General features: G+C 45.7%; 1 protein-coding gene across 1 annotated transcript; it reads left to right on the top strand.

The window, feature by feature from the left end:
- Positions 1-50,682: 50,682 nt before the first annotated feature.
- COL6A3 (collagen type VI alpha 3 chain) lies at positions 50,683-142,037 on the top strand. The gene is made up of 44 exons (XM_003813107.6): positions 50,683-52,196; positions 69,257-69,377; positions 70,900-71,517; positions 77,882-78,484; positions 84,578-85,162; positions 86,846-87,445; positions 88,738-89,310; positions 91,080-91,688; positions 93,755-94,360; positions 96,914-97,528; positions 98,802-99,401; positions 100,053-100,390; positions 101,672-101,750; positions 102,701-102,846; positions 104,271-104,363; positions 104,929-104,982; positions 105,943-106,014; positions 106,715-106,741; positions 106,853-106,897; positions 107,015-107,068; positions 107,520-107,582; positions 108,224-108,289; positions 108,713-108,766; positions 111,183-111,218; positions 112,704-112,766; positions 113,523-113,585; positions 114,913-114,975; positions 115,917-115,979; positions 117,464-117,514; positions 117,743-117,778; positions 118,258-118,320; positions 119,566-119,628; positions 120,922-120,954; positions 121,041-121,077; positions 121,183-121,194; positions 121,292-121,785; positions 123,923-124,019; positions 124,922-125,620; positions 126,954-127,056; positions 129,541-129,938; positions 131,185-131,448; positions 132,531-132,629; positions 140,337-140,501; positions 141,247-142,037. The coding sequence occupies exons 2-44, from the start codon at positions 69,287-69,289 to the stop codon at positions 141,285-141,287; spliced, it is 9,534 nt and encodes a 3,177-aa protein (XP_003813155.3). The 5' UTR covers positions 50,683-52,196; positions 69,257-69,286; the 3' UTR covers positions 141,288-142,037.
- Positions 142,038-143,801: the final 1,764 nt, after the last annotated feature.

Here is a 143,801-nt window from a genome sequence, read left to right as displayed (position 1 = left end):
TAAGGGTGTTCAAAGGCAGTTTGGGGGAAGGGGGTGGGGGCGGCCAGGGTTGCTGCTGATCGGTTGGGGTGGCAATGAAATCAGAGGGGTTGAAGCTGCCCTCCTGTGTGCTGCATTGCTTCGGGGTGGGGCCACGGGAGTGGGGTTTGGGGGTCCAGGTGGAGCCAGGGGTATCAGACATGAAAAAAAAACAAACAAACCCTGAAAAGGTATCTCCAAAGGCCAATCTACAATACAATCTGCAGGAGTAATTGCGGAAGTTGCATATCCTATAACCTCCTGAATAATTGCTCTCCATTCTGAGTAACATGATGAAATCTTGTGCCATCCAGCTCCACCCCACTGTGGATGTGAATCATCTCCTTGTCCAGCACATCCAGCCTGTGTGTGCTACCCCCGACCCGTGACTCAGTTGGTAGCCATCTACGTTATCAGATCGACTATTGCTGTGTCGCAGTGCTTGTAAACCCCATTTTACTTAATAATGGCCCCAAAGCAAGAGTAGTGATGGCGGCCTGTTTTTATAATTGTTCTATTTTATTATTAGTTATTGCTGTTAATCTCATATTGTTCCTAATTTATAAATTAAACTTTATCATAGGTATGTATATATAGGAAAAAAACATAGTATGTATAAGGTTTGGTACTATCTGCGATTTCAGACATCCACTGGGGTCTTGGAATGTACCCCCCTTGGATAAAGAGGTCTACTCTATTTCAAATAGAGGACGCGATACAGAGAAGCATTTCCACAGGTGGTGGAAAGAGATGAGAAGCTAAATGCAGACAGAACAGGCAATGAAGACAATAGCAAGAACAGGAAGTTCCTTGCTTCTCAGGCCTGGAGGGATAAAGCAGGAGAAGATGCAGTAGAATCCAGGACCTGGGGCTGCCTGGAGGAAGTTGGAGTCATTGCAGGCATGTCTGGGGGCAGCTAGAACTCCAGAGGGGTGCATCAGGGGAGCTGGAGCTATGGGGGAGATGCAGCCACTGCCTCAAGTGCTACCTAAGCAGAGAGGCACACACACACACGCACACACACACACCACACACACATACCACACACACACCTCACACCCCCCCACACCCCCCCACACACCACACACACCACACACACCTCACACACCCCCCACACACCCCCCACTCACACACCACACACACCACACACACCCCACACACACCACACACACCACACACACACCACACACACACACCACACACACACACCACACACACACACCACACACACACCACACACACCACACACACACCACACACACACCACACACACCACACACACCACACACACATCACACACACCACACACACACCCCACACACACACACCCCACACACACACACCCCACACACACACCACACACACACCACACACACACACACACCACACACACACACAGAGACAGAGAGAGAAACACCCCGACCTTCTCCCTGCCTGTCCCCCTCCAGTCTTCCACCAGTGCCTGCCCTGTCTAAACTTACCAAGAAGCTAGGAGACAGTGGGGCCTGGGAACCGTATTTTCCTTCAGTGCAGAGCAGAAGAAGGAAAGGTCAGGATATGAATCTGAAAGAAAACGGAAACGACACAGGTGCTTTTTCCAAAACTTCATTTCTGTGAATTCACTAAAAATATCATTAGGATTCCAGCCAGGTGGCTGGATGGATAGGTGGAGAGATGGATTGAAACGTGATAAAGGAAATGTGCAGTGAAATATTAATGGCAGAATCCTGATGATGAGATTCTTGCAATTTTGCTGTATGGTTGGGCATTTTCATAATAAAATATTGTTTAAAATAAATGTATTTAAGTAGAATTTTTATCTTTCAATGGAAAGAGGCAGGCAAGCCTCTGGCATAGCCACTTCTCAAGGGAGCACAGTTGTACAGCCTTTTCTTCCTCTCTCTCTCTCTCTATATATGTATATGTAATACTTTAAGTTTTAGGGTACATGCGCACAATGCACAATGTGCAGGTTTTTTACATATGTATACATGTGCCATGTTGGTGTGCTGCACCCATTAACTCGTCATTTACATTAGGTATATCTTTTAATGCTACCCCTCCCCCCTCCCCCCACCCTACAACAGGCCCCAGTGTGTGATGTTCCCCTTCCTGTGTCCAAGTGTTCTCATTGTTCAATTCCCACCTATGAGTGAGAACATGCGGTGTTTGGTTTTTTGTCCTTGTGATAGTTTGCTGAGAATGATGGTTTCCAGCTTCATCCACGTCCCCACAAAGACATGAACTCATCATTTTTTATGGCTGCATAGTATTCCATGGTGTATATGTGCCACATTTTCTTAATCCAGTCTATCGTTGGACATTTGGGTTGGTTCCAAGTCTTTGCTATTGTGAGTAGTGCCACAATATACATATGTGTGCATGTGTCTTTATAGCAGCATGATTTATATTCCTTTGGGTATATACCCAGTAATGGGATGGCTGGGTCAAATGGTATTTCTAGTTCTAGCTCCCTGAGGAATCACCACACTGTCTTCCACAATGGTTGAACTAGTTTACAGTCCCACCAACAGTGTAAAAGTGTTCCTATTTCTCCACATCCTCTCCAGCACCTGTTGTTTCCTGACTTTTTAATGATCACCATTCTAACTGGTGTGAGATGAAATCTCATTGTGGTTTTGATTTGCATTTCTCTGACGGCCAGTGATGATGAGCATTTTTTCATGTGTCTGTTGGATGCATAAATGTCTTCTTTTGAGAAGTGTCTGTTCATATCCTTGTTTTTTTCTTGTAAATTTCTTTCAGTTCTTTGTAGATTCTGGATATTAGCTCTTTGTCAGATGAGTAGTTGCAAAATTTTTCTCCCATTCTGTAGGTTGCCTGTTCACTCTGATGGTAGTTTCTTTTGCTGTACAGAAGCTCTTTAGTTTAATTAGATCCCATTTGTCAATTTTGTCTTTTGTTGCCATTGCTTTTGGTGTTTTAGACATGAAGTCCTTGCCCATGCCTATGTCCTGAATGGTAATGCCTAGGTTTTCTTCTAGGGTTTTTATGGTTTTAGGTCTAACATTTAAGTCTTTAATCCATCTTGAATTAATTTTTGTATGAGGTGTAAGGAAGGGATCCAGTTTCAGCTTTCTACATATGGCTAGCCAGTTTTCCCAGCACCATTTGTTAAATAGGGAATCCTTTCCACATTTCTTGTTTTTGTCAGGTTTGTCAAAGATCAGATGGTTGTAGATGTGTGGTATTATTTCTGAGGGCTCTATTCTGTTCCATTGGTCTATATCTCTGTTTTGGTACCAGTACCATGCTGTTTTGGTTACTGTAGCCTTGTAGTACAGTTTGAAGTCAGGTAGCGTGATGCCTCCAGCTTTGTTCTTTTGGCTTAGGACTGACTTGGCAATGTGGGCTCTTTTTTGGTTCCATATGAACTTTAAAGTAGTTTTTTCCAATTCTGTGAAGAAAGTCATTGGTAGCTTGATGGGGATGGCATTGAATCTATAAATTACCTTGGGCAGTATGGCCATTTTCATGATATTGATTCTTCCTATCCATGAGCATGGAATGTTCTTCCATTTGTTTGTATCCTCTTTTATTTCATTAAGCAGTGGTTTGTAGTTCTCTTGAAGAGGTCCTTCACATCCCTTGTAAGTTGAATTCCTAGGTATTTTATTCTCTTTGAAGCAATTTTGAATGGGAGCTCAGTCATGATTTGGCTCTCTGTCTGTTATTGGTGTATAAGAATGCTTGTGATTTTTGCACATTGATTTTGTATCCTGAGACTGCTGAAGTTGCTTATCAGCTTAAGGAGATTTTGGGCTGAGACGATGGGGTTTTCTAGATATACAATCATGTCATCTGCAAACAGGGACAATTTGATTTCCTCTTTTCCTAACTGAATACCCTTTATTTCTTTCTCCTGCCTGATTGCCCTGGCCAGAACTTCCAACACTATGTTGAATAGGAGTGGTGAGAGAGGGCATCCCTGTCTTGTGCCAGTTTTCAAAGGGAAGGCTTCCAGTTTTTGCCCATTCGGTATGATATTGGCTGTGGGTTTGTCATAAATAGCTCTTATTATTTTGAGATACATCCTATCAATACCTAATTTATTAAGAGTTTTTAGCATGAAGGGCTGCTGAATTTTGTTGAAGGCCTTTTCTGCATCTATTGAGATAATCATGTGGTTTTTGTCTTTGGTTCTATTTATATGCTGGATTATGTTTATTGATTTGCGTATGTGGAACCAGCATTGCATCCCAGGGATGAAGCCCACTTGATCATGGTGGATAAGCTTTTTGATGTGCTGCTGGATTCAGTTTGCCAGTATTTTATTGAGGATTTTTGCATCAATGTTCATCAGGGATATTGGTCTAAAATTCTCTTTTTTTGTTGTGTCTCTGCCAGGCTTTGGTATCAGGATGATGCTCGCCTCATAAAATGAGTTATCTTTCTCCTTGCCAAGAAAACAGGGGTAGTGGAACTCCCAGCGTCTGCAGTATTGGTGGTCTGCCTTCCATCTTGGTGGGAACATAGGTTGCGTGCCCATGGGCAGGCTTCAGTCCAGGACGCGCTATGTGTGGCTCACCTATTGTTTTACAACTTTTGAGTTAGATACTCGCATGTCAAAATCTGAAAAATTCTCATAAGAAGACAGATATCCAGCTTTTCTTTGAAAACAAAAGATTGGACAACATCAGGCCTGCATGTCTTCGTTGTGACAGCTGCGTGCAGCTGAGCGAGTTGAGCACACCCTTTCTAGTTCACCACCGCCTCCACCGCTCCCTATTGTATCACACCCGGCCCACATTCTTCATTTAGATTTCCTGTGTGGTCCCTGAAAACATTTGAATTTAGAACCCTAGATCCATGAGACCACTTCCATTTATAATGAGCACACAACTATCCCTTCAAGTCGATGCTTCCTAAGTATGCTAGCATTCCTAACTATCCCTTCAAGGCGATGCTTCATGAGTTCATCCATGAACTCTCTTTTGGGACTTGCCATATCCATGTGCCAACTCTACTTAGTTAAAACTTTAAAAACGGATTCTCTTAGAGTCAAGGCCTATTTTTCCTGTTTCCTAAGTAGTAATTCCCATAAGACCAAGAGTTTGGTGTGCTTAATAGGTTTTTTTCCCTAACACAAAACAAAACCTGCTTGCAGCTAAACCCTCAGAGATCATCTCTTGCACTCTGGTGACACATGCACCTCCTCCCAGGCAACACGATTTGTGTGCCCAGGAAGACTGACCCTGTCTTATTAGTGTGGCCATCCCTCTCCCCAGATGGCCTTGCCTGAGTTACACTTTAGTGATCCTAGGCCATCTATGCTTCTGCTGTGCTAGGCTGCCTTTCTTGTGAATCTCTGAGCCTCAGAGCATGTAGAGTGGCCTCTGAAGTCCCCACAACTCCAAGAGCTGCCTGGTTCTTGCCCTTCCTGAGTCCTGGTTCTTCCACACCTCCTTGGATTCAGGACATCCTCAGTTTGCTTAAGTTTGCTCAAGTTCATTTCTGTTATTTGTACAGAAGCCTTTAACAAGTTCAAGGTATAAGTCGTTCATCATGGATGGGGTGTGTGGTGGGAGGTAGGAACACGGCTGGAGGGGTAGACAGAGGCTAGGGATGAGAGGGTCTTCTGTGTCACACTTAAGGATTTGATGGTCAGTGTCATTGACAGAGTATTAATAATTCCCTCTCTCAAGAAACCAATAACTTGTAGGAATCATCGTGTTATGCCAACAATGGAAATAGGAATAAGAACAACAGCAGCAACAATAACAACACCCACATTTAGCAAGCATGTACCATGAGTCTGGCACACACATCATCTCATTTAATGGTCATAAGAACACCTTGAGGAAGCTACACTGACTCTGGCTGTTTCATGGGTGAGAAAAATGATATTCAGAGAAGTTAAGCTACACGAGTAATGCCCCACAGCTATAAGTGATGGAGTCAGTGCCCAGCCCCAGGTCCATTTGACACCGATGTCCACACTCTTCATGACTTGCTGTTTGCAGGCATTTGATGCTGAGTCATTTCCTGTCTTTTGGTGAGTGAATCCCAGTCCCTTCCACCTTCACTTATAGGTCAAGTGGCTTTGTTATTCTTGGATTTCCCTCTGGGTTCTCCACCTTTGCTCTAATATAGCATCCTGAATTAGGCACAGTGTTGTGAAAAGGGCATACAAACTGACTTGACCTATGTGGCCAATTTTGGCTCCCACAAAGATGCTGTGTGTTCTCCTTCTTCACTAGGTGGGAACCAGCAGTTACTCAAGCAGCCTCCACCCTTCAGAGGAATGAATTCCTCTCCATTCCGGCCAACACCACAGAATACTCTGGAAACAAGATGAGAGGCTGGTGTTCTGATGTTACTAAGCCCTCGTTTTCTGGCTCAGTAATGCCCACTGACTTTTAGAGCTGGAAGGGCCCTGTACATGATGTATTCTCCAAACTCATCCTAGAGCAAGCAAGAAGGTGGGTTGGTCCTGCTGTCCTCCACGGGAGGCTGTCCCAGTTTACACTCCCACCAACAGAGTATGGGAATCTCTGCATATGCTGCGTTTGTCCCACAGAGGAAATAGATGAGGGAGCAGAGACACTTAAGGCCAACCAAATAGTCATCCACTCCTCTAACTTCCAAGCCTTCCTTGTCGTCAAGTGGGGATCACATGGTCATTCTGGTCAATGGAATGTGAGTGGAAGTGATATGTCACTTCTGGACAGAGGCATTTGAAAGTCATTGTACTTCCTCCAGCTCTCTCTCTTTGCCTCTGCTATGATGCCTTTGGAGACCACAGGATCCAAATGATGCTAGCTGTAAGATGAAGGAGGCCACTGGCCTGCCCAGGACTAACTTGAATGAGTATGGTAGCTGGTCTTCAAAGAGTGCCTCAATGAACCACATCTCTTGATATTCACAGCCTTGTATCATGCCCTCCTGTGTTGAATCTGAGCTGGTCCTCTGACTCCCTTGAAGCAATGGAATATGGCAAAAGGGGTGCTGTGCCAGTTATGGATCCAAGATGGATCCAAGCCCTAAGAAGACCTGGTAACTTTCACTTTTGGGAGCCTTAATCTGCCTTGTATGAAGTGTGGCTGAACTTACCAACTTGGAAGGGAGAAGCCCTGAGAGTACATGGAGAGAGAAGATGCTCAGCTATCTTAGTGTTCTTGCCATCCCTGTCAAGGTACCAAGTGTGTGAGTGAACCATCTTGGATTTTCCAGCCCAGCTGAGGTCTTAGGGGACTGCCTTACCAGCCAACATCCTGTGGAGCAGAAGAACCACAGAGCAGAACTTGCCTAACCCACAGAATCATGAGACATAATAGAATGGTGGTTGTTTTGTCCCAGTAAATCTTAGAATGTTTTGCTTATAGCAATAGACAACCAATGCAGTGAGAGAGTAGCTGGTGAAATCTTGGCTACTATGACTTGGCGGTTTGTTGGGACTGTTAGTGTCTATTTCCTTGAGGTAGCAGGTGACTAGTGCATTATATCGATCAAGAGATAGCCTTGAGCTCAGGCAAAGGTATAAAGACTGGGAGAATGTGCAGACACAACAGTTGCTCTCCTCATTTCCTGATTGAGTAGAAAAGGAGACTGAGAGCAGAGAAGTGACAGTGACTTTGAGAGTCCCAGCCTGTGACCATGAGAGGATTTATGGTTTTTAATGAGGGCTGGGGACCCAGGAACAGGAGTAGGTCTGCTTGAGGTAAGAAACAAGAAAAAGAGGGCATTCGAGTTTTGGATTTAAGGTGCTGATGGGCTCTCAATAGGAAAGTAACCATCAGGTAGAGGGAATTTAACTTTGCTGCTCAGACAAGAGGCCAAGGCTGGATATAAGAGGGAAAGTGAGAGCTGACTCCATGAGAGAATGACACCCATGGAGAGGGTGGAGGGAAAGGGAGAAGACAGAGGGATAGTCATGGAGAATGCTTCCATGGAACTGGCACCTGGGGAGCTAGCAATCAGGGAGGGAGACCAAAGAAGAGCTGAGACAAAGAGATGATTCCTCAGAGCCTGGGGTCAGAATTTTACTTAGTGAGAGGGAGTCAGTGGTATCAAAGCCTGTGGTAGTGCTAAGAGGGGCACTGACAGCAGAACCCCAGACTCAAGCCAGAGGCGATGGTGAGCAAAAAGTATTAGATCTTCATCTGTCCATCTGTCTATCCCTTCATTTGTCCATTCATTCACCCATTCACCCATTTACCCATTCACCCATCCACCCATCCATCCACCCATTCACCCACCCACTCATTCACCCATTCACTCATCCACCCATCCAACCACCCAGCCACCCATCCACCTATTCACCCACCCACTCATTCACCCATTCACTCATCCACCCATCCAACCACCCAGCCACCCATCCACCCACTCACCCACTCATTCACCCATTCACTCATCCACCCATCCATCCACCCATCCAACCCATCAACCCATTCACCCACTCATCCGTCCATCTATCCATCCATCCATTCATATATCCATCCATCCATCCATCCATCCATCCATCCATATATCCATCCATCCATCCATCCATCCATCCATCCACCCACCCATCCACCCACCCATCCACCCACCCATCAATCCATCCATCCACCCACCCATCAATCCATCTATCCATCCATCCATCCATCCATCCATCCATCCATCCATCCATCCATCCATCCATCCAATAAATCCTTGTCAGAGCCTGCCATGGGCCAGGAATGGGAATCGTATTAGGGTTCAAAGTAGATGTGGTTCTGTCCTTTGTTGAGAACATTTAATGGTTCCCCTCAAACCCTAAGATGCTCAGATTTCATGATAAGTTCCCTCCTGCATATGAAAGGCAACAGTAAAGATAATAACCACCATTTGTAGAGCACTTGTTTGGGACCAACTACCATTCCTTGTGTGTTATATACATTGTACAACTTTATCCCCCCCCACAACAGCAACGTAAGGCGGAGACTATTTGGAGATGAGGTGACAGAGTTGAGAGGTGACTGAGGCCAAGACAGGGTGAGCATCTGATCAGAGCATGAGGTGGCCTTGGGAGTCACACTCATATTGTGGGTCTCCAAAGCTGATGGCCACTGCCTCATGTTCCTGTGAGTGCCTTACACCATCACCAGGCCCTCCTCACTGCCATTCACTGACAGGAGAAAGGGGCTCCCTTGTCCTGATCTGGACATCAGAATTTAACTTCTTAGGGAAGCAAAGCTATAGATGATGTTGAGGGGAACTGGAAAGGTGAAAATGGTAGTACATTTCAGATACTTTATTGAAGAAAGAGACATCTATGGGTTAACTTTATGACCAATGCACATAGTTTCTATGGGGAAATGAGTTTCAAACTCCAAACGACTGACTTGGAAACACAGTCCTGGAACTCAGCCTGCATATAAATCAGGGTCTGTCTGTAACTGTAAAAATTGTTTATTTTGAAAGTGGACCTAACTGGGCTTTCCTTTCCTCACTCTTGTTCTTTCTCTTACGTTTTTTCTTTTCGTTATGCTATGCAAAGATCCCCAGACTTCCTCTTCTAGCTAACTGGCAAAAACCACATTGTCCCCTAGCTGAGTATACATTTTTGTAAATACCCCCTAGAGGTTCATTTCATTGTGATGGAAAATGTAGTTCTGTTTTCCTAAGTGACGGGATGTGTTTATCCAGGGACTCCAAGTGGGCTCGGGTGCTGGGGCCAGATGGCTCCAGATGTCCTCAGTGTAACCCGAGGAGCTGAGCCCGAAGGACCTCCCTGAGCCATGTGATGTGCAGTGAGGGCCAGTGTAGACGGAGCTGTCCACATGGTCCACATGGTTCTGCTCCATGGAGGCCTGAGATGGTGTTGCAGGCGGGGGAGGGCTTGCTCCCGCTGGAGCGGTGGTGGGGCCCTCCCAGCCAGATGTGAGTCATGCCTATTTTTAGCATTCCACTCACCCAGGTGGGCCCGGTGCCACCCAACTGCTCTCCAGATTCTGTGTCTCTATTTCCAGTGTCGGAGGGCTAGACCAGTCAGGGATTTGGTGGCATTTTCCGGCCAATCCTTCTGTACGTGTGACTCTTAGCAGGGTTGGCAATGGAAAGAAGGAAAATTAGCCATTTTGGGAACTGGTGACATTATGAGAGTGACATTTGTTTTATGGCTCTCAGGGCTCAGTAAGCCAGGGGCTGGAGTAGGGATGAGAAGTAGCTGTGCACTTGCCACCACCCCAACTCTTCTACAGGGACAGAGGTGACTGACTGGTCACGATGCTCTTTCTTCCCTGTGTGTGAACACAGCTTCAGAAAGCACCATGGTCAATTAGACACGTCTGTCTCTGAGGGGTGGTGAGGAAATCCCCATGGCCACGCACTGCTAATGTGCCATCCTGGGTTGATGGGCGTTGAGACATGATTTACTTATTGTACAGAATTTATTTATCTCTGCCTTCTTGGCAGCAGTTTGTTAGTATGGACAGAATATCTTAATTTGGGGCTTCTCAGAAGCAGACTGAGACAAGAATTTGAGTTTAAGTTTATTTGGGAGGTGATCCCAGGAGGACCTGAAAGTGGTCCAGTGAGACAGGGTGTGCAAACAGGCAGGTGGCCACTGTGGCCTGCTAGGGCTCAGTCTCATTGTGGAACTCATGGGGACTGGGTAGAGCATGGCCCAGAGTTGTCCCTCCCTAGGGCTGAGGAAGTGGGAGTCCCCATCTCCAGTCTGTCACTGAGTGGGGCTCCTGTGGCTGAGTAGCACCCTGGTGCTTTTGTCCTGTCTGCCTGGGGGCCATGCATGCTTCTGTGTCAAGAGAGAGCTCTCAGACTGAGCTGCAGGGGAGCCGGTGGGAAGCTAGGGAGAGGAGTTCCGGGTTCTGGGTGGGACACAAGAGTGTCTGCTATGGAAGGCCATTCATGACAGTGTCATGAAGCGGAGAGAGCACCCACTCTGGACTGCAAGAACTGGTTCATACCCCTGCCTCACTGTGCCACAGTGGACAAGCCACTCAACCTCTCTGGCAGCTGTAATCCCTGCCCTGTTACCTCAAGGGGCTGCTGTGAAAATGTTACCAAACCAAACTTGAGATCTGCTCGCCCAGGGCAGTAAGGCCAGATGTCCACACTGAGGTTTTGCAGTGGGAGAACAGAGGGCATTTATTTGCAGGACACCAAGCAAGGAGAATCAGACAGCTCACACTTAAGACCCTATGTCCTCAATGGCTTACAAGCAAGGGCTTTTAAAGGCGGGGGTAAATTTCAGGAAAGCAGAAATTACAGGCAAAATTGTAAATCAGTACGTGGAGGTTGATATGGTTTGGCTGTGTCCCCACCCAAATCTCATCTTGAATTCTAGATCCCACAATTCCCACATGCTGTGGGAGGGACCTGGTGGGAGGTAATTGAATCATGGGGGTGGGTCTTTCCTGTGCTGTTCTCATGATAGTGAATAAGTCTCACGAGATCTGATGGTTTTATAAAGGGGAGTTTCCCTGCACAAGTTCTCTCTCTTTACCTGCCACCACCCATGTAAGACATGGCTTTGCTCCTCCTTGCCTTCCACCATGATTGTGCGGCCTCCCAGCCATGTGGAACTGTGAGTCCATTAAACCTCTCTCCTTTATAAATTACTTGGTCTCAGGTATGTGTTTATTAGTAGTGTGAGAATGGACTAATACAGAGGTTACACATTGGTTCGCTCTAAAAAGACGAATATCTTGAAACCTGGGGGCTTACAGTTCCTATAGGTGCATTCAAAAACTCTCTTATTTGCAACTGGTTAAGGAAGTGAAGCTTTGCCTAAAACCTTGGGGTCAGCAGAAAGGAACGTTATGATCTGGCCCATGGTCATGACTTTCTCCAGGTCTCTGTGGACAGAGTTCAGTCCTCACCTCCCCCCTTATCTGAGACTGCATGCCAGCAGATCGATTTTGTGGGGATTTGGGCTTCTGAAAAAATAACTCAGAGACCTATGTTAAGATGGTGTCTTGATAGGAATCACACACCTTGTGGCTCTAAGTTTCTTGGTTATTGTTTTAAGTTGTTGTTACCTTCTTGATCATCAGGTTGCTTATTTACTTCTGAGGGCCAGCTAGGTGCCTGCAAATTCCCTTGAAGGAACTCAAGATTTTCTTTTATTTCCATGCTTGGAGACACCTGGCAGACCCCTAAGAGGTGTCCCTGCTCTGTCTCAAGAATGAAATGAAGTAATGTCTATGAAAATGCTTTGTTAATTTTAGAGATCTCTGTAAACGTCTGTGTGAAGATAAATTTTGGCTGCCTGTTTAACTCCAGGGAAATGCTAATTATGATCTCTCACTTCCCACCTGCCACACAGGTGGCACATGGCCCAGCCTGGCCCAGTGGAGTGTTCCCTCCTCCCGACTGCAGTGGTCAGCTCAAGAGGAGCACATGACCCATGCAGGGCCAACCAGGCTCTCCCTTGAGATTGATATGTGGGTCCTGGGAGACAGAAGACCTCTGTCCTTGCCATAGGAGGCTGTAAGTATGGGGTTGCTGGTGGTCACTGTGTCACACTAGGGAGGCCTCCCTGGAGAATAAGTCAAGGAGAGCCATGCAGGGCTGACTGGCAGAGAGAAAGACAGAGAGAGACAGAGAGAGAGAGAAAGACAGAAAGAGTGAGAAAGAGAAAGAGAGAAAGAGAGAGAACCCTAGCACAACCTTCACTGGGTCCCTGGATCCAGCTGTCACCAAATTTGGCACCATTCTCGAACTGTCCTGCTGGGTGAGTCTTTTTGCTTTCATCCATTGGAGCTGGGGTTTCTGTGATTCATGGCGGGAACCCTGTTAACTGAGGATAGAGACATTTGGAAGTGATGGGGAGCCTGCGGCACAGGTGCTGGGTTATATTTGCTGCTATTGAGGGATCTTAAGGCAGCTACTGCCTGGCCTGCATCAGGTGTGGAATGGCCAGGGGTCCCACATTGACCAAATTTGCTCCAGGCACAGTGGGGATGCCCTTTCAACTTGTTGGCCAGGATTCTCCCCTCCCACCCCATCCCTGAGGGGCCATATCTACTTGGCCCCTGACCTACCCTTGGGCAGGTTCCTCAAGGCCCTTCCACTTTCCCTGCAGGGCCTCAAGGTTACTCAGGCTTGCTGGTGTCTGTGATTCACTGCCAGTTCTGGGGAAGAACTAGTGCCTGCTGTTGACTTAACAGGCAGCCTCTCTCTGGGGATGCATTCACAGCTTTGTCGTAGAATCTGGTATTCTTAGATTTTCCTCCCCAAGTATCTCCAGTTGGGGAGGACAGTGAATGAGCAGCCCAGACACCAGGGGTTGGGCTCGGTGGGCTGGGTGAAATCTCTCCACTGTCTTGACATTCATCCATAACAAGCAAGTGAAATTTGCTTTCTATGACATAATCTATCACCATTTTACTTACCATCAAATAATGTTTTCAATGACTTTAGTCTGCCACCCTCAGCTTGGAGTTTAGCAACATTCCAGAGCGACGGGCGAGGTTTAGCCTGTGACCTCTCACCCTTCCTAGTTATGCTGGGGTACAAGGACCCTAGTGCCACACGCAGGGCCCATGTGAAAGGGCTAAACTGGGGTGGGGTCCCCGTGCCCTGGACGGTGTGTCCTGCCTCTCACTCCCTGCTCGTGCCTTTCCTTTCTCTTCTCCTGCTGCCATCTGATGTGCCTTCCTTCCGTCTCCTCTCAGAGGACACACTCCCCTTGGGGCCGTCTCAGGCACCAGCATCTCCCTCAGAATGTCCTAGTTTTCCTAAGGAGCCCTTACCCACATTCCCTCCGCCGCTGTCACGGGCATTGAGCTGTGGCCTGGCCATCTTTGGGGCCCAAGTTCCCGGGGAAAGGAAGGATGCAAGGTGTTGAATGCACCTCTGTCCCTGCAGCACAGAGCAGCCTGCTTGGCACATACATAGTAGGTGCTCACTAAGTGAGGCTGAGCGCCCACTCCCTACGGGCCACCTCCCTCTCTCCTTTCTCTGCGTGGGACTGGTTTTCCTTTGTGATCCGAGAGGAAGCAGTTTGAAAAGGCCTTAGGGGAGAGAACCTCCCCGAGCATGGCCAGCAGGAACTGGGATGCTCAGGGGGGGATGGAACCAGCCATGTGAACTTGCCATTAACTCGGGGGAAGAGGTGGGGGTGGTGCAGTCCAAGAGCCTTGAGTGCTCTGTGTTTGGAGTGATGGTTCCCAGCTGTTTTTCATTTTCGCAGGGGACTGAAGAGGAAATGGGTCTCAGCTGCAGCAGGAAGGGTCTTGCATTTCAAAAGTAAGGGAGACGCTGTCATTCCAGAGACAGGTTCTGGATGGGGCCCAAAATGCAGAGATGCATCTTTAGGGCCATATGATGTGGCTCTGGAGAGAGGGGTCAGGAGTCCCAGGGGTGCCGGAAGGAGCATGGTGCCTTATCCTCCGGCGGGAGTGAAGGAAAGTCAGCTCCGTCTTTCTCCCCACATGCCTCCCCGACTGGACCAGCAGAGGGGGCCTGCGTGGTGAGAGGGTGGTGATAGCAGGACATGCTAGTTTGGGCAGAGGTTTGGCCGGTTCCTTTTTTTGTTATGGAGGGCTTGTGTGTGCCTCCAAGGAGCTGCAGCGGCCACAGCGGGACTGGATGATGCCAGAAGAAACAGCCGTGGACTTGCTAAGGGTTCATCCGGGGCCCAGGGGAGCTCAGATTTTCTTTTGCGATGTGTGCTGTAGGGCTGCGTGCATCCCCGCATAGCAGGGTGAGCTAAGCACTCCACAGGTTCCTCGTGTCATTTGCCACAGCTCTGTGCGCTGTGCACGAACTTTGACGCAAATTTGCCCAACTGATTTTTGACAAAGGTGCAAAAGTCATCTTGTCAACAAATGGCGACGGAGCTCATGGCCATCTGCTGGCAAAAGAATAAACAGGCAATCTTATACAACATTAACTCAACAGGGATCATGAACTCGAATGCCAGGCATAAAGCTGTGAAGTGCTTAGGAAAAGCACAGGAGAGAATCTTTGGGAACCAGGAGGAGGTGAAGAGTTCTTGGACTTGGAATCAAAAGCACAACCCATAAAGTGAAAAAGTGATAAAGTGGGCTTCATCAAAATTAACAGCTTTTGCTCTGGAAAGACGTTGTTTTAAAAAAATAAGAACAGCTTCAGAGAAGGAGAAAACATTTGCAGATGGAAGATCCGACAAAGGACTAGTAACCAGAACATGGAAAGAACTCTCCATGCAGAATGTTGGTGGAGTGACCTCCCTAGAGGGCTGCGATGCCAGGCACTGCCCCTTCCTCTAGAACTTTCTGCAGTGAAGGAAACATTTGCCGGCCCTGTTCACGGTGGTGGCCACCAGCCACACGTGCCTCTCCTCCCTGGTCACTGGGATTCGTCGAAGGTGGGCATGCAGCGCAGGCTGGCCCCTTACAGCACCTCCTTTTGCTGCCCTGTGGCCTTGGCCTGAGACCCAGGGTGGGGAGGTCCGTGCCCATCTGGCTGGGCATCACCACCTCGCATGCAGCTTGTGTGCCAGGCCGGGCAGCCCAGCGCCTTGCACCATTGGCCTTACTGCTGTGCTGCTGTTGTGCGTAGTTGGGGTGGACGAGCTGAACTGAGGAAAGGGTGAGGAGTGTGTGGGTGTTGAAAAGGTACTCGGCTCCTCGTCTCTCAGATGTGGGCTTTATCACTCCCTCTGCAGGATGCGGAACGGGCTTGCTGGCCAGTCAGTCAGCCCCTGACCCGTGATTACAGCCAGACACCCCCTAGGGCCTGTTCAATGGTCGTTTATGCTTTTTCCCAACACCATGATGCCTGCTTTAAGAAAATGTTTTTAGCAAAAATGTGTTGAGGAAATAGGCAGTAAGAAAACTGCCTGAATTTGTTGGGACTTGGGGATATAGAAAGATACCACGTTATCCGCTGGAGGTCAGAACTCAGATGGCCACCACCACATCACATTGTCACGTGGTACACAGTCATCACGCACCGTAGGCCTGGCTGGGGAGCTCCTGCCTCCCTGGGCCTGCCTTTCCCTTGCTGGTGCCTCAACACGGGAATTGGAGCTGTCCCCCTGGACCAGGGTTGAACCTTGTCCTTACTGCCCATGAGCCCTGAGGCCTCTTCTCACACTCAGAGTGATGGCTGCAAGCTGGTTCCACTTTCCCACCTCACCTTCTAGAACTTTCTGTGTCATTTCTCTAGTCAGCCCTCCCTGGCCTCAGCCTCTCCCTCTAAAATCCCAGCCCTCCCCTCACACTTCCTCTGCCCCTCCTACTTGATTTTGTCCTAGCTCTTCTCACTTTAACACAACAGGGTCTCCCTTATGTATCTGGATCCCTCTCTAGAGTGGAACCTCCCTGAGGGCAGGAGCCTTAGCCTGTCTCCTGTCTCCCAGGGCATCAGAGAGCAGCATCCAACACAGGGAAGCTTCTCAACACAGGCTTGGTGAATAAACGATCAAATGGAGTGCCGTGCACATGACACCATGCAGTCATTTTTGGCACAAGAAGAACCAGTTGGATCCATAGCAGAAAGCAGGCAGGACGGTGTGTTCCCTTGGCTGGAAAGCTACAGAGCAGCCAGTGCTCTAGTGAGTGACACACCAGACTGGCAGGGTTTGCAGGATCTGGTGTCATTTATGCAAACAGCATCAACAGCAGCAGCAGAGATGGACAAAAACCGTTAATGGCCTTTTCAATAAACGAACAAGAAGACCCTTGGACCGCACTTCCTTCTGAGCTGACTTCTGTAAACACATGCAGGTCAAGCCCGATTCCCTGCTCCCAGTTGGGGCGTTTCAGCCTGGCTTCTGCCAAACAGGAAACATTTGGGCTTCCTGAAAATACTTTTCTTATCTTTGACAAAAGTGCTAACTTAGAGGAGGTTGATGTGGACATTGGGCAGTTGGGGGAGCTGTCAAGGATTCCACGGAGGCCCCTGGCACACAGGGCCTCTCTCCAGGCTCAGGTGCTGGAGAAAGGAGAGGGCACAGCATGCTTCCTGGCTGGGTCTGAGGGAGGATGGAACCAACGTGGTCCTCCCGGGAGTGGGGAGGGGAAGGGAGCGCGGTTGGGGGAGGCACTTGGAGAGGGTGAGGCCGCAGATCAGACTTGCCCTCACCCTGCTGTGGTGGGCAGAGAAATAACAATAAACAGTTGAATAAATAAAACTTTCCACTCAAAATGGGCCACAGACATATGTTTTTCCACTTTTTTTTTTTTTTAGAATGAAGATAAATCTCTCCATCTTGGCATTCTGAAGGGGAATTTTATTTTCCTTCTTTTCTAAGTGGTCTCTTCCAGCTTGGTTAAAAACCTGCTCAGATCAGGAAATATTAAGGACCGTGGGTTTGCTTGTGCTCAGAACCTTCCAGATGTGAGGGAGGGGCTGCCTGGGCCTGGGCCTTTGTAGAGAGATGGGTTGGAGTCACTGTGGCCCGGCTGCTGGGCTTCTGCCCTTCCTCTTCACCTGAATTCTAACGCGTCGGAGAGTTGGGGGTTGTTGGTGATGGACGAAGCTGTGATGGGGGCCCTGAGCACCTGGACTCAGCTCCCCTTCTCATTTTCTCAAGCCCTTTCCTGGGTAGGCCTGGAAATACTTTACTAAAATGGCCCCTCTGCCAGCCCCGAGAGATCCATGTTTGCACCCTGTCTTCGAAATACTTTCTGGATTAGATGTGGGTCTTAAGCCCCTTGTCTCAGCACCCTCCTTGAGGAAGGACACCTGAAGGTCACAGCCTTAGGTCTCCGGCCCTCTGAGGAACTGGGACATGGCCTGGCAAGGAGCAGCTTGGGGCGCTCCCGCCTTTGGTGATGTCGCTCCATGAGCCCAGCGTGCTGTCCTCTGGGTCCTGCCCAGTCTTGAACCCCTCACTCAGCTTCAATCCCTGCCCAGGCAAATGGCACTGGGGACAGCGACTCAGAAGTTTCAGGTAACAGGACAACTGGCTGTCCTCAGGGGAGGGGTGGGCCCCTGGAGGGCAGGGAGAGTGAACGTCTTCTGGAGCTGGGGTGCGGGGGAGGACTGAGGCGTCCACCTCTGCCATGCCTGTGAGAGTGCAGGAGAGGTCGAGGGCTTGGGGTCTGATTCTTGTCACTTTCGAAGGGCAAGGATCTTGACCTATTTTGTCTCAGGCTGCGTCCTCAGGGCTGAGAACAGCTCAGGACTCATGGAATGAATGGGCAAACAATGAAAGTCCCAGCACCTCTAGTTCCAAAGTCTGGACTAAAAGAAAGCTGTGTGGATTAAAGAAAAACCTTTGGAATCTCCAGATGTGGCTCGGATTTGGGCATTACTTCCTAGTGAGTTGTTGGATTCCAGGCCAATATCTTGACTTTTCCAGCCTCAACTGCTTTATTGGAAAACGTGGGGACAGGCGGTGGAGCAAATGCTGTGGAAGGAGTGGCTGCCGGAGAGCATGGAAAACAGCCTGATGGGTTGGATGGGTTGCTTTTCACTGGGGAAGCCCTAGCTGGGGTATTTATTACCAGAGCAGGTTCCTTGCACATCATCCTCGAATTACCCAGGCCTCTGCTCTTTCTCCCTCTTTAAAAAACACTTGTTTCTTGGTGAGAAAGATGGTGTACACATGCCGCTGCTAGCAGAGCCTGGGAAGCAGCGTTCCTGGGAAAAATCTGAGAGGTCCGCAAAACCCACCTGAGGCAAGAGAGGCAAGAGCAGTGAAGGACCAGAGAGGCCTCGGAGCATCGCAGACAAGGTCTAGGGGAACCCTGGCCCCTACCAAATGCTGAAAATTAAACCAGCCACACGAGCACGTCAGTGGCCCCCAGCATGGGAGCATCTTCTTGTTCTCATTGATTGGTAACCTGGTTCCTTCATTTTCATTTCAAAGGCTATTTTCATTTCCAGAAATGGGCTGTCTCCCCTCTGGAATAATGAATACACTGAAGTGTTAGGAAAAGGTCTTTGAATTTTGTTATAGTTACTAGCACTTGTATTTGAATTTTTTTGTTACTTGTTCATCAACTGAAATTAACTGTTCATCAAAACCGTAATGTAATGCTGTCTTCATAGTAAGCCTTCTCAGGGGCTGTTTCTGATGACAACGGTTTTGGTTTTTCCTAATTAATCTGTTCCAAATATTTGTCTTTATATTTTGCTCTAGAGCGAAGAGGGCTGCTATGGTCAGAATGTTTGTGTTCCCCCAAATTCTTGTGTTGAAATTCTAACTCCCAAGGCGATGGTATAGGAGGTGGGGTCTTTGGGAAGGGGATTAGGTCATGAGGGCAGAACCCTCATGAATGGGATGAGTGTCCTTATGAAATGGGAGCTTGTTCATCCCTTCCACCACGTGAGGACACAGCGAGGAGGCACCATCTATAAACCAGAGCGTGGGCCCTCACCACACCCCAGGTGCTGGTGCCTTGATCTTGGATTTCCAGCCCGAAGAACTGGGATGCACGGATGTCTGTTGTTTATGGGGCACCCAATTTATGGCATTTTGTTAGAACAGCCTGAAATAAGGGCTCTGTTTGTACAACACTATAAAGTGAAAGCAACTTGATAGCTGGGTTGAATACTCCTTGGTGTCTTTGGCAATTAATGTGCATTGATGTTAAACTTTCATCTACAAAAGTTGAATTCTACATTGTTAGCAAAAAAGGATGGTTGCTTGACTCCATATTAAATCTCTTTGTCCCGCCTCTCTGATTAGGAAATGTTTTTATTTAGAAAGCCTAACACAGGCATAAAAATCACACCAGGACCGTTCCTCCTCCAACAGCAGACTCTGGCTGGGGGACTTCCCTTCTTGGAACTGCGCTGGAATCTGAGGCTCCTCCAACCAGGTCCTCAGGACTGGGAGTTGCTCAATATGTGGAAAAAATGCAGTTTTCTTCTCAAAAAACGTGATCCACATGGCGGTCACCTGTCAGCATTCATTGAAGCCATGGGGAGGGCAGGACTGGAGTCAGCACTGGGGCCGACCAGGCTCTCTCTGTCCTGCTCTGTCACTCTCCCTGTGCTAGTTTATCCCGCGAAGACGCCATGCTCCCTGGCTTTCAAGCCTTTGCTGTGTGAGGCCCTCCCATGAACCCTACTGGGGCAGGGATGGCGATGCCCCAGGCCATGCGGGAGGGGTCAGGCAAGGCCACATTCCACAGGAAGCCTGGTGCCCAGAGAGCTGCCCGGCAAGGTGGGGCTAGCGGGAGCTGCCGCAGCTGGTAGGAACCCGGAAACCAGGTCCAAGGAGAGTGCCAGCCAATTCTCACGCAGCCATACCTGCCTGCCATGGGGCCATTGGGCCTACCCAGGTCGAGAGGCTTTTGTAAGCCCACCTACCCCTCAGGAGCTCTTTTCTTCATCGGGCACCTGAGTCAAGCCTGGCGGGGAGGGCCCAGATGCAGCATCGCATTTATTGTTGGTGAGTGACCCTGGGGCTCTGTTCTTTGTGGCCACTTGCGCTTATGCCAGTGTCCCCGCCCTGGGGCTCCTGCACCTGAGCATGGCGCCAGGCTAGCCAGGGACTGTGCCTGAGCCTGTGCCTCCCTGGGCTGAGAGGTCCTCCCCACCCAGACTCCTGGGGGGGTACATAGCTACTCCCACACAATAGCATAGATTTTGTTTCTCTGCAAAAAAGGAAAACCCCAATTGCTGGTGCTGGTGTGTGGAAACAGATGAAAGTAAGGAGGGTTTAAAAAAAAGGCTAGTTCTTTGAGAGAAAATTGCTTTGTGAATCACTTTAATCTTGCATGCATTGATTATCATCTGAAGGCGCCGCTCAAATGTTCACTGAAGTTGTGTTTCATGTGATACAATGAATTATATGCTATATAATTACATGCACATTTTTGGGATTCGAGAAAAGTATCAGATGCAACACTTTAAATCTCCAGGGTGGAAAGCATCTAACTTTTTATGTGTGTGAGTCTTCCTTTTCCCCAAGGGGCCAAGGGTCCCTTGAGGGGAGGAATTATTATTATTATTATTATTTTTTGAGACGAAGTCTTGCTCTGTCGCCCAGGCTGGAGTGCAATGGCGCAATCTCAGCTCACTGCAAACTCTGCGAGGGGAGGAATTATTTTCTATGTCTTTGTGTCTTCACACCGTGCCTGACCCAGTGCTGAATATTTAGAGGTGCTTAATAAATGCTTATTAAGTGATTAATTCAGAAGCTACATGAGCCTTGGTTTTTGCTCTGCCTTCAGCATTCTGGGGGAGTGTTGGGACAGAAAAAATGTACCCCCAGAAAACAAGATAAGAACATCTGGTACACAGCCACGTTAATAGTTGTAAAATATACCTGTGTTTCCTTATGCTATGGCATGTCCCAGCCACAATGATTTTCTTCCCACTCCACCAGCTCTGCTTCCTCCCAACCCTTCTCTCCCAGGTGCCCCAGATTCCCCAAGGCTGCTGCTGTCTGTATACATTGGGATGTGTGGGCTGGAGACTGAGCAAAGGGTCCAGGTGTCCTCTGGTTCCTTTGGTCTGTTCTCCAGGTGGGCATTGAGGCCTCCACTGGACACTGTCCCCTTCTTCACCAGCGTAGCCCTCTCCCGTGGACACTGTCGTCACTGTTGACCACACTGGCTGCCTCTGGCTGGAGACCCAGAATAGCGCTGCCATCTCTGGAGTCCCCAGGTGCCCCAGCCAAGCAGCCTTTCTAAGAGAAAAGGGATGGCGCCTCCTTTTTGGCTTTGGTATCTGTGCTTTGTCAATGAATGGCTGATTGTTCCTGTGGGGTGTGATGACCCAGCCTGAGGAGGTAGCCCCCAGATGGTGAGGGGCGGTGCAGAGGAAGGAGGAAGTGATGGGCGCAGGAGCCCCGAGGGGCCTGTGGAAGGGGTGGAGCAGGAGAGCTGCTGGGAGGGAGGCAGGCTGGGCAGCAGGCTCAAGAAGGCCTGAGAGTTAAGAGTATTCTTCCCTGGGCAGTTCTGAGAGACAGAGGCGTGGACATTCCTGCTGCTTCCAACCATGTTTAGGCAGCTGGACTGTTTCTTTGGATGGGACTGTGTGTGGTATGGGGTGCAAGAGGAGGCTTCCAATCCTCTTTCAGAGGCAGGAGGACAACTGACTTTGAGGATAGCCATGCCCCAGGGGCTGGATCTCTGGAGGGAGCCAAGGGCAGGGTCAAGAGGAAAGAGGTAGGAAGCAATGAGAAAAGATAACAATTTGTAAACTTCACTATTGCAGTTTTAGAAATATAAACAATTTGGCTTGATTTCCAAAACACAATCTGAGAGGACTTAAGATAGCCATGCTCAAGCTTTAAGGCACAATGGTAAAGACTTCACATCAAGATGACAGATGGCTCAGTAGCTGTATCTAGTGTGTCTGCAGCTCCATTAAATGCAGTCAAGAAGTTTTTAAGTTATAAACCCACAAAAAATGAAGAGATGGGAGAGGATCCTTCAAACAGTGAGTGGCCCAGGTGTGGGGGCTCACGCCTGTAAGTCCAGCACTTTGGGAGGCTGAGGTGGGAGGATCGCTTGAACCTAGGAGTTCGAGACCAGCGTAAGCAACATGGTGAGACCCCGTATCAACAAAAAATACAAAAATTAGCCGGGTGTGGTGGTGTGTGCCTGTGGTCCCAGCTACTCAGGAGGCTGAGACAGAAGGATTGCCTGAGCCCAGTAGTTTGAAGCTGCAGTGAGCTATGATAATGCCTCTGTACTCAGCCTGGATGACAGAGCAAGGTCCTGTCTCAAAACAAAAACAAAATAAAAACAAACAAAAAAACCCAACTCCCAACTCCCCATCTCCCCCCCCCCAAAAAAAAACCAAAAAAAAACACGACAAGCAATTTCAACAAATGTTGGGAAAGTGGAGAGCAGAAGAGGGCGTTTGGTGGAGGTGTCTCATATGAACACTTGCAGGGGGCAGAGCCCTGCAGAGCCCAGAGACGCCCAGAATTCTGAGCGCCAGGTGTGGAGAAAGCTGTGGGCCTGAAACAGGGGCACCACCCCATTCTCCTCTCCCTGGGGTACCTGGCATTTACCTATTCCTTCTCCCCAACCCCTGACTATCCCACCTTCCCCTGCAAATTCAACCAACCAACCAATCAACCAATTAACCAACAACCAGTTCAACCAACCAGTCCAACCAACCAACTAACTAAGCATTCTGCTCTAAGGAAATTTAATGGGTTATTTTGGGAGGTCTAGAAGTTATTTTGGAAGGCGCCGGTATTCCGGAGCCAAGCCCTGTGCAGTTTGACATTTACCGACCCCTCCCCTGGACCCTGGTCCTGGGATCCTGAGCTGTTGTTTGCACCAGTGCCATCACCTGAAGTGAGATCTACCAGCTATTGGCCCCTCTGCCAGGCAGCTTCTATTACCTGCTCAAATAAATGAGCAGACAGCCAGGGACTGCCAGACACTTAAACTGGCAATGTGGAGGAGAACAGAGGAAAACACTCAGAAAGAAATGCAGAGGAAATGAGCATAAAGGCTGATGTGCCAGCCATGGAGGTGGGCCACTCCGATCTCCTTCCAAGGGAGCCTGCAGCTCACAGGCAGCTCTGACAGGGTGCCTTCAGTTTCCGCCCTGCTTCTGAGCCAAGACCACATGCTCTGCCAGCAGCCCCCAGCCAAAGATGGAGAACAGTGGTGGTACAAGGGCCACCCATCCCCAGCTCTGTGTTGTTTCTCTGAGGATATCATTGCACCAGAGCTCCCTGATGGGCTGGCGGAGGCTCTTCCCACCATCACAGTCCTTCCTCCCTCTCCCTACATAGGTGTTACACCTACATCAATATCTAAAGTTGTTGTTTTTGCTTTTGTTTGCAGAGGACCTAAGAATTGGGTTTAGGAGCTGGATTTCCCACTGCCTGGTTGGCAAGGGAGACTTTATCCTAAGTGGTATGGGGCTATGGATAGTCCCCAGCACAAGATAGTGGCCCAGCAGTAACAATTTTAATGGCGGTGACTTGGAGAAATGTCCCACTCAAGAGGGAAAGTCCTGACGAGTGTGATGATTCGATCTTTTGAAACATACAGAGGCAACAGTGCACATGAGGAGAGTGAAAATGGCTGGCTATTACTGCATTGCATTTAATTCTGCATTCACTTCCCAGATATGTAACTGGGGTCAATATATTTGGCAGTGGGTTCAGCACCCATGCTGAATCTTGGAGTATGGAGTAAGAACAATTGTGATGAGGAAGACCAAGTAGAGTGCTCTGAAGTTCTACTCCCCACTCACCATGAGAGTGAATCACAATTCCATACTCTGGAAGGGAGGAGGATGGATCAGGCTCAGCCTTGGGGATTTTAAGAGTGCAGGATTGGTGGTCAGACCCACCACATCATATAGCTGGGTGTGCCTGGGGCAGTCCATTTTCACATGGAAATGGCACAGCTGGCATGGAGCCTGAACAGGACCAGAGGACATAAGTGAGCTATACAAGCAGTGGTCCCAGATGACCACGTCCCCTGCCACGATGGGCCAGTGCCCTCCCCCAGCTAGCATCAGCAGCCCTGTGGGTGGGTCTGATAGGCTCTGCCAGAGGAGAAACAAAAAGCTGAAGCCTGGTTTACAGATGGTTCAGCTCAGAATCTGGAGGCAGGCTGGAAAGCCTCCTTCTCCCTTTGATCTTAATCATCACAGGCTTTTCTGCCAACACATCTCATTCTCTCTGACTCTGTCTTCTTGTCTGCCTTGCAGATGACCCAATTCTCCCTCCCTCCTCCCACACATACACACAACCAGCAAGAAAAACAATAAAAAAGAAATCAAACAAACCCTTAAACCCCATCTAAATGAGCAACTTAGATGAATTTTGTAAAAAGATAATTTACGAAGCATGAATAGAGGGCTGTGAGAATAGAACAGTCACACGAGAAGGTGCAGCGAAATTAAAGTGTGGGAAAAATATCAGTACAAGTGTTGGAAGAGAAGTAGGAGAAATCTCCCAGAAAATAGTACAAAAAGACCAAGAAATAAAGAATATGGGAGAAAAGCCACAAAGGCTTAAGGCAGAAGCTCTGATGTTTCACTATCCGCAGTTTCAGAGACTACAATGCGGGGACAGCCTTTCTCTCTCCCTGATGTGGCACTCACACTTCCCTGCTCCTCTCCCAGATCTCTCTCCAGGAAGGGCCCTGTGACCCTTCTGATGGGTAAACGTTGGAAGGTTACTGGGCAAGGGCAGCCCTGTCTTTCTTCCTCTTCAGAGGGAACTGCCTCCTGCTAGGACCATTTTCTACTCTGTCCCCCTGTCAGGAGGTCTGCTGTGACGCCAGTGCCACTGAAACTGGGTGGATGAGTCAACCCAGTTCTGGAGCTGTGTGATTTCTGAATCTGTCTTATTTCTAGAACTATAACATTTCTGGAGCTGTGCAATTTCTGGAGCTGTCTTATTTCTGGAGTTGTGTCATTTCCAGAGCTGTCTCATTTCTGGAGTTGTGTCATTTCTGGAGCTGTCTTGTTTCTGGAGCTGTCCTGTTTCTGAAGCTGTCCTGTTTCTGAAGCTGTCTCATTTGGTTTTCACCATGAGGCACATCCTCCAACTTGGCCTCCCCCAGTAATATAGGTGATGTTTTCTATCTCCCATCTGGCACTTCCTTGTTTTTCAATTTGTTCTAAATTTGTCCTCCCATGCCTCAAAAAGACAACAAGCAAGACCAGGGAGCATGGAGGGGAAGACATTTTCAATGACAGAAAGAGAGTGTGACAAAGATCACTCATGAAGAATTAAATACTAGGCTTCTCAGAATCCTCACCAGCAGCACTGGCTGCTAGAAGCCAATGGAGCGAGTTCTAAAGGAAAAGGACTTTAGTTTACGACACCTTAAACTCAGTATTCAACATCCTTAAACTATTGCTCAAGTGTGAGGGAATAACAAAGATTTTTTCACGCGTGGACTAACTAAGCAAGTTTACCTCTCATGCATCTTTCACGGGAGGTGAATGGAGGGCATTCTCCCAAAAGAGAAGAAATTAAATCAAGAAAGAGCCAGACCTGACTTCTAGCAGTTGGTGCATTTGATTGTAAGAGCACCATACTCTCTGCAAGGATGGTGGCAGTGGGGCACAGGCTGGAGGGAAAGGCTGAGAGGAAGTCTCTGGGAAAGGAGGAAAGAGTAAAAGAGATAAAGCAATTGAGATCCTGGAGGGTCTTGAAAAGATATAAGGCAATTAGCGGAGTGCAAAAAGGACTCATGTCCAGAGACAATTCCTTTTTAGTTGCATTGTTGGCCTTCTGGAGAAGGAAATGCAACACCAGCACCCTACTCAGCTGTGCAGTGACACACATTTACATTGTGTGTGTGTGATATCTGTGTGTAGCGGTGATAGGTTTTTAACTTTCAGATTCAATTTTTGGATAATTTACTCCATATGGAAACAGCATTGAATGTTAATATTCCCAAAATTTTAAAAATAATAAAATAAGAGCAATGATTCCACAGAGTCGGGTGGTGGAAGGTGCTGAGGAGGGGCAGAGGGAAGATGAGGGCATCATGTCCTGTTATAACATGGGATTCAAGAGGCATAGCAAGAGTTAATGGTTGGTTGTTTTAGGCCCTTTCTTTTTCCTTATATTTTCTTTTCTTTTTTCTTTTTTGTTTGAGACAGGCTTTTGCTCTATCATCCAAGCTGGAGTGCAGTGGTCCAATCAAAGCTTATTGCAGCCTCAACCTCCTGGGCTCAAGAGATCCTCCAACCTTGGCCTCCCAAAGTTCTGGAATTACAGGTGTGAGCCACCTTGCCTGGCCACCCTTTCAATCTATTAATGCAAGTCGTTCAATTCTGGGAAGTTTTCTTGTGTTATTTCTTTAATAATTTCTTCTCTCCATTTTGAGGCTTCTGGGATAGATCGATCCTTTAATGGTCTTATCTTTTCCCTTCCATTGTAAATTCCTTTTATTTTTGTTCAGCCTTCTTGGAGATTTTCTCAACATTATTGTCTATCCTTTTTGCTATTTTTTTTTTTTTTTTTGGTATGGAGTCCTGCTCTGTTGCCCATGCTAGAGTGCAGTGGAGTGATCTGGGCTCACTGCAACCTCTGCCTCCCAGGTTCAAGCAATTCTCCCTGCTTCAGCCTCCTAAGTAGCTAGGATTACAGGCTCCCACCACCACGCCTGGCTAATTTTTGTATTTTTTAGTAGAGACAGGGTTTCACCATTTTGGCCAGGCTGGTCTTGAATTCCTGACCTCAGGTGATCTGCCCACCTTGGCTTCCCAAAGTGCTGTGGTTACAGGTGTGAGCCACTGTGCCTGGCCTATTTTTTTGCTTTTGATCCTTGTATTTTTAACTAAAGTGGCAGTTAAATATTCTGCCTTTAAAAAAATTTTAAATAACATCCTGCTCTTGTTTTAAGAATGCATTATTTTTTCTTTCTTTGAGGTTATAAAATATAGTGTTTTTTGAAGTTTTATTCTGCTCTCTTTATTGCTTACTTTAACTCCTCCCCCTCCCCATTTGTTGATTGTCCTTGGTCTTTGACTTCTATGGCAGGCACATATGTAAATTTGGGGCCTCAGGATGATGGTGGGAGGGTTTCTAAACATGAGTAACTTGGGCTTTACTGCAGGGTGAGCTGCAGGCTAACTGGCTTGTTCATTAGGAACCCCCAGTGGTCAATCTCTGTGGCTGTTTTCTCTGGAGCAGTTTGGTTTCTGTAGAAAAGGACTCTCTGATTGCCAGCTGGGTTGGGGCAAGGGCTACTGGTGATCTGGGTGAGAAGGCAGGACTGGGAATTTCCATGCTCGGCATGCACAATTTCCTGGCCCGCTGGGTTTCAGTCCAGCCACTCTTTTCTCCCAATGTGCCTGCAGGTTTGGTTCCTTTGGTTCACTTTCCCCAGAGAATAAACTTCCTGTCTCAGCATCTTGGGGCCACCTGGATGTGGAACCCAGGCCAGAGGGCTCCTTGTACAGATGTTTACACCATGTGCTATTTCCAGCAACCCCTGCCCTCGCCTCCTGGGTGGAGGATCTACAGGCTAAGTCACCTGCAGTTACCTGCACAGGTACCTGTCACCTGCAGTTCCCAAGCCTTCCTGGATTTGCTTCTCACTGTTCTCTCTCCCACCGGCCTTAAGTCCCGCTCTCTCTGGCCCTGCTGTAAGTTTCCCATTCATCTGCCTGCTTCCTGCTTTCATGTTGTGAACTGGGGTTATAAATATCTTTTGTGTCCCTATTTCCCTGTTCTCCTTGCTAAAATGTGCTTTTTGAGAAAAGTTGGGAGTGGAAAAGCTTCTACTCCAGTATCTTAAAACTAGGACTCCCCTGTGTATTTTTTTAAATTAGAAATTCAAAAATAAAATGTAACAGGGCATTCTCTGCACTCATGCCTGCTTTGAAGGGGTTTATCATGCAGCCTGGCCCCAGAGTTTAAGTACAGCAGCTCCTTTCTTCCTCAAATCCAGGCACAAAGTGGCCTGCGGGGCTGTGGGGTTGTCTCCCCGGGGTGCCTGAACAGTTAGGTCTGAGAGGCTCAGAGTGGATGGGGGCCTTGATGGGCTCACGTTGTGGATGGATGGTTGGCAGACACCATCTGGAGCTGGCAGCCTGCGGGTCACTCTGGTGATGACTGATGCCTTAGCAAGCTGTCCTGGACAGGCGCAGCACCCACCGGGCTCCTGGGTCCCCAAAAGCTATTCCGTGGAGTGGCCTTTCTCTGGTCCACTGACCATGGCTGATTCTGGGGCTGCCCACAGAAATGGGCTCAGGTGCTTAGATCACCCCCAGCCAGTGCTGCTTCTCTGACCCTCCCCATGTCCTATTTGAGCTCCTGTCCTCACTGGGCAAGGTGCCATGGGACCCCTTCTAAGGGTGACACCCTCTCTTAGTTTCCTGTGGCTGCCATAACAAATCACCATGAATGTGATGGCTTAGAATGACAGAAATGTATTTTCTCACAGTTTTAGAGTCCAAAAGTCTGAGATCCAGGTGTGGGCAGGGCTGTGCTCCCTTCCAGAGGCTCTGGAGGAAAATTCTTCCTGCCTCTTCTGGTTCTGGTGGCTCTGGTGTTCCTCGGCCCCAATCTCTCCATTTTCACAGGGCCTTCCCCTCCTGCTCCCCTTGCAAGTCTTCTCTCTTCCCCCTCTCTAAGGACACTATTTGTGGATTTAGGGCCCACCTAGGCAGTCCAGGATAATCTCATCTCAAAAATTTTTTTTTTTTGAGATAAAGTCTCTCTTTGTCACCCAGGCTGGAGTGCAGTGGCACGATCTTGGCTCACCGCAAACTCCTCCTCCTGGGTTCAAGTGAATCTTGGCCTCAGCCTCCCAAGTAGCTGGGATTACAGGCACGTGCCACCACACCTGGCTAATTATTTGTGTTTTTAGTAGAGACGGGGTTTCACCATGTTGGCCTGGCTGGTCTCAAATTCCTGACCTCAGGCGATCCACCCGCCTCAGCCTCCCAAAGTGCTGGGATTACCTGCATGAGCCACCGCGCCTGGCCTCGAAATTCTTAATTACACCTGAAAGACCCATTTTCCAAATATGGCCATATCCTGAGGTTTAGGGATTAGAACATGGATATACCTTTCTGGGGCCACCATTCAACCCAGGGCACCCTGTAAACTCCTGACACATCCTCTTTTTGGCCTAATCCCTGTGGAGTGAGTTTTCTGCAGAGTCTTACTAATGACTATGAAGGAAACAGCCACCTTGTTGGATCTCCAGGTGACCATTCTGCTCCTGGGCCCTCACAGGTGGGATAGTCAACAGTATGAAGGGGTGGCCTCTTCATTTGCGTTCATTTAGCAGACGTTTACCCTCCATGTGGCACAGAGCAGGTGCAGTGGTGGAGCAGCTTCTCTTCGAGGTGTATCTGTTTTTCCCTTAGGATGGCGCCGCTGCCTGAACCAATCTTCAGGCTCATAAACCCTTGGCTGGACCCTACACTGCACTTGCTCCCTCCTGGGGCTGGCCTTCCTCCGGGGTTGACCAGCTATCTGGCATGGCCACACGCCCCACCCCATGAACGACTCTTTGAACACCCAGTCCCTGGTGACAAAGCAGGAATTCGGTGCCCCCTCCTGGGTGAGCATTTCAACAGGGCAGAACTGTACTCCAAGGAAGGGGCCAGCATGATAATTTTCAGCAGTGTGTAAAGTGAGAAGGGAGCATTTTGGTGAGGGGATATGTACTACTGAAGTTAAGGTAGTAAAAATACACACGAACTCTTAAAAGGAGTAGTAAAAATAAAAGAGCAAAGAAAGAGCAGAAACTAGATAAAGGAAAGGGGTGGGGAGAGAGTGTACCAGAAACACTGTATTTGTCCTCAAAAGTGCTAACATTTTCTGTTTGGAGCCTGTTGCCTAGTGAAATTCCACAACCGGGGCGTCATTCCTGCTGCGTGCAGGCTTCTCCAGAAGCCTCATGAGACCAAGGCCTTCTACTATTTTAATATATGGGTCAATGGAAAACAGTTGGAAATCAGGTAGTTGGTTAAAATTTCACTGGCCAGGCCCTTGTTTGAATAGACACATTTATAATTCAGTTAATGCTCTAGTAAAATTACACCGAGGTGGTTAGAAAATTTAAGGATTTTTTTTTATTTTGGAGAGGAGAAGAGGAGGGGTCAGAAATGTCCAGCTGGGAAGGCACTGAAAGACCCTGTGGCCCACCCCTCCCTTGTTGGTGAGCCAGGGGACAGAATTGAGACCTGTTCTCAGGTCTTCTGGCTCCAGCTTCTGTCCCACTTCCCTGGCGGAGGTCGCGACTCTGCAAATGTGTTTTGCTTCAGAGAAAAAATTTGCTCCAACATGTAAAAATTCAAATCTCACAAAAAAGGTGGAATTTCTAGCTCCTCTGAGAATGCTGGAAGTTCTGCTGCCTGTGATGCTGTCCCTGTAAGGGTGGGCTGGCACAGCCATGCAGAAGCCAGGGGACCACCATCCACCTGCTCTGGGGCCCCATGGGATTTGAGTCCTGTGGTGGCAGAGGAAAGCAGCTCACCCTTAGTTCAGCTGCACCTCACCCAGCAAAGACGGCCCCTACAGGTCCTAAAGGGGCAAGGGACGCAGCCAGGGAAGCTCCTTGCAGACTCTCTGAGGTCTCTGAAGTCATCGTTGACTCCCAGGGGCCTGACCCCCATGTGCACGCCTTCGTTTATTATCTCCTGGGGTGATGTGGGAGCACGTGGGGCATAAAGAAGGAGGGCTCGGGAGCACCCCTGAATATGGCCATTACTGGCATCGTGAGCCCCTCCCACCACTTCCTGCCACTCCCACTCGCTTTCTAGCCGTACGGAAATGTTTGTGGTTCTCTGTATCTACCACAGGGTTCCAGGGCCCACGCCGTGGCTCTCACAGTCCCCTCTGCTGGGATGTCCTGCCCCCGCACGGCTGCTCCATTTGAACAACTCCCACACATCCTTCCAGACCCAGATTAGGTGTCTTCTTCTCCAGGAAGGCTTTTATGACTCCAGCTGACTAGACTGAATTAGACCTTCGGGGCGGAGCTGGGGAAGGGGTGGGGGATGGTGGTGGAGGGGAGCTAGCAGTTTTAATAAGCCCCCCAGTGGCTCTGACAGGCAGCCAGGCTTGCCAGCACTGCTCTGCTCGAAGCATCCTGCAAAGGCCGTGCTTATTTATTTGCTTTTGTAAGCTTCATCAGTTCTTCCAATTTTCACCCTGAAAATGATCCTTCAAACTCAGCCGCTGGATAAGACACCCTGAAATGGACATGCCTAATGTGAAACATAGGTGCTTGATTGGGTTGGGCTATGATCGTCTGTAGAAGGTTGACTAAATGGGCGTCCAGTGTCTTATTTGTAGCTCAGAGAGACAAACTTCTGGCTACAGTGGTAAGAACTGATGTCTCCTCCAGGTGCTTTTGATGGGCCAGGTATGTTCCAATTACTTTAAGTGTTATGCACGCATGCACTCTGCACTGCACCCTTATGTGCAAGTGTGACTATTATCCTTATTTTACAGAGAAAGACAGTGAGACCTGGTGAGGTTGAGTACTTGGCCCCCGGTGACTTATCACACCTGGGATTTGATCCAGACCCTCTGGCTTACACCTGTCTTAGGTCTGGCTCCATGGAAACAGTGCCTGAGACAAATTCTCAGTGCAAGTGACTGATCAAGGGATATGGATGCTGTGGGAGAAGCTAGCACAGGAGGGAGGGGAGCGGGAGAGGTCGGGGAGGAAGTGGGGCGAGGGATGTTCAGGGGAAGTGCAGCCGAGCCGGCTCTCATGGAGCTCAGGGGCATTCATTAGATTTGCCCTGTAGTGCTTGGCAGCCTTCCCTCTGCCAGTCTTTGGCTTTGGGCCTTCTCTGGAGGGAGACATACTTCTTGGGACCTCTGGGGAGGGGCCGCTGTTGCTCAGGGATGATTCTCCAGGGAAGGCTACCTGTGCAAGCGCTTAGCAGCACCTGCAGCAGCTGGGAGATGGGCTCTCCCGTGGACAATGAATCCTAGGGGCTGGAGGGGGAGTAGCCAATGATGTGGCCATCACAGCCCTCATCCTTAGCCATGATACAGAGTGCAGAGCTGTAAGCCATCCGGGCAGCTCAGCCTGGCCCAGACAATTCTGGAAAGGGAAGGTTCCTGGGCTTTTTTCTCCTGTGCTCCGGGATCTCCACTGTGGTTGCCATCAATAGACATGATTACCAGGCACCTCTCTCTGGCGGCACCTGGATGGGCTTCCTTCCTTGGGAGTCTGAAGGTGGCAAAAGGGTGCAGAGGATGTCCTGAGAGTGCAAAGTCCTTCCCCTGCACTAAGAGTCACACACAGGCATCTGTGTTCTGTACCTTTAGCCCATGGCACAGTCTGGCACATGGTAGCTCTCAGGGACAGCTTAGTGGCATGAATGAATGAGTAAAGCAATGATGCCATCAACCTTATTGCCACCAAGTTCCCGGCCATGCTGCTGTCCAGAAAGCCTATTGGGCAAACTTGAGGCCTTGTTATCTTCTCCTTCACAGTCTTTCTAAGAAACAGGCTTGCAGCCCACTTGCCACCCCTCCCAGAGTTTAGTTGGCAGATTTGATGCAGGTCTTGGGTGTCTGAGAGAGTGATCATGTGTGTTTCCTGGGGACGCAGACTGCCAACGTGCAGGTGAGAAGCTACGGGGCAGTTCTCCAATGCTCAGTGACCCCGCTCGGGGCTGGAGAGGTGAGTCGAGGAGACAGCGAGGTAGGGATGCTCATGCATGGTTACGGTTACTGTTTACAGCTTCTCGGCCATTCGTGGCTGCAGCCAGTGGAAAAAGGACTTCACCATTGCTTATAAACCATGAATCAGTGTCCGCCTTTGCTAACGGCTTCCTTGGTGAGTATCTCATTCACTTTGCCCCTGAGGGAGTATGGGGGGTAGCTGGAACAAGGTGCGTCTGTGCCATTTCCTGTGAACGGCTGCCTGGCAGTCGTCTGCTCATCAACCCCAACGCAGTGCTCCGACCCCTCCCGGTCTGTGGCCGAGGTGGGCGGGCGGGAGGTGAGCCTGGCTCCTCTGCTGGCCTGCCTCCCCACTTACTCACTACCATGTCATCTACCCAGGCCTGTCCCCGCCCACTTGCCGATGGCATCCCGGACCTGGGACAGCCTGGCAGGGAGCCCATGTTCCTGTTCCTCCCTTCCCTTCCCCAGAACCTTCTTTATCTACCCCAGAGAGCCAGCATTCCTTCCTGCAGGGGCTCATCCTCCTGCAGTGCTGTGGTCAGCAGTGGGCTGGACACAGAGAGGTGAAAGCTCATGTCCTGTCTGTGAGAGGTGCATGGTCTTATCACAGTGTGCACAAGTGATGACATGGAGGTCGGGTACACTCCTGCTGGCAGCCCTGTTGCAGGAGGGCATCACTCTGTCTGGGTTGCCAAGGACGGCTGCACAGCAGAAGTGATTGTTAAGTGTCTGGGTGGAGAAGAGGGAGAGGATGTTCCAGGTAAAGAGAACAGTATGAATGGCTGTGAAGTTCCAAGGCTCTTTATTTGTTACATGTGCTAAAACATTCTGTGGCCTTTAATCTCTTCTACTTACTCCTCTCAACCAATCTCCATGATAACCCTGGGAGGCCGGAAAGATGAGGGCATTATTGTCATTTCACCACAGAGAAATTGGAAGTCAGATGGAGTAGCCAACAATCTACATCCTCTCCTTCAGACCAGTGACAGCCCCCAGCCTGCAGCCTGCCCCCCACTTCTCCATTGCTGGGTCAATGCACAAGATGCATGATTTCATTTCATCCTATTTCACTTCATCTCATCTCACTTTATTCCGCTTGCCTCCTGCTCCCCAGCTCTAGGCAACTACTGACCTTTCTGTCTTTACAGGTTTGCTTATTCAAACATTGCATAGGAATGGAATCATAGAACACATGATATTTTGTGACTGCCTTCTTTCACTTGGCGTAATGTTTCTGAGGTTCATCCACGTTGTAGCGTGTATCAATACTTCATTCTTTTAAATAGATGATTAATATTCCATTGCATGGATGTAATACATTTTGATCATTCATCACTTGATGGACATTTGGGTTGTTTCTACTTTTTGCCTATTAGGAATAATGCTACTAAAATAAACATTTTTTTTTTGTTTTGCTTTTGTGTGAACATTTGTTTTCAATCCTTTTGAGTGTATACCTAGGAGTGGAATTGCTGGGTCATAGGATAACTCTATGTTGATCCTTTGGAGGAACTGCCAGAAAGTTTTTTTTTTGAGGTGGCTGCACCATTTTACATTCCCACCAGCAGTGTGTGGGAGTTCCAGTTTCTCTGTATTCTCATTAATACTTGTTATCTAAGTCATCCTAGTGAATTGGAAGTGGTAGTTCTTTGTGGTTTTGATTTGTCATTCTCTGATGACTGGTGACATTGGGCATCTTTTCATACACTTATTGGTCATTTGTACATCTCCTTTGGAGAAATGTCTATTTAGGCGCTTTGCCCATTTTACAGATTGGGTTTTTTTATTTTTTATTGAGTTGTGAGAACTCATAATTTATTCTAGATACAAATCTCTCATGAGATATGTGATTTGCAAGTATTTTTTCCCATTCTGTGGGGTGTCTTTTCACTTTCTTAAAAGTGTCTTTTGAAATACAATAGTTTTAAAATTTGATGAAGTCCAATTTTTCTATTTTTCTATTTGTTGCTTTTTATGTGTCATATCTAAAAAAAAACCATTGGCTAATCTAAGGTTGTGAAGATATACCCCTATATCTATTTCTAGGAGTTTTTATAGTTTTAGCTCTTATGGCTAGTTGTTTTTTTGTTTTTTTTTTTGAGACAGGATCTTGCTCCATGGTCCAGGCTGGAGTGCAGTGGTGTGATCACAGTGCAGCTTCAACCTCTTGGGCTCCAGCTCCTCCCACCTCAGCCTCCTGAGTAGCTGAAACTACAGTTGTGTGCTACCATGCATGGCTAATTTTTTAACTCTTTTGTAGAGACGTGGTCTCACTGTGTTGCCCAGGCTGGTCTCGAACTTTTGGGCTCAAGTGATCCTCCCACCTTGGCCTCCAAAAGCATTAGGATTGTAGAAATGAGTCACTGCATCAAGCCACATTTAGGTCTTTGATTCATTTTGAGTTAATTTTTGTATATGAGGTGAGGTAGGGATCAAAGTTCATTCTTTTGGATGTGGATATCTTGTTTTCCCAAGAATGATGGAAAAGACAACTGTTTCCCTTGGAGTTGTTTTAGTGCTCTTGTTGAACATAAATGTAAAGGTTTAGTTATCAATTAAACATAAATGTAAGAGTCTATTGCTGGGCCTTTTTGGATTCATTAATCTATATGTCTATCCTTATGTAAGTCCCATGTGGTCTTGATTCCTGTTGGTTTGTAGTAAGTTTTGGAATCAGGAAGAGTGAGTCCTTCAGCTCTGCTCTACTTTTACATGATATTCTGGGTACCTTGTGAATTTTAGAATCAGTTTGTCAAGTTCTACCAAGAAGTTAGCTCTTTTTTTCCTTGTTATAGATCCAAATTTCTGACATCCTGATCATCTTAAGCCCAAGGAATAAGCTCAGAATGGCAATGGAAGAAGTGTTGAGAATGTCAGATGCTAGGTTGGGTGTGGTAGCTCATGCCAGTAATCCCAGCACTTTGAGAGGCTGAGGTGGGTGGATCACTTGAGCTCAGGAGTTTGAGACCAGCCTGGCCAACATGGTGAAACCCCGTCTCTACTAAAAATACAAAAAAATTAGCTGAGTGTGGTGACCCATGCCTGTAGTCCCAGCTACTCAAGAGGCTGAGGCAGGAGAATGGCTTGAATCCAGGAGGTGAAGACTGCAGTGAGCCAAGATTGTGCCACCACACTCCAGCCTGGGTGACAGAGTGAGATTTTGTCTAAAAAGATAAAAAAGTCAGATGCTATAGAGACAGAGTCACGGGAAGCATAGTCAAGAGGTGAGGGAGTGGTGCAAGCTGAGGGACTCCAGTGAGCATGGGCCCTGCCTCCTGGCTGGGTGCCTCCTTTCTGGGTTGTAAGTGGATTCAGGGCACCAACAATCCCCAGAGTCCCGCAGGGCTGCTCAGCAGCCTTTGCAAAAAGTTCTCACCAAGCTAGGGACACACTTATGTTTATTTTGGGGCTAATAGGATAAAAGACTTTTGCCTTCAACCCTGTCTTTATTCTGCCTGTAATTTTTGTATCTGAAACTTGAGTTTCATATGTTTTCAGTATCTTGGAGACTTGTGATCTCAAGCAACTGTATAGAAGCTTCAACTGTTTGCATCTTGGATACAGGCTGAGGGCTGGAAAGCCAACAAGGACAAAAGGGCAGAAGAAGCCCGTTTCTTTCCCCATGAACATTGCAGGGATGTGACTCAGTGTCACTTAGGTGATGTGCATGACATGAGGGAAAAACCAAGGCTGATTTACAATAGGGAAGAAGCATCATTATAGTGTATCTTCTACCAAAGATCGAAATAGTAAAAAAAAAAAAAAAAAAAAAAAAAAAAAAGTAAAAACATGTTGACGCTGAAAATATAGAGAAAAAGTCAATGTTCTCCTCAGGAAGTTTGTGGTTGAGGGTTAGAGAGTATGCAGCAGCCCACATGGAGAACCACAGAAAGATGAGAAGGTCATCAAGAGAGCTGGGACTGGCAGGGAGCTGGAGGCTGAGGCTCTGCAGTGGATCTGCAGCTAGACCTTCCTGTGCCAGTCATGGTCTCTTCTTGCCTCAGTTTCCTCATCTGTAGGATGAAGATTTGCACTAGATGCTCTCTCAGGAGGCTTTTAATGATGAAATTTTTGAATTCTGTGGATTGACATATTTTGGTGTGACATGAAGCTCTCCTATTGCACCAGTGATTCAAAGAGACTCATGGGAAAGAGGAGGCTCAAGACACTCATCAGACAGAAGAATGAGTGGAGAACTCAGCACTTGCTTCCTTTGCCACCTGCCAACATCCAATCAAATTGTGAGGAGAAATGGTTTTGGTTGGCAAAGCATTTGTTCAATGCTAGGAATTGAGGAAGCTTGATTTTCTCCAGCTCCTTTACAGAATAATCCCAGTAAACGCCCTGATATTTTAAGAGGAGGGAGAGGGATGGAGAGTTGAGAGAGTTATGAATAGAGGAAGGATGCACAATGACTGCTTGGGGCTGTGGGGCTCTCTTCCCAGGCCCATCTAAATCTCAAGCACCTTTACGACTGAACTCTGGGTCTATTTGAAGTCTGTCTTCATCTTCCCCCCTTGGGAGTTTGTGCAGGGCTCAACTGTCTGGGTTCAAATCTCAGTTTTATCACTTATTAGAACAGTGAGCTTGGGCAGATTTCTTAACTGCTCCAAGCCTCATTTTCCTCATCTGTAGATGTCAATGGTGACAAGAGTGTCTCATGGTGTTGTGGTGAGGTTAGAGAAGGCAAAGCATGTGATGTTCCCACCATTGAGCCTGCACTCAGTGCTGATCATTGCCACTTGATGGAGGTGGCAGGGGCCCCCACAGAATGCACAGAGCCTATAGCAGATGAGGCTTCCTGACCTTGGGGCCACTTTCCAGAGAGTGGGGCTCCCCCATGATGATGAGTCAGGGAGGCACCTGGTGTCAGAGAAGGAGTTGGCATTGTTGGGTAGTGAAGAACATCAATACCAAAACCGAACCTCAAACCAGAAACAAGACCCGAAACTCAGCTTGCCTGCTGTCCTGTCATTAACCAAGCAGATCAGAGGGGACAGAACTGCATCTTTGCAGAGACTCACAGCCATGCAGGAACTTTACGGACTGAGATGGATAGCCACCTTGCAGGAGATGAGGGTAGGACTTCACATCAAAGGGATGAACCAAAGCCACCCCAGAATGGCTGAGGGGCCACTGTGCTGCACTACATGGCCTTTCACAGCCAGAGTAGAGACACCACTGGAACCCAGTGGTAAGGCATCTGAGAGGGGCTGCTTGACACAACCTCATAGACATCTGGAAGAACAAGTGTGGGGACTGACATTGACACTGATGAGGCATGAATTGGTGGTTTTCAGCTGCTGAGTCCTAACTCCCTTGGAGCTGCGTAATGTCCGTGTCTGAGAAGTGGGAGTGAACAACAATGATTCCTTGGTCTGCCTACCACTCAGGACTCATAAAGCTCATCCCAATGTCCATCTTCAGGAGAATGAGGGCCAGTGAGGCGTGACCTGGCCTCACATCTCTGAAGGATGGTTCTTGGAGCAAGCATGGCCTTACTCTCCTCCCCTTCCACAGGGATGGCCATGACTTTTGTATACTCTGGCCCATTTCTGTTTTGAAATTGTTAAATTTTATCAACAGCTACCTACAGAAGATTTGTTCATTATACATTTTCTTGGCCACCATATTTTTTAATGGCAAGTTAAATCAAAAGAAGTCTTAAATGGTATTGTGATTTGTTCCCTCCCTCCCTCTTTCTCTTCCTTCCTTTCTTTTTTCTTTTCTTTTCTCTCTTTCTTTCTTTCTTTCTCTTTCTTTCCTTCTTTCTTTCTTTCTCCTTCCTTCCTTCCTTCCTTCCTTCCTTCCTTCCTTCCTTCCTTCCTTCTTTAGATGGAGTTTCGTTCTTGTTGCCTAGGCTGGAGTGCAATGGCACAATCTCTGCTCACTGCAACCTCCGCCTCCTGGGTTCAAGCGATTCTCCATTTTCAGGCTCCCAAGTAGCTGGGATTACAGGCATGTGCCACCACATCTGGCTAATAGTGTTTGTTTTTTAGTAGAGACCGGGTTTCACCATGTTGGTCAGGCTGGTCTCGAACTCCTGACCTCAGGTGATCCACCCGCCTTGGCCTCCCAAAGTGCTGGGATTACAGGGATGAGCCACTGCGCCCAGCCCAAGTAGAATCATTTCTTTTAGAAAATAAGGGCTTTTACTAGACTTTTGGATTTAACTAGAAGTTTCAAAGAGCTCAATCCAGATCTTTGGGTACAGATTAAAAGTGAAGAGTAGAATTAGACCTTAAGAGGCGCAAGCCTGAATGTATTTTGGGAAAAGAGAGGATGTGGAAAGAGAAGATCCTTATGTTTTAGGAAACTATCTTCCACCATCTTTGCAGTACACAGCTGTTGCCATGGTACTACTAACCTGGTCTGTTAGTGAGCTCTGCTGTGATAACAAACAACCCCCAAATCTCAGTGACTTTGAACATTGAATATTTCTTTCTTCCTTATGTTACACAAAAAGTGGCCTTGGATTCGCTAACAGCTGGGCTGCTGCCGCTGGACTCTAGGAATCCAGTATCCTGGAAAAACAGCTCCTATTTCATATGTGCTCATTTTGTAGCATGTAGAAAGGAGAGTTAGGGGGTTGCAGAAATTTGTGATGTGTTTCTCATATATCACATTTTCTCAAGTTCCATTGGCTCAAGCTAGTCACATAGTCAAGGCTGGCAGTGCGATGAAGAATTAAAATCTAGGCCGGGCAAGGTGGCTCATGTCTGTAATCCCAGCACTTTGGGAGGCTAAGGCGGGTGGGGTGGTGGATCACCTGAGGTCAGGAGTTCAAGACCAACCTGACCAACATGGTGAAACCCCATCTCAGCTAAAAATACAAAATTAGCCGGGCGTGGTGGCACATGCCTTTAATCCCAGATACTTGGGAGGCTGAGGCACGAGAATCGCTTGAACCTGGGAGGTGGAGGTTGCAATGAGCCAGGATCGCACCATTGCACTCCAGCTCGGGCAACAAGAGCGAAACTCTGTCTCAAAAAAAAAAAAAAAAAAAAGAATTAAAATCTGCATAAAGGTGGGTTCGGTAAATCAATGATGATTGGAGGGAATATATAATCTTCTACCAGGCAGGAGCACACATGGTAGAGGAACAATCATACCCTCCGCCACACCCAGCAGGTTGTCCTCTATTTCCTGTAAACAGGGGAAAAGTCACAGATACTGGAAATTTCAGATTGGCTTCACATGGTGGATGGGACGCTCACCAGACTGCATCCCTACAGTTAATATAGTGCCTACTGCATAAAAGGTATGTTGAATGAGTTAAAGAATGATGGAACACAGACACAGTTGAGATGATCATGTGTCCTGTTCTTTAGTAGTTGTTTTATTTGTGCTGTCTCAGATTTTAAAACACAAAAGCCGCAGTTAATTTCATTCACAAAATATAGTACATCTGGGGAGCAACTCTCCAAATTATCTTTTGGATTTCCTTCCTAAGCAGGAAAATTTTCTGGGAACACAGAATGGCTGTTCATTTAGAATTAATGAAAAGCAGATATTTATAGTTTAGTCTTCAGAACCTTCCCTAACTAAGCCCCGTGTCTTAGAAGAATGATGAAAAACACCTTTGGAAGGCATATTGGCATGGCACAGCTAAAACTACCAGTACATGTAAATATCAGGAATGACCTGTGAACAGCATAGGTCTCCTTGGCAGGCAGTTCTAGTCCATAGGCAGTGCCCCAAGCCACTCCAGAGTCTCTTCAAATCACCAAGGATGGGATATGCTTATCAGTTTGTGATAAGGTTGGAATCTGTTTCAGAAAACACAATCTATCTGTTTTACTTATGACTGAGGGACTCAGTAGAATAAGAACAGATGAGAAAAGGCATTTTAAAATAAATTTCTTCTTGCTTCGGCTTGCTATAGGGCAAATCCTTAAAACTGAGACACCAAGACAGAAAACTACACCTTGGAGACTGCACACAATTTCCTTCTACTGCTGTTTTGAAAGGTATGGTGGATTTCAAGAATGTGCCAATCCGTTGCTTTTCTTTCTTTCTGTTTTAAAATGGTAAAAAGGATATGTGTATATAAATTTATGTCAGAAAGTTTTAAACTTTAAGCCCAAAATTCCATCTCTCCAAATTGAAAAGTAGTGCTTGGGAACAAATAAACTTGATACTGTTGCTAGGACCCTTTTCCCCAATTTTCCACCCTTTAATCATCTTCAGAAATTTTGAAAACGAATTATTTGACAGGGAGCTACATTTAAAAAAATTTTTGTCTTGATTTTCCCTTTTTAAAAAGGGATTAAAAAAAATAAACCACAATCCAGCAACCCTCTGTCTTTCCTGAAGCCACTTTAACTCTTTTCACTTTTTCTTCTGTCATTTTCCTCCCTGTGAAATGCTTATCCTGTTCATCTCAGCTTCTCCAGTTATAAATATCTCTGACTTCCTTCTATGGGAATGAGCATTTCCTTGTCTTATGTCAGCCATTCCTCTCTCCCTGATAATTGTATCACAAGTGTTGTTTAAAGAATTCTTCAGTGTTTACATGATCACGAGAGCTAAAACAACCTCTTCTTTGGTTTGTTCGCTTGTGCATATATATATATATTTCCCCAAAACTCTTCAATAATCATTAAATGCAACACTGATCCATCTGCTTTCTAAATTCATGGAGGCCTCCCTTTTGGGACCTCCCTATCCTCTTGCTCTGGGCCTGGCTCATTGATCTTGACCTTGTGCCCACTGCATTAGCAGTTGTTCTTTCTCATGTATTGGAAATGCACTGTCCCTGCGTCTTCTCTGGGTTCCCTGTCTTCTAGAATCTTTGTTTTCCTTTTTCCTGATTTCTCTCTCAACTTGGTTTTACACATCTTTGGTGTAATACAGCCTTTAGTGAACTTCTGAGCAAAGATAATGGATAATAACTTTTGACATCTTACCTAGCAGTGAATTTGATTAATGGTTGGATGTAAAATTTTAGGTTGGAAATATTTTCTTTCCAGGCTTTCAAAGGCATTGCTCCATGGGCTCTTTCCTTCCAGTGCTGCTGATGAGAATGTCTGATAGGCTTTCTGATTCCTGATGCTTTGTATAAACCCATGCAATCTTGTTTTTCTTTTTAACTTTCTGTAAGTTGTTAGGATTTTCTCTTTATTATCAGTGTTGTGAAATGTGACAGGGATGTTTCCTCATGAGAATTCTTCTTCATTCACTGTTTCACTGTTCGATCGGGAAACTTACACTGTCCAATCCTGGGAATGTTTCCATATTATTTATTTGATCATTTCCTTCTTGTTGTTTTCTGTTCTTTCATTCTGTCACTTTTGTTTCTCAGATGTTGGACCTCCTGGATGGGCCTGTAATTTTCTAGGCTTCCCTGTTTTATTACCTCTCTTTGACTTTTTATTATACTTTCTCAGGGATTTTCTCAAGTTAATGTAAAAACTTCTATTGACTTTTAATTTTTGCTATGGTATTTTTGATTTCTAAAAGATTTTTTTTTTTTTTTTTGAGATGGAGTCTCACTCTATTGCACAGGCTGGAGTGCAGTGGCTTGAGCCTGACGCACTGCAACTTCAGCCTGCCAGGTTCAAGCGATTCTCCTGCCTCAGCCTCCCGAGCAGCTGGGATTGCAGGTGTCTGCCACCACGCCGGGCACAGTGGCTCATGCCTGTAATCCCAACACTTTAGGAGGCTGAGGTGCGTGGATTGCTTGAGGTCAGTTCTAGACTACCCTGGCCAACATGGTGAAACCACATCTCTACTAAAACTACAAAAAAGATTTCTTATTCTGTAAATGTTCTCATTTCAAAAGTAACATTCCTGTCTTGTTTCACGGATTATTATTTTTTCTTTGAGCCCTGTGAATATTGTTTCCCTGTAGAACAGTTTTCTCTTTTTTTCTGTATTGTCTGTTTCCTCCAAGTCTGTTGGCCCTCCCTCCTGCTCTCCCTCCCTTTCTCTCTCTCTTTCTTCCTCCCTTCCTCCCTTCCTTCTCCCCTTCCTCCCTTCCTTCCCTCTTTTCTTTTTTTAGATGGAGTTTCACTCCTGCTGCCCAGGCTGGAGTGCAATGGCATAATAGCGGCTCACAAACCTTCGCCTCCCGGGTTCAAGCAATTCTCCTGCCTCAGCCTCCTGAGTACTTGGATTACAGGTGCCCACCACCATGCCCGGCTAATTTTTGTGTTTTTAGTAGAGATGGGGTCTCACCATGTTGGTCAGGCTGATCTTGAACTCCTGACCTCAGGTGATCTGCCCGCCTCACCCTCCCAAAGTGCTGGGATTACAGGCATGAGCCACCGTGCCCGGACTTCTTTCCCACTTTCATTTACATTTCTGCTGCTTATTTAGGGATATCCTTAGAGGGTGTGATTGGCTGTTCATATTTGAGAATGAGTCCCTGAAAAGCTAGTCAGAGCTCTGTATTTATGGGTGGGACTTGGTGGGTAGTGAGTTTCCCAATGGCTGAAGACTTACCTATTTTTTTCAGGGTGGTGGTTGGGGGGAGACCTTATATATTAGCATCTTCTATCTTTTCTTTTGGTCCAGTCACTTTCTCCACGGAGGAACTTTGCCATTTCCGCTGGTAGAGTGGTACAGATTGAATTGTGTCCTCCCAGAAAGATTTGTTCAAGTTTTAGCCTCTAGTACCTCAGAATGTGAACTTATTTGGAAATGGGGTCATTGCAGATGTAATTATTTAGACGATGATGACGTCATGCTGGAGTAGGGGGGCTTAATCAAATATGACCGGTGTCCTTACAGACGAGGAGAGACAGACACAGAGGAGAACACCGTGTGAAGGCAGACAAAGGGAGAAGCCTAATGGAGATGGAGGCTGAGATCAGAGTGAGGCAGCCACAAGCTAAGGGACTCTGGGGGAAGCAGAGAGGGAGCCTACCCTAGAAGCCTGGAGGGAGTGGGGCCCTGCCAACACCTTGATTTCAGACTCCCAGCCTCCAGAACAGTAAGAAGTAAGTTTCTATTGTTCTAGGAGACCCTGTTTGTAGCACGTTGTTACAGCAGCCCTAGCAAACGAACACAGAGAGTGTGTGTGCCCACTGCTGCCCAAGATGCTGGCCAATGGGACAGGAGCTTGACGGGTAAGCACTTTCCCGAACCCCCTCCAGTTCCCCGGGAAGAACTTTCCCGAACCTCCTCCACTTCTGATGAAGCATTTCCTGAACCCCCACTCCACTTCTGCACCTGCTGTAGGTCTCCCCGGGCCCTGTTCTGTGCTTGTTGTCCCCGGGTCTGGAGCTTCTCTGGTTTAATTGCTCTTGAAATTAATCCCAGGGTGAGGAGGGAGGAGTGGTCAGCGTGGGGTGAGGACCTAGGGGCCTAAGTCCTCCCTACTGAAACTCCCAACTCATCCCTGTGCTTTCAGCCTCAGCTCAGTCTTGGAAAAGAACGGGAGCCTCCAGTTCCTGAGCGATCTGTTATCACTGCAGATCGGATTTCCAGTTTACACGTTCCTCAGGGCTTCCTGCCAGGTGGAAGTGAGGGCGCCCTCTTCTGGCGTCTCCAGCATCCTCCCGGCCCGTCTCGGCCGGCCCCTTAGCTCCGGTTCTCCGCGGGTCTGCAATGAGATCCTCGAGGTCCACGCCTGCTTCATTTTGGCGTCACCTCCACTTCCTAGGGCAGGGCTTCCCCACACAATAGCCCCTCAGTGCACATTTGTTGAATAAGTGAAGGAATGAAGGAGTTGAGATGACTTTGAAGCTAAAATGAGTAGACATCTGACTTTGTGCCTAAGAGAAAATTCTTCCTAAGGCTAAGATTGTTAAATAAAGGAACTGGTCCACCCATCCTTTACACATGGAAATTTATATTTCAAACCGAAAAAGGCCAAATTGGCACTTTGGTGTCGTTCTATAATTATAAAACCAAACATCTCCTTGCTAAAATGTTTGAATTCCAATCAACTGCAAAAAGTTTCTTGGATCTTTTCACATTTGGGCTTGACATCCTTAAAATTAATCAGCTGAGCATGGTTTATAGCTCACAAAAATCTAGGGAAAATGTTATTTATTTTTTTTTTTGAGGCGGAGTCTTGCTCTGTCACCCAGGCTGGAGTGCAGTGGTGCGATCTTGGCTCACTGCAACCTCCGCCTCCCGGGTTGAAGTGATTCTCCTGCCTCAGCCCTCCTGAGTAGCTGGGATTACAGGCACTCGCCACCACGCCCTGACTAATTTTTTTTTGTATTTTTAGTAGAGACGGGCTTTCACCACATTGGTCAGGCTGGTCTCGAACTCCTGACCTCATGATCTGCCCACCTCGGCCTCCCAAAGTGCTGGTATTACAGACGTGAGCCACCGCGCCCGGCCAGGAAAATGCTATATTTTTAACTGGGCAATTTTACACTGATTTTTCCTAGAGCCAGCTAAAAGCTGGCACATTCTCTTTAATGCAATCTTCTCATCCTCCCCAAATGTCCAGGTTCACATGTCCCCCCAAAATTAATCATTCAAGATGAATATAAAATTGTTTGTTAGACTTTCTTCACAAGAATGTTTATTTTCATAAGGTGTTTCCCATACACTCAAAGACTCCCTTTAGGACCCCCAGTCCTCGCCCATATCTCCCTGGGTTGATGCTTTAGGACACATACTCGACATCTACTTTATATTTCAGGATTTTGTGTTACTCAGAAACAAAGACTTCCCTTCCTGCCTGTTTCACTTATTTATTTATTTTTTTGAGACTGAGTTTTGCTCTTTTTGCCCAGGCTGCAGTGCAATGGCACGATCTCGGCTCACTGTAACCTCCACCTCCCGGGTTCAAGTGATTCTCCTGCCTCAGACTCCTGAGTAGCTGGGATTACAGGTGCCTGCCCCCACACCCAGCAAATTTTTGTATTTTTAGCAGAGACAGAGTTTCACCATGTTGGCTAGGCTGGTCTTGAACTCCTGACCTCAGGTGAGGTCCACCCATCTCGGCCTCCCAATCCTGCCTGTTTTGATGAGAAAAGTTTTTGAGAAAAGTTTTTAAGAAAAGTCAAGGAAAATCAAGAATAGCTACACTTTTACCACAGCAGAAGAAATCATGGAATTACAGTGGGAATTAGTGTAATGGCTTGACTGATCTGCTAGTCCAGGACTTATTTCAGAAATGTGTCTTCTTCAAACAGATTGTATTAGTGCACCAGGCAGGACTTCTTTGGTTGTAAGTGTTGGGAACTTAACTTGAACTAGTATAGAAAGGATGTCTGAAATCAGAGAGCCGATTGCATTCTCTTTCTCTCCTCTCCACTTCTCTCTGCTTTGATCTCCCTGACTGGCTTCCTCCAAATGGTAGCAAATATGGCAGCTCCTGGTATTATCAGAGAGGGCTCAAGACTGGCTGGCTCTAAGATGTAAGCAGGCAGACCTGGGGATGAGCTTACCAACTCTGGATCACCTGGTAGAGGAGATGCTAGAAGGTTCTTCTGGAAGATAGCAGCTCTCATTTGAACCCCTGGTCAAAGTAGGGGATGGGCATTCCTGAAATAAGAGAAATGTTGGTCTAGACACATGACCCAACAGCTTTCTGTGCATGGCTGGCACTACGTTTTCCTTCATAGCCTGGTGTGTTTTAGTAGCATAAAGTGAAGTGCTATTTGGTTTTAGACTCTCGAAAATCGCAGAAACAGCATCATTTGTGCAGTAGAATAGAGTAGGAAAAATTCACACCAACATGTCCATATGAAGTGTTTAGGGAATGGGGAGGGGCAGCTGGTCCATCCTTGTTCCTGAGCCCGGGTCTCAGTGGGACTGAATCTAGAGGTGGGAGCTTTGAAATGTGCAAATTGGGGCAGGGATAGAAGTTGAGGCTAGAAATGAGGCAGAGACGAATATGGCTGATGCAGCCCAGATCCCTGAGGGGTTATTGCTGGATGATTCTGGACATTATTGAGCACAGCTACCACTCACTCTGCAGAAGAGAAAACCGAGTGGCAGGAAGCTTAGTTGACGTGCCCAAAACCTGTGGTGAGTTAGTAGCAAAGAAGGCACTAGGGCCTCATTCCTAGAGATCCGCTCAACTTTCCACTCTGACACTTGAGGAGGCTTAAAACAGGCACAGGGATGGAATGAGAAACGCCAGCTGTGACCCTCTGGCTGTGGGGTCAGTGGAAGCCTCAAGTCCTCTTCCTTGATTGGGCTTCTAATCCTTCTTGTCTTGAAACAGGCCTAGTTGCCTCAGTGGAGCATTTTACTTTAAGCTGATTTTGGAATCTCACATACCTCCTCTTCAATAAGAGGAAACTCCAGCCTCACTGCAACAAGCAAATCTATTAACATGATTGCAGATCCATCACTGGGAGCTGGTTGGGAGGGTGAGAAGAGTGGACTTGAGCTGGCCCTCCAGGAATATCTCCCAGGATATCCCAGCATAAACCCTCTGGTCTATTCTGGGAGGCAGGGAAACAGGAGCCTGTACTGGAGAGACTGAACTTAGGAACACACTGCACAGCCGCAATCCAGGGTTTACAGGACAAAGATTGAGGCACCCTTCAGCAACTGTCTGGATGCTGGGATGCAGGGTGTGGCAGATGCTGCTGCTGTGGCTGCGACTTCCCTTTGAGTCCTGGAGACTGTGATGGAACTCGGATGCTGAGTCTGTTACACAGTCTGCCACTGCCTCTTAACATTCAGGGAGCTGGAGTCTTCATATTGGCTTCTCTATGACTGTGTGTATGTTCAAGTTCCTTCTAGCAGAGCCTGAGACAGGGTGTTGTGCAAGCGATTACTGAGAGAGAGCTCCCAGGGGAAACCTAGAAGGAAGGCAGGAAGAAGGATGAGGGCAGGAGAAGAAGCCAGGCAAGGAGTGGGTTCTGAGAAGTCAGGCTGGTCCCATGGCGGGTGTTCTGCAGTGAGAATCCTCTTGCCAAGTTTTTCTGGCCCAGAGGCAATGGACTGGAGTGTCGCATCCCACATCAGACATCACTGGCTGTGGGCCACCCCAAGGGAGATGGGCTATAACCCTGTACTAGTTATCAACTGCTGTGTAACAAATTGTCACAAAACTAGCAATTTACGACAACATGCATTTAGTATCTTGGGTCAGGAGTTCAGGCTTGGCTTCACTGGGTCCTCTGCTGGGGTCTCAGAGGCTGAAACCTCCGTTTGGGAGACTACATTTCTTTCTGAAACATGGAGTCTTTTCAAAGCTCACGTAGATGTTGGCAGAAGTCAGGCCCTTGTGGTTGTCGAGTTGGGGTTCCTGCTTCCTTGCTTGTTAGGAGCTGCTCTCAGCTCCCAGAGGCCCCCACATTTCCTTGCCATTGGCCCTCACAGGATGGCGGCTCACTTTGTCAAGGCCAGTGTCTTAGTCCATTTGGATGGTTGTAACAAAATGTCTTAAACTTGGTGGCTTAAACAACAAAAATTGATTTCTCATGTTTGGGAGTTTGAGAAGCCCAAGATCAAAGTGCCCGCAGATTCGGTGTCTGGAGAGGTCCTGCTTCCTAACTCATGCACTGCATCTTCCCTCTGTGTCCTCACATGGTGGGAGGATGGAGCAGTCTCTCCGTATCCTCTTTTATAAGGCACTGATCCCATTCATCAAGGCTTCTCCTCTACGACCCAATAACCTCCCAAAGGCCCCATCTCCCAATACCATCACTTTGGGGGTTAGAATTTCAACATATGGATTTTTGGGGGGCATGACATCCAGACCCCAGCAGCCAGCAAGATAATCTCTCCCTGCCGTTTCCTAAGACAGAGTCTTCTCTGATCCCTGGGTGACTTCCCACGACCCAACTGTAACCTAATCCAGGAAGGGACACCATTCATTTTTGTCGTGTTCAAAGGCTGGAATCAGGGCTCAGCTTCCATTTGCACTCAAGGGGGGTGGATTACACAAGGGCTTGACTCCTGGGGGTCATCTTGGAATTCCACCCACCTCACACACCCCAATGTGTCCAGAAGAGACAGTTCCCAGCATCCATGAACAGTCCTCCAGGAAAGGGCGTGGGTGTGAACCACTAACATTTGACTCTCATCTGAGGGGAGTCTTGCAGAGGCACCCATGGGACCTTCCACACTGTCCTTGCCCACAGGAGAAAGGGCAGCCAAAGTCTCAGAAAATCACCATCCCTCAGGCCACCTTCCAATCCCATAGCCGTGTATCTGGATGGGGAGGCCCCATCCCCATCAGGGCCACAGCTACAAGGGAGCTTGGAAAATGGAGTTCTGAACTTGCTAACTTGTGTAGTTAAGGACAAGATAAGGGAAGAAAATGGGAAGAGGTGCCAAGAGCCAGTCCAAGCCTGCAGTGAAGGGGAAACAGAATTGAGATATTCCGTGACTTATGAGGTGAACTGAGAGATTCAGTGACTTATGAGGTCCCACCGATGGCCGGGCCTAGATCCAGGACTCAGGACGTTTAGGGCAGCTCAAACTTTTGAGGTTGTTTTCCTCCTGGGATCAGGTAGCAGAGAGGAATTGGAAATGTAAGTGGGAATCCACATAGTGGTGATTAAGGAAGAAAGCTGCCATAGAACCCAAATTCTCTCTTGTTAGTACAAGGGAGGTTTACCATGAGTTTCTGGAAGTTTCTAGAGCCATGGGCAGTGCTGAAGAGGATCTGGATCATCAATGAGTAGGTGTAGCTAAATATTAAAGATTATGGTTTCCTACTGAATGGGAGCTTTTATTTCTTTAAATCATGTTCTAAATGATTTCTTGCCCTTGCTATTTAAATATAGCCATCCATTGGTATCCATGGGGGATTGATTCCAGGAACCTCCATGGATACCCAAATCCACAGAGGCCCCAATCCCTGAAGGAAGGTGGTGTAGTATTTGCACATAACCTATGCACATCCTTCTGTGTACTTCAAGCCATCTCTAGATTACTTATAATACCTAATACAGTGTAAATGCCATGTAAACAGTTGTTATACTGTGTCATTTAGAGAATGATGACAAGGAAAAACATCTGTACATGTTCAGTATATATGCAATCATCTACTTTAAAAAGCATTTTTGAACCACAGTTGGTTAAATCCATGGATGCAGAACCCATGGATACGAGGTCGACTGTAATAGAAACTTTCAATACCAAGGAATGCATCTGCCTAGCGATTTTGCGAAAAAGAGTGTATTTGTATTTGAAAGAAACCGTGGAGTGGAAACACCTAAAACGTGCTTGTTCAGTTAACCTCAGTTTGCTGAGCTGCTTGGAGCATGGGGTTGTAATCAAAGGTTGTCTTCTTTGCAGCAGACAATGTTCTGGGAGAAATAGTCCTCCTTAGTGCTGAAGTTGCAGACTCTAACCAAGGGGGTGGCAGCAAGTATCCCCGGTCTCTGTAGGGGCTTGAGTCCATGCCTGCACTGTGCAGAGAGGATGAGGGCAGAGAATTGGATGCCGCTGGAGGGGCGTGTTGTCCTTCTACATGTCATGCAGGCAGCGCGGTTCTATACTCGGAGCCTCTGCTCAGCGTGTCTTCACCTAAGAACCCCATAATTCAGGTTCCATCCTTGTTCCCTACTCCAGTGCTCTGCAAGTGAGCCCTTTGGTTTAGAGATGGGTTGGGCTTCTTTATGGGAGAGGAAGGGAGCCCTGGAGCTGCAGAGGGGAGCAGGCATTCTCTCTGGGGTGCTGTCTCCTTTCTTCCCTAAATTGGAGGGAGATAATCCATGGAAAGGAGTTAATGATTTCTTCGCTCTTCAAATTGGTTTGGAAGGATCTCTCAGTCAAAAAGAACCTTTCGGATGTCTCTTGATATTTCACATTAATGGACTTTTCATAAGGACCACATGATGGGAGAGCAGTGAGAAGTTTGGGGATGGCCAAAGCTGGGTTGTCATCTGAGCTCTGCTACTAACCCAGACTGGACAATGACGATGTCACTTACTCTCTCGGAACTTCTTTTCTTTTCTTCTTTTCTTTTCTTTTTTTCTTTTTTCTCTTCTTTCCTTTTCTTTTCATCTCTTTTCTTTCTTTCCTTTCTCTCGTTTTTGGAGTCTCACTCTGTTGCCCAGGCTAGAGTGCAGTGGCGCCATCTCGGCTCACTGCAACCTCTGCCTCCTGGGTTCAAGTGATTGTCCTGCCTCAGCCTCCCAAATAGCTGGGACTACAAGTGCCTGCCACCATGCCTGGCTAATTTTTATATTTTTAGTAGAGATGGGGTTTCACCATGTTGGCCAGGCTGGTCTCCAACTCCTGACCTTGTGATCTGCCTGCCTTAGCCTCCCGAAGTGCTGAGATTACAGGCATAAGCCACTGTGCCCAGCCTGTTTCTTTCATCTGTAAAATGGGACCACAATTTCACCTAATAAAAGAAGACATCTTTCTATTTAAAAGGGCTTAGGGTGTTGATGTTTGTGATAAAGGAGAGAATGTATATTGAAGTGTTTTGAAATGTGCAAAGCTTTCTAGAAACAGAAGTTCTTACTCAAGTATTTTCCCGAAGCTTTGGCAAGATAACCATTTTTATTACCCCGTCTGTGCCTAGAATGGGCCTATAAGCGCCACAATCAGAATCATTAGATATAGAAATTAAAAGAAATGTAGCCTCCTTTTTTTGCCGGTGAACAGAGCTTTGGTTAACAGAAAACCAAGGCGATTTTAATTGCTGGTTTTTCTATTTGAAGGGGGAAGTTATTAGTAGAAGTCTCAATTCAGAAACTTCAAGAAGAAATGGGAGGGTGTGGTGAGGGTAAGGGGGGGACTGCATTTCCTGTTTTCCTTTCAGATGGTGTTGGAAAACATTGCAGGAAAACCATGGATACCCACGAAGAAATTCCAAAATTTATTCTTTTTGACGCCAAGGGCCCAGCCCAAAAGGTGACGAGTAGGAGTGGTCAATTTTTTTTTTTAAGAGTTGGGGCTTGCAGGAGTCCAGCTAAACGCTTGTAGGGTGAAGACAGAATTCAGAGGGTGACATCAGCCTGAGCGGGGGCCAGAAGAAACAGAGTGGAGGAGTCTGGTTTCATTTACAGTTTTGGGTCAGTTCTGCAGTGAGGAGGGGGAGAGGAGGGGTCGGGGAGGGAGGAGGAGGAGGAGGAGGAGGAGCTGGAGGAAGCCCTGACTGGTATCCCTGGCCCCAGTCCAGTTTGGAGCTCAGTCTTCCACCAAAGGCCGTTCAGTTCTCCTGGGCTCCAGCCTCCTGCAAGGACTGCAAGAGTTTTCCTCCGCAGCTCTGAGTCTCCACTTTTTTGGTGGAGAAAGGCTGCAAAAAGAAAAAGAGACGCAGTGAGTGGGAAAAGTATGCATCCTATTCAAACCTAATTGAATCGAGGAGCCCAGGGACACACGCCTTCAGGTTTGCTCAGGGGTAAGTGTGATTTCTCTTCTGTTTTTCCAGGTTTGGGGCTAGAAGGAAATGCTCTTAACCTGAAGTGATCCTTTCTAGGTAGCGTTAGTGGCTCTTACGCTCATGCTGATCGCCAGTTTTCTGTACATGTTTTAGGTCTCTGGAAGATTCTGCTGATTTTTCTTTCTCACTTTATGGCAATGGGATTTCCTTAAATTGGTTAAGGTCATGATTGCCTAAGAGCGTGAGCACTTTTCCACCGCGTGTCTGTGGCTGCTACACGCGCCCTGTGCATTCTGGGCGGCAGCGTGTTTCGGCCCATGATTTATTTAAGTTACTGCCGCCTTCTAAAACCCATTCGGGATCCGCTTTGTTGGCAGAAGCGTCTTTGCTGAGGACTAGAATAGCTCCCTGCCAGGCGGCTCCGCTGGGAGATGTTCTCTGAGCTCTCTGGGTGGTGACACTAGGTCAGGGTGCAACAACCTGCATGGGTTTTCTGCCCAGGGCCGCCCATGGGAAGGTGCTGGTGGAGCACATTTGCTGCTTTCACGAGATTGGAGTAACTCTGGTGCTCAGGATCAGGGCCAAGTAAAGGGTCGCTCAGTCATTGCCGTCAAGCTTTCGTCTTTCCAGGAACCTGAAGTCTCTATTGGAGACTTTGTCCCTTGGGGTTGCTTAAAGGAGTTGCAGGGGTCAGAGGAGAAGAAGGAATTGGGCATTTGGGCAGCATGCTGAGTGTCTAAGGCAGGGCCCCTGGGGCTGCAGGGCCAGCCCATGCTGCACAGAGGTGAGGCCAGTGCCAAGCTGGGAGGCCCCGAGGGCTGTTCTCTGACCCGGAGGATGCAGGGTGGGGCTCGGGTCCTCTCTTGCTGAGGATGGACACGTTCACTGACAGTGGCCAGCCTGTTTGGGGAACCTGTTTCAAGGGGCCTACTATGTTAGATAATGAACGGGTATTGAAGTGTGGGTGGGGTCACTGGGAGGGACTAGGGAGTGGTTAAAGAAAAATCTGCTTCCACAGGAAGCCCCAGGAGCCAGTTTCGAGGCCGGTGCAGACCCCAGGAGCAAACCCCTCTGAGCACAGGGGAGTCTGCTGTGCTGGATGAGGAGGCAGGGCTGTGGCCCCGGCTGACCGGCTTCTCTCCCCACATACAGCTCACCCCGATGAGGACCACAGGGTGCTAGAGCTGCAGGGTGCTCAGAGCTCACGGGGATGGTGGATGCTCAACCTGGGATCCCCCAGCTCCCCAGGGTCCCATTCTTAATGCTGTAAAAAACAACCGAAATGGCTTTAAAATCGAAGTTACATTGCTCCTAAGCAAAACTATATTGAAAACTGAGTGGGTGGCCGTTGATGACATTACTGGGACTTCTGAGGTTTTTGTTGGGCTAAAGATAATGGAAGAGATTTTTGATCAGAAGCCACTGATGCAGTAGTTTCCTGGTTTTCAAAATGAGCAACCAGGGGCTCTGAGATGCGGAATTCCTTGCCCAGGCCAGGGAGCGAGTGCCTGAGATGGCAGTGAAATCCTTCCCCATTGAAGGAGAGCAGACAAGCCAGTGACGGAGGATCCCAAATAACTCACATCTCGTTGGGAAAACTGCTTTGGGCTCACTAAGACTCTACCAATGAACCGAGGAAGAAGGGAGGTGGACCGTGGGGCGGGGGCATCGGTTCCGTGACCAGAATACCGGGGCTGGCCGCCCTGCTCAGGCCACCTCCTGGGGGTGGAGGGCACTGAAGGAGGGGACCTGTATGCTCTTCTTTCTGAAGTGGGCTTGTAGCTGAGGATGAAAGCCTGGGGTGGGGAGGCGTGGCTTTTACAAAGATCAGGATCTAGGAACAGCTGCCTGTCTGGACTTCTTTGTTTAGGGGGTTTCTTGCTACCCAGAGGTTTAGTTCTCTCCTTTCCTCACTCATGGTCGAGAGAAGCCAGGAAGCAGACACTGAGTGGAGCAGAGGGCTTGGGAAGGAATTCCATGTTGGGGTGAAGTGAGGCTGTCCTGGCTTTTCCTATCCAGGCATTGGAGGGTGTGGCTACAGCACCTTTCTGGGAGGTGGCTGGGGAAGCCTCTAGAATGTTAGCCCTTGGCCCCGCTCTTCCCCTGCTTGGCAGGGAGCGTGTTCCACCCCACTATGGTTGTGGCCCACAGGTGAGGGGACGTGTGGCAAATGTCCAAACCTGGGGTCTGAATGATATTTTTGATACGAGGTAGGCACCTTTCTGAAAAATTGTCTTTACTTCACGCTTCATTTTATTTCTAAAGCATTCAGGACTCAGCAAATTGCACTGACTTTATCATCAGTGCGTTTTGTGATTTCCTATCCTAGAACTTAATACGTCCCCGATGAGAAAGTAGGAAGAAGCTCCTCTCTTCAGTCGATTGTTGATTTGTGGTTCCAATGAGGCTGCTCATCCTGACCTTAGTTTCAGGAACGGAACCCATAGATGTGGATGCCTAAAGCCAGCTTGAAACAAGACCGCCTTCTTTGGAAGCTTTGGAAGCTGGCAGTGGCTTTTTGCCAGCGAGGTTTCATTTGTTTCCTTGCTCAGAGTGTTTAGACAACTGGATCAAGCGTAGTCTTCACCAGCGGTTGATATCACCTCCCACTTATATGTGAAATTCCATGTTTAGGACTTAAAATTCACCAGCAAGTTGTGAATACTATTGCGTGACACTTCCTTGCAGGCGCAGTAACAGCTGTAGCAAAAATTTTTATTTGAAAGTTCAGTTTTGTCACTGCTCTTTTTGGAAGAAGCTGAAAATCTGCTGTCTCTTGGGGGAAGGATTGCAGGCGGTTTCCATCTGACAGGGATGTTGTGTACCAGGCAGCTTTTCCACCCTGACTTACGGGAGCAAACTTTTCACGGTGTCCTGGCTGCAGCAAGCAGGCAGTAAAAAACACATCGCTGCTACATAAATAGCTGACGATTTGAGGAGGGACCTGACATTTAAAGAAAATCCTATTAGCTCTAGCTAAGGAAATGAAAGCCGCAAACCCTCCAAATTTTAAAGTGGGGGAGCTTTAAAGTTTCCTACTAATTCAGACAGCCATGAACTAGACAAGAATGGTTATCTTCATTCTCCCGTTTCTAGATACAGCTTCTCTGTTTCCACTGTAAAACTTCAGTGGAATTCAGTGTAAAAATTCAGTGCAAAGAAAGGACAATCCTATTCTTTAAATAAAATATGTTGCTTGCCCCCTCTAATGTGTGGTCATGAATGTCTTATTTCCAGGGAGTATTCCGCAGGTCCTGATTTTGCAGAGATATTCCCTTCAACAATTCACTTTGTTAATTTTGAAAAATATAATTTTTAATACATTCTGGTCTTATAGTCCATTTTGGGAAAGAGATGAAATTTTGAGGGCTGGGCACTGTGGCTCATCTCTGTAATCCCAGCACTTTGGGAGGCTGAGGTGGGCGGATCGCTTGAGCCCAGGAGTTTGAGACAAGCCTGGGCAACATAGGGAGACCTTGTCTCTACAAAAGCGTTTTAAAAAATTAACCAGGCATGGTGGCATGTGCCTGTAATCTCAGCTACGAGGCCGAGTTGGGAGGATCACTTGAGCCTGGGAGGTTGAGGCTGCAGTGAGCCGTGACTATGCCACTGCACTTCAGCGCCTGGGCGACAGAACCAGACCCTGTTTCAGAAAAAAAAAAAGAAAAAAAAAAGAAAAGAAATTTTGAGTTAGCACGTTCATCCTGGTCTGTTTTTGAAAAGGCAGTTTGGTTTTCTTTCCTCTAGAGGGAGGTGTATCTCTGCGAGCTTCAGAAAAATCTCTGAAGTGGTGCCTGGAGTCTCCCAGGGTGGAGTTTCAGGGTTTGCAGTAACTCAGTGATGACCATCTCAGCAGAGCTTGCGGGCAGTTTTAGGACTGATATTTCAATACATGATTGTCATTATTATATTTATTGTGGCTGTTCATAATAACGGAAGTGTACATACGTTAGAGCTTTGTTTTTCTTCTCTGCTCAGGTGTAAGTGTATTGAGATGAAATTGTGCCATCAAAGGAGGCATCTTTGTTCCCAAACAATTGCATTACAAGGGTATTCAGCAAATAAGACATTTTATAGGAAGCATTTTACCCATATCTAATTACAGAGGTTTAAATGAACAGTCGGGTGCTTGAGAACCAAAGTAAGTTTGCATATTCATGCCATTGCGTATCCCTGTAGAATTACTGGATTTTAGAACTGTAAGGGTGTTCGTGACATGTCCTTTGATACTTTCCCCTAATAATGGACAATGGGTTTTAACATACTTTTAAAAATTCACACAAGCTATAATTATGAATGTCTCGTCTTGAATATTTATTAATACAAATATATATTACTGACTCTCAGATTTATGTCTGTTCGCTTGAGATAACCAGCATTAAGACTCTGAGGGAGAGAATTCTAGCTCAGAGCAAAACAAACAAACAAACAAACAAACAAAAAAACAAAAACCTAACCCTTTGGTTGGTCTTTGTGTTCTCATGTTTACTTAAGTTTAACAAGACCTATTGTGCATCATGGCCTTGAGCACTGAGGTTCAGGGAGGGGATATATCCCTAATGCTAAATGACGAGTTGATGGGTCCAGCACACCAACATGGCACGTGTATACATATGTAACAAACCTGCATGTTGTGCACATGTACCCTAAAACTTAAAGTATAATAATAATAAAATAATAAAAAAAGAGAATACATTCTTGGGGAATATAAAAAAATGACTAAGACATAGCCCCCTCTCTTCTGGTTGGCAAACATATAATTTCTGTTTGGCTAATTGAAATATCAAAAAAACTACTACCTTGGTGGATGGTTTCTCCACGCCCTTTATGCTTCAGATGAAGAAAGAGAGCTCAGAGAGGCATGCCCAGTGACAGGGCCACAGAGCTAGTAGCAGAATTGTCTGATGTTTCCAATATGCAGACATCTTGGAATCTGGACATTTCAAGGGGGACAAGCCTTTAAGAGTGTATTTTAGGGTGCCATGTGGAGAAAGGTACTCTTCCCATTCCCAGTCTTCCTTGGAGTAGCCTCTTTTAAGTTGATTCAGCAGAGGAGTAACTGTTGCTTAAAAAAATCTGGAAAGAAAAAGGAGAGAAGCAAAAAACAAATACGAAAAGTTCTGCCAAACCCTCTCCCAAAGGCAAATTGTTAGTCTTGTAGGGGTCTGGCTGCATTCAGCATAGTATGATCCTACTGTTCTCCTGAAGTTTAAACTCATGAAATACAGAGAAACATTTGAGAATTGCAAGTGGCCAGGGAAAAGTACAATGGGAAATGTTTCTGTAAAACCCCCTGTGTGTGCTATACATTAGATTTTCAGGAACCCAGAGCATCAGGAATTGGTCACTGGAAGGAAGAGCTCATGGCTCAGTTTAATTTCAAAATTAAAAATTGAACAGCAGCTGGAGTTGACTCAGATCTCAAGGGAAACCATTCCAGGAAACTGGTTTTTCACTTCTGGAATCTTCATTAGTTGATTCAGCAGCCCAGGGCCGGTACCCAGAGTTAGCGCCAACTCAGCTAAACCCACAGCCGGCCCGGCGGTGCACCCGGGTGCTCTGTTTCTAACTGGGGCTGCAGAAAACCCATCATTCATCAGAGCCCAGGGCAACAGATGGAAGAGAGCAGTCGCAGGACTATGGCCTGTTCGAGCAACAGGCAAGGAGCCTTCTTTTACACAAAAGGGAGGCTGGGAGAGATTGGCCGACCATTGCTGACAGAGGCAGTAAGGAAGTAGAATTTCCCAGGTTACTGCAATAAATCCAGCATGGATGATATTTTATCAGATGTTCCAACTTGATTTTTGAAAAGGTTTCTGTTTTCAAGAATAATTTTATCTTCTCTACCTGATTATGAATTAGACTAGAAAACAAACAAAATATCTAACTTTTCTCTTTACAAAGAGAGCACCTTTCAGCCACTTTAATCATCTACAATGGAACACCACAGTTTTGGAAAGGTCAGTAGCACCCTAGTTCATTGCCAAGAAGGAAAAGACAGGAATAAGTGCCAAGCTCCAATTTGGATCCAGCAGTGTCACGTGGCAAGGAGTTGGAATGGAGTGGGCATTTGTGCAATATTTCTTGAAGCATTTTCTAATGTACCTTTCTTCTTTAATGTTGAAATGGAACTAGTCTCTGCCTGATGTTTATAATTAGCAGTATAAGTGCAGACAAAATCTTGTCTGGCTGCCGTATATTTCAGAATGTGGAATGTGTTTTACATTTGCATGGTGGCGTCTAGCTTTTCAAATCACACCAGATATGGAACTTTCTGCCTCATGGTTATTATCTGCAATGCTAGGAATATGTTTTAAAGTAATTTTTTCAAATATCTGGGTAATTAATCTGGAGTTTCTTAATTGCCTTTGTAATGGGAAGAAGACCCACCTCTGAGGAGCTTGGCCTAAGCCTGGCTGCAGGTCGGCATGTTCTTACAGGTGTTCTCATTAACAGAGGGAGGGCATTGCTAGGGGATGTCCAGGCCCTATCTTTCTGCATTGCTTTGTTATAATCCACAAGTTGCAGAACAGGTGTTGCTTTGTTAGATTTTACCAGGAAGAGTTGAAGATCTCGAATCTGCTACTCCTTATCTAACAAGGACCCCCGTAAGTGACAAAGGACCCCAGTAGGTGACAAAGGAGGTCTAGTTACCCTGCCTGACGAGAAGAGTTTTAAAATGTTGCTATCACAGGATACACATTCAGTTTGAGTCAAACAGATTATTGTTCTAGAGTATTTTCATAGAATAGAAATTCAAAGGCCAGGTGTAGTGGCTCATGCCTATAATCCCAGCACATTGGGAGGCCAGGGCAGGAGGATCCCTTGAGCCCAAGAGTTTGAGACCAGCCTGGGCAATATAGTGAGATATTGTCTCTACCAAAATTCAAAAAAAATTAGCCAGGCGTGGTGGCGCACACCTGTAGTCCTAGCTACTTGGGAGGCTGAGGTGGGAGGATTGCTTGATCTCAGGAAGTTGAGGCTGCAGTAAGCTCTGATCATGCCACTGCATTCCAACCTGGACAACAGAGCTATACTTTGTCTCAAAAAAAAAAAAAAAGGGAAAAAAGAAAAAAAGAAATGTGAAATCCAAGTTGTTAAATAAACAGTAAAAAAACAAAATTTGCTATATTTCTTTGGAGGTTTCTTGGAGCTCTTCCAAAACATTTACTTTTGAGGATTCTCCTTTGGGTCTTTCAAACACCAAGAGCATATTAAATTCCACTCTCCTCCTACCCTAATTGCAGGACTTAATAAATCCTTTCTTAGCTTCCTCCCTGAGGAAAAGAACGGGGACTCCTTTCCCAGGATTCATGCAAAAAGAGAGAGAAAGAGTGAGAAAAAGAGAAAAAATGGGGCGCTCCTTCTCGCAGTCTAGGAACGGGCATGGTAAAGGCAAGGGCGGATGAGTGCCTCAAATTTACTGAAATTTGACTTTCTCTTTCACAGTCAGTGTGCACGGCTCTCCCACTGTGGGCTTTGACTATTTCCACTGCTCCCATTTTAAACAGGACAATTAGGAACTAACAGAAGTCCCGGAACTTGATAGGAGGGACAGGCTGATTTTAAAAAGCAGTGCTTGGAGAAAACCAAATAAATGCCTTCAAAATGGAAGCTCTGGATTTATTTGAGTCTTTGTTTTCAAACTATTTCCTTGTGTGCATGCGTGTGTGTCTCTTTCTTAAAAAAGATTTCCAGACATGGAAAATGAAAAAGGTTTTGAGTAGGCTAAATGAAAACTAATTTACAGAATTGCAAAATAGCTTGGGAAATCATATTCATTGGAATATGATTGAATATGATTTCAGGTTGAAGGGCCATGTAGGGCAATCTTTGTAATGAAAGGTATCCTTTTAAATTTCAAAGGGATAGAAACTAAACGGAAAAAGGCACCTCAAATCCTTTTTAGAATGAGGCAGAGTAAACAAAAAGATGAATAATCCTAAACAGAAAGATGAGAATGAAAATGTGATGAATGTCTCTTATTGAATCTGTTGCCTTTAGGACACAGAATCTAGGATGAAGGAACAGACCCCTTCCAGTCCAAGGATCTCAAGCAGCCAATTCTGAGTCTTTTTTTCATATTTGAAAGAATGATAGTAGACAGCCGACTTCCATTGACATAGAATCTGTGGTGTGTCACCATCAAGGAAGTCTATTTTTTCCCCAAAAGGCATGGGGAGTTTCCTTGAGATCTGGGCCAAATCTGGCACAGCCTCTAGGGTTTCCCGGGGTTCTTCCCATGAGCTTTGGAAATGCTAACTTGGGTTAGGGTTCTGGTTCTATCTTGTTTTTATCTATGTAGCTTTGAACAATCACTTTGCCTTGCTGGGGTTTCAATTTCTCAGCTATAAAATGGAGGGAAATCAGCCATCGGGTGGTTGGGAGGAGGGCGTGAAATCCCACCCACAAGACAGAAGCCCAGGAAACGTTACCAGCACTCTCCTCTCTCCTTCCTCCGGGAGGGTGGTGTCGGGGAATGAGCTCGGATGGCTGCCTCATTCCCCCTTGTTGAAGAGGGCGGGTGGTCATCTGGGGAGATGGTGTTTGACATCTTTTAATAATCTAAATGAAAAAGTTCTCCAAAATTTGCTGCCAGGGAATTTCGTTTTTTTATAAATGGAGACTCGAGGACATGACAAACAATAGAAGAGAGTTAATTGCAAACGAAAATATCAGCAAATATTCAACAGCTGGGCTAGGAGCCCACGAGCCACAAGACCTGCTTCCCGCATGATGGCAGGAAAGTGTGTGGGGCCAAAGGCGTTTTTCCCACCTGGGAATTCAGCTCAGTCAAACCATATGGGTTCTGAATCATCAGTGGAGCCTGGATAACGCATTGTCCTACAGGCATTATCTCCCGTCCTTTTCAGAGCTGGAAGGGCTCCTTTCCTTTTCTTCCCTCGCCTCCTCTTCCCTCAATATCTGGATATATTCTGGATAAAATAATTCCTGTGCACAGTGTATTTATCCCATTACTTTGTGTTCCAATGGGAAGTATCTCCACTGAGGGGGCTACTCCTCCAAAGATTCACATCTTGAAAATAAAAATCTTTACATATGATTTTCAATGAACTTAAAGTTCATTTTACTCAGAATGGTTGAAGTAACTGAGTGATGTCTTAGACTTCCCGGATTTTATTTTGTAACTATTTAGATTGTATTGAGCACTCTGGAAGATGAGAAATGTAATTTTGGAATTGCTCCAGAGTGAGCCCACTCAATGCTTTATATGTGACAGAATCAGTGGATTCAAAGGCTTTCACTGTGTGAGGTATGGGAATGATTAAGAAAACCATTAGCAAAACCTGCTCAAGGCATAATTCACTTGTGCTCTTTGTCAGTGCTCCCTGCACAGGTGTCTGCAGCTCTTCCCATCCCAGACTCAACAGTGAGGAGACAGCTCTCATCTTATCACGTCCTATTTTTTCCACCTGGATTACAAAGCCGAATGCTTTACAAAGAGCCTCTATAATACTCTTGTGTTCTCATTCACAAACAAAAATACCACTTAAAATCATGCCTCTTGAACATGGATTAAACATTTAAAGTAATCAAACTGGATCTTCCAGAAGATTTGCATTAAAATTTTTAATTGAAGCAGTGATGCTTAAACTTTTGGGGGGTGAGGAGTGGCACAACTGCCTTTTAGAATCACATACAAACATGGACCCTTATCTCCAGAAAAACCCTCATCCATAGATGCAATTTTGCACTCAACTGTGGGAGGATCATAGACTCTTTGAATCTGTTGATCCCATATTAAAACATTGATCTGGACCAATTACAATAATACAGGTTGTTTTGGAAAGAACAGGCCATTTTCTTGGAAAGAATCTAGCAGGAAGCTTACCTTTGCTAAAAAAAATTGACGCTCAAGCTTGATAGAAAGAATCAAGAATAGCACATATAAAATGTATTTTTATATTATTCTGAAGTGTATATCATTATTTAATTGAGGTCATACAAAAAGTTAGATATTGTAATTGCTTTTTTTTTTTTTTATTTGAAGAAACACTCAGGAATGGGTCTAACAGACTGTAGGGAAGAAAGATAGAGCTTGGTGGAAAAGTCTGGAAGATTCCCAGGGTTGCATGGGCTTTAGGGATTCCTAGAGAGTGAAGGGGCAAAGTTGGGACTGTGGCACGGTGGGGGTAGGGTCAACCTAAGTGGAGGGAGGAGAACAGGCAGTCTAGCCTGTCGGGGGTCCCTGAGCCCTGCTGTGCTGCGACCGGGCTAAAGCTTGGGAGCATTGTCAAACCACAGCACAAGCACTGGAGACTGCTCTTCTACATCGTATTAACATATATCCATGTCCAAAAGGCAGTGACCATTGCAAGGCAAAAAAATCGGGCTGAGCTTTTGCAATACTGCCGCTATCACCACTCATTGCTGTCACTTTGTTGCAGAAAAAAATCTGTTCTGTTGATAACTGGCCTCCTGAGCATCATTAGAACAGCATTCCTTTCTCACTGTTGATGCATTTCCAAGAGACTGCTGTATTGACAGGTGGTTCTATTTTAGCTGCTGAGATCATGGCTTCAAGTTCTCAGAATCTGAATCACAGGGTACATTTGTTTCATCACAGGTGGTACTTTTTGTTGACTTTCTTTGGAAATCCAAAGCCACATGGGTCCTGGTGTTCATTCCCTTGTTTATGGCTTCATCTGTCTCCATTTCACCAATTTTTGGCGGGTCAGGCCCAGGGCCCACACTGTGTTCCGTCTTCCTCATAGCTGGGCCACGAGATTTGGACTCCAGCTTCTCCCTCTGGGCCTGACCTCAGGCAGGGGGAATTTCACGGCAAATCCACGGGACTGAGCTTCAGGTTTCCTTTGCACCCACTTAGCTCCTGTCCTTGACTGGCAGCCTCAATAACTCTCTGTGGCTCTCCCTGTACCTTTGCTAAGTGGTCCATCTGGACACTAGTCTGCTGCTCCATTCATGGCAAAGTTACATCACTCATCAGCCGGACAGACTCTCCTCTGCTATCAATCTTCAGATGGCAAGGCTGAGAACATTAGATCATCCTCATCCCTGATTTCATTAGCTGTATGGGGAAAATGGAATTCCTGTGCTACACAACAGACAACCATAAAGACTTGCAGAGCCCATGGGGGCACCTGTGGAGAGAGGAAGGTTAAGATAGAGATACAAAAGCTCAGGCCTTGGGTGGAGCCGATTCCAAAGCTCAGAGGATACTAGTCAAGGCAGAAGCCATGTTTGCACCAGGTCTGAATGTTCATATTAGATTCTTTCCCACTTTCATGAGACTCTGATCTTCTTTGCCAAACCCTAACATTTTGCATGACATATACTCTTTTCTTATTTCTTTCCAAATCTTATTTAGAAGTAAGGGCAAACATTGTGTTATTTGAATACAGCGGCATGTAGACACACTTTAGGATGTTTAGTTGTACTGTTTTCTCCTAGTAGCTCTTAAACTCCATCACACCTCAAAAAAGAGATGCTGCACTTACATCATTCCTGTTAAATTGATGGCTACATTTTAGGGGTAGTTACCCATGCTTTTAAAACCTGGCAAATGATATTTCCTGTCCTCATTTCTATTTTAATAGTGGTAAAAACCATATAACATAAAACATACTATCTTGACTATATTCAAGTGTACAGTACAGCAGTGTTAACTATATGCACCTTGTGCTACAACAAATATCTATAACTTTTTGATCTTGCAAAACAGAAGCTCTATACCTATGGGACAGTAACTACAACTGCCCGCCTCCTGACAGCCCATGGCCAACACCATTCTAAGTTCTTTTTCTAAGACTTTGACTACTTTAAATACCTTCACATAAATGGAATTATAAAGTAATGTATTTGTCTTTAGTGACTGGCTTATTTCACTTAGCATAATATCCTCAAGATTCATCCATGTTGTAGTAGATAAAAGGATTTCATTCTTTTATAAAGCTGAATAATATTCCTTGTATGTGGCATGTATAAGACTTAGTATAATACAGTAGGCCGTGCACAGTGGCTCACGCCTGTAATCCCAGCACTTAGGAAGGCTAAGGTGGAAGGATCTCTTGAGCCCAGGAGTTCAAGACCAGCCTGGGCAACATGGCAAAACCCTGTCTCTACTAAAAATACAAAGCTTAGCTGGGTGGGGTGGTGTGTGCCTGCAGTCCCATTTACTCAGGAGGCTGAGAAGGAAGGATTTCTTGGGCCTGGGAGGTTGAGGCTGCAGTGAGCTGTGATCGTGACACTGCACTCCAGTCTGGGTGACAGAGTGAGACCCTGTCTCAAAAAAAAAAAAATTACAGTGTAAGTGGTGTAATAACAGTGCAAAGTCCTAGGAGAACTGTAGGAATAGCAGTTAATGAATTTAACAAATATTTATTATACACCTACAATGATACAGACAGGCATTTTGCCATACTCTGTGCTCAGAGTGTGGCTGAGCTTCACAGTCCTGGAAGACTCTTTGTTTGTGATAAAGCAGCCTTGGAAATCTATAATCAATTTCATAATTGCAAAAAATTCCATTGTGTGTGTATATATACATATATATACTTAACCAAGGAAGAAAAAAACCTGTGCACTAAAAACTATAAAACACTGTTGAAATGAATTAATTTCTTTATTCATCTCATCTATTGATGGACTTTTAAGTTGTTTCCACCTTTTGGATATTACAAATAATGCTGAAATGAACATGGGTGTGCAAATATATCTTTGAGATCCTGTTTTCACTTCTTTTGGTTATACCCAAAAGTGGGATAGATGAATTATATGATAATTCTGTTTTCAGTTTTTTGAGGAACATTCATACGATGGAGGCTAGCCTTTCCCCACTGTGTAGCTTTGTTGAAGCTCAAAGATCATATACATGAGGTTTTATTTCTGGGCTCTCTATTCTGTTCCATTGGTTCATATGCCTGTCTTTAAGTCAGCATCATATTGATTTCATTACGCCATTTTGTAATATGTTTTGAAATTATAAGTGTGAGGTCTCAAGCTTTGCTATTTTCCACCCCTTCATTCTGTTAATGTGGTGTATCACATTGATTGGTTTTCATACGTTGAAACATCCTTGCATTCTAGAAATAAGTTCCACTTGGTTAGAGTGTATAATCCTTTTAATGTGCTGTTGATTTGGTCAGCTAGTATTGTGTTGAGAATTTTTGCATCAGTGTTCATCAGGGATATTGGTCTGTATTTTTCTTTTCAATATTGGCCTTATAAAAATGAGTTTGGGGGTGTTCCTTCGTCTTTAATTTTTTTGAGAAAAGTTTGAGAAGGATTAGTGTTAATTCTTCCTTAAGTGTTTGGAAGAATTTTCCAGAAGAGACATCTGGTCCTGGGTTTTTTTTTTTTTTTTTTTTTTATGGAAGGTTTTTGATTACTGATTCAACCCCATACTAATTTTAAGTCTGTTCAGAATTTTTTTTATTGCTTCATGATTCAGTCTTGGTGGATTGTATATTTCAAGCAAATATCTATTTTTTTTCTAGGTTATCCAGTTTCTTGGTGTGTTATTTTCCTCACTTCTTACAGATCTCATGGAGTCTTGTCAGTCTTTCCAAAGTCTTGTATAAACAATTTCACGTGCCTGATTTGCTCTCATTTCCCCTTGCTTTCTTCAGGGAATTGCCAAATTATTCCTGATGCAGGGGATATAAAACCAATTTGTAAGCATTTGGAGTTTTAGAATTATAAGATGAAAAAAGTCACATTTCAAAATCTGACATATACTTGATAACCAGAAAGATGTTTTTGATTTTCATTCACACTGATGCTGAATGCCTTTACATGCTGTAATCTGTGAAACAGACTTCTTTTTAACCTTCAAACCCTAACAGTGAAATGATGATGAAAACTCAATCTCCCTAGATTATATGTATTTCAGTTTCTTAAGTCAAATGGAATTTCTAATTTAACTGTAGTCTACACTATATCATTTCCAATATCAAATAATTCTTCCTGAAACTCAGTATAAGAAAAAATGACAATATTAACTAGTGTCATGAAAGTTCATGCTGATAATGAGATTGAGTCTGGTCCTTCCCCTGGGCTTCTCCGGGGAAACGTCAGTCGTCTACCCATTCTAATTCTCTCACTTGGTCACAGGGAGGCGGTGAGCTCCACCATCAAGGGACATGGGTCCCACTTACAGTTAATGGAGTCCGAGAGAACAGATATTTGCAAACCCAGTGATCTGGGCTCAGTGGAGGCCTGGGCAGGTGGAGATGCCTTTGGTTGCTGCTTCAGAGGAGTAAGAGCTTAGCAAAATTAGACATGGAGAGGAATAGCCCATGAAATGTGTTTGGGGAATTCTCGGTTAAATCAAGTACAGCAGGTTTCTTTACTTTATTTTTCAGAACTGCTATATATTAAGGTATATTGTAACTGTTCCAGAAGGAGGCTTGGTATTCAGCACTTTCCAAACTGCGTTGCTCATGGAACGCCTGTTTTTCCCCTTAGAACATCGAATGGAATGGGTGTTCCATGAAATGTGCTTTGGGAAATGCTGATGAATGAAACGTTGCTGGAGAATTGTAGTTAGAGTTCACTTACCATCCATTCCGCGTCAGGCATTTACCAAACAGCCTGCCACATGCTCCTCACAGAGGGCTGGAAGAGAGGCATGGCTATCATTGTTCTGTGTTATAGAGGAGGAAATGGAGGCTTTGAGCAAGTATACCACCTGCCTGAGGTAGGGTGTGGTGGATCCAGGATCCAGATTTATCTGATTCCAAGCACCTTGTCTTTCCCCAACATCTCTGGCTCCTTTTCTGATTCCTAAAAAGCCCAAATTCAGGCTGGTGAACTTGATTGAAAAGTTGCTATGGAATCATGGGGTTTTCATGGAGAAATAAAAATGTTCTTCTTATCCTCTCATCTTATGAACCCTCAATGTGGCAGGTGCTATTGAGCACCAAGGTGTCTGAATAGTTGTGCACCTTGGCCACTTATTCTCTGCACCCCCATTTTTTCCTGTAAGCATGAGGATCAGCATCTACCTCTAAGGATAATGTAAAGATAAATAACACACATTATGAAAAATTATGAAAAACTGCAATTATCACATAGTAGATGCTGAATAACTTTTGATAACATGGCACCCAAAACAGCGGTTTAATAACATCCTAGCCTACCTGTGTCGCCAATGGCCTTGTTCCCCAGTACTGTTACCCAAACCTCTGAAAAGGGAACCCCTGACCAGACAGCTCCTAACTGGGGAACCCCTGGCCAGTCTGGGTAAGAAGAGTCACTGACATGCACATCATTGCAAAATGAAAATGAGCTTCTCGTTCAAATGTTTTAAGAATTCCAAGATAGCAACATCAAAGCATCAAACTGAGCATGGGGCCCTTCAGAGCACAGGGTCCTGTGGGCAGCCCCGTCTGTGGTCTAAGAAAAAGTTAAAGGAAACCAGAATCCTGTGTCAAGGAGAGGAGAAAAAAGATGCTGTCCTGGCAAGGGGACTTCAGCCAAGACAGAAAGACCCTAGCTCTCTGGAGGGGTCTTAAGGGAGACCCCAGCCCCCAAGCTGATCTCTTAGATTGGAGATTGGAGAGTGAAGAGGCTGTCACAAAATCTTGTGGTAGGAAGAAAAGGTGTTGGCAGGGGAAAGGTCTGATGGTGCACGCTACTGAGCTCAAGTGAATGTGAACTTGGCTGGTGGGGCATCATGTGTGCGGCCCCCAGAGGCGCGTGGGTATGGGAGACTCTGCATCAGGGCAGTTAGCCTCCAGGTCTGGCTTCACAGTCTTACTAATTAAATCACCCCGGGCTCATTCCACTGTGAGATTGGAGGTTGGCATATGGCAGATTTTCCTTGGAGGAAAAGTGCTAAATATTAATAGAGAATATGGACAAGGCTTGACATGGTCCCAGCTGCTGTGGTTGGGTTGCATTTGGTGTAATTTGGGCAAAGCCCGTTCTCTCCATAAACTGAAACTTTCCTCTGAGGTTCTTTTAAACATGACTTACAAACTTAAGCTGGGTGTCAAAACCTGATGCCTTGTGCCTATGAGTGCTTTTACTCCTGACCCATTTCCATTCTGCTCTTTGCTTAGGAATATGCTATTTCCAAATTGCTGTGTACATCACTTTGGGAGGAAAAGAAGGTTTAATTGCATAGCTTTTAGCTGTGGCCAAAGTAATAGTCACTAGATTCAAAAATTCTCATTTATATGTTTAATCAAAACTATCTTTCATAATGGATAAATTTTTCATTCATTAGTAATTTGAAAAAGAAAGAGAATATTTTCAGATTGTGGAGAAACTACTACAAATGCCTATTTTCTAAAAATGTAATTGTGTTCTTTGAACTATGTTTAAGAATGTCCAGAGAGGAGAGTGAGCAGTGCCATTACAGGTGACCTATGTTCTGCTAACAAGAAGAGGTCTGAGGTCCCTTTAGACAGAGAGCTCTGCCTATTCACTTCTCACTTACCTATTCTTTACCTTCCTCCCACCTTCCCACCTTGCCTCCTCCCTTCCTCCCTCCTTCCCTCTCTCCCTCCCTCCCTCTCTCTCTTTCTTTCTTTCTCTCTTTCTTTCTTTCCTTCTCTCTTCCTTTCTTTCCTTCTCTCCTCTTCGTTTTTCTTCTGCTTCTTTCTCTTCTTCTCCTTCCTTCCATCCTTCCTTCCTTCCCTCCTTCCCTCCCTCTCGCCTTCCTTTCTTTCCCTTCCTTTCCTTCCTTCACTTCTTCCTTCCTTCCCTTCTTTCACTTCTTCCTTCCCTTCCCTTACCTTCCTTCTCTTCTCCCTTCCCTTCACTTCTCTTCCCTTCCCTTCCCTTCTCCTTCCTTCCTTCCCTCCCTCCCTCCTTCCTTCCTTCCTCCCTTCCTTTTATATATGCATATATGTGCACATGTATGTATCTGTATAGATTTTTATCTATCTATCTATCTATCTATCTATCTATCTATCTATCATCTATCTAACTGTCTATCATCCATCCTTTTGCTGCTGGTTCAAAGAATGAATCAGATACAAAGTCTTCTTGGAAGTCTAAAAAGGACGTAGAAAGCATGGGATTTTGAGGGATTTTGCATAATGAGAGTCAAAAACTGATCATTCCCTTTGCCCTGTTTTCTCTTTTAGGTTCATATTTGGTGCTTAGACAAATTCAAAATGAGGAAACATCGGCACTTGCCCTTAGTGGCCGTCTTTTGCCTCTTTCTCTCAGGCTTTCCTACAACTCATGCCCAGCAGCAGCAAGCAGGTAAGAGCCAGAAACGTCCTTGATTTTGTAAAAAGGAATATCATTCTTTGATTTTAGATCTTAGACATCAGGCACTGACATAGAGCTTAGATATGTTTTTAAGGTAGCTAAGCCATTTATTATAGGATAGTCAGATAGGATAGTTCTAGGATTTATAGACCTTTTCAGATACTCTTTATCCGGTGAGAGATGACCTATTTTTATTAAAACTTGGGTTTGGTATCTTGGAATTGGCTTGAAAATGATTTGTTTTTACATTGGATGTGAACGGAAAGTTTGTATCTCAAATGTTTTACCACCTGAAGGGACTTTCCACATTTCTGGCATTGGCTGGTCTCTGAGCACATAAAGTAGGGAGAAGTCAATGATTGAGAGTAAAAACTATTTTCCCTGAAAAATACAAAGATCACCCTCTCTCTCTAACTCCAGATGCAGGAAGGCATTTTTCATCTAGGATCCTTGAATCTTTAAGATTTCTGTTTCCCAAAACGAATTAAAAGCATGGGTTCTAATTAACTCTATTAAGAATTTGATTTCAGAGTTTTAGAAAAGTGGGAAATGCTTCATGCATTGCAAGCTGGAAAGGATTCAGGTGGGTCTCCCTCTCCTTGACCCAGAGAGCTTGGCCTCTGAGGGATTCTTCCTCCAGGCCAGGTTGCTCTTAGATGGAGGGAAGTCTAGTGTCACTTCAATGGAAGAAGAACGTGGGTTGGGGCATCAGGTCAGCCTGAGGTAAGTAGAGTCCAGCAGCAAGCCTGGCTCACAGCTGCAGAAGGGCACCTCCTGGGGCCACTGACAGCCTGATACCCTGAGCTCCCACCCTTGAGGGAGAACTGGGTTCATCTGGAAATGAGATAGATAATGTTTGACATCTATGGAGACTTTTCTGGCTCTGAAAAATATGCAGTAACTAATAGAGTACAGTTTGTTCATGCTCAAAAAATCTGGAAAAAATACGTCTTTTCCCTTCTCTACATTTACACAAGTCCTCCTCGCTTAAAGAACATGTATTTATTATATTTATTTTTCACGCAAATTACCCAAAGCATTGGGGGTTAGTGAATGGAAAATAGCAATTTTTACTTTTCCTTTTTTGTCAAGGCCCGGTTTCGTATTCCAAACTAAAAAATGAATTTATAAAATGATGGTTGGTTTTCTGTGATAAGACTTCCTTCTGGTTTAATCAGGTGGGTCTTGGGGCTCAAACTGCCACAGGGAATCATACTTGAGTTAAAGACAGCCCAGGAAATTGTTTCCCCAATCTGGAGCATGCTACTGGCCCATTCATGATGGTCTCTGAGTATGGAACTTGGGCTAGTGACTGGGCACCAGCAACTATTGAGTGCATGGGCTCAGGTCCCTGGTTCCCAGGTAAGTGAGTCTACCTTCCTGTATTATCAGTGAGGTGTGAAGTGTTTAGTAGCAGTATAGTGTAAACCAAATTTGTTTAGGAAGGCTTTGCACTGATAGGAAGTAATTGCTTACATAGTAGAAAAATCTAAACCAATGTCTTTTTTTAAAGATGTCAAAAATGGTGCGGCTGCTGATATAATATTTCTAGTGGATTCCTCTGGGACCATTGGAGAGGAACATTTCCAACTTGTTCGAGAGTTTCTATATGATGTTGTAAAATCCTTAGCTGTGGGAGAAAATGATTTCCATTTTGCTCTGGTCCAGTTCAACGGAAACCCACATACCGAGTTCCTGTTAAATACGTATCGTACTAAACAAGAAGTCCTTTCTCATATTTCCAACATGTCTTATATTGGGGGAACCAATCAGACTGGAAAAGGATTAGAATACATAATGCAAAGCCACCTCACCAAGGCTGCTGGAAGCCGGGCCGGTGACGGAGTCCCTCAGGTTATCGTAGTGTTAACTGATGGACACTCGAAGGATGGCCTTGCTCTGCCCTCAGCGGAACTTAAGTCTGCTGATGTTAACGTGTTTGCAATTGGAGTTGAGGATGCAGATGAAGGAGCGTTAAAAGAAATAGCAAGTGAACCGCTCAATATGCATATGTTCAACCTAGAGAATTTTACCTCACTTCATGACATAGTAGGAAACTTAGTGTCCTGTGTGCATTCATCCGTGAGTCCAGAAAGGGCTGGGGACACGGAAACCCTTAAAGACATCACAGGTAATGGCAACGCCACCAAGCTATGCCCTGCCCTGCTGTTCTTGGGAGATGAGCTTGGCAACTGCTGGCCTTAAAGCAACAGCTAGGATGGCGCGCGGGCCAGGGAAGAGATGAGTGTTCACAGGTTTAAAAACAAAGGTTTGATTTGGAATATTCTTCCATAGTCTTCTCCCCAAGTAGGGCATTCACCTACATACAAGAAGAGTCTTTTTTTAAACAACTAATATTTTCAGTCTAAAAAAACCCACATTCTAATATTATGATCCCACAAAATACCTCTGCCTTCCTTAGAAAAGAAAGCCTCAGAGTGGTGAGGTGTGCATCTGATCAAACTCCTCTATTTGGTGTTGGGATCTGTTTCCTTTAAGGAAAGCTCCCTGTTGGAGAGTGCGTGAACTGAGACGGGAGCGAGGGCATCTGTTTTTGTGTCCAGTGGACTAGCAGAGAGCTTCTCTCTTCTACTTTACGGAGTTAATTTAAGAGTGTTGGTAGAATCGGAATTACAAGAAACCTCAGCTATGATCCAGTCTAGATTGATTTGGAAAAAATTTAGTCCTGGATGGTTAGTGACAGCCGGAGCTGGAGGCTGTGCATTTGGGCTGTGGGTCTGGTCTTCTTATTTCTTCTCCATGCGGTAATCATGGCTGTGCCCACAGAGACTCTTCTAATTCTAATGGAGTTGATGAGAACCACTCTGGAAGTACTGAGAGCACACGGACATTGCATCGATGTGTCATGTGCAGTTGCATGTACAGAGCTAATTGGCCGACAGGTTATTTAACCAGTTAAGCCTGTTAGCTCTCCTTCCAGGGCTAAGTGCCTAAATGGCCAGTGGGGAAGGAATTTGACAAGTACAATTTCAAACTCTACCATACCACAGCAACTGTAATGAGTGCCCACAGCTTACTCATCAGTGATGGGCAGAGCAGAGGGACCTCCCCTTGTTAGAAAATGAGTCCATGCAGCCATTTGATAGTTGGTAGCAGAGAATTCTGGGTGGAATGAGCAGGAAATGAGAGAGGAATCCAGGGGGAGAGTTGAGCTCCAGAAAGGAGACACACATGTTCTCTGAGATGGAGGGAAGGCATGAGAAAAGGGGCTGTGTTTCCAAGATATTCAGGTGGATAAGAGGCACATTGAGAGAGTTCAAGTTGAGTTGACATCCATCATCTCAATAAAGGAGGGAAGCAGTGGGGCTTGGGGGCTTGGAGGGATTGAAGTTATTTTTGATCAGCTGCTATAGGGATGTGAAGAGGGGTCACAAAACATTCAGGAAGCAACTGCTGATTTGAAGTGGCATCCAGTTGCTATCAGAGATTACGAGTCAGTGGGTGTCTCCATTAGTGTGGATCCCTGCCTTTCTGCAGATATCTCAGGCACTCCCAGGATCAAAGGAGTTCCCAGAACTGGAACTTGCAAAGAGGGAACAATAGAGAGGACAGAAGAAAATTTTCTCAGTAAGGAAATCCAGAGTGGTAGCTAGTAAATTCCTGAAACAGCCTGCCATGGTGTCCTAGCTGCATGGGGAGCTAATGAGAGCTGGAATGGGCCAGGAGACCTCTGAAGAGCCAGAGGATGAGAGGCCAGGTCTCGGAAGGAGAGTCCTGGAGACAGCTGAGTGTGCAAGTTGGAGAAGCTGCTGGTGTGTAGACAGGGAGACCTCTGAGGGCCAATCGCGGGGCTTGAGGAGTTTCCATTGGTGCTCAGTGTGGTCCTCAGATGTGTAGGAACTATAGACAGCCAGCCACTGCAGAAACCAGAGAGGGTGGTGCTCACAAAGGTTGTCCATACAGACCTTAAAGTCTGGAGATGACCACAGAGTCTGCAGTGTGAACGCAGGCTGAACATAATGTAACTAAATCACGTAGGAATGTTGGAGACTCTCTTCTGTGTATTTAGTAGGCATGAGGAAGTGGATAATTTGAATCAAAAAAGAATGAGTGGGCAACCACATGGCATAGGGGAACTGATCATAGGAAGCAAGATTTATGAACAGATTTTTCTCCTACACTTTAAAAAATGGTTACCACCAAGATGGCCATTGGGACAGGAGGTAGGAGGTGAGGTGACTGATGGAGAGTCAGTCTCTTGTGAATACACATGGATGGTGGGGCAGAAAAAAGAGAGTTGAGGCTTGGAGGCACACATCACTCTACAGGACCACATGGGAGGGACAGCAGAAGAATTGCAAGATTGCAATCAGAATACTGGAGCAGTTGCAGAGAAGCAGTACCAGATGTCAGTTTTTCATAACAAGGATTCAGAAAGCAGGAGCTGAAGAGAGATGACCCAACATCAGCAGAAAGGAACTAGCTGTCTTGAGCAGGCAGAGCTTGATGAAGAAGAGGGTTTCAGAACTAGCCAGCTCCAGGGTGTTTCAGAAGTTTGTTCATAAAATGGTTTTCCCAGTGGTTACTCCTGATTTCAGCTTTAACGGGGCTGGCAGTGCTGATGCCCTTACCTGTGGGTCTGCTTCTCCATAGGAAAGAGTGAGAGGCAGTTCAAACACTGCAAAGTGTTCCCTGCTTCCAAATGACAGGCCTCACCCCTGGCATTACCACACAGGCATCAGTCCTGCCAAATGACAGGAAAAGCTGGGTGTCTCCAAGAGCACCCCAAACCAAACACTCAGGTTACCAGGAAATGACAAGAGGGTATCTACAATGAACTGCACTGCTCGCTACGATAGTCTCAGTATCATTAATTCCCTGATCCATCACATTTCGGAATATCGGGATAATAACAAAGACCTACCAAAAAATAGTGAAAGGGGCTCACACCTATAATCCGAGCACTTTGGGAGGCTGAGGCGGGAGGATCATCTGAGGTCAGGAGTTTGAGACCAGCCTGGTCAACATGGTGAAACCCCGTCTCTACCAAAAATACAAAAATTAGCCAGGTGTGGTGGTGGGCGCCTGTAATCCCGGGAGGCTGAGGCAGGAGAATCGCTTGAATCCAGGAGGTGGAGGTTGCAGTGAGCCAAATTTGTGACACTGCACTCCAGCCTGGGTGACAAGAGTGAAACTCTGTCTCAAACAAACAAACAAACAAACAGTGAAAGGGACCAGTAGAGAAATGGAACATCTTTTATTGACGTTTTGTTATACTCACAAAAATAGCTGAGTTTGCCTTTATGTTTAACCATTATGTAATGGACAAACAATGAGATTACCGAATGCTAAATGAAACTACCAACATCGTGTGTTTCCACACAGATGATAAAACCTTTGTTTTTATGCCAAGAAAGCATCTCTGTCTTCTAGTGTCCAAGCCACTAGCAGCACCAGGGCAGAAAATTAATCCATTCATGTGTCTTTTCTAATTAACATCACTCTGCAATTCCTCCTAGTACCACGTCCCGCTGCATGTTCCACGGCAAAAACATAGGATAATAATCTTAGGAAGAACAGTACATCTCTGCTTATAGTTTTTTGGAAAGCCAGTTAGAAGGGCATTATAGAGATTGCTAATTAGTTAGGGCTGCCTCTTCTTACTACCTGTCTGCTGGGTAACTTCCCCATAGAGCGTTCTTGATTATAAAACACACATATGTGTAAAATATGAACGATCACCACTGTTGTCAATGAACTCTACTCAAATAATCAATCTCTAATGGTTGTGTTTTTAAAAATCCCTCTGTCATTCTTTAAAAAAATGAATATACCTGAGATATAAAACCTTTATTTTAAAACAAAAGCTAAAGGTGACAGGGAGGATTTTGGCATCAGCTTTCTTTTCTCTGTAAAGGATGAAGATTTTTAAAATTTGTAAAATATATCTACAATTTTGTGTTTTACATAGGAAACAAGAATGTGAACTTGTTTTTCTTAATGAAAGGAGGCATCACATGAGCTAAGAAAGGCATTGTGCCCACACCAGTGAGCTCGGGAAAAGAGCTTCCAGGGATGTCGAAGGAAACTGTGAATTTTCCTTGGACACTGTAAAACTTTTCTGTAGAAAACACCATAGAGGATGTGATACACAAAGCATAGAAGCAGAAAACCAGACAACTTTAAAGCTTTTAAATTGTGCATAGATCTGATTCCTTGTAACATTAACATTGGTCATTGGTCCGCCTTGCTGTACACAAGCACACATGGCCCCTGTGTGCCCTTGAGGCTTCAGCTCTCTTGAATAACAAAGCATGCCCTTGTATGTCCCATTATTGTGTGTGTAAGAGGATAATGTTGTTATTCAGTGATGACAAATTATCCAACGTGTTTCTATGACTGGCCACTGTAGATGTTCAGTCTTTTACAAGAGAATGTTCAAGGATTTTCCCTCAGGGTCCATTTATCTTATTTGCACGACTATAAATTTCAACCCAAAAGTAAGTTACAAATGGAGAAGAAATAGTGTTATCCTGCGACTTAGGGATCATTTTTAAAAGCTTGACTGTATTGATCATATTTAATCCTTCTTTTAAACGTCTTGATATGCTGAGGAAGTGGCAAATCCTTCCGTGTCCTTTGAGGTCATTGGTTTAGGCGTGGGAAATGTTGAAGAATTTTGTGGGATTTGTGGAGCCTCTGTATTATACAATGATGTAGGCCATTTCTATGGCCTTCTGTGTAATTCACACCCCCTGGCACCACACTCTCTTGAAGATACTTCAGGAATCTTATATTTTGGCTGAACAGTGGCAAATGCTTTGGGCCCTAATCAAGGGCCTAGTCTTATATAAAACTTTTGTGTGGCAATTACTAAAAACACAAGATCTTAATTACTGCAGCACAACAATTATCCTACTCATTGTATCTTATAAGAAGGATTGTGATAGCAATGTTGCCAGGTTAATATATTTCCCTATGCAAAGAATTAATCTGCAAATATATTGTTAGGAACTTTCTTGTATATTAGGAAGGGAAGAGGGCAGTTCCGAACCTGGCAATCTCTGTTTCAGTTCACACAATGAGAAGAGCTTGGGTAAGAATGTAATTTCACTAGAGCAGAACTCTTCAATTTTGTGAGACAAGCTTTGGATCCTTTTCTACAGTGAGAACAAAAACAATTTTGTTGGCACAAGGAAACATTAATGTTAAATATAAAATGTTCACTGTCATTGAAAAGATCAGAGATCAGAGTGAATGGTCTTACCTATAATATTACCATCATTTAAAAATGATACACTGAGTGTAGTTTTCTGGAATCCCAGAATATAAATAGATAAGCTCACATATAATCTCTTCTTGTCCCTAACACATACTCAAGTTATCAAAAACATTGACTAGAATAATTGTGCTCCTCCTTGAGTTTAAATCAGCCAAATTTAAACATTCGAACTGATGCTGTGAAATCTCTGGCCCTGACTTTTAGATTTCTCGATCCCTATTCCTCCCTCAGGGCTGCTATATAACCCCGTTCTCAGCATCAGGTTGGGAATTCTCTGTTTGCCATTATGGGGGAGAGAAGAGGTCTTGGTCAGCTGTTTTTCTGCCCTTTGTATAACCCCAGGCTAATTCTGATCAGGGTTTATTCGATGCTCATGGTCCTTCTAGGTAACTAGTTTAGGATGTCATAAAAACAAGGTTGGATAATTATGTCATGACCGGTTTCATATCACTCTGCTTAACATTGTTCTGCATTAAGTGACTGAATATAGAGGCAATGACAAAATAAATGAACAAAACATCCTGCCCAATCCCAGACCTGCATTTGAGTTTTATGCAACTAAACATCATTTGAGAAAAAAGAACAACAAAAATTTCATCAAAGTATTTTTTACATGAAAACTTTAAATGTAGTTTGAGTTCTGATTCACAAAGTTGCATGTACAAGGTCATTTTGGTTTTTAAAGAAAAGAAGAAGGAACAATAGTTTCTTAAAGCATCCAGCAACATATTGGGTTGAGGAATCACCAAATCGTGACTCTGTTTTGTAGCTGTGGATTTGTATAAAAAATTATTCTAATCATTTGAGGAGGCAGGAGAAATGACCAAAAATTAGAAATCATCTCTAAAGTTTTGGTAACCTACTCATTGATTTTCCCTGGTAGGTTTGGTAGTGGACAATTCATGCTACTACTTTTCCCTCCAAATTTAGTGGAAATTTCTAGAATATGTACCCAAGATTGTCCCCTCAGAAAAGTGAATATGATGTTTGGAAATTTAACTATGAGGATGGCACAAATGAAAAATTGCTATAAATGTCCCTTTTTTACACCATGATTTCTAAGAGGTTGCCTCTTATCCATTCAGAATGCAGAACTGAAAGAGAATTTCACATTCCTTCATCAACATGTGTTTTGTTTGCCCATATTTCGTGTTTCTTATTGGTTTCCAAAGAAACATGTCAGAACACTGAATAATGCATGTGGTCACTTGTTCTAATGCTTTCACATTTTTTGCATTTCTTTCTTTTAAAGCACAAGACTCTGCTGACATTATTTTCCTTATTGATGGATCAAACAACACCGGAAGTGTCAATTTCGCAGTCATTCTCGACTTCCTTGTAAATCTCCTTGAGAAACTCCCAATTGGAACTCAGCAGATCCGAGTGGGGGTGGTCCAGTTTAGCGATGAGCCCAGAACCATGTTCTCCTTGGACACCTACTCCACCAAGGCCCAGGTTCTGGGTGCAGTGAAAGCCCTCGGGTTTGCTGGTGGGGAGTTGGCCAATATCGGCCTCGCCCTTGATTTCGTGGTGGAGAACCACTTCACCCGGGCAGGGGGCAGCCGCGTGGAGGAAGGGGTTCCCCAGGTGCTGGTCCTCATAAGTGCCGGGCCTTCTAGTGACGAGATTCGCTACGGGGTGGTAGCACTGAAGCAGGCTAGCGTGTTCTCATTCGGCCTCGGAGCCCAGGCCGCCTCCAGGGCAGAGCTTCAGCACATAGCTACCGATGACAACTTGGTGTTTACTGTCCCGGAATTCCGTAGCTTTGGGGACCTCCAGGAGAAATTACTGCCGTACATTGTTGGCGTGGCCCAAAGGCACATTGTCTTGAAACCGCCAACCATTGTCACACAAGGTATGTATCCTCTTCTCACCATCTGTGTGGGAGTGGGGTGTTGTGTGTGTTGGTTTACATAGACGTAAGGTGGGTACCAGCATGATTCGCCACGGGAGAAGCTGTAAGTACCCACAGTCCAGTCCTTCCCTGATGAGCTGGGTCCTGGATGTCATGTTTGTGATGTCATGTGTGCGGAAAAACTAAAGACCAATGAGTGAGTGAAAGCTCTTACGAGAGTATGAGTTGCTGAGAAAGCGTGCTTTTAAGGCTAATTCAACAAACCTGTTGCTTTGAGATTATTAAACATCACCGTATTAACTACTTATAATCCAGTCTTCCTAAAAATGGGCTTGAGGGGCTCATTACAGTTCTGAGAAAGTTACTCCAGGACCATGGCATTGAGCTCTAAAAGTCAGTGTTAGACGTGTGCTCATAGAGTATCTTTCCAAAAGCAAAGATGGAGTGAGGGTGTCTCCTCAAAGTCCTTTTGTGCTAGGGTGCTGAGAGTTATACTTCTGAAGGTAAGAAATAACAGTGCAATCACTTGATGAAATATTTATGAAGTTTTTTTTTTCTTGTGCTTGTGAAGTGTAGGAGTAATTCTCCTGAGTGACAATATTAGGATACAGGCTCAAATGGAGGGCCTTTGGCAAAACAGCCAATTGGAGTGGTTTAAAAAACAAAAAAACCAACCAAGTCACATAAAAAATATGCACTTAGCAAACATAGGAGGTATGGTGGGGGCATCAGGATGCATAGCCTCCTCTACCTTTTGAACTGTTTTCTGAGACATCAGTCACTTTTCAGACCTATCAATTTCATTACCTAGGTCAGGCCAATAGGATGCCATTTGGTAAATCAGGGACACAGTGGCCCCCAACAGTTTCCAGAAACACCCAACTCACTTCCAGTGTTGCTTACACACTGGGATGCTCTAATGAGATTAGTCCTTGACTATAAGACCTTATTCTTCATTGTCCTTCCAGAGTATGGGCTCAATGAAAATTGGTGAATGGATACCGAGGCTCCTATAAGACTCTGATTATCATCTGCAACCAATCATCTAAATTTTCTTGGGTGAAATAACACATTGTCACAACTCTTATTTGCTAACTTTATAAGTAAAGTCTGGGTCTACAAGATAAATATTGTAAGAAGATACTGCTTTACCCATTGTATCAATTACAATTGATCAAGGGAGGTTTTCCTTTGATAAAGGAGTGAAAATAATTTAAAAATAACCCTTTTGGAGAATATGCCATTGTATGAAATTAAGAGTAGAAGATTTTAAAGTCTTAATTAAAAACATCACTATCTATTTATTTAAGGAGCTGACCTCTACTTAATAGTGCCTTGCTAATCATTAGTTCTAGTTGCTGCATTCATGTAAAGGCAACACACCACATTTCCTTACAAGGGTTACAAAATTCACACTGAGTTAGCTTGAATTTGCTTCAAATGATTTTAAACCACAGCTTTTGTTGTAATAAAAATTACAGGTAGAAAGCTCAGGCTATGGCATCTCTACTTAATCTGTACATTGGAACTGTGACCTGGTGATATAGCAAGAAAAGTATATGTGAGTGTTGCCTTCCGGAGAAGGCTGTGTCTGGCATTTATTTAAGTTTGAAAGGCCAATTCTGTGTGGCTTAGCTTTTGCTGCATACAGTTTTCCAGCTTTTCCTCTCACTTGATGGGACCATAAAATTGGCCCAAATCCTCCAGATGAGCTAATAGAGAGACTAGAATTTTGAAAATAATGTTCTGAATGCAAATGGACATTGAGAAGCAATGGAAACAGTGTGCAGGACTACCTGCCCGGTGCCTGGAGCTGCTCATGCTCATTCCATCATGGTGCCGTTTTGTGACTCTGGCAATTAAGAAAACAATCAAGTGAAAATTTATGACCTGCTGAGGTTTCTCTGAGCTTGCATACTATTGGTGTGCATCCCAAAGTATAGAAGCCCAGAGATTTCTCTATGTTTTGCAGACACCGACGATGCAACATGGCTGTAGATGGGAAAGCTGGTCTCTGGTCTTGGGTCTTCTGTGGACCTGCCATGTGATCCTGGGCAGGTCATGCAACCTCTCTGGGTTTCGATTTCTTGAATTTTTGACAAAGGAATTGCACCAGATGAAGATATGTCTGTACCAGGAGAAGTTTCAACTTTTTAATGAAAATGGGCAGCACATGACCCTTGTTTCAGATTTTCCCTAGCCAAGTAGAGTTTCAACCCCTTGATTACAAACATCATGTTTAATATCAATGATTAACTTGTAAATATTCAACAAATATCCTTGACTATCTGGCATGTGCCAGACACTATGCCAAGCACTGGAGATATGGTGCTGTTTAATGAGACAGATGTGGCTGCTCGTCTGTTACAGGATAATGGGGAAAGAGACAATAATAATATAAACTAGTGACCAGGCAAAATATTCTGAGCATGATAAGTTGCATTGGGGCATTCAACAGGGCTGTGATAGGAAGACTGGGGAAGAGAATTTTAGATCAGGTGGATGGAAGGCCCTGAGAAGGTGTGGAACTGAAGGCAGATGAGCATGCGGAGAGCAGGGGGAAGAGTGGTCCAGGCAGAAGGAAGAGCAGGAGGGGTGGCCCTGCAACACGAAGGCACTTAGTCCCTTCCCAGAACTGTCAGAAGGCAGTGTAGCTGGAGCACACTGGACAGGGAGCCTGAGGTTCAGACTCCCTGGATGCATGGAAGCTGGAGAAGCAGCTGCTGTAGGGGGATGAGAAGCCACAGGGAGTGGAGCCTGTGGGCTGGGAGCCAATGGCAGAGGAAGGTAGGCTGTGGGTTAGTGGTGGGGGCAGGGGCTCTCCTCTGAGGGCTTCTATTTTCTCAGAGACAGATGAGGAGGCCTTGGAGGCAGTGGCAGAGGGCTGAGCAGAGAGCACAGCCATGAGACAGTCATTCTGGAGGACAGGACAGCCAACTTCCCAAGGAGGCATGGGAGGATGGTGGGCAGGCACAGGTCTCCTGATGGGGGTCTGGAGTTCCAAGCGTGGCATGCAGGTACCTGGTTGTGTGGTCTTCTCCAGGAATGTCCACTGCTTGGGTGATGCATGAGGAAGACCGTGGGCCTGATGGAGGCTTTCAGGAGAGTCTGATGGAGGTGCAGGGATGAGGCATGGAGGAAAACAGAGAGAGGCGTGGGAGGAGGGCTGAAGAGGGTTGTGCCATGTTAGTGAGGAGTAGCAGGACCTTCAAGTTCATCTCCCAACAAGGCAGTGAAGTCAGGCCCTGCAGAGCCACATTAAAGAGATAAGACAGCTGTGTTTGGGTTGATATTTATGTCAAGTGGAAGGAAATGCGTATGCATCCCTGACGTGGCTCACAGAAGTGAGCTGTGAGAATCCCAAGGTTTTTATCACTGGGTCAGAGGAGATTCATGGTGCAGCCCCCAGAGAAATGAAATGATTCTGCAAAGCCTAGGTGAATTGCGTCAGAGTCATGAAGCAAACATAGGAATTCAGTTATTCTTCCAGTTACTCAATATTTTTCAGTGTTTACTGTATTTGGCTAAGCATGGTTCTAGGCATATCATCTGTTATGAGCTCCCATGACTTGAATAAAAATCAAACGTAAATGACCTTTTACCTAATCAAAGGGGACTCTGGGACAGAGCCTCTGGGAACCAGAGGTGCATTTCAGGGTTCCCAGAGCTGAATCCTTGTTGGGTGCAAGGAGACTGGGCCACTTGTTTCATTAGATCTGGAAGGTATTCCTTCCCGCTGGCTCATCGGGAGAACTTTTAGTGATGCAGTGGTAGGGGGAGGGAAAACGTGGGAGGGGAGGGGATGATATTTATCTTCTCCCACCCCAAGAGTTGTGCCATTGCTGGTACTTATAAAGAAGAATATAACAATCTGGGCCACTTGGTATAGGAGCAAGGAGCTTCTGAGGTCATTGTTATATGAGTATTTGTCTATTTTTCTGTCATGTGTGATATACATAGTAAATACATGAGTGGTAGATTCATGGTATAGCATATATGGAATTTATATGTGTCTATATACGTGTATGTGTGTATCTATCTATATACATATATATTCTCTCTAATGGTACAAAGGTATAAGTCTTCTAGAGATCTACACATTAGTTTTATCTGCAAAGATATTTTAAATCAAAATGAAGGGGTAGCCCAGAGAGACAGCATGTTCTAAATTAAATGAAGGAAGGAAAGCCCAGAATGGATGTTCATAACAATGACCATGAAATATTGAGGAAAGGTTCAATGATGTTCTGCACACATTGTTACACCAGTAGGCAACTGTGTTATTGTATTAAGGACGTTGGTGCATAACATGTTACCCTTCTCTTAGAACATAGACCTTGTCTTGATGCTACAGGTGAGCACCCAGATGAGGCACTGCTGTCTTCATTTGGCATGTATCAGCGATTCTCACCCCAGGCATCACGCTCCCAGCTTCTGGTCCAAACAACTAGAAATGAACTGCATTTCAAAAATGTGTTCTAGGCTGGATGTGGTGGCTCACGCTTGTAATCCCAGCACTGTGGGAGGCTGAGGCAGGTGGATCACTCAAGGTCAGGAGTTTGAGACCAGCCTGACCAGCATGGTGAAACCCCATCTCTACCAAACAAAACAAAACAAAACAAAACAAAACAAAAATTAGCCGGGCGTAGTCATGCATACCTGTAATCCCAGCTACTCCGGAGGCTGAGGCGGGAGAATCGCTTGAACCCAGGAAGCGGAGGTTGCAGTGAGCTGAGATCGTGCCACTGCACTCCAGCCTGGGTGATAGAGTGACATTCTGTCCTAAAATAAAAATGAAAATAAAAATATGTTCTAGAAGGTAGCTCTGATTCTTAGAAAGTTCTTCCTTACCTTCATCCCAAACTTTGTTTCCTTTGTCTGCTTTTACAAAATCAATTTGCCATGCAATCTATCTGATGGAATACAGTAACAGAGGACTCTTTTGCAAAACAGTCCATCTCAGGTTTAATCATTTATATTCCTCTACTTCTTGGAAGCTCTGTCAGGTTTTTGGGTTAGGTGTTGTGGTCTTAACAGAGTTCATGGTTCTTGCAATATGGGCGGGGTGCCTGCACATGGATACAGCAGTTCACAGTCACTGTGAGACAGTTATCTTATTGAGATGTTTTTGCTTTATGGTTTGCCTTTAAGTTATCACTGACATATTACTTAGGATCTTTAAAAACAGGTGTTTTTTTTTTTTTTTTTGGAGATGAAATCTCACTCTATCACCCAGGCTGGAGTGCAGTGGTGCAATCCCGGCTTACTGGAACCTCCTCTTTCCAGGTTCAAGTGATTCTCATGCCTCATCCTCCTGAGTAGCTGGGATTACAGGTGTCTGCCCCCACGCTCGGCTAATTTTTGTATTTTTAGTAGTGATGGGGTTTCCCCTTGTTGGCCAGGCTGGTCTTGAGCTCCTGAACTCAGATGATCCACCTGCCTCAGCCTCCCAAAGTGCTGGGATTACAGGCGTGAGCCACTGTGCCTGGCCAAAACGCAGGTCTCTTAAGTGAAAAATGTTTGCGGCACTTGCTGGCTTTGATGCTGATTTCTTTTTTATAAGTTTTATGTTAAGTAATTCTTTCGTCTGTCAAATGAAGACAGGGAATATAGAACTGAAGAGAACAGGGATGTGCAGGCTCTTTCAGCTTTTGCACTTGACAATGAGCATTTTGAAATCAAGACTGTGAGGCAAAGGGTTCTCTGAGCAGACATCAGTGGTTTCTTTAATTATTCAAGCAATGACTTCACTCTGGCCAAGTTGTGTATTTAACGGCAGAAGAGAACTTATTGAATTTTCAGTGACAGCATACAAAACAGGTGGCTACTAAAACTAAATTTGTTTTTGTGCAACTATTTTGTAAAAAGTACTGACTGGGCAGGGTGGAAGGTGAGCCAGCTTTCCTCCAGCAGGTGGGGAGGCAACCATAACTTATGTGTTCATTAGGACAAATTCCCTTTGGGGTGGCCCTGTGGTCACATTGGCCACAGTAAATGAGGGTGTCCTTTAAATGGAGTTAGCTTTGTAGAAAGTCATTGTTGATTGTGCTTGGTAAGGCCATTCTAATTGCCTTATAATGTTGCCACCTACAGTCGTTGAAGTCAACAAGAGAGACATAGTCTTCCTGGTGGATGGCTCATCTGCACTGGGACTGGCCAACTTCAATGCCATCCGAGACTTCATTGCTAAAGTCATCCAGAGGCTGGAAATCGGACAGGATCTTATCCAGGTGGCAGTGGCCCAGTATGCAGACACTGTGAGGCCTGAATTTTATTTCAATACCCATCCAACAAAAAGGGAAGTCATAACCGCTGTGCGGAAAATGAAGCCCCTGGACGGCTCGGCCCTGTACACGGGCTCTGCTCTAGACTTTGTTCGTAACAACCTATTCACGAGTTCAGCCGGCTACCGGGCTGCCGAGGGGATTCCTAAGCTTTTGGTGCTGATCACAGGTGGTAAGTCCCTAGATGAAATCAGCCAGCCTGCCCAGGAGCTGAAGAGAAGCAGCATAATGGCCTTTGCCATCGGGAACAAGGGTGCCGATCAGGCTGAGCTGGAAGAGATCGCTTTCGACTCCTCCCTGGTGTTCATCCCAGCTGAGTTCCGAGCCGCCCCATTGCAAGGCATGCTGCCTGGCTTGCTGGCACCTCTCAGGACCCTCTCTGGAACCCCTGAAGGTATGGTGGTGATGGCTTCAGACACACAATGGGGTGGTCTCCAGGCAGGGCCTTTAAGAACAAAACAAAATGAAGTGTGTTTGTGTTTAGCTAAGAGACAACAAATGATGAAAACAGCAGCAACAAACACGATTTATTCCAGGTTTCCTTTTGCACTGGGTTGAGGATTGTATGGTTTACAATGTCATGCAATAAAATTTCATATAAGAACCATATGATTTAAACCATAGGACCATGGGCCACCACCTGTCTTTGAAGCTTCTGGCCAAGGAGGTCACATCTCAGTTCTTATTGCTTGTCAGATCCCTGTGTTCTTCTGTTTCTACTGGTGATTTCTGTCCAGTCTCCTCCTCATCACCAGGATGTAGCTTTCCTTTCCTGAGTTGTCCATCTACTTCTAAACAGCCCCAGTCTGAGCTGTTTAGGGCACAGTGTCCTCAGCTTTTAATCCCTCTCTTCTCTCTCATTAAGGGATTACCCTCAATGGGAAAGCATATTGAATGGCTAAGTGTGGAGTTCAAACCTAGTGGTTCTTCAAATCCCTCATTTAATATGATTGCCAGTGGAGAGTTATTTTTAAAGACATTATACAGATCTATGAGCTAATGAGTTGAAGAAATACAATTCACCGCCCTTAATGAAGAGAAGATGAGCATCACAGAATGATGCTTTCCCACCTTGCAGACTCGATCACTAGAGGATTGCCTGATGCAGGCATGACCCATGCTGCCTGGATGCATGCTTTCTCTTCACACTCCCTGGTCTTCTATATCCATCTCTTTCTCTCTCTCTCTTTTAAAATTTTTCTCAAAACTTTTAATCCACACTTTCATAGCCAAAGTTCAACTTAGGATACAATTAGTTGTGAGGTCTAAATTACAGTAGGGCATCAGGGAAGAAATAAAAAATAAAATTTTAAAGGCACATGCTAAATGTGTTGGGTCAAATACACTATTTTGAGAATTATACTTTTTATTCTTAATGTGTATAAGTTTGGCCAAGCCTAGCAACTAGTCTCCTTCTATTTTGCTGTGTATTTACGGTCCCATCATCTCACTTTGGGGGAATTCCCCTGTTGGATGATTGCCTAGCAAGACTGTGACTTCCTAATAGGAGAAGAGTCCCAGTGGAGAATGACAAATGGGGAAGTCTGAAGAAGACTTCAATATGAGACCAGCCTACTTTCGCTATTTTTTTTAGCCTTAAGGAACTCGTGTTCTCAGGTTAGTGAGGGCTAACTGCTTCTGAGCTATGGATGGAAGACCCTCTGTTAGTGGGTAGAGGTGAGCCCCAGAGGATCCAGCCAGGCAAACTTAAACCTGGCTGGGATGAGTGATATGGACTGATGCAGCACCTTCATAGTATTCATTTTTAGGGAAGGAGTGTTTGGTTTCAAGGATTCTGATCACTTTTGTTGTCTGTAAACATTCTAACTTTGATGTTGTAGCTCTCTTTGAGCCAACTTGGTTTTGTAAACTCAGCTACCAATATGTCTCACAAACAGCAGCCACCACCAGAGGAAAATATGCAGCCATCTGCCATATTTTACAAGATGGACATGCTTTGCCATGCTGACTTTCTCTGTGTTCTAAATGTTGGCATGTGTGCACGTGTTGTAGGCACACATGATAAAACTCTCCGTGGTTGTGTATGTCTCACTTTGTTTTCTGTGCTTCACTGCAGTTCACTCAAACAAAAGGGATATCATCTTTCTTTTGGATGGATCAGCCAACGTTGGAAAAACCAATTTCCCTTATGTGCGCGACTTTGTAATGAACCTAGTTAACAGCCTTGATATTGGAAATGACAATATTCGTGTTGGTTTAGTGCAATTTAGTGACACTCCTGTAACGGAGTTCTCTTTAAACACATACCAGACCAAGTCAGATATCCTTGGTCATCTGAGGCAGCTGCAGCTCCAGGGAGGTTCGGGCCTGAACACAGGCTCAGCCCTAAGCTATGTCTATGCCAACCACTTCACGGAAGCTGGCGGCAGCAGGATCCGTGAACACGTGCCGCAGCTCCTGCTTCTGCTCACAGCTGGGCAGTCTGAGGACTCCTATTTGCAAGCTGCCAACGCCTTGACACGCGCGGGCATCCTGACTTTTTGTGTGGGAGCTAGCCAGGCGAATAAGGCAGAGCTTGAGCAGATTGCTTTTAACCCAAGCCTGGTGTATCTCATGGATGATTTCAGCTCCCTGCCAGCTTTGCCTCAGCAGCTGATTCAGCCCCTAACCACATATGTTAGTGGAGGTGTGGAGGAAGTACCACTCGCTCAGCCAGGTAAACCTCCCCTGTTGCCGGGAACTCCCTCTCCTTCCTCAGACACCACCCTAGAGGGTAGTTTGCCAGTCTGAACTCAAGAGCACTGTGGACTGTACAAAGACAATTGGCTCCCTTCCATTGAAATAGTTTGAATGGGGACTTGAGACACTGTACCAGCAAGGCTGGACTCTGTCTAAAGGGTGTTCACGAAGGAAAGTCTAGAACATCCAGCTTATGTTCTGTCCATTTTGCCTCACCCTTTATTCAGAAGGATTTTTTTTGCCTCTAATGACTGTGAGGATTCTGGAGTTCGAATCCAGAGTTGGGGATCATGGGGTGGAGGGAGACAGAGAGAGATTTTTCTTACATGAATATGCCTTGGGATTATTTAAATGTTGAAATTGTATTTTTACATGATTTTTAAATGTTCAACATCTGCTGTATCTAGAAAATTATTTGTTATAAAACAAACAAAGGGTGCATCTTCATGCAATGGTAAAATGGTTTCTAGGGGAAGGCTAACTTATTATTATTATTGCAAATTATTATGGTGGTAAGATATGGTTGTATCAGATCTACCAGTCTGCTAACATCACACAGATGAATGGCAAGACTAAACCAATTGAAACCTAATAAAAATAGTTCTAAGAATTGTTTGAACTGAGAATGTTATTTACATTACACATTGCGGTGCCATAGGGCCTGTCATCTGTGTTTCCTATTGTCTCATTACAACAGATTGGGAAGCATTGACAAGGAGCCTGACCCACACAGCAGTAATGGGCACTATTGTGGGTCTTGGCCCGTAACCTCAAATTTAATGATTTGATCATTCAATTACAGCAGATTCATGGCAACCCAGTTATCTTTGAGTGGTTGACCCATATCAGCCCCCCCTTTTTTTTTCTAGAGATTGAGATCAATTTTTTTAAGCAAAAGTATATTAAGGGCCATGTTTTCAATGCTTTTATTTGTAACAGTTTGAAAATGCTATCTGTTTTCCTGGAGCGATTGCCACCTGATGTAAGAACACAACCCGGTGGGGCTTTTCCCTGGCTTGCTTTATTGAAGAAGCATGATGCTAGATGGGATAGGCTGTTCTAGTTACTAGCTTTGCAAATATGCACTGCTTTGAAATAGGACATTTTCAAGACAAGTGGTATGAATTTGGGTTTTCTCTTCTCTTGCTGGCACAGTGGTCATCAGATGAGTTTCACCAACTCCTGTTGTCAAATGGTGCTGGGCTAAAGTCGCTTTGGTGCCTGTTATGCTCTCGTCCCTCATTGTATCCTAATCTACCTTCATTGCAGAGAGCAAGCGAGACATTCTGTTCCTCTTTGACGGCTCAGCCAATCTTGTGGGCCAGTTCCCTGTTGTCCGTGACTTTCTCTACAAGATTATCGATGAGCTCAATGTGAAGCCAGAGGGGACCCGAATTGCGGTGGCTCAGTACAGCGATGATGTCAAGGTGGAGTCCCGTTTTGATGAGCACCAGAGTAAGCCTGAGATCCTGAATCTTGTGAAGAGAATGAAGATCAAGACGGGCAAAGCCCTCAACCTGGGCTACGCCCTGGACTATGCACAGAGGTACATTTTTGTGAAGTCTGCTGGCAGCCGGATCGAGGATGGAGTGCTTCAGTTCCTGGTGCTGCTGGTCGCGGGAAGGTCATCTGACCGTGTGGATGGGCCAGCAAGTAACCTGAAGCAGAGTGGGGTTGTGCCTTTCATCTTCCAAGCCAAGAACGCGGACCCTGCTGAGTTAGAGCAGATCGTGCTGTCTCCAGCGTTTATCCTGGCTGCGGAGTCGCTTCCCAAGATTGGAGATCTTCAACCACAGATAGTGAATCTCTTAAAATCAGTGCACAACGGAGCACCAGCACCAGGTATGGTAGAGAAATGCTAGTTGCTCTGCCACTCAGTTCTCTAATGCATGAGTTGAGGGTAGGCTGCTGGCCACTGGTCCTCAGATAGAAGCCCTCCTTGAGTTTACAGGAAAGGTGGAAAATTAATCACCTGCTGGTTTCAGCAGGAACAATAGAATATGAGATGTCTTTCCTTACTTTGATTCTCTAGCTGCTCTCTCAGGAGAATGAGGGTGAGTATTTTTAAGGGCATTAGATTATTTCATAGTAAGACATGTTATAAAGATTTAGATATCAGTGGTTAAAATCCTTTTTTAAAAACAGTTTTTATGGTATGCATAATAAAAGCCATATCATATGGTTACATTGTACCTAAAACAGCCTTCATCTTCATATTCACCCAATGCCTTTATATTGTTATAATTTCTTCATTACATTCATTAAAAATTAAAGGAGTAGAAGAGGCAGATAACTTTCCACCATAAACTCTGCATTAAAATCCCCCAACTGCTAATTGACACTGCCGTGACTTTTCATTTAACCATTTTAATTTAGTGATAAAAATGCAGTGAAGAGAGTAATTTCCCCTGTATGCCTTTTGATGAAAAATGAAGACTCCAGAGCCTCTCCTTTGATTACTGGGCCCATTGGCCGTTGGCTTGGGATGGTAACTCCGACATCTGGGTTCCGTTTCCTCCCATTAACCCACTTGTGACTTGCAGCAACTCAATTGAAACCTCCCATCGATAAAATGCTAGTGGTTGTGCAGGTGCTGCCATCTCATATCTCTCCTCCCATCCCAAGTTTTTTCTTGAATACATCTTTGAAAGCTAACAATACTCTTCAAGCATTGAAAAGTTCCAAAATAAAAGGGGTCCCTATATTGGTGTATTAGTTTCCCATTGCTGTTATAACAAAGTAACACAAATTTAGTGGCCAAAAACAAAACAGGCCTGGTGCAGTGGCTCACACCTGTAATCCCAGCACTCTGGGAGGCCGAGGCGGGCCCATTGCCTGAGGTCAGGAGTTGGAGACCAGCCTGACCAACATGGTGAAACCCTGTCTCTACCAAAAATACAAAAATTAGCTGGGTGTGGTGGTGGGTGCCTGTAATCCCAGCTACTCTGGAGGCTGAGGCAGGAGAATCACTTGAACCCGGGAGGCGGAGGTTGCAGTGAGCTGAGATTGCACCACTGCACTCTAGCCTGGGCGACAAGAATGAAATTCTGTCCACCCCCCGACCCCTCCACTGCAAAACAAAAACAAAAACAAAAACAAAAACAAAAAGAAAAACAAAAAACCTTATTATCTGACAGTTTTGAAGGCTGGAAATTGGAAACCAGTGTCGCTAAGCTAAAATCAAGGTGTCAACAGGCTGTGTTCTTTCTGCAGGTTCTAAGGGACTCTCCATCTGCTCACCTTTTCCAGCCTCCAGGGGCCGCCTGCATTCCTTGCCTCCTGGCCCTGTCCTCCATCCTCATTGCCAGCAGCTTGGCACTTTCTCTCCTCTCTGACCTCTGTTTCCATCCTTACATCTTCTCTCTAACTCTGACCCTCTTACGCCCTCTTATAAGGACACTTGTGATTGATTACATTGGGCCCACCTGGCTAATTCCAGGGTAATCCCCCCATCCCCAAATCCTTACCTGAATCACATCTGCAAAGTCCTTTTCTCAAGTTCAGGGATTTGGACTTGGACATCCCTGGGGTGCTCTTATGCAGCCCACCTCGTTGATATGAAATTGCTGCTCTGATGTCCTGTGTGAGTTACCAGGCTGTCCTCCTCCCAGTTTCAGGTGAAAAGGACGTGGTATTTCTGCTTGATGGCTCTGAGGGTGTCAGGAGCGGCTTCCCTCTGTTGAAAGAGTTTGTCCAGAGAGTGGTGGAAAGCCTGGATGTGGGCCAGGACCGGGTCCGCGTGGCCGTGGTGCAGTACAGCGACCGGACCAGGCCCGAGTTCTACCTGAATTCATACATGAACCAGCAGGACGTCGTCAACGCTGTCCGCCAGCTGACCCTGCTGGGAGGGCCGACCCCCAACACCGGGGCTGCCCTGGAGTTTGTCCTGAGGAACATCCTGGTCAGCTCTGCGGGAAGCAGGATAACAGAAGGTGTGCCCCAGCTGCTGATCGTCCTCACGGCCGACAGGTCTGGGGATGATGTGCGGAACCCCTCCGTGGTCGTGAAGAGGGGTGGGGCTGTGCCCATTGGCATTGGCATTGGGAACGCTGACATCACAGAGATGCAGACCATCTCCTTCATCCCGGACTTTGCCGTGGCCATTCCTACCTTTCGCCAGCTGGGGACCGTCCAACAGGTCATCTCTGAGAGGGTGACCCAGCTCACCCGCGAGGAGCTGAGCAGGCTGCAGCCGGTGTTGCAGCCTCTACCGAGCCCAGGTACGCAGGGAACTCTTTGCATCCTCACTCGGTGTCATTGTCTGGGGCTACTTGTCTGGACTGTGGGCCACAAGGTGTTCTCAATTTTGCTTTTCCTGCCATATGAAGTGAAAACTAAAATTACAGGAAAATTTAGGAACCCACATGCCCTTTTTGGCCTCGATGGGCAGAAATGGCAGAGGTTCAAGGGGGGAGATGCTAAGATTCATGTTTTGGGGCAAATTAAATTCTCCAAAAGGGACATATATGCAGCTTGGAGTTCAGGACTCCTTAACTTTGCATGAAGGCTTCTGTCTAGATATCCAAAGGGAGTGGCCGTCTAACTGATAACGCCTGTTCCGTATCAGTCCTGCGCCCCCTGGTAGGTTTGGTCAGCAGCCTTCTGTGAGGCAGGAAGGAGTCTGACCAGGGACACTCTGCAAGCTGGGACATAGACTCTGAAATATTGGTATCTCCAGAGCCAAGGTGTGAAGATAATTTTGACTTTGCTTGGTGCTGAGAAGTGTCTTAACTGGCAGGAAGGCCACCTGGCTCTTATGACCATAGTTTATTCTATTTTCTTCTTCCTGTTCCCTCTTTCTAGGCCTGGTACAATAAACTAAAAAATGGTGGGAGCCCTGGTGCTGAGAAGGAAGGAGGAAAGATATATCTACCTCTCAATAAATGTCCTCCAAGGGCCACTCTCCTGGGGCACTCGGGTTGGGGGGTTCACAGTGGTGAAGGAGGCAGATGCGGCCTTGCTTCCTCATATGCACTCACTCGCCTGCTCTTCCAAGAGGAGAGAAAAGAAGGAAAGTTGGGGAGGAGCGGAGGAAGGAGTAAAAGCAAGTGAAAGGAAATCACTGCAGGATACAGTGGGTGATGAGGGAGGTGAGGATGACTATTTGGGTGCAACTGAGAGGGGCTTGGTTTCTCCTCGCTGGTGTCTGGGGAAGAGAGCAGTGTGGCCCACCAGGTTTCTGTGGGATGTTCCTGAGCATTTATGATCAGGTAAATTTGGGCAACAGTGGGATAAACAAAGTGAAAGAGGCTTTCTTTCTTCCTAACTAAGGCACTTTGTGTGTCTCCAAGACAAGAAAGGAAATGCAACATTTCCAAAATGTATCTGCCTGCAGGAGGCCTCTGTGATGCTGTGTCTTGGCCCCAGATTGCCGAGAATGGACTTTGGGAATATTGTCACAGTGCGGGTGCAGCTTCTGTTGTCAGGAACGTACATTTCCACAACACTGTGGCTCTTTGCCCACTCACTCTCCTGCGCTCCAGAACAGCCTCCCTCTTTCCCCCTTCTCCCCATTCGGAGGCTTCTCTCACACCTCTCCTGACCCAGCTGACTCTCAGCTGGTAATCTTGAGTCCTATTTCTCCAAGAAAATGCAAGTAAACCCGAAGAGAGCTGTCCCCGGCCACGTCATCCCATGGTTCCTTGGGTGGCCTGTCTCCGCTTCCTCAGCTCCCTTTCCTCTCACCTGCTCAGTGGCACCATCTGCAGTTCCCTTTCTTGCTCTTGTGTCACCCTTTCTCCACTGTGCTGGATGGTTCCATCCATGATAAAATGCATTGCTTCTTCTCTCTTAAACACCCTCTCTGATGCGCCACTTCCCCTGCCAGCAGCACCTGTCTCCTAAAGACTTATCTATACTCTAAAGTTCCTTTCCTCTCATCCTCTCTGCGCCCAACCTACTTTGTCATTCACCCTTGCTCCTCCCCCAAGTGCTCCAGTTGAGGTCACTCCATCTGACAAGGTCCCTGTCTCTGGCGAAGCCCAGTGGCTGACCCTCGGGTCCCTGAGCAGCACCTGATGCAGTGCAGGTCACCTCCTTCCCAAGTACCATCCTTGCTAGTGCTGATGCAGCTCTTCTGATTCCGCCTCCGTCGGGTTTTTCATCCTTTGCTCCCCTTCTCTCTGATGTGTAAACACTGAAATGCCCAGGACTCCCACTTCTTGGACTTTTAACAGTGGTGTTAGGATCCCCTGCCTGTGAATCCATGACAAACTGGGCGGTGGCTCATGAACGCTAAGAATTTGGTGACGATGAAGGTGAAGCCATGCTCACATTTGTTTCTCAGGTGTTGGCGGCAAGAGGGACGTGGTCTTTCTCATCGATGGGTCCCAAAGTGCCGGGCCTGAGTTCCAGTACATTCGCACCCTCATAGAGAGGCTGGTTGACTACCTGGACGTGGGCTTTGACACCACCCGGGTGGCCGTCATCCAGTTCAGCGATGACCCCAAGGTGGAGTTCCTGCTGAATGCCCATTCCAGCAAGGATGAAGTGCAGAACGCGGTGCAGCGGCTGAGGCCCAAGGGAGGGCGGCAGATCAACGTGGGCAGTGCCCTGGAGTACGTGTCCAGGAACATCTTCAAGAGGCCCCTGGGGAGCCGCATTGAAGAGGGCGTCCCGCAGTTCCTGGTCCTCATCTCGTCTGGAAAGTCTGACGATGAGGTGGACGACCCGGCGGTGGAGCTCAAGCAGTTTGGCGTGGCCCCTTTCACGATCGCCAGGAACGCAGACCAGGAGGAGCTGGTGAAGATCTCGCTGAGCCCCGAATATGTGTTCTCGGTGAGCACCTTCCGGGAGCTGCCCAGCCTGGAGCAGAAACTGCTGACGCCCATCACGACCCTGACCTCAGAGCAGATCCAGAAGCTCTTAGCCAGCACTCGCTATCCACCTCCAGGTGAGATGGGGGCGTCGGAGGTTCTCCTTGGAGCATTTTCCATATGAAAAATAACAGGCTCAAAGGCCATGGTACTCATAATAAATTAAATTAAAATAAAGGTTGTATGCCTTTACCTTTATGGTTTTTTATTTTGAGACAGGGTCTGGCTCTGTCGTCCAGGCTGGAGTGCAGTGGCATGATCATAACTCATTTTAACCTCTGCCTTCTGGGATCCAGCCAACCTCCCACTTCAGCCTCCTCAGTAGCTAGGACTACAGGTTCATACCACCACGCCCGGCTAATTTTTGTATTTTTTGTGGAGACGGGGTTTCGCCATGTTGGCCAGGCTGGTCTCAAGCCCCTGAGCTCAAGTGATCCACCTGCTGCGGCCTCCCAAAGTGCTGGGATTACAGGCCTGAGACACCGCGCCCAGCACCTTTATGTTCTTCATGCCCACCAGCCAGACCCCACCAGGACACACCTGCGACTGAACAAGTTGGGTCTATTGCTCATGGCATCCAGGGAGAATGCATACCGTGGCAAAGCATGGGGGCATCTCCATAGGAGGGTGGCCGGAAGGACTGGGGGGACTTGAGCTAGTGGCAGGTCATTTTGTGGAAGGCTTAAAGAAATGGAACTGTGGCCTGGATTGGATGTTGTCAAGACGTGGAGGTGATTCTGTAGCTGTATCTTAAGTCTTACCTAGAAGCAGGATGGCCTTGGTATAGATTGGTAGAGAAGAGCAGTCACTCTTATTAACCAGGACAGGGGGTGTTTTTGTCCTTTTTGTGGTTTGCACCATGTTTTTCTTTTTGTCTGTGTTCAGATAGGGTTACAATGTGGTCTCATTTTCATCTTGCCCCATTGTGATCACAGAGTAGCCTTGTCTGTTGTGGGGGTTCTGTGAGATCATGTGTGCTCAACAGGAGAACCCCAAGGCCATGTGTGCTGGACCAGCTCCCCAGTGCAGGGGCTGATTCTCTCTTTCTTAAACAGCTCCATCACAAGAGCTGCTCAGCTTCCACTATGCTGCATTTACACTGTAAATTGCCCAATTGTGTATGAGGCAAAGGGCAGGTTGAAATGTGTGGAGTAGCAACATACAAGTTTAATAAAATAGCATCTGAGGAGTACCTAAAATTCTAACTAATAGGAAAATGTGGCTCATCTTTCTCAGGATCTTTTGATTAATTTTATTGTTAAAAATGCACTAGGCTGGGCGTGGTGGCTCACACCTGTAATCCCAGCACTTTGGGAGGCCGAGGTGGGCTGATCATGAGGCCAGGAGTTCGAGACCAGCTTGGTCAATATGGTGAAACCCCATCTCTACTCAAAATACAAAAATTAGCTGGGTGTGGTGGCACACACCTGTAGTCCCAGCTACTCGGGAGGCTGAGGCAGATGAATCACTTGAACCTGGGAGGCAGAGGTTGCAGTGAGCTGAGATCGTGCCACTGCACTCCAGCCTGGGTGACAGAGCAAGACTCCATCTAAAAAAAAAAAAATTAAACCAGTTATTTAATAGAATTAAATATTTTTAAAAATGCGCTAATGTAAAGAAAATGAGTCAGGGTGGGTGGGGGAAGCTGGGCATGGCGGCTCATGCCTATAATTCCAGCACTTTGGGAGGCTGAGGCAAGAGGATCACTTGGGCCCAGGAGTTCAAGAACAGCCTGGGCAACACAGTGAGACCCTCATCTCAAAAAATAAAAAAAAAATTTTTAATGAAATTTAAAAAATAAAGGCACGGGCATGGTGGTTCATGTCTGTAGTTCCAGCTACTTGGAGGATAAGGAGGGAGGATTGCTTGAGCCTGGGAGGTCAAGGCTGCAGTGAGCTCTGACTGTGCAACTGCACTCCAGCCTGGGAGATAGAAAGAGACCATGTCTCAGAAAAAAAAAAAAAAAGAAAGAAAAGGAAACAGAGGAATAATAGTGAAAAATAAAAACTTCATATAAATGCTAGAGATGTGTGAGCAAAAAGGAAATACAAGGGCACAAATGCCTGGGGAGCATTAATATGACCCCTTGGATATGGCACTGTGTTATACGTACCCTGCCCCCATGGGCTGAGACTGGGCCGCATGCTGGGATGGTGTTGGGCTCCTCAGGGGTCTCACTTGCTAAGTGATGGCCTTGGACAAGGTGAGAACCTTTGGCCTCAGCTGTTTCTCTTCTTGTACAACAAAGATATAGATCCCAGTGGCCTTGGTCTCTTCTGGTAGCAACAGTTCATGATTCTGTAGATTATGGTAGCCCAAGATTGATTTCTAAATGTTGCTTACATTTTAGAAATCGGTAGTAACCCAGACCACAATGCCAAAATTTAAATAGAGTAAATTCAGAAAGACATGTTTTGGATAACTTCAAATATTTCAAGGAGCAGAAATTGTTTTGGTGTAAAAGGTCCAATTTTTAACGGCTAATTTCAAAAAGCCCGAGATACAAACAACACAGGCATCTTGGGATATAATCTTAAGGTTGATTAGGATTATGGTGCAAGGTGCACACCAAACCTGGGTGAGGGCTACTTACACACTGAATGTTTCCCTTTTTCTTCTTTGATCTGCAGCAGTTGAGAGTGATGCTGCAGACATCGTCTTTCTGATCGACAGCTCTGAGGGAGTTAGGCCAGATGGCTTTGCACATATTCGAGATTTTGTTAGCAGGATTGTTCGAAGACTCAACATCGGCCCCAGTAAAGTGAGAGTTGGGGTCGTGCAGTTCAGCAATGATGTCTTCCCAGAATTCTATCTGAAGACCTACAGATCCCAGGCCCCGGTGCTGGATGCCATACGGCGCCTGAGGCTCAGAGGGGGTTCCCCACTGAACACTGGCAAGGCTCTCGAATTTGTGGCAAGAAACCTCTTTGTTAAGTCTGCGGGGAGTCGCATAGAAGACGGGGTGCCCCAACACCTGGTCCTGGTCCTGGGTGGAAAATCCCAGGACGACGTGTCCAGGTTCGCCCAGGTGATCCGTTCCTCGGGCATTGTGAGTTTAGGGGTAGGAGACCGGAACATCGACAGAACAGAGCTGCAGACCATCACCAATGACCCTAGACTGGTCTTCACAGTGCGAGAGTTCAGAGAGCTTCCCAACATAGAAGAAAGGATCATGAACTCGTTTGGACCCTCCGCAGCCACTCCTGCACCTCCAGGGGTGGACACCCCTCCTCCTTCACGGCCAGGTATGCACTGTGTGACCCATGACTACAGAGTGTGACATCATTTTTTTTTTAGTTAAAAAAGTAATCAGTAGTCATTTTTAATAATTTTCTTCTCTCTGGGTTGTTTCTTCAGATAATATTAGAAATTAAATACTGGAAAAGTAGTTCCATTGAAATTGCAGCAGGAAGCATATTATTGATCTTCCATCACTCCTGAGACTAATCATAGCCCCATTGAAAGGTTCTGTAGTGTTGCACTGAGATAATTACAAACTCATTGGCTCTCAGAATAGGATGGCATCTTTGAAATCAGCCAGTCCATGGCCCACTGAACATGACTTTGAAGTTGGCCCATGCCTACTGGCCAGATGCCCAATATAGTCCAGGTCCCCTCATTCCTTGGCCTGGTGGGACCATCAGGGAGCACCTTCCTGGAAGACTTGCAGTCGTCCACCTCAGCTTCTACCCCGTGCTCCTGGTTCTCGCCTTTGGGGCTGCAAAAGCAAAGTGGATCTCTCCACCAGCCCGTATTTTTCTTTGTCCCTTCTCCAAGTAATTGCCATGTAGACATCTGAAGCAAACCATTAGGGTTGTTTCTTCAAAGGGGAGCAGTATGCCTGTTTCCCTAGCTCACTGCTCCCTACCAGGCTGCCTGTGGCACATCTCACATCCCTCACACTGTGTCTCATCCTTTCTCCTCTCTACTCCAGTCTCAGTTGCTTAATTATAATCAAGAAATTACCCTCCACACCACTGATATTCAGCCAGCTCCTACAAAGCTCTCAGACCATCATCCAAAAGTTAAGGGGTCTCTTCCTATTTTACAATCTGTTTCTCCCAGTCCTTCCTTGCTTTGCCCCTAACACACATCTCTTCACTTCCAGGAACCATTTAAAATTCTTGACCACAAAGGAAAGTTCTAGTGGCATTTTGTAAAACACCTGAGATCACAAATGTCAAAGCCAGGTCCCTATTGAATTCTTGTCACAATGCCATTTTGCACGGGATAACTGAAGTTCTCTGTCACTGAGTTTTCACAGAGTGTGACATCAAATAATTTTTCTCCTTTCCTTTTTGTTTAGAAGATTTATCATTCATCTTCTTGTATTTAGCATGTTTGGGAGCTGCAAATTCAGGAACTACAGGCTAAAGAGGCATGGATTTGAGTGAAGGTTTCACTGTGAATAAATTATTAGGAATGTCTTATTTCAGTTATTTAATTTTACCTTTTGTGTATTTATGTTCTGGGTCTGGAAACCTAATCTCTCCTTATTTTCACTTTAATCACTTCTAGAGAAGAAGAAAGCAGACATTGTGTTCCTGTTGGATGGTTCCATCAACTTCAGGAGGGACAGTTTCCAGGAAGTGCTTCGTTTTGTGTCTGAAATAGTGGACACAGTTTATGAAGATGGCGACTCCATCCAAGTGGGGCTTGTCCAGTACAACTCTGACCCCACTGACGAATTCTTCCTGAAGGACTTCTCCACCAAGAGGCAGATTATTGACGCCATCAACAAAGTGGTCTACAAAGGGGGAAGACACGCCAACACTAAGGTGGGCCTTGAGCACCTGCGTGTAAACCACTTTGTGCCTGAGGCAGGCAGCCGCCTGGACCAGCGGGTCCCTCAGATTGCCTTTGTGATCACGGGAGGAAAGTCGGTGGAAGATGCACAGGATGTGAGCCTGGCCCTCACCCAGAGGGGGGTCAAAGTGTTTGCTGTTGGAGTGAGGAATATCGACTCGGAGGAGGTTGGAAAGATAGCGTCCAACAGCGCCACAGCGTTCCGCGTGGGCAACGTCCAGGAGCTGTCCGAACTGAGCGAGCAAGTTTTGGAAACTTTGCATGATGCGATGCATGAAACCCTTTGCCCTGGTGTAACTGATGCTGCCAAAGGTAACTCCCATTATGTGCATATTTTCCATCCTTTCCTGTTGACATTTGTGCCTCTTTAGCTGTCTGGTCCCTGGTGCTGACCTCTGGAGTCCTTAGGCATTTGGTAGCTTCATACATTTACTTATACCCACTGGGACTGGTCCTGACACCCACCTCACCACTACCTAGGGCGTTCTTCCAAGACAAGAGTAGAAGTCTATCGTATTTTGCTTTTATAAGATTTACTTTTCTCCCCTATTCCTTAATCCCTCAAACAATTCAGATTTATTGATTCCTGTGTCTAATTATAGATTTATTAGATCAAGTATTTGAGATCAGAATATTTGATTTTCAAGTGCTTTTAATTTAAAGCACAAACTTGGGGTGCATCTAAACACCAATGGTGTATCATCACACCAAAGTTAATTAACACCACCAACAAAGCTGACTTTTTAAAATAGCTTACTATTTGGCACCTAACAGCTACCCTCATTTCTCTCTGTGAGAGGGGTGGATCGAATTGCTTCTCAAAGCTCACACACACAGGATCTCATTTTGCACTCGAGTGCGATGCCCTGGTCCTCTGCCTGGGTTGTCCCTATTGCTGGTATAAGTAGAGTTCATCTCCTCAGCCCCAGCTGAGAACTCATCACCTGCATTTCTCTTTTCCAGCTTGTAATCTGGATGTGATTCTGGGGTTTGATGGTTCTAGAGACCAGAATGTTTTTGTGGCCCAGAAGGGCTTCGAGTCCAAGGTGGACGCCATCTTGAACAGAATCAGCCAGATGCACAGGGTCAGCTGCAGCGGTGGCCGCTCACCCACTGTGCGTGTGTCAGTGGTGGCCAACACGCCCTCGGGCCCGGTGGAGGCCTTTGACTTTGACGAGTACCAGCCAGAGATGCTCGAGAAGTTCCGGAACATGCGCAGCCAGCACCCCTACGTCCTCACAGAGGACACCCTGAAGGTCTACCTGAACAAGTTCAGACAGTCCTCGCCGGACAGCGTGAAGGTCTGTGGGGCCAGTTGGTTCAGGTGCTCCCTGGGAAATTTCCAGATTTTTACTGGAAAGGAGGAAGCCCTTCCCCCAAGTTAAATCCTCTTCATGTTTCACTGGGTTGTTAGTGTCTATATGGAAAATCTCTTAGTTATTAACTGATCTAATGTCATGTACTGTCTTCCTCATTTTGGTAGTCTTACATAAGCTCTAAAAGAATCCAGGAAATCAGTAGTTTAACTTGAATGAGTTGAATTTGTGATTGATTTATGTTTAATTATAGTCCAGTCAGGTATGTTCTCCACTTTCATTTCTCTGTGTGTATGTGTGCATGCATGCATGTGTGTATATACATGCATATATATTGTGTAGACACACACCATGTGAGTTTGCTAGGGATCATCATGAAGTACTACAGCCTGGCGGGCTTTTGGAACAGACATTTATTTTCTCACAGTCTTGGAGGCTTGACATCCTCGAGGTGTCGGCAGGGTTGTTTCCCCTGAGTCTTCTCTGCTTGGCTTGTAGGCAGGGGTCTTCTCCCTGTGTCTCCACATGGCTTTCTCTCTGTGCATGTCTGTGTCCAAATCTCCTCTTCTAAAAGGACATCAGTCATACTAGATTAGGGTTCACTCTAAAGACCTCATTAACCTTGATTACCTCTTTAAAGACCCTATCTCCAAATACAGTCCCATTCTTACGGTACTGGGGTTTAGGACTTAACATACAAATTTTGAGGGGACACAATTTAGCCCATAACACATGCACACATGCACACACGCACATGCACCCACAGACATGCACCCACACACATGCACACACATGCACCCATACACATGCACACACATACGCACCCACACACATGTACACCCACACACCCACACATGCACACACACATGTGCACACACATACATGCACACACATGCACACACAATGCACCCATACACACACATACGTACCCACACACATGCACACACATGCACGCACACATGCATGCACACATATGCATATGATTTGCAGAAACTACATCTTAGAAATATGAGAATGAGATAAATTGTTTTTATTGTCATTGCTGCTTGTCTTTTTTTAAATAAATTAAGCACTCAAATATACTCCTCCATTTTAAGTGCAATATCAAAGTCTTGTGAACATGGGTAATCATTCCTCAACTTGGGCCCTCAGTTTCCTTAAGTGTAAAATGAAGGGTTTGAGACAGCGAGTCTCTCAGTTTTCTATCAGCAGTCTGCAACACTCCTTTTTAGTTTTCCTGGGATTTGACAGCTCTCTTATCTGCAGGTGGTCATTCATTTTACTGATGGAGCAGACGGAGATCTGGCTGATTTACACAGAGCATCTGAGAACCTCCGCCAAGAAGGTAGGTGCCAAGGCTTTCTAAATATGACAAGTAAACCCTGGTGAGGCGGGGTGTACTGCTCTGCTGGAGAGAAACCTCTCTGCTAATGCAGTGCCCCAAGGGAGCAGCGTGTCTTGGGAGACTCTTCCTCCCAGCGTCGTGGCCCTTCATCACCTGCTTGGAGCTGTGGGATGGAGCTAACAAAAATTCTTTCTGTACTTAGACAGCTTTACTGCTGTGTTGTGGCTGTTCAGGTGGTAGAATGTTCAGAAAGCATGATGCTTTTGCAAAAGATCATGAAATATTGATTCACTTAACTTCATCATATAAACTAGGAATTAATTACTAATAAAAATACATTGTTCTATTTTTGGTTTGCAGTTATCACAGTTCAACATTTAATAACACTACACCCAAATAATACAAAGAAAATAATGTAAGCAATGACGTACCAAACATAAGGTGACAGCCATGCCTGTTATCAGATGTGATCTTTGACTCTTCACTTGCTTTGGCGTTTGCTAGCACTGACTATCAGAAAGTGGATGCCATTACAGAGGTGTAATTTATCCTAAGAACGTTCTATTTATTAGCTTACTTTTCCCAAGCAATGGAGATGAGGCTGCTATTATCTGATTTCGGAGGTGTTAGTATTTCAATACTTCCCACAGCATACTCATGTTACAGAGGGCCTGAGTTTGAGAACTCATGCATGAATACACTTCATGGATGCCACTTCCTATATTTTTAGTAATAGGTTTAGTTATTGACATACCGGAAACAATTATTCAGCAGAGTCCAAAGTTTGAGTATTTCAACAATTCAGAGTAGCCAATAAACTTGATTAAATATATTTAAGTTAAAAGCTAAATTTTACGCTGAAGTTTTCTTTAAAAATGTAGTCAGGAAAAAAGGACATTGCATTTTCCACGTGCCTAGGTGAGCTGTATTAAATGTGTCTTTCTTTGCAGGAGTCCGTGCCTTGATCCTGGTGGGCCTTGAACGAGTGGCCCACTTGGAGCGGCTAATGCATCTGGAGTTTGGGCGAGGGTTTATGTATGACAGGCCCCTGAGGCTTAACTTGCTGGACTTGGATTATGAACTAGCGGAGCAGCTTGTGAGTTTTTTTTATGTCTTTATACGCAGACCAGTGTAGATAACACACCTTTTGGCATTTCAAGAGAATGAAGTTAATTATCAGCAGGTGAATGGGAGGGTGGGGCCTTGGTAGATAGTTAAATTTATTTAATTCACTTGGGAACTGCCTTGTTGCCATAACACATGTGAATCTGGAAATGGAGATAGCAAATCACTGGAAATCCAGCGAGCTGGAAGGGGATCCTGGGCGCGCTGAGGTTGTGGCCTTAGCATTTTCTCTGCTCCCTTAGCAACGGCCTCTTTTAACACCATTGCTGGGTTGCAAACCATCGAGATTGTCCATCCTCCAATTGGAAACCATGTCAACAGCATCTGAAATCTTGCATGATAAAGACAACATGCAGGAAAAGAAAGGCTGTTTCTGGGTGGAGAAGTGCTTTAATTGCCCTCCCTAGTTTCCCTCTGTGTCAATGAAGCTCCCTCTGAGGCTTCCTCATTCTCCCCAGGGCCAACCTCTCTCAGCTGGAGGTGTGACCTCCTGGGTTTAGACTGGGGATGGAGCTTTTGGAAGATGTGGGGCTGAGCTGCGAACTCAGAGATTCTTTGGTGGTAGCAACAGTGGACTGTGGCTACGAGAATGGGAGGAATGGACCTGGCTCCTTCCTTTCTTCCATACTTCTTTGCAGGGCTAGAATCAGGATTTTTTTCCTAGTGGAAGTAGGTTGAGTTAGCTCACAAATCTGGGATATGGGAGAAAGGGAAAGCTCTTGGAAGCTCATTGGAAGAAAGTGCATGTGCCCACCATTAGTTTAGCAGATGGAAATGTATTTGGGCATGCCCTTTCCCACATAAGGTCAGGGGCCAGATGGGATGAGAATGTAGAGGGTGTCTGTGTGACCTGGAGTTGAGAAGCTTGTGGCTCCGAGGCCAGGACCACTTGTGCCTGCTCCCACCATGGCTGCCCTGGAAGCCTCTTTCTGGGCTGGTACCATATCCCATGACTCTCACCCTGGTTCCAAGGAAGGGTGGTCATGGATATCTGTTCTGGAACCACCTTCAGTCTTGGCCATCTGCCATTTGCTTGGCTTTGCACTTTGGAACTGGAACATATGTAAGTTATAGTTAAGATCTGATGATGGAAACTTCTAGAAATAAGGTCCAGCCTGCAGTGATATTGTGGATAAGATCTATCTTACTTTGGTTGTTCTTTACTTTCCCATTGGTGACCTCCCATCTGCACCCCGACCGCCAGGAGCTGGGCCCTCCTGACTTCGCTGGCAATTTCTATCATATCGTCAGTCGTCCAGCAAATGTCACCTGGAGGGACTTCATCTCACACCGTGAAACCCCCATGCATCCGATTTTGACCCTTAAAGCGCATTTATGATTTTCTGCTGGGCATTTCTTGAGATCTGAACATTTGGTTTCTCTTCCTTTTGGTAGGACAACATTGCCGAGAAAGCTTGCTGTGGGGTTCCCTGCAAGTGCTCTGGGCAGAGGGGAGACCGCGGGCCCATCGGCAGCATCGGGCCAAAGGTACGGTGGCTTTACCCTTGCCCACGCCTGAGATGAGGTGTCAGAAGCCCGACATTACTTTGGTGGGGTAATTTCTCTAACAGAAGAGTGTGGAGATGAAGGAGGAGACGAGAGACCATTTCTTATGTTAGAAGGAGGAGCTCTGAGGGGCAGACCCGCGTGCTGTTCTGCTGGGGCCTGTTCCAGTGAAGATGGTTCAGGCGGGACCCTCCTTTTGCACAGGATAAGGGGATCTGTGCTTTAACATCTTGGTCCTTCATTTCATAAAATAATGTTAAAGGCAGCTGGCGTCCCTGACAGCAGCCTGGCTGCGAATGGCAGCTGGAACTCATAGCATTTGCTCTGAGTCAGTAGGAACTAACAGGCTTTCTTGGCAGAGCAGGAGCCTTAGAGATCCTGATAGAGAGAATCGTGACATGGTGTACTGAGGGGAAAAGCAGTAACAGGGAAAGCCATGCTGAGTTTTAGTGCTGCTCTGCCAAATGAAGGGGGACCACAGGGATTCTTACTCTAGAGCAAAGAAGACCACAGGATTAAACAGAGGACCCGATTTACTCTGTTTCAGGGTATTCCTGGAGAAGACGGCTACCGAGGCTATCCTGGTGATGAGGGTGGGCCCGTAAGTAAAAATTGTTTTAGTCCCTAAAATTTCACCCCCTCCTTGATCCTTACCCATTGGGATTGCATTGTGGATTTCATCATTTGTTCAGTTGCTGATGGCTTTCCCTTTGGGAGAAAAATTAATTTATACTTTTCTTAACAACTTTGCCCGGATGTCTAAGTACGATAATTGAAGTATGACAAATGTGGGCCTGAAGGGTGGGATTTGTTCTTACTCTGTTTCAGAAGGAGGGATTAATTGGTTTCTGAGCCAGAGGGACACCGAATTTGCACACCCAGTATCTACTAGATTAAGACATGCAAGTAGAGATGGGAGTGAGCTGAGGGGCAGGGACACAGCAGGAGACCTCACCAGGGCTGTAGGGTTACCCCGTTAAGGGTAGTCCCTGGAGGGGATGTTGCTGGATCAGATCATCAGTGTCCGAGGGTCTTGGGGATGGACAGACCCCAGTAGCAGGGTCCATGGGAGCAATGCCCGGGACAGACGCCTGTCTGGGGAGCTTTGGGACCTTAGATCAAGGTCCAGCCCTGGGATAGGGGACAGAGGGGCTCACGAGGAACAGTGTGGTCACCAGGGCCCAGCCGGCAGGGCTCGGCTAGAGAACTGGGAATCAAGCATCACTTGGAGGAGCTGTCAGCCCAGTGGGTCTTCCTGGGATTCAGCACCCACAGAGACACAGTGCTGGGGGCCACTCACCCTTGCCCCACAGGGCAGTGCTGTCTGCGCTGCTACCCTCCCAGATCTCATTCCCTTCAGGGAAACTGCAGGTTCCAGGCCAGGCCTCATGCAGGGGCCCAAGAGGCTCCCTGGCTCACGTAGCCTCGATCGGCGTTCCCCATGGTGAAATCTGCTTTCTGCTGCATGCTGTTCACAGTACCCTTCACGCTGCTGCAAGCCCGGCAGAGAAAGGGTGATGAAGGGCTCCAGCTTGCAAAATGCCTTTGTCTCTCACAACAGGGTGAGCGTGGTCCGCCTGGTGTGAACGGCACTCAAGGTTTCCAGGGCTGCCCGGGCCAGAGAGGAGTAAAGGTGAGGCGTGGGTGATGGGGTTGCTAGCGTGGGGAGGGGTCAGGTGACTCGCAGTTTCTCCAGATGCTGCCAGGGAGGGAGGACGCTGGTCCAGGCTTCTTGACCTCAGCATTCAGCAGCCCGTGACCTCTCATTGGAAGGCAGTTCTGAGCAGGGTGGGTTCAGGAGCAGGGGCTGCAGCTGGTGGGGAGCCTGAGAATGGAGAAATAGTTTCCTATGGAAACATGAAGAAGCCAGGAAACCCTCACAAGGGGAGAACATGGGCCAGGGTGGAGGGGAGGCTGGTGCCCACGGCCCCAGCCCTGAACCGTGGGAGCAGTCAGGGAAGGGAGTGGAGTGAGAGGACAGCAGGTGGGTTGAAGGCTGGTGAACTTGCTTCTCTGTTTGCTGAAGTTTGAAGGCAGGTGCTGAAGGGAAGGGCTGCAAAGTTACAAAGTCAGCTCCTTGCCCTGGGTTTTGGGGCCCACCCCCGCCGGCCCAGGGAGCCAAGACCACCCAAGCATTCAGTTCTAGTTTTAGTTTTAAAACATCGCACGTGGTGGTGAGAGAGGAATCCAAAGGGGTGGGACTCTAATATTAAATTTTCAGACACTGCAACATTCAAATGGGGTGGAGTGGGGGAACAGCCCTTGGCCTCTTCTGCCCGAGGGACCAGCCCTGCAGGAAAAGCTAATGCTTCCCCTATCCCCTTGCCTTCTAGGGCTCTCGGGGATTCCCAGGAGAGAAGGTATGCAAGCTTGGTTTTGTTTTACAAATGGAAAACTCTCCCAGTATTTCTCATTTCTTCCTTTGCCAGAATAGCTTTCTATACTTACCTGTCCGCCTTATTCCCTCTTAGGGCGAAGTAGGAGAAATTGGACTGGATGGTCTGGATGGTGAAGATGTAAGTGATTTTACTCTAAGTCCAAACTGCTTTTGGTTCTGAAGATTCCAGAAACTAACAACTCAGTCTGTGATAGAAATTGCAGCAGGTGTGACCTTTAATCCTTGTCTTTGGCAGGGAGACAAAGGATTGCCTGGTTCTTCTGGAGAGAAAGGGAATCCTGGAAGAAGGGTAGGTGTATTTCCACGGTGGTGCTATTATGGAAAGAATATAAACATTTCATTTAGGGAATAGTTACTTTCTTTCCTCATATACATCAAGCCCGCTTCCTCTAGGCAGCCTTCCCTGACCTCCCCTGTGAGTGCACCCATTACATCCCCTCTCAGCTCTGACACATTACAGTACATTTTCTTGTTTCGAGATCACATCCCATAGGGCAGGGACTGAGTTTGTTTTGTTATAAATAAATCTCCAGTGCCTGGCACAAAGTGGGTCCCCAATAAATATTCATGGATTTACTAAACGAATGAAAAATACGTGGAAGTGAATTTGCCTTCATGGTGAATGAGTAAATTGTAAACATTGTTCTAGTTAAGATTTATGAATTGAAGAATGTGATTTTTAGGGTGAGATAAAAATGGAAACATCTAGTTTTTAGCATCCACTTGTGCTTTTTCTTTAGGGTGATAAAGGACCTCGAGGAGAGAAAGGAGAAAGAGGAGATGTCGGGATTCGAGGGGACCCGGTAAAGAAGATTTCTTTATTGACGATTTCAGACCTGAGCCTGGGGAAGAGGGTTGCTGGGAAAGGGGGATGAAAGGAAGAATTCTACTTTTGAAATTGCTTTAAAACATGTTGATAAAATATGTGCTTTGTCTTTTTCTTGCAGTTTGGGGGTTTGGGGAGATGTGTTGGTTCTCTTGCTAACCAGATAATCATTTGCAAGTCCTGTTATACAAATATCTGAGAAGTTTCCAAAAATGTGGTATCAGGGCACTTCAAATTTGCTTTTGGAAAAGAGAAGAGTTTGCAGCTTTTCTCATTTTGTGTCTCTGTAAAACGTTTAAGCAAATGAGCAGTACAAGCTAGCCTCTTCTTCCAGTCCATCCTGCCTCTGTGGCCAAGGATAAGCAAGAGTGAGCCTGGGGCATCCTCCTCCCTGGGGAAGAACCATTGCACCTGTTTGGGGCTAAGAGTGCTTTGCTGATCCCGTGATTGGGTTTCGTAAGACCTGCATGGATGTTACCTGGATGGGTTGTGGCCGAAGGGCTTGTCCCTCGAAGCCTTGCATGCAGGTCCTTGCTAATATTTCCCTGACCATCCAGTCCAGTGGCAGCTGCTTTCCTTCCATATGTGGCTCATTTCCCTTTCCCATGTTGCTTTCAGGGTAACCCAGGACAAGACAGCCAGGAGAGAGGACCCAAAGGAGAAACCGGTGACCTCGGCCCCATGGTAAGGTGCTGCACATTCCTAGACTCTCCCTGTACTGAGGGCAAGAGAAAGGACACACTTCTCGGCTCATCAGCAGCCACAGAGGCCAAAGACGTGGCCTTTAACACTGCAGCGTAGCCTAAGATTAGCAGCAGAGTCCCCGTGAAGGAAGTCTCCGTGGGGAACCAGAGTGACCCTTGCCAAGTGGGGCTTCTCAGCAGAATCTGTGCCCTTAGATATTTACGGAAGGTGCTTGTTAAGCCAAAGGCTTGTAGAGGTGGGAGTGTACTGAAGTCCGGTGCATCCTGCAAAGTGTGCAACTGTCCTGCAGACGGGCTCTTCCTCTGTGAATCGACCCCTTTCCCTGCAATGTCTTGTGCAGCATTTCAGAGCTAGACATTCTTCTCTGCAGATGAGAATCTCATGCTAATTTTGCCCCACCAGGGTGTCCCAGGGAGAGATGGAGTACCTGGAGGACCTGGAGAAACTGGGAAGAATGTGAGTGCCATTAGGGCTTTGGGGGGCTCTGTGACAATTCTTAGTGCCATAAGATCTGCCCAACATGACCTGGTGCATGGTTAGTCCACAGCTCTGCACTGGGTGAATGTAAAAGGATTTCTGAAACGGTCGTTACTCCAATTTATTTTCATTCTTATAATTTCCTTGGTGCTTCATCTCTTCTCTCTCCCTAATTCTTGCTCTCCCCAAGAACATACTGAACAGATGCTTTTAAAAATAATATCTTTGCTACTTTCAAATATCGGGCCAGGTTTGATCCAACTAAATATTTAAGAAACCCAAATGGAAATCCTAATACTGGGGGAGGGAGGGAATAAGGGGCAAGAAGGCTGAGGGAGTTGTGGATTTGTTGTTTTTGTAATTATCTGTGGGTTTTTGGGGGGATGCTGCAAGTGAAATAACAAAACTAGATTTCTTCTTTTTCTGGCGTATTGCATCTTGCAATTTCAAGACATTTCAGAAATGTCTGTAGCAGAATAGCTCCTTGTATGCCTAATCCTCAGTCTTGTTGAATAAATGCTAAAGTCAAAGTGATGTGAATGATCTTTCTGAAGCCAACCAAAAGCTTCCAGGGTCCTCAGGCACAGACAGCGTCTGCCTTGTAGCTGGGAGAAGACCCCTGCTCAGGGAGGCAGTGGTGTAGAAGTTTGTAACCTCTCAGAGGAAATTCAGGATGCTGGTGGGCGCCTAGGGGAGGTCTCTGCTCAGAAATGAACAGAGCACAAAGGCTGCAAGCTGGGGCTGGGTGCTGGGAACTGGGCCCTCAGCCACGCCCTGAGGGGCAGTGGCTCGTTCGGCCCCAGCACTTGGGCCAGTAGAGTTCGCTGGGGTGAGGGGCTTTCAAAAGGAGCGACTCACCAAAATCAAATGATGGACTATGGGCATCATTTTGCTTTGAAAATTCAGAAGAAAATAGAAATTTTGAAAATATCATTTTAAAATGTTTGAGCACTATTTATTTATTTATTTTTAATAAATTGTAAAGACCTGGATCAACTGCTTGGAAGTGAGCATTATTTTTGAATAATGCTATATAATGAAAAAGAAGCTATATAATGAAAAAGAAGAAATACTCATCAAATGCTACAGTGGGCTATTACAACTCAGCGTGTGAGCAGAGCCAAAACTTGGTTTCATGAAATGACTTAAAATTGAGTAGTTCATACAATTAATTTCAATTCTACACACAAGGTAGAAACTGGATTTGAATTCAGTTTCAGTCACGGGCTCTTGAGGACTCAATTCTTCCTTTTGTGGTCTAATGGCCTGGTATCCCTTCCCTTAGGACCACAGTGCCAGGCTCAGGCCAAGCTGAAATGTGTCCCTCCCACTGGGCTTCAGCATGCCTACATCCCCTTTCTAGAGTCTCCACAGGCGGCCTCTGGCCTGAGCAATGTATCACTGAGTGCTGCTGGACTCTCATGGAACTCTAGCATGTCTCTTTTGGGAGGGGCCAGGCCAGATTGTTGCTTTGTAGAGGAGAACAGTGTCCCCTTGTCTCAAATTTTCCATGGAAGGTGGCCAAGATCTTCTGCTGAAGCAGGTGGCATTACAGCGAATAATGGCAAACTGGTCACCGCAGATCACTGGGCTGGTCCATTGGAAGTGGAGAGTGAGGTTCCTAGGTTGATGTAGCAGATGACTGAGCCCCACAACAGAGCTAGTCGGTCACAGCCTCTGCAACACCAACCCTAACTTTGCAAAGACCGCCTGGGACATTCATAAAGTCCCACCCCAAACCTTTCTACTGCCGAGGAAACAATTTTGAGGTGGAAATTAATGGATTACTTGTGAAGTAAGCCCACATGTTTGAACTAAAGGTCACCTCTGGAGCATCCAGGAAGATGTTGCCAAGTTGTGAGCCCTACCTAAGTACACGAGACGTTTAGGTGCACATGTGTGCACTTCAGATATTTTACTTAACCGAGTGTGTGTTGTGTTTGGCCGGGATCACTTGGAGAACCTGGGACTCCCTTCCATTATAATTAACGTATTTCATGACTTCTCAGTACAGTTGGGAAGGTGGAAGAAAAATAGACAGGTTGACATTCCTTTTCATATTCCTCATTTGAAACTGGCTGGGATCGTGCAGCCAAAGGAGTCATTATTTTGCTTGGCAGGTCTGCAGTAATTCTCAAAACTTCCATTGGGTGATTAACAGGAGCAGCAAGGAAGCAAAACTTCACCCGGATGAGGGTGGAGGAAGGGTGTCTGTGTGTGCAAGTTTCCCCAGGGCTGATGAGGCGTGGTTTCTGGTTCTTGGCATGATGTGGGTGCTTGGGAAGATTCCCCTGAGTAACCGCAGAATAAGAGGGTGAAGTCTGAAAGAGCTCTAGGCCCCATGCCCAGCGTCCCATGCTCCCCCTCACAGTTTGTGGGACTTTTTCTTCCACAGGGTGGCTTTGGCCGAAGGGGACCCCCCGGAGCTAAGGTGAGCCTCATGCAGTGCCCCCTGGAGACTCTCTTCAAACAGCCCAGATGCCGCCCAGCCCAGGAGTGAAAAACACTCTCTCCTGTGAACCCAAAGCTTCGGAGACAGATACCAATCAATTTAGAAAGTTTATTTCGCCAAGGTTAAAGACATGCCCATGACACAGCCTCAGGAGGCCCTGATGACACCTGCCCAAGGTGTTCGGGGCACAGCTTGGTTTTACACATTTTAGGGAGACATGAGACATCAATCAATATGTGTGAGATATACATTGGTTCGGTCCAGAAAGGTGGGACAACTCGAGGAGGCTTCCAGGTCATAGGTAGATAAGAGACAAAAGGTTGCATTCTTTTGAGTCTCTGATTAGCCTTTCACTGAATACACAGTTTACCAGAACAGTCACCTATGCCTTAGTTAGGCTTAGTGAAAAATAAGGTGAAGGAAGCAATTGGATATGCCTTTGTCTCCCATGAGCAGAGGGATGACTTTCAGTTCTGTCTGTCCTTTGCCCACAAGGAATTTCCCTGTGGGCAGAATGTGAGGGAGGTATGCAGCTTAAAAAAAAAAAAATCTGGCCAGGACAGTGGCTGATGCCTGTAATCCCAGCACTCTGGGAGGCTGAGACAGGCGGATCACCTGAGGTTGGGAGTTCGAGGCTAGCCTGACCAATATGGAGAAACCCCGTCTCTACTAAAAATACAAAATAGCCAGGCGTGGTGGTGCATGCTTGTAAGCTTGTAATCCCAGCTACTCAGGAGCCTGAGGCAAGAGAATCACTTGAACCCGGGAGGCAGAGGTTGCAGTGAGCCAAGATCATGCCACTGCACTCCAGCCTGGGCAACTAGAGTGAAACTCCATCTCAAAAAAAAAGAAAAAATTCTTTGTAGCTATCTTATTTAAGAATAGAATGGGAGGCAGCTCTGTCTGATGCAGTTCCCAGCTTGACTTTTCCCTTTGGCTTAGCGATTTTGGGGTTCTGAGATTTATTTTTCTTTCATCCTCCTTGGGCTGTCATGGCTCCCGAGGCTCTGTCAGCCGTCTCCTTAAACAGCCTCTTCTGCAGAGTCTAGAGAAAATGGTGCCCAGTGGGGACTTGGGGTCCAAGTGCAGGAAACATGATTGAGGCAGTAGTGTCCCAGGTGGGCGCCTCTTCCAGAACGTGCCCACCTATCTGGCCATCAGCAACCCGCAACTTCCCGGTGTCTCGGTCCTCTGCTTTAGGTCTAAATGATCCCTGTTTCACAAAGCTGTCCGAGGAGAGGTGAGGCAAGAGTGAGGAACAATTGTAGAAGTGCAGGGAGACAGCTGGCTCCTGTGTTTAGTGTCTCGCCTGGGGTTACCGCTTTGATCATCTGTTACCTCTGGAAGAGCTGAGTTTTCCCTGGTTGCTTTCCAAGTCCCTGGCCCAGAAATGACTGTAGAGCAAAGAGCTGACGTTGACAGGAACCATCCTGACTCCTCCCTGCATCTTCTCTTATTTCAAAGGGCAACAAGGGCGGTCCTGGCCAGCCGGGCTTTGAGGGAGAGCAGGGGACCAGAGGTGCACAGGTGAGTGCTTCCGTGTGTGACTGTGTGCTCTCTGATATTTCACAAATCATTTAAAAAGTGATTGGGTGGCATTGATATCCGGAAAGTTAACCATTTTAAAGTGAACAATCCAGTGGCATTTAGTACTTCCACAATGCTGTGCAATCATCACCTCTATCTAGGTTCAAAACACAGTCTCGAAGGAGACCTGTACCCATTAGCAGTCACTCCCCATCACCCTCCACCCCGAGTCCCTGGAAACCACTAATCTCTCTCTCTTTATGGATTTGCCCACTATGGATATTTTGTATAAATGGAATCATTTACTAGGCAGCTTTGTGTGTGTGGCTTGACGGAGCATCATGTTCTTGAGCTTCATCCACATTGCAGCATGTAGAAGCACTTCATTCCTTTACATGGTGGAAGGATACTCTGTTGTGTGGCTACAGCACACTTTGTTTATCCACTCATTGGTTGATGGAGATTTAGGTTGTTTCCGCCTTCTGGCAATTGTGAATGATGCTTCTGTGAAGATTCTCCTACACATTTTTGTCTGAATGCTTGTTGCTTGTATACATTTTAAGCTCATTTGCCTATTCACGTTCTGGATTGAGGCAGCTGCTACTGCAGCTAAGACAGGAGAATTGTGGGTTTTGGTGGCCGTTTTTGGCCAGCAGAAGTGAGGTTCCAGGCCCTGTGGGATGGGCAGATGCCATGCAGAGGCTTCTCATGGAAAGTCACCTCATTAGCACTCACGATGGTCTTTTCCTTCCTCAGGGCCCAGCTGGTCCTGCCGGTCCTCCAGGGCTGATAGGAGAACAAGGCATTTCTGGACCTCGGGTAAGCCTGTCCTAATACCAGCCCCCTCTGTAGCTGAACAGAGGGCACATTGCCAAGCAGGCTGAGAGTTTCACGGATGATGCTATTGTAGACAGACCTCCCTTTAGCTCTCCTCTTTGGCAACAAAACCCCCAGATTTAACCTCAGGCCTTGCAGTGACTGGCTACTTCACCCCAAGAAAGTAAGAGTTTCCTTTTTTGGTGCTCCACGGGCCTCTAAGTCTCAATTCTGCTCCTTCCAAGTGTCCCTGGGTGGAAATCAGGGGATATGCCTCAGGATGGAATCCTGGAAAATCTAAATCTACCAAAATGCTTAGATTCTGCAAGGTGTTTCACCTTTGGTCCCTGGAGATAGCCCCTTGTGCTTATGTATTTTGTATAGTGAGTGCCTCAAGTTCACCCATGAGTTCAGCACAGAAGATGGCCCTTAAACTTGCTGTGACCGCAGATGTTATCTTGCAATGCAGCTATCAGCAATGATGAGCAGAGACACACTGTCATTGCTGGGCTAGGATCAGGTGTCACGGAATTACGTATTCGGGTTTCCCTCATGTCTGAGATGATATTGAGGGAGGCATCCTATCATTTATTACCAAAAAATGACTAATAAACTGGTAACGAGCTCAATATGTTGCTACATAAATGTACAAAAATATTTTATGGTGGAAGCAGGCAAGAACTTGCTTAGAAAGTCCTTCTCTAGCTTGAAAGCTGATAAATACATATCTTTAGACGTTTTTAAAAAACATTTACTTAACTTGTAATTAATCAATATTTTAAGATGGTATAGATGCAAAGCTATTCAAATAGTTATCCAGTAGCTCCAGAAACATTTATTAATTTGCACTTTTTCACCATCTCTTTTACGTTATTTCTGGGCTGGGTAGACTGTACCACATTTTAAGAGTTAATTTCATCCATCAGTTTATTCATTCACCTAACAGGCTTTAACATACCCATATGTACCAGGTGCTCACTGTGAGGGTGTGAAAAGGGAGGCAGAATAAAGTCACATAAAATCTGGGAGCTTGCCGTCCTGTCAGGAACCTAGGATATGTACATTAATAACTGCAACATGCATTAATTTGTGAAAACTGGCACTGAGAGGTAATACTCATGTTTTACATTTGTGCATGCCATTTCTGTGCATGTTTATATTTGAGTCCGTAGCCCCGTGCTCAGAGCTGAGTGCTTGGGATTTGCAGGCGGGACAGGTCCCATGCCCCTGGCAGGCTCTGACTTCCATGCAGGGGAGAGTCAGGTTTCAGAGACCAATCTGCCTGGACGGTTGGCCACTTGACTGACACATTCCTCCCCTCCTGCTCCAGGGAAGCGGAGGTGCCGCTGGTGCTCCTGGAGAACGAGGCAGAACCGGTCCCCTGGGAAGAAAGGTTTGTCTTTAGAAAGGTAGAGCTTTCCTGAGGACAGGGACCAGCCAGGCACACATGCCCCTCTCCCTCTTTGGTCAGTCTGTCTGTCCCTCCTCTTCAGTACTACTGGTTCCCACTCCAGCCTCCCCTGTTGATCGCGGCTTGGCCAGTGGAATCATTGTCCCCCAACAATCCCCACCATAATTCCCACCACCATCCCTGCCACCAACCATCTCTGCTCAGAGGGCTGGCTTTCTCCTGGCCACAGCCCTCCATCAGCTGCCAGGTTTTCTGCTCCTCTCTTGCTTGGCTTGTGCCAATAGTGCAGCACCCTCTGAGCCGTCAGAGCAGCCGGGCAGTGCTTGGTACAGTTTCAGTATAATATGGAACGAGCAGTCTTTAAACGTGGGCAGTGCACGCACAGCGGCTCAGCTAATCACATTTAGATCATCCGAGAGCCCCGACCCTGACTGTCCTGGATAACAGCAAGTCTGCTGTATGAAGGCTGCCTGAGAACCTCCTTTCGCTTTGAGATAAATTACAATTTGTCATAACCAGTCCGAAAAGACTGCATGTTCTCTGTAAAAGAAATGATTTCCTGTGAATCCACGATGGTCTCTGCCTGGAGAGTGTTTTGGGGTTTTATGCTGGGCTCAATGCCCACCACCTTCCGTGCCTTCTTCTCCCAGCTGTTACTCTCTCTTCTCATCAGCCCGTCCCCCATGCCACGCTGGTGAAAAGGACAAACACAAACCCTCCTGGATTCTTTTCCAGGAATTTGCACATGAATATTGCAATTTAGAAAATCATTCCACCGAAATCTCAAAGGTGAAGTCAGCATGTTGCAGCACCCTTACCTAGAGCAAAAGCATGGCTTGGCATCACACTGTAAGCCAGCCTCAGGCCACAGGGTCTCAGCCAGCCTCAGGCCACAGGGTCTCAGCCATGTTTCTCATGTCTAGGGTGAGCCCGGAGAGCCAGGACCAAAAGGAGGAATCGGGAACCGGGGCCCTCGTGGGGAGACGGTAAGGTCACAGCGCGCTTGGGGTCAGGCTGTCGCTGACTCTTTGCTGGAAGGTGCAGGAAGCCAGGAGAGGGTTCCAAATAAAGATGAGCCTTGCTTCTTGTATTACTGGGGATACGGCTGGAAATGCTGAAACTTGCTCATCCATGGCAAATTAATTTAACAAGTTTTATTTTATTGGCAGGGGTAGAGAGGTGGGGCGGGCCGTGGGGAGAGACACTTTTTCCCCTGTGTTTTTCCTGATACAAGAGAATGTAGAGGCTAATGAAGCTTAAACCACCTTCATCTTAGGTCCCGCAAATGCTTTGCAAGCATAACTAGATGAAGCTTTTCTGCAAAGAAGTAAATGTCATTTGGGTTAAAATGGAATTGGATTTGATTAGGTCTCAGTCCAGATGGAAACAATTTCTTTTGAATGAGACATCTTAGGAATAGAAATTATTACCTCAGTAACTCATTTTTTAAATGCTATTTAAAAATGCCCCAAGAACTCACCAACAATAATTTTGTAATGTACATTTCTACATTACAAAAGAATAAAGAAATCTACGGTCCATTGTGACTTTTTCCAAAAGGAGTCATGGCACCTAAGCACTCTATAAAAGGACCAGGTTGATCTGACTGTTTTAATTCCAAGCATCAAAATATTTTTCTTTCTTTCATTTTTGTCTTTTCAACTAACTGAAGTTTAAAAACGAATCTGTTTGTATTACTTTTAATCTCAGAAGCACAGGGAAAAAATCAGACTTCAAACCATTGAAGGAAATCTCTTCCTGATTCTGTTTCTATTAATTTGGGTCAACAGATCTCTAGTTGTTGATATCTGTTGAAAACTGTAAATTAACTAAGTGGCAATTCCTACATATGTTAGAGATAGTAATGTACAATTCACACAAATTCTTCTGATTCTTCTGATTCATAATTAATGACGTCCAGTTCTGAATGCTCCTCATGAGAGAGCAACAGGAACAGATCTGAGCATGCTGGGGGGAGGTGTTGGAAAGGAGGGGGTCTAGGGGTGATGACTTGGAAGGAAGGGAAGGGATATGGGGAGGGGGAATATGACCTGGGCCTGAGAGATGGAGTTCAGTGTTTTGGTTTTGAAGTAGAATCAAAGACTTATGGATGCATAGAATCAAAGTAACCATCAAGATTCCTGTCAATTCTAAGATTCTTGGGGTTGACGAGTCTTTGATTCTACATCCAAACAGAATCTTTACCAAAAGCAACCAGCAGTTCTTTCTATGTTAGTCTGCCAGTGCCATTTTGCTACGGGAGTCCTTTGAGCCCACCGCCTACAGAAATGGTCTTGTTCACACTTGGAGGATAGGACAGGAGTGGGAAGTATGCCTACTCCTGTGCCTTAGTCTGCAAACATTTCAGGAGCTCAAGGATCCACTTCTCAGGGGCAGTGGCAGGGCAGAGACGGTGGTTATGGTGTGCCAGGCATGGCGACCTATAGTCACATCTCTTTCCCACTCTTAGGGAGATGACGGGAGAGACGGAGTTGGCAGTGAAGGGCGCAGAGGCAAAAAAGTACGTATCTGCTGAGGATTATCCAAGCGTCCTTGCTGCCAGGAGGCTCCAAGGACAACTTCTGATGTGTTGTGTTTTAAAAGAATTATTTCTTTAAAAATTGTCTTTGTATTTGAGTGAGTGTTTTCTTTTGATGACTCAGCAGACATTTCTTTCTTTCAAGGTCCATTTATTTTAGATGAATTTAAATTAGAATCAAGTATTAAATAATCTATTTTTCCTTTATAGGGAGAAAGAGGATTCCCTGGATACCCAGGACCAAAGGTAAATAATCCCTGGTCGGTGAAGCATCATCATGATTTTGGGATGGCTCTGGTATGTCCATGGACTGAGAATCAGAATATCTTGGCATTAGTCTTGGGTCAGCCACTCAGTTAACTGGGCTACTCTGAGAAAGACCCTTCCTTCCCTAAAATACTCTCTCATCTGTCAAGTGGAGGTCATGATACATACTTGTCCTGGTGTTTATGAGATTTAAATAAAATATGCTGCAATCAAAGTACTCTGTAAGCTGTGAAATGCTATAACCTACATGATAGTATCATTACTGATTAATTAAATTAAGACCATCTGCAAATACCACAAATATAGTAGTAACCCACTGGAAAAGTGAATCAAAGCTAACCACTTGGCTGCCCTGGAAAAGTGTGACCCACACGTCTCCTGGATGTCTTACCCCACGGACCCTCAGTGAGATCTTCTGTTCCAGAGCTTACTGTGCCACTTCTTGGCTTTCTTCCCAGGGTAACCCAGGCGAGCCTGGGCTAAATGGAACAACAGGACCCAAAGGCATCAGAGGCCGAAGGGTAAGTTTGCGTGGGCCTTGGCTGCAGGTGAGGAATGAGAACGTATGTCTCAATGTGATTAACTGCTGAGGCTTTGACAATTATCCTTCACTTGCACCCTGGCCAGGGATAGCACAGGGTGGAAGGAAGGGAATCCTGAGCTCCAGACCAATGTCCTCAGGGTGCCACCATGGCTGTGGTCCATGGCTCTCCTCCTGTAGGTGTATTCCTCTTCCTCCAACTCACCTCCAGGGTCGCCAGCCCAGCTCACTCCAGGCACAGCACCCACCTACACTCTCCAATCTCATTATGGGTGACTGGGAAGTCTGTGCAGTCACTTTGGGCCATACCCACCCAGTCGGCCAGGCAATGGGAGTGAATGAGGCATGGCAACTGCTTCTGAAGCCTCTGGGCTTGCAAGCAAGCCAGGCCAAGGCCATGGGCTCCTCAGACTACTGGTGCTGAGATTCCTCTTCCTTAAGCTACTTTTGGCCCTGATAGCTCTTTTCTTTTTATTCTTTGTGTGTGTGTGTGTGTGACAAGGTCTCACTCTGTTGCCAAGGTCTCAGTCTGTCATCTGGGCTGGAGTGCAGTGGTGCCATCTTGGCTCACTGCAACCTCCATCTCCTGGGATCAAGCGATCCTCACACCTCAGCCTCCCAAAGTGCTGGGATTACATGCATGAGACACCACACCTGGCCAGATTATTCTTCAATGGATGTTTACTCACCCTCTTAAAACGGCAGAGTCTTCAATTAGCAAATTGTGGCCTAGATCTGTGTAAATGTTGCTAACAGTTATTTTCAGCCTGAAATGTAGTTTAAAAAGAAACATAATTATCCTATTAATTTGATCAGTGAAGACAGTCAAACTAGATCATTTAATGTCCCAAAGAGCTTTAAAACATTGGATGATGATTATCTACACTGAACACATGAGCTAATTCACTGTCTGTTACCTATTCTCCTGGGAGTCCTTAGTAATCATATTAATGGTTCTTGGGAAAGCATCTGTCTTACCTTAGCCTGGCAGAGAACACAATATACAACACCTCTATAGTTGGTGGGGGACTCCCATTGGCTTTGTTGAGGTTGCTTGTCCCTAAACTTGCATTTAAGAGACATTTTAGCTCCCTTAAAGTGAGAGATTTCTCGTGATGATGGAGTCCCTTGGGTTAGATCACTTTTACCGTCCCTTCCAACTATAGGAGCCTTAAATTCTCCACTTTCTGACACAGTTGAACAATGTTTGTTCTGCTCCCTCTAGGGAAATTCGGGACCTCCAGGGATAGTTGGACAGAAAGGAGACCCTGGCTACCCAGGACCAGCTGTAAGTATTTATCCAGTTCTGACCCAGCCACCTGGCCCTGGGTGCTTTACACGTGGTCCCTGAAAACTTCCCACCATCTGCTTTGCTCACAAGAAAATGTGCTCTCTTTGTATTTGCTTGGTTGTCAAACCGCCTCTCTGACATCATGATGCAGCAAAGAGATTTTGAATTTTAGAGTAACAAGAAACTTTAAAGAAATAGGTTTCATGGGATATCCTGTCATCTAGGGAGTATTGTAATTTGCCTTTATAGTTTCCTGGCATAGGTGCATTTGAGGTTTGTGTGGAGAAGAAACCAAAGAGGAGAAATCTAAATACCTTTTGCTTGCATCTTGTAGAAGCAGTGCAATTATGCCAGGCCTTGGTTTGACAATGCTTCCTGTGGTCTATGAAATCCCCAAGGGAGCTCCTGATTTGTGGTTAAAGCCCACTAGTTATGCTGCCACCAGGAGCCAGCAGGGCATCCTCCCACAGCCCTTCCAAACCTCTTTATTGCTAATACCTTTGTTTTCTTATTTGAATTTCTCCATATATTGTCCCTCAATATTGAAATTGGTGAGTTTCAAAAAATAATGGAAAAGATAATTCGGGAGTTGGAAAATCATTCCTAGAAGGAAAGGTTCAGGGCTTAGTTTGGTTGAATTAGGGAAAAGAAGGCTGGTCAGGTGGGTCTGATTGCTGTCTTTAAGTAGGTGAAGTGTTGAGGGGAGCACATTAAGCCAGTTCCTGCAGAAGACCAAGCAGGCAGAAATAGCCTCCTGGAAAGACAACTAATGGCCCATGAGATGCCTGCTGGGCTGTCAGGGTGGTGAGGTTTAGGCATGGGACACTGAGGGAAGCCACGAGTCAGTCCCTAGAGCTCCTCGGGGTGGAATTCAGCTGGGATGCTTTAGAGACGGAGGGAGCCAGGGCAGCTCAATGATCTCTCACTGCCCCTTCAGCAGGGGACAGCGTATCAAGCAAGTGTGTGAAAGGGAGCTCTTTTCTCAAGAGAAGCAGAATCTAGACCCAAGTTCACTCGTGGGCTTTACATGGATTGGTGGTGAGCTTCCTGGTTTCAGAACATGAGACTATTTCAAAAGCCAAATGACCTCCCAGGGAAACACATTTGCTCCAGAATCTTCTCTTTTTTGCTTTGCAAGGGATAAAATCAGGTTTATAGGGAGAGGCTGTAAACAATCAAGGTTATCCAGGGGCCCCTTTGTCTTGCTCTGTGTATTTCTGGGGGCCAAAGCCTGTTTATTCGAATTCCCCATCTGCTGTGCCTCTCACCTTTCGTTCCTTGGTTTTACAGGGTCCCAAGGGCAACAGGGGCGACTCCATCGATGTAAGTTGCATGTGTCCAGAATGACTCATTAACCTCATGAGCCTTTGATTTGCTCTCTTTACATATTCTTTTATTTTCTTTTAAAGCAATGTGCCCTCATCCAAAGCATCAAAGACAAATGCCGTAAGTACATGATTTTCTGTTGTCTCACAATGCATATTTTTACATTCGAAATTCTCACATGGTAGAGTAGTCTCTCACCCTTTCTTCTCTTTGCTTCTTTTCTAGCTTGCTGTTATGGTAAGTTGATTTTGGTGACTTTCTCCTAAGGAAAGGAAGCCTCCCTTTTGTAGTAAGTACAGTTTGTCTTTAACCCTCCACCCTCTACTTTCCACAGGGCCCCTGGAGTGCCCCGTCTTCCCAACAGAACTAGCCTTTGCTTTAGACACCTCTGAGGGAGTCAACCAAGACACTTTCGGCCGGATGCGAGATGTGGTCTTGAGTATTGTGAATGACCTGACCATTGCTGAGAGCAACTGCCCACGGGGGGCCCGGGTGGCTGTGGTCACCTACAACAACGAGGTGACCACGGAGATCCGGTTCGCTGACTCCAAGAGGAAGTCGGTCCTCCTGGACAAGATTAAGAACCTTCAGGTGGCCCTGACATCCAAACAGCAGAGTCTGGAGACTGCCATGTCGTTTGTGGCCAGGAACACATTTAAGCGTGTGAGGAACGGATTCCTGATGAGGAAAGTGGCTGTTTTCTTCAGCAACACGCCCACGAGAGCATCCCCACAGCTCAGAGAGGCTGTGCTCAAGCTCTCAGATGCGGGGATCACCCCCTTGTTCCTTACAAGGCAGGAAGACCGGCAGCTCATCAACGCTTTGCAGGTCTGTGCTCTGTGCATGCTGTTGGCATCTCCCTTTCTTCTGGGGCTCTGAGAAGGTTCTCAGACACGTCCATGCTCCTTTGTGGCTTCATGTCCCATAGCTCCTAAAACATCCCCAATGAGGCCATCTGCCTGAGAACTTCTCTTGTGAGGTCTCCAGGACAACCTCATGGCTCCAGCACTACAGGGACGCCTACATGCTTGTAGCACTGCCCCCAGGTCCCTCCTCACATGTTGACAGCTCTTGCCGGTTAGTGATGCTAGTGTTGGTGACACTCTCTATCTACTAACAAGGTGGTGTGACTTGTTTGCTTTATTCATGAGGAACTGGACGTTTGGATCCGTCCTGTCTCCTCCCAAGATGGCCCCCTGTGCACACTCTGAGCTGTGTCTTACTGTGTACTGGGCATTTGCTTCCCATAACTGGCTGGTGAGGTTTGTATCATCAGTCTCACCTCATGGATAGGAAGATCCTGCTGTTAGTGAGGTGCTCGTGAGAGGCTAGGACCCTAGTCCATTAGACTCTGAAACCCATGTGCTGATGATACCCATTCCAGTCTCCACTCTGTCCCAATCAGCCCTGAAGGTGAATATCCAGGGTGGCTCTGGAGGCCTGCAGTCTCTTAATGAGGTCCCCAAAACTATGCCGACTCAGCACCCCCAATCTACACCACTGTGCAAAGCTTTCTTCAGTGAGGCCCCAAGGGTCAGCCCACGGAGAGGCCAAGTGTCGCTTGTAATTCTATTAAGTAACTGGTTTAATTGTGTTTTTTTTTTTTTTTTTTTTGAGACAGAGTCTTGCTCTGTCACCCAGGCTGGAGTGCAATGGCGTGATCTCGGCTCACTGCAACCTCCACCTTCCAGTTTCAAGTGATTCTCCTGCTTCAGCCTCCTGAGTAGCTGGGATTACAGGCACTCGCCACCAAGCCTAGCTAATTTTTGTATTTTTCTTTCTTTTTTTTTTTTTAGTAGAGACGGGGGTTTCACCATGTTGGTCAGACTGGTCTCGAACTCCTGACCACGTGATCTGCCTGCCTCGGCCTCCCAAAGTGCTGGGGTTACAGGCGTAAGCCACCGCACCCAGCCAACTAGTTTAATTCTTACATCAATTAATATTTATTCAGTGCAGTTCTGGCGATACTGTTCAAGACAGATGGGTGATGGGTAGCAAGGAGTCCACCCGGGAGTCAGGAGGCCTTGGCCTGGTTCCACACTCCCCCCACCCATTTAAAGTAATGTGCACACCACTTAGCGTCCCTGCGTCTCAGATTTTTCACCTGTAAATTGAGACTGGGGCAGGATGATTGCTAATGTCTTTCCTTCCACATTGGATATTCTATGCTTTTACCACAGCCTGTGTCGGCGAAAGACATTGGGTCATCGCTGCCATTCCTCAGGGCTTGTTCTGCCGAACACAGGATGATTTGTGCATAGAGCGCTGGGCTTGGGAATTCAGTATTGAAGTGGGCTACCGGCCATGTGCTCTTGATGGGGGGGTTCATTCACATAAGTCTGTCCTTGTGTGGGCTGCGGGACCCAGAACCACGTGAGTTTCTTAGCATGGTTTCAACGAGATCAAAAAATTGTTCATTCATTAATTATTTGCTCATTCATTCATTCAAACTAGCTATTTGTTAAATGAATAATTACTAATCGTGTGCCAGGTACGGCGATAGACAGGACTCTTTGCACCCACTGGGAGTGATTTTGTTACTTGCTTTAACCACACCTGAGAGGGTGGGGAAGGGATGGAGCTCCCATATTGTTGCTAAAAATAACGATAAGATTAAGTTCCTACTGTTTGCCAGAGGATACACCAGTTACTAACATTTATTATCTAATTTAACCCTCCAAATGACACCATTAGGAAGGTATTACCCCCCATTTTACAGCTGAAAAAAACTGAACCCCATTTGAACGGGATATGAACTCCAGCTCACCCTAGTAGAATAAAACCTATGTCTTTCTATTATACTCAGAGCCTAGCCCCACCCCCAAATGAGAAGATATTCCCAATACTGCCCTATTGGGAAGTTAATCTATTTTATTGATGTAGCTTTGATTTACTCCTCTGCCATATTTTCAGATATTAGTGATCATGTACGCCCCTACCAAAGTTGTTCTTTTGTTTAAACCAGATCAATAACACAGCAGTGGGGCATGCGCTTGTCCTGCCTGCAGGGAGAGACCTCACAGACTTCCTGGAGAATGTCCTCACGTGTCATGTTTGCTTGGGTAAGCTGTTTCTCTAACAGGAAGATCTGCTCAGCTGCAATTGCAAAACATAATATCCATGGGAGAGTGAGAGAATAATGATGATCTGTAAAAAGAGCTTGAGTTCAATTGATTCACAAAGCCTCGTATTTACCAGAGTAAATACTACTGTAGCAGTTTCTATATTAAAAATGGACCTCCCAAAACAGAGCTTCTCTTTGATGGCGGATAATTCATTTTATAGGTAACAGAGGAGGAGGCAGTTTCTGCTTAAGTTTTGACATTAGAATCTAGAATGAAAATATTGGCACTAGTGACTTTCTAGAACATATTTCTTCAAAGAGTGGCAGAGAAGTAATATAATTTTTCATTTCTTTTAAAAATGCCAGCACATGGTATACTACAAAGATTTTAGGTTAGTGATTTGTTTCATCTACTAAGTATTAGGTGATAGAAACTGAAATCTGGCCATAATCAAATCAAGGCAAGATATAAATTGGTTTTGGTTGTGATTTCTTTTTTTATTTTTTAGACAGAGTCTTGCTCTTGTTGCCCAGGCTGGAGTGCAGTGGCACAATCTTGGCTCACTGCAACCTCTGCTTCCTGGGTTCAAGCGATTCTCCTGCCTCAGCCTCCAGAGTAGCTTGGATTACAGGCATGCGCCATCAGGCCCAGCTAATTTTTGTATTTTTAGTAGAGACAGGGTTTCACCATGTTGGCCAGGATGATCTCGATCTCTTGACCTCGTGATCCACCTGCCTTGGCCTCCCAAAGTGCTGGGATTACAGGCGTGAGCCACCGCTTCCGGCCCGCTTTTGATCTTATGTGATCATTTTAATCACCCAAGTCTCCCAGCAGATTGATGAGCTGTGTATCCTGCTGTGGGTGTCACAGAACAAATAGGCTGCCATGCTTCTTTCTAGACGTCTGCAACATCGACCCATCCTGTGGATTTGGCAGTTGGAGGCCTTCCTTCAGGGACAGGAGAGCGGCAGGGAGCGATGTGGACATCGACATGGCTTTCATCTTAGACAGCGCTGAGACCACCACCCTGTTCCAGTTCAATGAGATGAAGAAGTACATAGCGTACCTGGTCAGACAACTGGACATGAGCCCAGATCCCAAGGCCTCCCAGCACTTCGCCAGAGTGGCCATTGTGCAGCACGCGCCCTCTGAGTCCGTGGACAATGCCAGCATGCCACCTGTGAAGGTGGAATTCTCCCTGACTGACTATGGCTCCAAGGAGAAGCTGGTGGACTTCCTCAGCAGGGGAATGACACAGTTGCAGGGAACCAGGGCCTTGGGCAGTGCCATTGAATACACCATAGAGAATGTCTTTGAAAGTGCCCCAAACCCACGGGACCTGAAAATTGTGGTCCTGATGCTGACGGGCAAGGTGCCGGAGCAGCAGCTGGAGGAGGCCCAGAGAGTCATCCTGCAGGCCAAATGCAAGGGCTACTTCTTCGTGGTCCTGGGCATTGGCAGGAAGGTGAACATCAAGGAGGTATACACCTTCGCCAGTGAGCCAAATGATGTCTTCTTCAAATTAGTGGACAAGTCCACCGAGCTCAACGAGGAGCCTTTGATGCGCTTCGGGAGGCTGTTGCCGTCCTTCGTCAGCAGTAAGTCCTGCGTGGCACAGCATGTGCCCTGGCCTGGCTTTATGCTCGGGCCAGGAGAAGTGTAGGAACAGTCATGGAAAAGACAACCGATGTGTTGACAGGAACTGTTTCATTCATTGAACAGACATATATTGACACCTGCCATATGCCACAAATGCTTTTAGGAGCCAGAGTAAGCAGGGAACATGCAGACAGAATCCTTGTTCTCATTGATTCCTTTATTCCACCACATTTGACCAAGCGCCACCTAGTCATAAGGCACTCTTGGTGTCCTTAACAGTTTACAAATGGGTGGGCAAATGGATCAAATGCACATTTATTACGCATGACATAGTAGGCTGGCATGTTGCAAGAGAAGTGATTTCTGTTAGGGGCACCGGGGAAAGCTTCTAGAAAGAGTTGCTTTGATCTGGGCTTAGCCACCAGCCCCGTGCTTGGATACCACTGGGTCTTTGCTCATGGGGCTCCCCCTCCCTGGAATGCTCTCCACCGCACTTCAGCAGCAAACCCATATTCATCTTCAAAGTTCAATTCCAATGGCTTCTGCTCGCCATGGAAGCTGCTGCTCCCAAGGCCTGCTCATGGTTAATCCGGACACCCTATTTAGGGCATCTATTACCTGGCCTGTTGATCATTTATTTGTGGGTCTGTGGTCCCCTAGACTGCTCTTTGAGGAGGTGCAGCCTATTATAGTTTCCAGAGCCTGTGTACAGTGTGCAGCCCAGGGTCAGTACAGGCAAGGCTTGGAACAGATGAGGGGGATTTATAAAGTATAAATAAACATGTATATGCTAAATGTTTATTATTTAAGGCAATGTTGAGGTCTATGAAAACAGTATTCACATTTGTGAAGGTCTGGCCCCCAAAAGATTCAAAGAAAAATGTGAAGCAAAGGTAAGCCCCCAGGTTCACCCACAGGTCACTGTTCCTGTCTTCCAAAGATTAAAAACAAAAGCTTTGTTCAACAAAGCATTGAGAAAATCTGAAAAGCAGTTGGATTATAATCTGATGTCCAAGAGTCTAGAACTTGTTGAACTCTCCACTTGATTTTTCTTCTATCCCTGTCTTCTCTCTCATGTTGGATAAATATATCTTTAACTTAATCACCCAAATATTGCCAAATAGAGCATATTGGCTTACCATGTTTTATGGATCCAATGCCATCATACTTTATGTTTAAAATCACTGGACATAGTTTGTCTGATATAGTTAATTCAACAATAATTATGGGCTAAATAAATGTTATGTGATTCATTTAACTTGTTGACAGATTAATTTTAATTTTCATGTTATTAGCATGCGGTTCAATTGTTTTCTTTGTTTTTTTCTTTAGGTGAAAATGCTTTTTACTTGTCCCCAGATATCAGGAAACAGTGTGATTGGTTCCAAGGGGACCAACCCACAAAGAACCTTGTGAAGTTTGGTCACAAACAAGTGTAAGTGATTATAATTATTGTCTTAAAAATTGTAGCGCTGCAGGGAGTGCACAGGTCCTCCAACCACCTCCTGACTTTATGGGATGAGGACCTTGAAATCCAGAAAATGTGACTTCCCAAAGGTAATGTGGGTCATGCTTCTCAAATAATCTGTTTTATCAGTTAGCTTTTGCCATGTAACAAGCTACCCAAAACTTAGTGGCTTAAAACAACAACCACGTATTTATTTTCTTACTTAATTTATTTAGAGACAGAGTCTTGCTGTGTTGCCCAGGCTGGAGTGCAGTTGTGCAATCTTGGCTCACTGTAACCTCTGCCTCCTGGATTCAAGCAATTCTCATGCTTCAGCCTCCCGAGTAGCTGGGACTACAGGTGCATGCAGCCATGCCTGGCTAATTTTTGTATTTTTTTTTCAGTAGAGATGGGGTTTCGCCATGTTGTCCAGCCTTGTCTAGAACTCCTGAACTCAAATGATCTGCCTGCCTCAGCCTCCCAAAGTGCTGGGATTATAAGCATGAGCCACTGGGCCTGGCCAACAACCACTTATTTAATTTGCAATTCTGTGGGTTAGCAATTTTTGTTTGGGCTCAACTGGGTGGTTCTTCTGTTTTCTCCTTGGATCCCTTATGTTTGTGGTCAGCTGCTTGTCAGCTATAGAGCTGCTGGTCTAGAGTGGTCTCAGATGGGCTGGTTCATCTCTGCTCCATGTGGTCTCTCATTCTCAGCAGGCTAGCTTGGGTTTGTTCACCAGGTGACCTGGCAGGGTTCCCTGAGAGAAGACAAGTGTGCAAGGCCTCTTGTGACCTAGGTTAGAACTGGCACACTGTTACTTCTGCCACGTTCTATTGACCAAAGCATGTCCAAAGGCTAACCTAGATTTAAGAATGGAAAACTAGGCTTGATGGAAGGACTTGCCACATTACATTGAAAGGGCATGGGCAGAGAGAAGGTAGATAATTGAGACCGTAGTTCCAAACAATTTACCATATCTGGTGTGAAATGATTACGTAAAAGAAGGATTGGATACATCAAAAAATGGACTCCATGTCTTCTTAAAATTATTAATGCTGTGATAACATGTAATGATGGTAATAATAGGAAGTCATGTGCATGTTCTATGAAGACTGACGGGAGGGGTGGGAGTGGGCAGGACTGTGGCACCCATGCCGATGCTGCTGCCTGGCCCATGTGCCGTGTTTCATGCCCTGCTCCATCTCGGGTGCCAACCCTAGGAGCAAAGAGGGCAGTGGGGGCATGTAACAGAGGGCTAGCTGGGGTGATGTGGCTGCAAGAACTGAGCCCCTGCAGCATGTCAGCAATGTGTGCTCCTTAAGAGAATGTCACAGTGTGTCATGCTTTGGAGGGAAGTGCAGATTCTGCAGATTCTGAACTTCGTACACAGATGAGATGTGAACGCAAATGATCCTTCAAAAATGACTATCTGGCTTACTACTGGCTGACTCTCAAGATGGGGAAAGAGATCCCATCTCTTCCTACTGCAGACCCTTCTGTCTATCACCACTTAAGTCCTTCAGCTCTTTCTTTTGACCTCAGAAGGAGTGGCTTTAAATCTCAGCATAGCAAGAATGAATATCATTGCTAAGGCCACTAGGACCCTTATCGTGGCACTGGATGCTTCATTTAGCTTTGTAGCCTCTATTTTTCTAGGCTCTAATGATTCGTATTTTTTCTCTGAAACCTTCCCTGAAATTGGCTCAACCTTTTTATCTTTAGGAAAACAGAATGAATGAAGTAACCTAGTATTTGAAGTCTTATGATATTAACTTGAAAATATATTAATACTTCCTAGGACAAGTAGCAAGATATGACTATAAAATAATATATTTTCTTCTAAGATCAAGAAAGCTATGAAGTGTGGGTCCTTGTTGTTATGTCTGTTTGATTAGGCTGCTATTCTCTCTAGATATTGGTAATAGATCAAGAAATTGTAAAAAAAAAAATACACATACACAAAAATTAAGAGAAATAAAAAATATATATACTCCCAATAATAAGCCCTGGGAGCAAAATAGTACATGCTAACTTTATAATTTTCCAGCTCAACATAGCATTTGATTGAGTGGATATTTTCTTATAATGTAAGTAGCTAACTACTGATTTCATTTAATTTTTGGTGTATGTTTTGGTTGGTTAATTGCTATAATGAGAACATTGTTGGATATTATTTATTATTGTCCCTTATTTTCTCTCTGCCTTTATTTTAGAAATTGAAAGATGTTTTTGTAGAACAATATAAGCTTCATTTTTAATGGTTCTATTTTTCAATATGCTGTTCCATATCTTTTTTTAGGGAGGCACAGATCCTTAAAAGAAGGAATTTAATATATGCACTGCTATACATAATCTATAAAAACTATTGCATGCATTTTGCTAAAACAAATTTAATGCAGCTCATGGGGTTATGTCTTTATTTATTTTAGATAGCAGGTAAAAGTAGAGGTAATATTGAATTTGTCTTAACAGAAATGTTCCGAATAACGTTACTTCAAGTCCTACATCCAACCCAGTGACGACAATGAAGCCGGTGACTACGACGAAGCCGGTGACCACCACAACAAAGCCTGTAACCACCACAACAAAGCCTGTGACTATTATAAATCAGCCATCTGTGAAGCCAGCCGCTGCAAAGCCGGCCCCTGCAAAACCTGTGGCTGCCAAGCCTGTGGCCACAAAGACAGCCACTGTTAGACCCCCAGTGGCGGTGAGGCCAGCAATGGCAGCGAAGCCTGTAGCAGCAAAGCCAGCAGCTGTAAGACCTCCCGCTGCTGCTGCTGCAAAACCAGTGGCGACCAAGCCTGAGGTCCCTAGGCCACAGGCAGCCAAACCAGCTGCCACCAAGCCAGCCACCACTAAGCCCGTGGGTAAGAAAGCCCTTGCTAGGGCTGCCATCTTGTGACATCCTCATTTCCTGCTCCAGGGTGTGTTCCTCAAAGCCTGCATGTAACACACTCAGAATACAGTCCTTGATCTGGGCTTGTACACCTGGATGATGTATTTTAAGAGGTGTTGGTTAGGGATTCCAGCCTCCCACTCCCCATCCTGTGCCCTCAATCCTGTCTTGCGGTAGGGATAGGAAGCTCTCATTCTCCCTGGAATGTCAGTGGGGGCACAGCTCACCTCACCTGAAAATTGAGTTGTCTTAAACTAAAGGGAAAAGTTTCCATGTTGAAATAAGATTTTAGCTCCTATTTAGGGAGTGAGAGAGACAGAAAGAAAAACGCTGCAGTTGGTTCTTAGGCAGCAAGGCAGATGTTTCTGGGCTGGTGTATGGAGCCGGACTCGCCTACCTTAGAACATGCCTTGAAAAGGTCTGGGGGAGCCCTTTGCAACTGCAAACTTTGTCTCTGCCTCATACCCACAGAAAAAGGGCCCTAAGCTGTGTGCTGTGGCAATACTGGGTGTTCAGTCCAGCAGCTTGAAAAGTCAGAGCCTGGACCATCAGTCATTCCCCAAGGCTCAAATCTATGCTCATGCTGACCATGAGAAAAATATTGAAAGCAATGGCAAAAACCACAATGACTCTGCACCAACTTAATATATTTCAGACTGAATTAGATACAAAAGGTAGATGGCTTTAATGAGACCAAGAGTATGTTATTTTATCATTTTCCTAAAGAAGATACTGGAAGACACTACCGAATGTCACAAGCTGTAAAGGAAGGCTCATGATAAAATGGAAATTATCTTCATTTGATGAACAGTATGAAAGAGAGAAAGCAGAATTCCTTTAAAAGAATTTCATGTCATACCCTAAAATTTTATGACTTAATATATTTTAAATTATGGGGCTCATTTTGTAGCAAACACAACTTAGGATTAGTATGCTGCATTTCCAAAGTATCTTCTTAACAGGCGAGATTTTTAATAGAAAAAAAGTTGATGAATAATGAGATTTTTCATTACTGTGAATTTCACATTTCATATATGCTGATAGATTATAAGAGCAATGTTTTTTAGGGGCTTGAACAAGAAATTAGTTCCCCGCCTCACCTAAATTTCAAGTCAATTTGTCTGTTAACACATCCCTTTCAGATTTCCTCTCTCTCTCATGCACAACAGTCATGGAGGATTTTATTTTTTATCTTCACGCTCTGATCTATCTTTCAGTTAAGATGTCCCGTGAAGTCCAGGTGTTTGAGATAACAGAGAACAGCGCCAAACTCCACTGGGAGAGGCCTGAGCCCCCCGGTCCTTATTTTTATGACCTCACCGTCACCTCAGCCCATGATCAGTCCCTGGTTCTGAAGCAGAACCTCACGGTCACGGACCGCGTCATTGGAGGCCTGCTCGCTGGGCAGACATACCATGTGGCTGTGGTCTGCTACCTGAGGTCTCAGGTCAGAGCCACCTACCACGGAAGTTTCAGTACAAGTAAGTACATGATCAGTACAAGTCGGTACCTGATTTCTACGTAGAGTATCAAATAGGACACAAAGGAGACACTTACTTATTGAATCTATTCTGAAATAACCACAAATTCGAAAAACAACGACAACAACAACAACAACAAGAAAACAACTCAGCCTGGGTGCTTTGGTGGCAGCCTAAGCTTATAAAACACAGAATGGAAATGGGATTCCATGTGGGATGCAGTCCTGCCCTCTGGGTCCTGGGCTACTTTATGGAGGAAGCCAGATCCACGTCGCCTGAGCACAGCCCTTTCCAACATTGCACCCGGGAAAGATGGCCACGTCTCCCGGCGAGGGCTCCTGGTTGCCCACCACCCCGTCCAGGTTTCCATGTTCAGGAAAACACCAGCCAGTCACTGGCTCCTTAGGGAGTAATGGAGGTGTCCCTGAAGTCTCACCGCCCCGGGGGTGGAGGATGTCGATAGCTGAGTCTCCCTGCCCTGATCTCACCATAGTTGGGCTCTGCCCTTGGCTGGCTCTTGTCCCCAGGGCCCCCCCATTTCACTGAGGCCTGCACTTGAGTGCTGTCACAGCTTTTCTTAATTATTCATGGTCCCCTCTCTCATCTTTCTAAATTCTTCTGGGTTCCCCCCTCCCATTCTTCTTGACCCCCACTGCTCCAGGAATGTGAAGGGAAGGCTCCTCTTTTCTTCAGGCCAATGCTATTCAGATCAAGGAACCAGCTTGAGGAAAGGGAATTCCCACCAGTGCCATGGATTAGGCCCATAGAGATATGAGTCCAAAGACCCAGTCAACCCTAGGGCTCTATTTTCCTGGACAGCAGCAGAAGAGGCTGTCTGGGAAGTGAGAGGATTTGTTCAGAAGTTCAGGGATCCCCTCCCGTCGCTTATTAGCACGTGGATCCAACTTGTAGCCCACAGCATAAGTCGTGGATGTAGAGGTGTCTTGGATCTGTGTCTTTCAATCGCCACTCCCCAACATAAGACATTAATCACAGCAGGCAACCTTATATCAGTCACTAAGGATTCCCAAGCCCTCCTGTTTCTGATTTACCTACGAGTTGCATATATTTTTCTTTTATAGAGAAATCTCAGCCCCCACCTCCACAGCCAGCAAGGTCAGCTTCTAGTTCAACCATCAATCTAATGGTGAGCACAGAACCATTGGCTCTCACTGAAACAGGTGAGTTGTGAAACTATTAGGTCCATTAATGGCACTAAGAAAATACCCATCTTGATTCCAGTTTAACTTCCTGGGTTCTAAGTCTTAGCCCAGGCATGACTTCTATGGGGGAAAAGGTCCACGTCAGCTCTGTGCAGCCCAACATCATCTTATTCTGCATAATCCCAGGTGTAAATGGAGTCTTACTTTACCTGTGATCAGACTCAGTGAAAATTTGATGGGAGGTGCTTTTGGGGCTATCACTAGAATTCACGTATCCATTAGACATTTCTCCTGTGCCTCATACTGGGACTCGAGTTGATTTGTGGTCTGTGATGCTGTGAAGATTGGCGTTTCATTTACTCAGTGATTTAATCTAATAAAAAAACTGCTTAGAAGAACACAAGACAAATTTGGCTGGAATCCATGAAATGCATGGGTTTGGATCTGACCCATGGGGTGTTCTGGTCCGGACATCCTAAGCACATACCCCAGCTTAGTGTGTGAGTCTGTGATACTGTCTCTCATGTGCTTGAACCCCAGAGTGTGTGCATAGTCTATGCTAAGTTAGTGACTGGTTGGGTGTAATTCAGGAACTGACAGCTGTTACTTGCTTTTGTTCTTGGGCAGTGAAACTCTGAGAGACCTGGAATCTCTCATTCAGCAGAATGTGGACTTGGCTTGTTCATCCGTGAGAAACTGATTATTAAAATAGTTGATAGGCTTTGCTTAAGAGTGTTCAGCAAAGAATGATGGTACTAACATAAAAAATGGAAATGCCATGGGAATTTAGATATAATACTGTTTTATAGACCTGAAGCAAAAGCTTTCTGCTAACTAGGGGACAATTCATTATTTTTTGGTGTATCGTCTACTGTCAGGAGGAGGAAAGCATTTCTCTTCACAATGCTCATTTCTGTAATTGATTTTAAAGGTGTTTGTTGAGTGAGCCTGTTAGGCGACCCCACCATGGTGCTTGAGCTCAAAGAGAAGCCACAAAGAACACAGTAGATTTTCCCCAAAGGTGTGGGTCAGGACAGATTCAACTCTAACTTCAAAGTTGCTGAAATCTGTGTATGTCATTTCTCACTCATTGGTTAACTTCTCCCTGAATACAGTGTGGGAAATAGAAAAATTTTAGCCAATTTAGTGCTTCATTGAGAGAAAAAGACTTGGAGTAAACTAGAGATCAGAGATCAATAATGAGTAAACTAGACAGCAAGATTTGGGGATGTTTTTGATTCTCTTATGTGTGGTCCAAAAGGGACAAGATTGTATAAACAGTGCCTAGTTCATATAAACAACAATGTCTTTAAGCAAGGGTCTGGCTGGGCTGTTTTGTTTTTCTTTTCACATATATATGTAGAGAGAGAGAGAGAGAGAGGGAGAGAGAGTTGTGAGGTTCAGAATTAAGAAGGTACTTTTGATCCAGACCTTTAACACTGAGATCGCCTGTCTACCTGTGATTAAGAGAAAAGAGCTTTTGAAATTGGGGCTTGTGTTTCTTTCAAGGCTGCAAGTAGTTGATACAGATGAATCTAAATAAAACCTTTCTCCTTCATACTAATTGGGGCATAACCCTCAGACCCAGGATGTGAATGTCCTCTCACCATTTCATGTGTGTGTGTCTGTGTATGTATGTGTGTACACATGCATATGTGTGTTTTCCTTCCCAGGGTGAAGACATAAATTACCTTTTTTTTTAAAAAAAAAAAAGAACAAGGCCCTGCATAATTGATCTCTGATCTCTTAAACTTAATGACTTCATAGTAACAAACAAGCACTTAACCTGCCTTGGCCTGATGAATATATGTTGGTGTACACACAGTTATGGCATTTTTGAGAGCTCTTTTTGAATTACTAGGTTGGTGCGAAAGCAATTGCAGTTTTGCCACTGACAGTAATGGCAACAACTGGAATTACTTTCACGCCGACCTAATACATGGGACATTTACTTAAAAATGTCTAAAATTCAAAATGGATAACCAGAATTAGGAGAGGAATCCTTATCCTCCCCACCCCTACCAACCTCTCTCCCTCCCCTCCTCACCTTCTCCTATAATTGTCATTTTAACTATTTCCCCTGGGGTGGGGGGAAAATTTTTTAATGGTTTTTATATATTTGGATATAGGAAAAGGAGTGACAATGAATCACTCTTTATTAAATAACTAAAACAAGATAATAACTGCATGCTTACTCAGTAGTTGCATGTATATTTTGCATCCAAATTCCAATGACCACAATATGCATTATTTCTCCAAATATACATTTTCTAGACCATTCAGGCAAAATGAAGTTTTAAAAATATATTTTTTATATTTACATGTGTCCATTTTAATTCCTCTTACTTTCTGCAGCATCCATTAATTAGAAACATGTTTACAGAGATGGGTCCTTTTCTTAGTATTAAATAGTAGATGCTACTGTTTGCTTTTTTACTTCTGTGAATAAAAGATGCTGTCTTAAGAATCTGTATTTTTCATAGTTTATCATGTTGGATTCTGGGAACTTGGTGACCTGTGTTTGAATCTGTGAAGGAATTTGTAGGTAGAAACACTCTGAAATGAAAAGGTTCCTAGTCCTGGGCACCTAAGGCAGGGGAAGAGGAGAGGACCAGTGTTACCATTGGTTTTCATTTGCATATGTTAATGTTTGCCCATTTTGACAGTCACATTGAATAGATGCTTGTTTATCAGGAATTTGAGTCAGGAATGTAATGCGAGGGCAGTCTGGTTGGGGCATTTTTTGTCCTCCATAAGATCTGGCCCTGTTTGGTATGTGGCAGGGAGCCTCTTGCCTTTGAGATGAAGGTTGATTCTGTTAACAGGCCTTGATTCCATTAATATACCTAGGGCATCGTTAGCAACCACTCAGGATTCCAGCTTTACAATATTACATGATTTGATTTTCAGTGGTTAATATTTGTATTTTTTTAAATAAAACCAAATGAACCCCCACAAAAATATCTCACTCCACTTTTTGCTTTGCTCAGCATCTAAAAGAATTATACTCCAGCCACTTTTCTGTCACACATCTGCTGCCTATAAATGGCAGTGAGCAGCAGTGGATCTTTCATTCATTACCATGGCCTCCTGAAAGCATGGGTGTGCTGGGCCTTTCTGCCACCTGCTTTGTCGCTGCTGATTTTGACAGTGCTACGTAGTTGCTAATTTTGGTTTTAGGCTTTTGTTACCACCTCCCTCTTCTCCCTTCTCATTTTTAGCTAAGGAAGCTTTGGATAGATATTTTCTGTGCATATTACTATTAAAGCTAAGACTGTCTAGAATTTCTAAACAACAACAACAACAACAAAAATCTAACTTAAAATTTACTTTTTGCAGTATTACAAAATGAATCCTAAATTATTGGCTTAATCACATGTGTTAAAGAAGTTTCAATGCAGAAACTAGACAAAACAACTAACAAAATCATCATGTCCTTTATTATTTATTCTTGAAATTAGCAATCTGTAGAACTGATCACATTTTGTCCGAGTAGACATGACTGGGCCAATTGTATAGCCCTGAAGGAACCATCATTTTGTGTTTACTAACGTTTTACTTATTGATTCTAAGATGCACAATTTTCTTCTCATTGGGACACTTCTGAAACTGAAATGTGACTTAGAATTGACAATATATCATGGTTTATTGGTAGCATTTTGTGTTACTTAGTGGAACATAAAATAATGGTGCATCATAAAATTAAGAGCTCTTATATTGGATAGAATACAGTATTTGGTTGGCCATGTTCCATGTGAATATATATCATCGATTAGCATAAAATGGTATATTTGGGGGAAATACCTGACTTTATGTTAATAATAATTTAAAGAACAAACTAATCCCACAGCTGAAGTAAGTTAAATAGCTACAGGGATTTAGGAAATGGTCCTCTCCAGGCTGTCTGTTGTTCATCGCTGTGTGAGGATGTTTTCTGGTTAGTTGTCGTGTGTGGGTTATGATGAGCCCAAAGGAGTGTTTTTTATCTTGAAGTCTTAAAAAATAGAAGTCCGTTGGTCAAGATCTGAAAGAGTAAAATTTAACCACAGCTACATTTTAAAATAAAGTTAAAAATTGGCCGGGTGTGATGGCTCATGCCTATAATCCCTGCACTTTGGGAGGCTGAGGCAGGAGGATCACTTGAGGTCAGGAGTTCGAGACCAGCCTGGCCAACATGGTGAAACCCTGTCTCTACTAAAAATGCAAAAATTAGCCAAGCATGATGGCTCATGCCTGTAATCCAGCTACTGAGGAGGCTGAGGCAGGAGAATCACTTGAACCTGGGAGGCAGAGGTTGCAGTGAGCTGAGATCATACCACTTCATTCCAGCCTGGGCAACAGAGTGAGACTCAGTCTCTAAATAAGTAAATAAATTAAGTAAGTTAAAAATTTGGTAAGTTTCCTTGGTACCCTTTGAACTGACCAATGCTCAAAATGTAGACGGTGGAAAGTGTTTTCATTAAGGCAAATCATACCTGCATCCAAGGTATGGAAGTACTTTATACTGTAACAACAATGCCGAGTGAGAAGGTGATTGAATTTTCTTGTTTTGGGGACCATTAAACTGATGAGGAACATGTTGATGATTGCAGCATAAACACCTCTCAGTTTGTCTTCCTTCAGTTTGCTCAAGGAAGTACTTACATCGTGATTTGGAAATCAATATGTTTGGGAAATGTCAAAGCTGATGCGTTTAAAAATGCATTGAAACACTATGGGAATATCAAACTATGAAAAAGACAAGATTTTCCAATCAATATGTTTTCCACTTTGAAGAATACATATATTTTTTGCTGATTATAAAGTTAACAGATATGCATTGTCAAGCATTCAGGATGTACAGAGAAATATATTACACGATTCTCATTGTGACAGCATTGCTGGCTTTTGATGAAAACCAATAGTGACCCGATGCATAGCCTTCCTATTTTTTTCTATGAATATTATTGCTTGTGGGAAGGTGCATGCATCGCACATGCACATCCACTCCTGCACATCATTATTACAAAAATGGACTGTGGGGCTTAGGGTGCCTTGCGCCCCAGTGTTTTTGAATGGTTGTTTTTAGGATGTTCTAGGTAGGAACCTGTGGCTTCTGGGAACAGGTGGGATTCCCAGAACAGGGTTTTAACCTAACATTGTGCTTGCCTCCGTTTCCTCTCTTCTATTTGGTTACTTTCCTGAAGCCCAGTGACCAATAGTAAGGAAGTTTCAGCAGACAGTGGTCTGAGTCAGGCAGCCTTTCCCCTCTGTTTTCCAAGCAAACTTAGTTACATTGGTATTCTAGGTTAGGAAGCCGGGGAAGGTTGTGGATAATTTTCAGTCCCCATTGTCTTTTAGGCTCCCACTAGGTTCTCAATAATAAAGAAGAGCAAATTAAGGAAGACTCAGCCAAGCGCTCCTCTCAGATAAAGAGAAGGCTCTAGCTTCCTACAGGTTATGCCTGGGGGGCAGACTGATTTCAGAGGGAAAAGATAAACAACTATTGCATCCAAAGACATGTCGTTCTAGGGAAAAGTCCAGGTTAAGTTCAACGAGGGCCAGCCATCTCCCTTTGTACTCCAGGACATTTAAATACTTTTTTTTTTTTTTTTTTTTTGCTTTAAAACAGTTGCTTTAACATATGCACTCATAGCTGAGTAGAGTCCAGCCAAAACCACGTGTCTCAGAAGTCAAGATTATGTGGAGTTTGCATTAGAAGCCTTCTTAAGAACATAAAATCCTCCGTTTTCATGCTTCAGAAGTAGAGAAGTCCAGGTTTTTGTCTTTGAATAGTGCTGGGTTCTCACTTCACTAATATATTTCTCTTGGTTTTCCAAATATCTGCTTGTCCACAGTAACAGTGTCCTTATTTTCCACTAGTAAATCTTACAGGGTCTCAGTAGTGACTCTCACTGAAATAAGGGCAGAAAACACCAGTGCCGTGGTGTGGAACTGGAGGGCTAGGGTGGAGAGCCAAGGAAGCTGGAGAAGCCAATCAGACGGGGAGTGGAGTGTGCTGCTGTGAGGCCACTCATGGGCTGGGTGTCCGTGGCTCTGGGCAGACCTCTCATGACTGGTTCAGCGGAGCCCAGGGGACTGGGAACTGAACAGCTAAACACAGATGGTCAGGACTGAAGTGCACTTGAAACAAATAAAATAGAGCAAATAGGGTCCATTGGCCAACGCTCTGGGAAGGAAGGAAGAATAGGGAGATCATTTGACGCCGGCCTCACGCTAACAGGGAAGCCACCGGTAAATGAGGAATAAGTTTTGATGGTTAAATTACCTTGCCTTGTCAGTTCTCTCCAGGACCTTCCTTGACAGCCAGGCATTTTCCTTCAGTTATTGGCATATTTGAGAGAAAGAAGGTTGTTTTTGTAAATTGTCTTCATTTTATTCTGACTTCCTGGAGTCTTCAAAGGCTCTCGTGGGGACCACTGGCTTTCTGGGCCCTGAGAGCGTCTGCAACTAGGAGGTGTTGTAACTGTGGAGCCACGAGCCACCAGCCACCAGCCTGGAATTTGGGTGACAGCAGCAACCAGGAAATGTTTTAGACCAATTCTGAGCCTCAGTCCTGTGCACCTTTGAGTCTGGTCCATCGTGGGTGATCCAAGCTATGATTATCCACTGAAGACTTAGGTTTTCCTTGTCCTTTTTGGTATCTATCTGAAACACAGATGCTCACCACCTCCGCAGCTGTGAGCAGCCTGCCTCGCTGGGGACAAAGGAGATGGAGAAGCATCCCTTTGTAGGGGAGAGCTGGATAATTCCAGCCTGTTAGCTACTCACGGGAACATGCAGAATTATTGGCTCCAGGGAGTTTTGGAGAAAGAAGGTTTACGTTTTCAAACTTACAGATAACAGTTGACATCAATGCTTCTCTTTCCCAGAACAATCTGGAGTTTGCCAGAAAACTCTGTAAACAGGAGTCGTGCTGTGTGTGAACTGTAAACTCTTCTCTCCAGGCGTCGAGGGGACCTTTGCTTTACTTTGCAGCTGGGCTACATCAGACGTGTGCATTTGAAACATAAACTTCCTTAACTGGGAAAAGAATGCTTCTCTGTCTTCAAAATAGTTCTGCTATGTGACATTTTTGCCATCATGAATTTTACATCAGTGCTGGCTCTTCGTTTTACGTGTTTCATTTGGCAGGTCACAAAGGCCCTTGGCTACCACACATACGTGCATACACACACACACACACACACACACACACACACACACTCATAAAGGATTTTCTTTTCTGCTTTACCTTTAATTTTAGTCTACTTGGCTTGTAATGAAAGGTAGAGCCTTATTTTTGAACTATATCCCAACAGAATCGAATTTCCACTTTGCCAAGAATTATAAAACCCTGAGGTTTTAAAATTCAGTTTCTTTTCTGGGGATTTAACATGGAAGGACTTGGAGGGCAAATGGCCCAGTGATTGGAAAGGGGAAAAACAATTCATTTCATTTAAAATTATTCAATAACCATTGCCAGCATTTGGGATTCTGAGTGCTGTTTATGAAGCCCTTTCATTGATATAATTTCATCTATCTCTCACAAGGCTGTAAGCAATTCCTATGTCCATATGGCAGTGAGGAAATGGAGATTTGAGCAGGTTAAGGGAGTTTTCACCTGGAAGCTCTTCTTTTTTTTCCTTCTGCCACAGTAGGGTCATCAGACTGTCAGCCCCAGCACTGGGAGCCGAGTAACACGCATGTTCTCATTAATATCCTTTTCTCACGTTTTTATTAAAGATATATGCAAGTTGCCAAAAGACGAAGGAACTTGCAGGGATTTCATATTAAAATGGTACTATGATCCAAACACCAAAAGCTGTGCAAGATTCTGGTATGGAGGTTGTGGTGGAAACGAAAACAAATTTGGATCACAGAAAGAATGTGAAAAGGTTTGCGCTCCTGGTAAGTGATTCTTCCTTGTGTTTATGGCTTCTGCAAATAAGAGATTCAGGTCAATAAGTCACCTTGAAAAATATTAGAAGTGCAATGATTATGATACATGTGAAAAAGAAGATAAAGTGTATCCTCAGATAAGGAAGACGTTCAAATACAACCCATGAAATGTCTTTTTGAATTCCTATTTTGGGTTTCTAAAAACATATTGTCCCTTGTCATTCTTCAGAAATGTTACTAAGTTGCTGTTATTTGTATAATATTGCACCAAAAATGATTCCTGGGAAGATAATATACTGAACAACTACAGATAACACCAAAGATAAACAACCCCCACAAATTTATCTTTTAAATAGTTTTGCTTCCTATAAATAACAATGTTGTCACTGGGGCCATCCAGTATCTCCATTATATTGTGCAGTTCAACTGGTAATAAAATAAACACTTTGAACAGAGCCTGGGGTCAGTGCCAGAATGGGGAGAGTTCAGTTCGTATAAAGGCCTGGTAGATGGTGCAGGGCAAAAGAATGGGATGAGATTTCCCAGACATCCCTGGGCCCCAGGGCCCCAGGCCAAGAAGGTCACAGAGGGCCTTTGATGGTACTGAGTAGAAAAGTGAGACAGGTGATGGAAACCAGAGGCTGCGGGACTGTGTCATGATAATTACAGTGCCCTTTTGGGTCAGTAATGTGGCTTTTCCTCTCTTCTCTCGGCTCCTCACCTCACCCCACCCACCCCCTCTCTCGACGCTCAGTGCTCGCCAAACCCGGAGTCATCAGTGTGATGGGAACCTAAGCGTGGCTGGCCAACATCATATACCTCTTGAAGAAGAAGGAGTCAGCCATCGCCAACTTGTCTCTGTAGAAGCTCCGGGTGTAGATTCCCTTGCACTGTATCATTTCATGCTTTGATTTACACTCGAACTCGGGAGGGAACATCCTGCTGCATGACCTATCAGTATGGTGCTAATGTGTCTGTGGACCCTCGCTCTCTGTCTCCAGGCAGTTCTCTCGAATACTTTGAATGTTGTGTAACAGTTAGCCACTGCTGGTGTTTATGTGAACATTCCTATCAATCCAAATTCCCTCTGGAGTTTCATGTTATGCCTGTTGCAGGCAAATGTAAAGTCTAGAAAATAATGCAAATGTCACGGCTACTCTATATACTTTTGCTTGGTTCATTTTTTTTCCCTTTTAGTTAAGCATGACTTTAGATGGGAAGCCTGTGTATCGTGGAGAAACAAGAGACCAACTTTTTCATTCCCTGCCCCCAATTTCCCAGACTAGATTTCAAGCTAATTTTCTTTTTCTGAAGCCTCTAACAAATGATCTAGTTCAGAAGGAAGCAAAATCCCTTAATCTATGTGCACCGTTGGGACCAATACCTTAATTAAAGAATTAAAAAAAGTTGTAATAGAGAATATTTTTGGCATTCCTCTAATGTTGTGTGTTTTTTTTGTGCTGGGGGGAGGGGATTTAATTTTAATTTTAAAATGTTTAGGAAATTTATACAAAGAAACTTTTTAATAAAGTATATTGAAAGTTTCCTGGGTGTGACGTTCTTGGCAGTCTTGTTTCCATAGCAGCAATTGTCAGAATCACCCCTAGGCTGGGGAAACTGGGTTTGGTTCTGGCCCCATGGACCTGTGCAACAGCCTTTCGTTTCCAGTGGAGGAGGCAAAAGAGCTTTATCAGCCAGTGTGCAAAGAGACCGGGTGGAGACAAGCATCCCCCGCTTTGTGGATTCAGCCCCACACGCTCCAGTGCTCCATGGCCGAGCGGAAGGTGTTCCTGCTGTTGGGTCCCGGCAGTGTTTCTGATTTTCAGAGTCAGGCTGGCTTCCATCTTTTCCTCTGACTCTTGGTTGGCCCTCAGAGCCTCAACCTCCTCCTGTCTTCCTCTCCACAGTGATCCTTTCCCAGGGGGTTGATTTGCTTCCTCTCACAATGGCTGAGAGATTCAGTGTTGCCCCACGACCCCCAACCCCTTTTCTGGAGTTTCAAAGCACAAGGTCTTTCATTTTTTTGTTTTTCTTAAAGACTGTTTTTTTCTCTCTTCAGAAATAATACAAGAAACCAACAAATACATATTCAGGTGGCACTTGAGTTCCACTTACAAAGGAAACAACTTATTGGATAAAATACGTATGTCCTGACAAGTGCTGAGGGTAGAATTACAGGAATCTTGGGTGTCAGCAGAAATGTTTTATGTAAAATCAGGATGAATTTGCCAGTTGGTCTATTGGGAAAGGAGAGAGGAGTGTGGCCCTCTTCAGAAGCGCCACTTAGTCCCCACAAGGTCACCATGACCTCCTCCCTAGTCCTCTTCTATCTCGGCAGCTACCATGGTGTGCTCAGGTCAGTGTGCTCTGAGCTGTGACCCTTGGCAACCAACCCTGGGATCCGCCAGGCACCCAACACCAGCCTCTTGCAGGAACTTGAGGAGCAGAGAGCTGTGGGCCCAGCTCCCATAGCGGTGGGCTGAGTGCTCCACTTCCCAAGGGATCCCTGCCCCCGCCACCCCCATTGACTTGATCTGCTATGGACCTAAAATGAGCATCACAATCTGGTTTTACTTTTTGGGTTCCTCTGGAAGCAGCCCTTAGGACTAAGGATATGGGTGTGAGTAGTTTATTTGGGAGGTGAAGGAAGTCACTGAGTGGCTGAGAAGTGGGGAGTGAGACAAGCAAAGGGAGAGCACTGTTAAGAGGTGTATAGTCAGCGTCCACTGTGGGTGCCCAGAGCCTAATCCCTCGGGGAAACCCTGGGAGCACCTGTGGCACTGCACCTCGTAGGCCAGCAGAGGGCTGAAGGAGTTTGGGTAGTCATACACCTGTTTCCACCGGTTACTGAGGCATTCATGCTCTGGTTCTCTTGGCTTGCGGGCACACTGGCAAAGGGGCCTTCTGTGGTGTAAGAAAATGTTCTTGGCAAAGACCTGCAGATACTCCCATGTGGAACTTGGGGGAGTAGTCAGGCCCAAGGTACAGGAGTAGGACACCAATATTTGTAACATACCTAGATGGTCTGCTCAAGGTGTGTTACAATAGACTGGGGCAGGGCCCATCACTAGGAGACTCACTTCCAAGGGCTCCAGAATCCTCTCTCCCTTTCCACCTCCTATTGCCAGCATGCCCATCCCTGCCATTCTTGGTTCACTCTATCTATGCATTGCTTCTCTGTATGTGTCCCTTGGCTGCTGAAGGTTGCTGGGACAATCACGCCCACCATCTCACCTGACTCAGGAGAAGCAGGAAGTGATGTAAGTCCAGGTGAGTGGCTGGTTAAGCTGTGTGTGCTGCTAACTTGGG

This window comes from Pan paniscus, chromosome 13 (genome assembly GCF_029289425.2).
Source record: "Pan paniscus chromosome 13, NHGRI_mPanPan1-v2.0_pri, whole genome shotgun sequence".
In the NCBI taxonomy this organism is placed as follows: Eukaryota; Metazoa; Chordata; class Mammalia; order Primates; family Hominidae; genus Pan; species Pan paniscus.
This window is presented reverse-complemented; position numbering and strand designations above follow the sequence as displayed.

Excerpts from the sequence above, each read along its gene's own strand:
- COL6A3 (XM_003813107.6), top strand. The coding sequence starts at position 69,287 with ATGAGGAAACATCGGCACTTGCCCTTAGTGGCCGTCTTTTGCCTCTTT. Across the intron at positions 120,955-121,040 it reads ACAGGGGCGACTCCATCGAT|CAATGTGCCCTCATCCAAAG; the intron begins GTAAGTTGCATG and ends TTTCTTTTAAAG. Across the intron at positions 140,502-141,246 it reads TGAAAAGGTTTGCGCTCCTG|TGCTCGCCAAACCCGGAGTC; the intron begins GTAAGTGATTCT and ends CTCGACGCTCAG.